This window comes from Sceloporus occidentalis, unplaced genomic scaffold, assembly GCF_023333645.1.
Source record: "Sceloporus occidentalis isolate IW3139 unplaced genomic scaffold, rSceOcc1.0.p SCAF_35, whole genome shotgun sequence".
NCBI lineage: Eukaryota > Metazoa > Chordata > Lepidosauria > Squamata > Phrynosomatidae > Sceloporus > Sceloporus occidentalis.
Window position 1 is genome coordinate 981,848 of NW_028317015.1, and position 144,179 is coordinate 1,126,026.

The window sequence follows — 144,179 nt, forward strand, 5'->3', positions numbered from 1 at the left end:
TTTTTTTTCCCCTGATTTCTATGGCAACCCTCGGTCCCTGCCCACGTGTCAGATGATAAAGCATTGGCCAAGGTAACATTTTGGATGGTTTAATACTTTTTTTTTCTGGGAAGAGTTTGGACGTTCAGCAATACTAGGAATAATACTTGTGATGATGCATTTAGATTGAAAATGGGGTAGGTTTTTAGCAGAGTAGGTGGAACTGCACCTTAAAAGTGTGTAAAGAAGCCTTTTGCTGCGTAAATCCGTGTCGGGGGGGGGGGTACATGCGGCGGTTTCTACAAGCTCTGGGAATCTAGAAAGTATTTTATTTAGAAGCCGTGTGAATGATACGTACTTGGCAGAGCGCCTTTGCAGTGCCGCGGACCCCGTCCCAGAATGTCCCCCGTCCCGGAATGTCCCCCGTATGAAGCACTTTGTCATCTTACACGCTGCTTTACAGTTAGATCTGTCTCCTTCCAGCAAGTATTTCCTTGCTGTTTTTTTATCGCCTTTTTAGTCTGTTTTGGAGCCCGGTGCACGGTGGAAGGTGAAACGTTCTGGTCTGTTCCCTTTCCTACCTTTTTAAAGAAAAAAATCCTTTGTTTAAAAAAAAAAATGGGAACCATCATTTTTTATAAATATGTAACCATGTGTATCAAACCCCCTATAGCTTGCCGTTGCTCAATGTCATTGGGTCATTTGTTTTAATGAAGAAATAGCCTATCTATTCCACTTCCACCGACACCTCTGCTCATCCCCTGTTTACAACAGCTAATTGATCCAATCGACAACAGCCCGTTAACAATGGAGTAGTAACATAATGGGGAGGAATAACAGTGTAGATTCCAAGATGTCCGTTATCTGCCCCTTTTATTTTCTCAAAATAATGACTTGCAAAAGAATTCCTTTTGCCCCCCATTTCCTATACTCTGTTGCTATAGAGGGTCCCTATAAACCGCCTTCCGAGTCTCCGAGGGACATGTTTGGGTGATGCTCAGTGATATTGTTTGCACCCTTTGGATCAGCATATTTGTATATAGTGGTAGTGAATATACCTGGTGGGTTATAGTTGCCGTTACAGTGCGGGGAAGGCATTGTAAATGTGCACAGAGGTAGCGGTGTGTGTGTGTGTGTGTGTGTGTGTGTGTAGCGGTGTGTGTGTGTGTGTGTCTGGCGGCATGCGCATGTAGATGGGGCTATTGTATTAGTTGTAGGGGGTGGTGCGTGGCTCGGTTCATTGTCTTGCACCCAGTGTTAAGCTAATGAGGCTTTGCGGTGTTTTAGTGTTCATGTTGGAATTCTGATCTGACCCTTGCAGAGGCTTCCGGAGCGAGCCCAAGACACAATGTATGTTGCTTATACTTGGTGTACTGTGTGGGGTGAGAGAGTTGCTTTTATTTTCAATAAATGACATTTTCGCAGCCAATAGCAATTAATAGATCAGCGGAGAGTTTTCTGTAATCTTTGTATCTGCGTCATGCTGCGTAACTTCTAATGTCTGTCTGTGATCCCATGATTTATATTTATCACTAACATATATAATGCATGTGTCCATCAGTGTGGCCATCGCTGGCTCAGAGCGCTTCCCCGCCACTTTCCTGGAATACTGCTGACAAATCACTTTTGCTCAATCTTCCATCAGTGTTGTGTTTGTCGTTCTTGTTCCTCCGGGAGTCTTGCAAATTACTCCTGTGCTCACGATTTAAAAGTGCTTCATATCTGAGAGTTATACGCACCGCAGGGAATTTGTATCGCTTGGGGTTCCTTGTGTTCCTGGAGCCTATACATTCAGCATTGTACGCAGTGTTATTATATAGGCGTTATACAAATTCATAAAACTTTTTTTACATTTATTTAATCGTATCTAGCTTTTTAAGGGTAAGTAATACCAAACTGCCATATTAATTAACACATAAAGGAATCTTATGGGTTCCAAATGAAATTCTATTTTAACCCCTTCAGGCCCAGCGGTTTTCATAACCAAAGGACCAAAATATTTGTAATCATTTTTTATTTTTTTTATCCTTCCCTCTCCTCCTGATCTGTATGTGCTGATCACATACATCACTGTGATGAACAAGCAGGAGGAGCAATGGGACACCCCAGCAGAGTCTACAAAGTGTCTCTCCTGTCCTCAAGTGAGCAGTCGACAGTGACACCTACCGGAAGGGAATGCCTGATCGTGTGATCAGGCATTCCTTAAATGCTGGTGTACTGGTGCTCAAGGAGAGCGCTGTTGCGCGTAATTAGTCGGCAGGAAGCTTGAGATACTGTTTGCTGACAGGGGAGTCAACATTCTTGCCACAAGTTTTAAGGACGTACAGGCACGTCGTAAGGGGCTGAAAGGGTCAGGCAGCTCATAGTGGATATCTTATATATATATATATATATATATATATATATATATGTATATATATATATGTGTGTGTGTGTGTGTGTGTGTATATATATATATATATATATATATATATATATATATATATATATATATATATATATATATAAAGCCTGAGTGCTTTTACGTGAGGGCTCATGTTGCACACCTTTATTTTCAAACATGAAAATTCTATTAAGTGTGTGATAAATATGATCATTTCGTTAACACATACCTTTGCTTATTTATGCTTCTCTTAAATGAAATTATTGTCTATGATCTCTCCCACTCTGGTGACTGCTCACAAACTTTAAAAAAAAAAGCAAAAAAAAAAAAAAAGCATGTATTAATAAGTGTTTTTGCTGTTATGATTGATTTAAGCAGCGCGAGATCCATGATACAGCTGATAATGTGAGCAGGGTTTTTATTGCTCTTGCTGAAAAAATGTGTTAATCGGTGCATATTTGGAGGTATTCAGTTATAAGATGATCATCGCTGAAGCTGGGGTCTGTGTATGAGCGGCATGCCAGCGTTCGTTTCCTTAAGAATTTATATAGCGCCAACAATTTCCGCAGTGCTTCTGACAATACATTTATTCACAGGGTCTGACAAGACAAAGACAAACTATTAGGTAAAGAGGACCCGGCTCGCAAGCTTACAATCTAGAGGTTATTTTACAGTCTAGCTAATTTTATTATATATGGAACTGTAAAATGTGGGATGTTTAAATAATATTCATGGATTTGTACCTTGGCTCTGGAAGGTCGGTTCGGTGACCATGTCGGGCCTGTTAATGAAGAGCGAGTGCCGTGAAATGAAAAATCACTATCGGTTATCTATCTAGGAGCTCTTCTCTGACCGACCCGCTGCACAATGTACAATAGATCTCAAACCCAGCCGAACCCCTCGTGTGCCGGACACCCCATCAGACAGAGGATTAAAGTGTTCCTGTAACACCGACGCTACAAAAGTGTTTTCAAAAAAACAAAATTGTATGAAAGGCTTTTCTCAGCCATTGGGACTATTAACCCCTTTTAACCTGCGTGAAATGCCTTGCTTACCAGCCTGGTGCTCAGAGGATTAACAAACAAAACATCTCTCAGTGCAGAGAAATCCAAATTATCCAAGCGGTATAATTACTGCAATATGTTTCCAGCCACCGCGATGGTTTGTGTCGGGTCACGCTGAGATCGCCGCACAGCTTCCAGGCAGGTAATGAATAGGAAGAAATCTATGTATTATTTACGGAGGGGTTTGTAACCTGTACTGGAAACCTCCCCGACCGCTTGCACGGGGCTCCCGCCCGGGCCTCTCCGACCGCTTGCACGGGGCTCGCGCCCGGGCCTCTCCGACCGCTTGCACGGGGCTCGCGCCCGGGCCTCTCCGACTGCTTGCACGGGGCTCGCGCCCGGGCCTCTCCGACCGCTTGCACGGGGCTCGCGCCCGGGCCTCTCCGACCGCTTGCACGGGGCTCGCGCCCGGGCCTCTCCGACCGCTTGCACGGGGCTCGCGCCCGGGCCTCTCCGACCTCTTGCACGGGGCTCGCGCCCGGGCCTCTCCGACCTCTTGCACGGGGCTCGCGCCCGGGCCTCCCCGACCGCTTGCACGGGGCTCGCGCCCGGGCCTCTCCGACCGCTTGCACGGGGCTCGCGCCCGGGCCTCTCCGACCTCTTGCACGGGGCTCGCGCCCGGGCCTCTCCGACCGCTTGCACGGGGCTCGCTTTTCTGGTATTGAGATTTAGTCAGCTGTGTTTGCATTACAAGCTCTTTTTTTTTTCTTCTATCAGAGCTTTATCTTGATTGTGAGGGTCGGCCTTTGTGTCGGTTGCCTGGTACCTTCCTTTCTGGCGGCTTTTCTTTCAGTCTGGTTAATGCCGGCGGACCTCAGCCTTTGTGTTGATTGAAGGCTTAACAACTCCTGCTTGTTCAGTGGCTCTACAGACAGATTTCATTCCAGAGCGGGAGGAGCGTCCTTACACGAAATCAGCGCGGAATGTAAGATTTTGGCATCCTTACAGAGTGCAAATATTAAAAGAAAAATACCCCAATGTCAATATTAAATTATTATAAACGGCGCTATAATTATGGGTTGTGTAAACGATAAATCTGGAAAGGAACTAAAGGACGACACAAAGACTTTGATACAATTTATTTTTATTTGATTCTAAAACTTTTCACGCAACGCTGTTACCCGTCATGCTGGTTTCTGCAGATATCCCATGGAGCTCAGATTGACTGCAATCGACGTTCCGACCTGAAGATGTGTTGTTGCCATATCAACATTTTTCCAGGACGCTTCTAATTTTTTACGTGTTGCTGACAACCATCTGAAAATGCAACGTTGTATATGGGATGAATAAGATGAAATCAATTACTTAATCATGTTTATACATCCTGAATAAATGTGGCGGTCTGTGTCGTTAGCCCCGTGTAGATACACACGTCCTAAGAATATTTATATCCCACAAAAAATAATGAAAATCTATCAACGTTTACACGCCTGAATCTTTAAAGCCGTTCTTCAGTATACTTTAATGGTGGTTTTTGTATTCTTTGCCCTTTATTGGGTCCGGTTCGACGAAGCCTTTTGTCTGCGGCTGATTACCCTTGGAGGAAACATCTTGCCCCTTCTGTGTAGATCACTTATTTCCGCGGGCCGCACGGGATTGCCGTGTAACTGCATCTGTTGTCTCCTTTCTGTTAATGGCGCTCGGCGTGACACAGGCCCGTGATAAATGGGGGTCACTCTAAAGTCTCCCGTGAAAGATCCTGGAAAAGAAGTGGGATTGATAAAAGAAACCTGTGTGTGGATGTAGAAGCCGGCATGTGTTACATGTCTGGTGTGTGCATGTGGTTTGCGTTGTGTGCTTTAGGTCCGTGTAATGTGTGATTTATTTCTTGCTGGGCAGCATTTACAGAAGTGTTCTGGAAGGTAATATTATACTTCAACCATCTGATCTCATCACATTCCCATTCTTCACACATTCTTGGGTTTGAATATACGTTACGAAAAGAAAATCGTAGACTCCTCGGCCGCTGAAAAGCTGCTTGACCCGCCATTGAGACCTCGTCCGCTCTCTTAATCGGGGAGTCCTGGCTGTTGGTTAAGACGTTTATTTACTAAACGAGTATTACACGAGAAATTTGCATGACTTCTAATATTTGGTGGCAGCCTGGACCCAGCAAGAAGGGCAGATCCGTCCCATGTTATCGGACAGATGGGTGTACCCAGGGCCGTTTAGCCTTTCATGATGAAGATGCTGAGTTGGCATATTTTACTTTTATATGTAAATTTACATTGTTTTAAATTAATAAATTCCCTGAGTGCCGCTGACTAGAAGTGTCAAATGTCGAGGTGATTCCATACTGATTACTTTCTCATTGTATATTTGGGACTCGGCTAAAAGAATATATATATATATATATATATATATATATATATATATATATATATATAATATATATATATATAATGTGTGTGTGTGTGTATGTATATTTTATTGCCTCATCGGGCATCATAAATATACTGGTTTACTAAATGATATCCATTAGAACAATTCCATTAGTGTTTTTAAATGGGGCTTCTAACAAGCGATGTGGTGAAGTGTGATTTTTATACGTCACATGTCTGCATTGTTGTGATTTCTGGCTTGTAAGATCATATCTGTGCAATGTGTGCTTCCTATCCTCCTAGCATCTTTTTATTAAGAATTATAATAAGGCAGCACATAGACCCGGTGGTTTGCGAGTAATGGAACGACAGCTGTAGCATTTCTCAGAGGTTGCACCTCGTCCACATGGAGCCGTATAAAGATTTCCACTCGGCTGAATTTTCTGTTGTCTTGTAGATAAGAACAAGGGGTATTTAAAAGCCCAAGCCCACCGGCTAGCTCTCCGGATCTGTCACATAGCATTCATTTGGCTAATGGTGACAATGGACAGGCCACCGTTTTGCAGACATGTAGCTGGAGCGGCGAGATATATTAACGGAGAAATGATTGCAAAGATCCTCATAAATTAGTTTTATTTACAAGGTCATAGTTTGTTTATCTGCTGCTTCAGTGAAATGCACCAAATCTCGCAAAGATAGAACATCTGTTCAGAGAAATACCTCTTGCTGAGCTTCGTTTTACACTCCAGGGAGAAGCATAGAGAGCATGTGGTTGGTGAAGTATATTTGGGGTAAAAGAGTGACGTTGAAGACTTAATCAGCATTAAAGTGCATGTGATGGCTGGAGTTATCCTCCAACGCTTTAAGTGGGCAAAGAGACGCAGATTTAGGGGCTTGGGTTGGAGGCATGACAGCAGCCCGTGGCCTGTATTAATGTGTAAGCCGACTTTCTGCTTTTTCAGTACACGTCGTGACATTTGGGGTTATTAGAACCCTTGCTAATAATATACCCCCACCCCGGTGCTTTACAAATACTGTAAAGTATGAGTGTTATTCTGCATACCTGATCCCCGGTACCGGGAAGTGTGAGTATTTATTAACTATGTTAGAAAGTAACCGTGGGTTTCGCATGCGGCTGGTTGGCAAGCTGCCCTGGTGGTAGCCTTAGTACCCCTTACCTCCCAAACCTGAATAACCAGATGGGTTAAAAGGCGGAGGGGTCTTTTTCTGCCCAGCAGTTCAGAGTTGGTGGTAATAACATAGCGAGGTGCCCCCTGATCACACACAAGCTGCGCTTTGAACAACACATTGCGATGTTGTGCGTTCTGTGATAATGTATATTTTTAACTAGACGTTTCTTTTAGTCCTCATTCTGTTTGGGTTATAAGTAGGGGGGTGCAGATTGTTAGCCCACTGGCGGCTATTATTACATCAGGGTAACCTTCACACACCAGTCTTCAGTTACACCTTCGCGCTCCGCTGGTTTTCTAGATAATGCTGATGGATGGGTTGCCCTTTGCCCTTGTAATACAGATCAGGAGATGTCATGTCCTTAGCAAAGTGTTACTATCCTGAATGATGTGCTGTGCCCCCCCCCTTATACCGACATGCTGGCACCCACCCCCCTCCCCTTATACCGACATGCTGGCACCCACCCCCCTCCCCTTATACCGACATGCTGGCACCCACCCCCCTCCCCTTATACCGACATGCTGGCACCCACCCCCCTCCCCTTATACCGACATGCTGGCACCCACCCCCCTCCCCTTATACCGACATGCTGGCACCCACCCCCCTCCCCTTATACCGACATGCTGGCACCCACCCCCCTCCCCTTATACCGACATGCTGGCACCCACCCCCCTCCCCTTATACCGACATGCTGGCACCCACCCCCCTCCCCTTATACCGACATGCTGGCACCCACCCCCCTCCCCTTATACCGACATGCTGGCACCCCCCCTCCTTCCCTTTTACCGACATGCTGGCACCCCCTCCTTCCCTTATACCGACATGCTGGCACCTCCCCCCCCCCTTCCCTTTTACCGACATGCTGGCATCCTCTGCGTGTCGAGCGCCGGCTGCGAGTTCGATTCCCGTGAGGGGTCTATCAAAGAACTCGCTGACAAATCGCACGAAATACCGGATACCAGCGCACAGTGTCCCGGGGAGCTGAGTATCTGGGCCTACACCGGGGCTGTGCATACCGGGATCACCCGGGCCGCCTTTGTACTTTGTACCGTTTAATCTGTTTATCTAGTCCTGGATGCTGACTGCTCGGTGGAGATTTGGCTCAGGGGTTAATGTGCCGCCCTGACTGAGCACAGGAGCCGTATGGCAGGTGCCCTGTCTGACCGCTCTCCCTGGGGGGCAGGTGCTAGGGGGCTTCTATCAGAGAGGGAGGGGGCTTCTATCAGAGAGGGAGGGGGCACCCAGGCTGAATCCAGTCCGGGTCTTCCTGGCTGCCGTGCCTGTTGTCTCTGGTTAAGGAAGGAGGGTTGGAAGGGGCTGATCTGTGTCCCCTCCCCCCGGCCGCTGCTGTCTGATGCACGGAGCCGGATCAGGCATGTGGAAGTGTCTGCTGAACAGCTGAGGAGGGAGCGGCGTGCATGTGGGGACAGCGGGCGCAGGGGCAGCGGCGGCATCAAGGATCAGGGAGCGCTGGCCGGGCTGGCGCATGTGCTCTGCTTCCGGGGGAGCTGCTTTTGTTCAGCAAGTGGATGTGCGCTCCCCCTTCCCTCCCTGCCTTTATCCCACTGTGATCGCCCTCTAGCTTCCCCCTCCGTCTATCCCGTGTATCTCCCGCGGTCGGACTATAAGGATCAGCCGGGATTTGAACTCTCGCAGCCTCCACCCTGGGCTCTCCCTCAATGGGGAGCAGCCAGCGCCTGGCCCCCGCTCCAGGACGCCTCTTCACTTCGCAGGCTGGACGTGGCTCGGATCGCAGGCAAGTGGTGAGCTTCCCCCCCCCCCGCTCGTGTCTTCCCTGTGTGTGTGCATGGAGGGTAGGGGGTGTCTGGCAGAGCGTAACGCCGGCCGCTGCCACCCCGCGCCCTCCACTTGTTTAGGGGCCGGTTGGATGCCGTCCAGGACTCTTAATCCTGTTTGCGGTGTCACGTTCCTGGCAGTGGAAGGGTTAAAGTTTTGGTGCCAGTGGGGGTTATTACTCCTGAATCAGATTTATCAGTCTTAGATCCATTCAAGGATCAAAGATACTTTTAAAGGGGAGGGGGTAAATCTGAATCCCATCACTGCGGCCAGCTGTGGGGGTAACTTTAAATGCATTGTCGCTCAGTTTGCCCGCACAGGGTTATTTGTGTGCCCGGGTGCTGCGGCTCTTACCTGCAGTAAACACTCATGGGGAACTTTCCTTTTCAACAATGAGATCCAGCCAGAAATCTGTTTGGAAGACGGTAGGAAAATGGAACTGCCTCCCAGCGGTAGAGGTTAATACAGTGAGGGAGGTTAAACATGCACAAGATAGAGATTTGGTTAGGAAAGCAGGCAGTGTAGATGTGCCGGATGGCAGTTGTCTGCCGCCCGGCGGCTGCGTTCACTCCTGGGCGCCTTCTCTGTCCTCTCTTACCCTCTGTCGGTGGCTGGAGTGCAGGAGTGTCTCGTGGAATGCGTTTCATGTGTAACCGGAGCCGTGTTTGATGTGTAATGTTTGCTCAGACCGTGTTCAGTGCTGCGGGGACAGACCGGCCCGACCGGCCCCGCTATATATACCGTGTATATATATATATTTATTTATATGGACACATGTGGCTTCGCTCATTCTCCGCCTGTGTAATGTCTGCTGTTCCCCTCTGGGGTTGGGGGGGGGGGGGCTCGTGCTCAAACTCCACTCCTTCATATTTATCACATCCTCTTTAAACCCAAAAGGAACCGATGGGGCAGGTGAGGGCCGGAAATCCTTCCCGCTCCTCTGTCTGCTCATAAATCTTTGCTCTTTGGGGTTTTTGGTAACGTCTTTGAGGCCATAGAGGCTGAAACAATAACCTGCCCAAAACTCGCAAAACCCACCGATAAACGCCAAACGTGATGGTTACTTACTGTACAAACATTTATTATTATTAGCTCCTCGAATACACTTTGGGCAATTAAAAGAACTATTATTATATACAATAAGAGAAAAGTCCGAATTTCCTGAATTTAAAGAATAATCGGATATCTTCCAAAGTATTTTTGTTTATAACTTGGACTAGACTTTGCATTGAGCCGGACCGCATTTTAGTAAATACTCCGCTAATAGACACCTCTCTTTTGTCGGTGTTATCGAGTTGTTTCCTCGGCTTCGGTTTAGTTACACCGCAGTCGCTCGGTTGTGTTGCCGTTCTTAGCATTATTCCGTCTTCTAGTGGCCCAGATGCCGCGGCTGCAGGTGAGCGGAACCGAATGCGCTGAATCAGCACTCTAGAAAAACCCAAGGGAACCGTAGCGCGCCCGTCACGTTTCCAGCCGGGAGGATTATATGGAGAACCGAGCAGTGGCCCCGGGGTTTGTAGCTCCTAAACCCCACACACAGGAGAGCTGTGCATGGGTTAAGGTTGGCAAACAGAAAGCAGCCAATGGGGTACAGGGTGTTCTCCCCAAATAAATCCTATTGCGGGTCTGTCCCGTTCCCCAATCCTGCGTGTTACCGTCCGACGACTGTGTGATGTTTACAGAGTGAAGTAAGCAGAGCGTGTATGTATTTTGCTCGTGTGTTATGTGGCTGGTGCTAGAAGTCTCAGTAAGAAAGGGAAGTGCTGTGGGTTGTGGTTTTGGAGCGACATGAAATCTACAGTCGCTATGAGTTTCTTCAACGGAGAAGCTTTTACTGGGGAAAGCTAAGTGGGCGCATGGTGGCTCTCGGGGGCCCATTCAGCGCAGGTTCCAGATACGAGAACCCTTGAGAGTTACGGAACCCAGAGCTGGCGAGGGGACAGCAGCGAAGAACGAGCGCGTTTCACACTTCCAAGCGCACTTAATCATAGGCTGCCTCTATTTATTTTAAGTAGCTATAGCCTGGTATTATGTTTATGCGCTGGCACCGTACCACCTGCTTATGGGAAGCGGAGCCAGGCTGAGCTGTGCTTCTGGCAAACCATCCATCTCTTGTGTAACCGCCTTATCCTTATAGAAACGCGGAGATGTCACGGACTCTACTGTGCTTTGGTGGCATCCAGCCTTCTGTGTCCGATTTCCTTCATCCCCGGGCTGTCTCGTTTTGTTTTTATTACATGCTCTGGTTATAGTATTTAAAGACAATCGGTCCTGAGGTTTATCTGCGTTTCTGTGTGTGTGCTGTTGTGGTGTGGTAGTGTATGTGTGCGGTTGTGGTGTGGTTCTGTGTGTGTGCGCGCGCGCGCGCTGGTGTAGTAGTGTGTGCGCGCCCGCTGGTGTAGTAGTGTGTGTGTGCGCGCTGGTGTGGTAGTGTGTGTGTGCTGTTGTGGTGTGGTTCTGTGTGTGCGTGCTGTTGTGGTAGTAGTGTGTGTGTGTGCGCGCGCTGGTGTAGTAGTGTGTGTGTGTGCGCGCTGTTGTGGTGTGGTAGTGTGTGTGTGCTGTTGTGGTGTGGTTCTGTGTGTGCGTGCTGTTGTGGTAGTAGTGTGTGTGTGTGTGCGCGCTGTTGTGGTGTGGTAGTGTGTGTGTGCTGTTGTGGTGTGGTTCTGTGTGTGCGTGCTGTTGTGGTAGTAGTGTGTGTGTGCGCGCGCTGGTGTAGTTGTGTGTGTGTGTTCCTTTTCTCTGCAGCTACACTAATTATTGGAAACTGTAGATAAAGAACAGATCTTGCGTTCCCTTTGAGTTTAACATCTTTATGGAAGCTGACTTTTACGCGGAGTATTATGAGAAGTATAATAATATGGCGGTAAGTGCCGCGTGTTTAATAATCGCAGCGTATCTGTAACGTTTTGTTGTTGTTGCTCTATATGTTAATTCTCTTTAGTGCTGCTGCCCATCACGCTGTTATCACTAATGAGCGAGGTTATTGTCGGCGATGGAGTCACAGGGGGCCGGGTAGATACATTAGGGCCGTTTACCCAAACAGTGGGATGTGGCTCCCCTTTAATGACCGGCCATCAATATGTTTAACGTGTCCTTGATGGGAATTAGTCGGATTCTTTCGCGTTATCCGCTGCCTTCCACACCAAATAAATCTCGATCTGCAGCTTAGTAACGTTTGATGACCTCACTGGCCGTCCTCGTGCTGGTGATGAGTCTATTGATCTCACGAAATACTTTAGTCTGTCTTTGCGTCATGGCGGTTAATGGCAGCCCCCATGTAATTATGGAGCAGCATGTTTGATCCCCCTGGTACAAAAGGCTTTGTCCCGAAATACCGCAGAAAAAAACCATAACTATCTATTTCACGCATTGTATGTAAATACCGCTACATTGTGTCAGTTATTCCTTCCCAGGAATGTGACAATAATATCCTATTAACCAGATCTCGGACTGTTTAAAGCACATATAATGTCCATGAGGGTTGTGTACATTTTATTGTATAGGTGGATGGAAAGGTTTGGCATAGATACACACAGAAGCGGTTGCCTTATGACGTCTTGGGCTAAGGAATCCCAGTAGCCAGGTAGCCGTGCCACGTAGATTTTCAGATGTGGCTCCTTATCTGTTGATCTCTATGGATGAGCCGCTTTCTGGCTCCTTATGCCAATTTTTGGCAAGAGTCTTGTTGAGTCCTCCTCTAATGTACACAAAAACGTCGCGTTCAGGTTTCACGGTGTCCTCAATCTTGCCTGCTTATTTGAAACGTATGGGCTTGTTATACCCTATAGATACGCGTAGATTCCCGCCTCCTATACGTTTAAGCATATGGTTTGAGTAAGGAATAGCCTGGAAAGGTGTCTGTGAGGCTCTGGGTTCGATGAGGTTAATGGTTTTCTTTGCAGGTTCCTGGGACCGGTTATAGTCGGAGTGTTTATTGTTTGTTAGCAGGCGGCACGTGAGACGTTACTCGATCCGGCCGGACGATAAAACCCAACTAGTGTTACACCATTTTGTGGCGGCTGAAAGCGATGCATCGGCTCTTGCTGCTTAGTAACATGTTTGACTCGGGCTGAATACATCAATTTTAATCGGCTTTCAGTGCTGGCTTATTTGTGTTCAGCCTTGTTTAGAATCTGAGTGCTGCCGTGCCCCGTGTCTGCTCCCCGTGCCCCGTGTCTGCTCCCCGTGCCCCGTGTCTGCTCCCCGTGCCCCGTGTCTGCTCCCCGTGCCCCGTGTCTGCTCCCCGTGCCCCGTGCCCGCTCCCCGTGCCCCGTGTCCGCTCCCCGTGCCCCGTGTCTGCTCCCCGCCACCTTTTCGTTTTGCGGGAATGTTTTTCTATGCGTCGTTGTGAATTCTTGGCTAAATAGCGTAATCCTCTGTTCATTTTCTCTCCCCCCTTGTGCTCCCAGCTGGCTTTATTACTAAGGCACTGTGTTTGACTCGTTGAATTGATGGTAATCAATTGTTCTTCCGCCTCTCCCCGCTGCTGGAGGGCCCTGCCATGCATTGACGAGATTAAAATGGATCTGGTGCCGAGGGAAAGCGCTCTCCCCCTCCTCCCGGTAGCTTTTTCCAAAACCAAGCTCTCGAAACAGATTCCCCTCTCCGTGAACGACTCTGAAATTGCTTTTGCGATGCTGACGACTTCTTCTTTAGCTCTCATTGTGGAGGCTGGCGTTATTTTGAATAATGTAATTATTGATCCAGCCCATAAAAAGGAGAGATTGATGGGTACATTTGTGACTCATTATATTCCGACTCTGCAATTTCCCTTCCTCTGCATTCCTGCCGTATCTCTGCCGTCCTGCTATTGTGATCCGGTACGGCGTGACACAGAAAATATATTTAACGTGGCCTCAAATCTGCATGCTTTACAGCAGCCATAAAGCGTAGCGCTCGCTCAAGGGCTGCCGGAAACGCAAGACGGGATGGACTATTACGTTAAGAATTGGTTTTGACGGTCGGATTAAAGTGTTAGAGGCTCCTTTTTACAGGTTGAAGGTGCTTATCTAATTTGGCCGAATTTGTGTCCTCGGAGGCTTTTCGGCATCGCCGTCGTATGTGGGGCTTGGTTTAGGGTCGGGCGTTCTCCAGAAATATTTCTAGAAGAAGTATTTTCCCCAAATGTTGGTCATAAAATCCCGATGACTTTCTGCCCTAGAGAGCATTTATCCCAATAGCTGGGGGTTAAAATAGCACGTGGTGCATCGCAGAAGCTGATAATGTTCTATGTGGGTGATTAATATGCCCGACTGCTTCGTGAACGTCCATGTTATTTATTGTATCTGCTGCATAATGATCCATTAAGCTGTATTACGGCTTCTTCCTAAAATAGGTAAAGCCCCCTGGCTTTGTCCGATGCAGCGTCCTACCTGATCCCCCGCATGGGTTGATGGCATCGTTATGGTGAATTCTCATATTACGCTAGTGATTAGCGGCTGGACCCTTTCGCTTAGATTTGGACCTTCGCTTTATGATCTTGGCTCTGTCTGCTTACGTTCCGGGTTACTTGCGGACGGTTATTCCAGAGTGTGCACTTTTGCACGTGATACGGTGCACGGACCGCTTGCACGTGGCACATTTTTTACAGCTCATCATAGTGTTTTCATCAATATCTTCCAGCGTTGTGTGCGTAATCGCTATTAATTGCGGTTCGACAATTGCAGGAAACCTCAAGATGAATTGTCCCCGTAGAGAAGGATCTGTGCATGCGTTTTATGGCCTGTAGTAAACATGAACACGTGTGTAGCTTTGACGTACGTGTGGTGGGCTTGTGCTTGCCTCGTACGGTTATAGTACTTTGCGGTACAGCCTTCATTTTTAATGTGGATCCATCAAATCTCTGGTGTAGGTTGATCTTCTGGCTTTAATAATGTAGCCATGGGGTTAATTCACATGTATTTGAGGTCATGCGTTAAATTACAGCAGGTGGCCGAGCCCCACTTTTATTCCACCTTCCTAAAATACGTAGGTTCTGCGTTGTTTTTACTTGAATTTCACACGTTCTTGCTCTGTGTTCGGTGCTGGGGGCAGCATGACCCACCCGGCGTGTCTGAGAAAACCTTTGCCGCTCTATGCCTATTAATGTTGAACCCGTTGCTTATTTGTATAGTGAATAGGTTAACTTTGCTGACTCCTTTATAAATGACATCGGTTAGTTGTGACTCATGAGTACAAAGGACATGAATCAGAGATTTATAATCTCTTGACCATTTGGTGCCGGGGTCGGAACTGACGACGCGAGTGATACGAGGGTTCAGGCTGATCGGTTTGCTTTCTAACCAGACTTTACGGAGACCGCGTTCTTGCGCGTTTGGCGTTTCCCGCTACCTTGGATTAAGGTGTCTCTACACGAGATATACTTACCGCCAATGGCCTACCGAGCGGCCAATCAACGGTGAGAACGGCTGGACCGCAGGTGGAGAGGAGCTGCAGCTTCTTCCTTAGATAAGCTCTTTATTGTTTCTCTCCTCCATGTTTAAAGACGACATGTTAAGGTACACATAGCGTACTTGAATATTCGTCCTTGACTGGGACTGTCTCTTTAACATATATGTAACGTATGTATGAAGCTCTTGTGTGTGTTTATTTATGGTTTTTAATTGATGTTATCGGGTAGGCACTTTCCTGTTTTGGAAACACTGATTCCGTGTCATTAATAATTACAGCTTTTAGCGGAGGATGCGTAGAGAATGTGTATAGAATGGCTTTAGAGGGTTTGAGACGTAATGTATCCGCAGTGCTTTTAAAAGTTGGATTGGAGTGTTTGAAACGTGTAACCTTAATTGGTTTTAGTCCCAGCCGTCTGAATGTAATATTAACAAGCATGGCAGGCAGGGTTATAGCTCCGAGTCCCGACTCAATCCATCCAAAAAAGGCATGGAAACTTCTCAGGGGTTGCTCTGACACTGCAGTAATTACATAAACAGGGATATTCTGATTACACCTTTAATCCCATCCATTTCGTAAATTAAGTTTCAAACGCTGGCTTTAGACGCATTAATTACACGTCTCGGGTTCTGGGCTTGTTGTGCTCGTCTTCTCACGGCGTGCAGACCAGGTGAAAAATGTGAATCACGGTAAGTCGGCGGCGCTCGGAACGTGGAAGCTGCTTCTCTGAGATGTTTGAGACATTTAGGCTGTTAGCCCCCGGGCTCTGTTTTCTGAATTATGGCCTATTGAATGCAGATGCCCTGGAACCTGATTGAAACAGTATGTGAGGTTGCTCTAGAATCGGATTCCAAAGGACGTAATGATGCTTTATGATTCTATAGGCGCTAATGCGATGGGTTATACACAGCGCCTCCGGTACGCCGTCACAGGTGTCTTGTGGAGCGTTTTGGAGAGCACCCATCGAATAGTTAGAGTTGGTAACGGATTGTTGGGTGGACCATCTGTTTGGGTTCTGCCAAATGGACAATGTTTCAATTTATTCTCTGGGATCAAGTCTTTTCCATTCAGCAGAACCCTTGAAGGTTTGAACAGAGTAACAATATATGTTAACCCCTTAAGGACAATCGGCGGTCCCTAAACCCATTGAAAACAATGCATTCTGAGCCCGTACATGTACGGGCTTTGTCATTGAGGGGTTAATAAATAGACCCAGGTATTTTCATAATATAATGGGTTAGCAGCTCTACATGTAAATAATGGAGGAGATACCGGACAGTAATGACCGTAATTAGCCTTCTGTATTGACACTGGAGCCGGCGCTATCTGTACTGTTATCGATGTTTAAGGTCAGATTATGTGTTGTTAAGGAGGATACGTTTGATAAACTATTATCTGTTACTTGACTCCCCCTCGGTTCGTTTCGATATTCCCGTAGTATGGATTACGAGCCGTGTTTTTTTTAGCTTTGTATAAATTCTTTATATAATGTGTGTCCTGACTAGACGCGGGGTCGTTATATACATCGCGAGCTGCCAAGAAAAGTGTCTAAGGAAACATGTAGATTTTCAAAGTAAGACCTTAAACCCAACGGATCAGCAAAACCCTTAAGTGCTACATTATGGGGTTGGATTTCTACGGATCTGCAGCTTGGCTTTTACGCTCGTGTGATGGGCTTTTGTTTAATTTCACATTTTTATGTGAAAGCCGGACCATACGAGCTATAGATTTTCTCCTTGGCCTCTTGATGAAAGCCATGTTGGGAAAGTGCTTATGTGATGATTTCAAGATGTCTAAACAGTCTCCTGTTAAACGTGGATCCTGTGTGCAGCGGCCATGCTTTTCACCCGCTGCTGCTTTATGTCTTTCGGGTCGCGGCTCGTATGTGTGTGACAGACCCTGTCCTTATTTTGCCTTTACTGTTCACGTTTTGGCCCACAGAGACCAAAATTAGCCCTGTTTTGTCGCCTAAGGGCACATATTCTGCTTTAGGTATTAAGGTATTTTAATATAGCTTTGATTTTTCTCTTCCGTACGTGCATTTTATTGATTTACGCAGAGATTTACAGATTCTTGGCTCGGCTCTTTTGCCGAAATGCATATTTTCCATTTTTTCCCCCAAAACATTTCTTGGGTATAAAATGTAGATACAGAAGTTTCTGTATTAAGACCATCTTGCTTTAACGTACAGTTATTAAAGGGTTATGGCACTTGGCGGTATCACCTGTAATAAGTGTAAATAATGAATAAATAATTTGACTAATCTGAAAGCGAGCCCCTCCTGTGCCATGTGAACCTCAGACTAACATGCCCATGCTCGTTATTATTATTGTCTTATATAGCACCATCATATTCCCCAGCGCTGTACAACGCAGGTGGAGTGATCGTTTAACCGAACCAGTTTGTAACCCGTGGCTTTCTCTGAGATGTATGTATTGGGCCCGTTTAATATTCTTTATCCCATTTGAGACACTTTGGTGTCCCCGCCGTCTTTCTAAACATAAAGGTAGAGATGGTGACTAATAGGTTATTTCTTTCTCCTTTAAGATTCGTTCCGCGAGATGTAGAGCGTAACGCAGAGCTGTCTGACTTCACGCCCGCTCCGGCTGGATTTCTGTGTAACGCGGTTGAAGTGTTTGCGGTTTGGTGTGGCTGTTTGTGACCCTTCATCCTGGGTGTGATATCCGCTGTGTATGTAGAGCACCTGGCTAGTGATGTTACGGCTTTCAGTAGGTGCGATAATGTAGCTCCAGATAAGACGGTCCGGAAATGCAGACAAATCAATGTGTCGAGTAGTGGAAGTCTCTCTCCGGCGCATCTCGCATTGTTTCTCTCCGTTGCTCTTACACGCTCTCTCTCTCCTGAAGACGAGAGTCGGTGGAAGGAAATACTTTTGGCCACGCAGAGTAACGCCAAAGGGGGAATCGCACCACCCAACGTGCCGTGGGTAACAGCCTTTTGTTTCCTAAATTGGTTTCCCTCAGGAAGCAGACAGTAGAGAAGGTCTGGGACATTTGTTTGAATGCTAAACTGTAGAGCGCCGTGGCTAAATAGAACTCATTATTTACATAGCTCCGTGGTGCCCGAGTGCTGCTCCACAATGCAGCCAACGCCAGTCTTTGCTGCTCATTACGTAGAACTATTATTTACCGGCTACGGGAGCATAAAAGCTCAGAAGTACTTTGCCCTTTGGTGATGGCGGATGCTATGTGTTCTCGGCCTTCTTTGTAACAGGTGTATTTGTAGCTATTGTTAGCCCTGTTAAAACCTGGATATATGTATTCTTACTGAAATATATACGTTTTGTCCCTTAATTCCCTTCCTCCAATGCGAAGTGCAAACATCAGCCAGATGCCGAAACGGGCTGCATTGAGGCTTGTTTTTACCATCTCTAGTGCCTTTCATGTTATTAAAACCCAGCCAGGGCTCGTCTTCTGCCGGGGTCTCTATGCATTGCCTGGGCTGTTTTCACTGGGCCCCTGAGTTACAGAACATGGGAGAAAGGGAATTGGCAGGACTCTTATAATAAGAAATAATGGACGTCACAACACTTACATTCATACGTTTCATCCTTTCACTTTGTCGTGAACAGCGTTTTGCATTTCTCGCTTCTTGATGTGTCCAGTTCCCAAATTGAGTAGTAGTATTTCTAGATCACACCTAGAACCCGCTGATTATCTGCAGTCTGGGGCCGCACAGACGTTCTAGTTGTCAGTGTTTTTTTTTTTCCATGGGATTTGGCGACTGGATTAGATCTATTCCCCTCCTGCCTGCCGAGTGCTTTTTGCCTCCAAGAGGTTGTTTCTACCTACCTCCCCACGCCTGCCTGAACCCTTCTTATCCGTTATAATAACATTCTACGGCTACAGCAGCTATCTTACAGGAATACCAACCACCCAAGGCAATACCCAGCGCTCGGCTTTAGTGACTGTAGAGAGATCAGGATGTGTTTCTCCATTGACTTTCTTCCATTCTTGCAGCTGGTCCACAGGTCCACATCCCAAAGCATGTTTCGGCCCTCGCTCTCAAGATTGGTTCTCCAGGTTTGGGAAAACGTCTAACTCTTTTTATATAATTACGATTTCATTATATGGTTGGGTTATCAGACTTCTATGTAATTATATCCAGTCCTGAATACAAATGACTGCTTAATAGCTCATGTTTCCCCGAATCCAGCACGTTGTGCTCCATGAGCCACCCTTTAACTCTTCTAGCACCAGAGTCTGTTGACTCCCATGGTTCGGCGTTAAAGAAGCCACATGTTGAACGATGAGGCAGTGAAAGGATGGACTTTTAGAACCCGCTTTAAAGCTAAATACTTGCTCTTCCCTTTGGTGGATATGAGGTGTATGCAGATAAAAGCTTAATTTCTGCGGTAAAGCGGGAGACACCATTAAGGTTAAGTGATCATGGTCAGCAGCCACCACCTCAAGGTACCTCGACAGCAGCCGACAGCAGCATGTTTAATGTCCGCGTAGGCTGCGGCAACCGACAGCAGACAGAATTACCGTATCGTCTTACGCTTTTGAGTGACGTTTTTAATATCGCATCAAAGAACCAATCTGGTATCGCTGCTCTGTAACAGAGCTCATAGGGTGGGTTTTGCCTCCTCAGCAGCTCTATCAGAAGAGGATTGTTATGATGGGATACGGGTAGAATTTGGGAGCAAAAGGAAATAAAATATTTGGTGGGTATTATGGGAAATCTCAGCCCATTCTCGCTTCACGTCGTCACTTTAAGGGAAAGATCAAGTCTTTCTTTCACACATGAATAAGCGGAGTTAATCTCATGATTACAGATTTGCTACTGTACATGGAGAGTGGGGATTTAAGACTAGGAGGGGCAGAAGCATGGTTAAGGGAGGAGAGGCAAGGTGGAGAAGTATGTAACGTCTGCTTTGTCATTATATACCATGAGGCTAAACTTAAAGAGAAACCGCCGGGGCTTCTAGATCCCTGTTAATGCAAATCCTGAAGGATGCGGCAGCCAGGCCATTCTGATGCATATAGGATATATACATCCCCGTTAGAATTCTAATGCTGAATGCCCACCTTCTCGTTCTACCGGTGAGTATTACCACGATGTACTGGTGATTACCGGCCTTCCACCAGCTGCTTCATAGTTACGCCGTCTTTAGAAGCCGGCAGGTTTGGGTGATGCCTTTATGTAGCTCATAAGTAGTAAATAAGTTACCATTTAAGTCTATGGGTACATTTGACAGTTGAAATTTGGCCACTTTAAATTCATTTGAGTGTCAGAGAAGTGAAGTGTGCTCTCAAAATCCCATAGCCGACATGTGGTTAAACAGAAGCAATCCGGTTTAATTGTTTTTCTCCGCCTTACGTGTCGGAGCATACATTTGCCTTTTCTCTTTTCAACTCAAATTGTCTGGCATCTCTTCGGTAAGAGCCAAGCTGAGAAGACGAGTCCTCAGATTTATTCTCTCTGGGTATTGGCTTTGAAACCCTCTGTTGGGACGGCTCCAAATGTAGCCGGGCAGTTGCATTGGACGCTTCCCTCTGCTGCCCCGGGGTAACTTGCCAGTGGATTCAAGCCTCTGAGTTTTGTTTGCAGTCCTTATCTCCCTAGCTACCCTCAGCCGCTGAAATTCTTCATTTGCAGCATCAGAGGGAAGTGTTTTTGGGCCGGTTTCCAGTTGGATCTGTTTTGCGTTGCTGTTTGCTCATCTGTGATGCTAATCCAGCGTTATGCAGCTTGCAGTAAGCGTTAACCAAAATGAGTCTTGTGTTTAAACTGGATAGACATTGACTTTGATTGTTATATTTCAACAAGAAAAAGACAAAAGACTAATGTGAGTTTAAAAAAAATAAAAAAAATGTTTGAGCCGTGTGCTGCCCCCGGACCGCCATAATCAGTGGCAAAGAGACACTTGTAACATTAGCCAGAATGTACATGGAAATGTTCTTCATTCATTAGTAACATGCTGTAACTGGGTACAGGCGAGTGAATGATGCCATCCCCGTGGATCACCGCTCTGCGTGCGCAGAGTGGGTTTTTATCCTGTATACGGCCAGCATAGTCAATCCATACCTCATCTTTACCCACGTTGGTGATATAATAAAGATGGCTGCTAAGCGGATGAACCCTACAGCATTGTAAATACTGCCCCAGACACCGCAGGGTATTTATTATCACAGTCACGTCATCTGGTTACACGTGAACGTACAGGAATGCTTGAAATTATGCTTTACCTATAAACACACAGAACCCGTTTTTTTCCTTTTTTTTTTCTTAAACTGCAGACAGCGATACCTTTTTGCAAGAACATCATTCAGATTCATTTGGGGAAGATAAACCAAACCAAATGCCTAAAGCAGAAGCTGGCTGCCTGAGCTATGGACTTTGCCTGCGCATTAATGCCATCGCACCTGTTTTTCTCCAGTTTTTTCCTTTTATTTTAAGCTACATTATACTTAAATGTTTTGTAAATTTGAGGCCATCGTTCCGGAGTCGAGCGATCCCCGTTGGGAAGTGTTCCGGAGTGGACCGTCTCTCCTTTCTTTTCCTCTAGGTGGTTGGCGGTTGTGTTTGGTCGAGTATTCTTTAAGAAACATCTGTCGAGAGCGCGAGAACAAAACGCCGTGAATTTCCTGTAAATAATTTAGTGCTGAAAACGTTGATCCGTGATGGCCTAATGACTTTGCTAGTAGCCTGTGAAATGGGCTGGAGCTTCGGTAACATGCGCAGCGATGCGTGAAAAACATCCTGCCATGTTACCAGCCGACTGCGGGCTTTTCAGCTCCTCTCTTCCAGGTTTACATTTTAATGCTGCCAGCTTTTGAATTTATTTCTATTAAATGGTGTGTTTTGTGCCCAGCGTGACAGGCTGATATAATGTAACACGATGTGACAAGCACCTGCTTTCTCTGCTCCCAGCCACAGTGTTCTTTCTCAGGAAGGTGTATAAATCTGAACCCTTCGAGCGCCAAAGGCCTATCACACAGAGACACACGCAGACACACACAGACAGTTTAAAGGGACAGCAAGGCGGCGTTGCTTTTTTATGACATTTTTAAATCTTGTTTGAGAACAGGTCTGTATGCTGCATGATGATTTTATAGGGGGTTGCTTGCCTGAAGCGAGGTCAGGATTACAGCACATTGCTTGCATTGCTTTACAGAATCATAACTGGCCATGAGAAAAAACTGCAGAGGAAAATAGAGAAAATTGTAGCCATCCGAATGCTGAGAAACAGAAGGAAGACAGAACATTTGTAAAAGAGCATGGATTATGATTTATTTTATATAGCACCACCTTATTCCGCAGCGCTGTACAACGGGTAAACAGGACCAGTTGTATAGTATAGCAATCTGACTTACAGAAACCGGTGAGGAGGGCACTTTCAATATTAACAGCAAACAAAACAGACTAGATGGGCTGAATGGTTCTTTACTGTCAATTTCCAAGTATATTGCGGGGAGGCAGCTTAATCGGGCGCCTCGGAGGTTATATGTGCCTGCAGCTTGCTCTTATTATTATTTGTAAACAGAAGGGTTTCATTTACATAACAATTGCTTATCTCTTACTTTAATTATACGCAGCCTTTGTCAAGATGGGGAGCTGGCTAATTACAGTCCCTGTCCTTAAAAAATCTGACATACACCAGCGTTTGTCGTCGGAGGCAGCGATCTACAGCTACCCCCTTTACATTTCATACACCCGGCATTTTTGGCAAGTGGATTTATTTAAGATCAAATGGTTGAGGGATGTATGATGGTGGTGGCCATTCATGCGATCGTACAGATAAAGACGTTGTTTGCTTGTCGCGTCCCGTTTTCTTCCTTTATGCTATGAGCAGAGGCTTGTACTCTTCAGCCGTGGAAGACGCGTCGTTCCGATTTGTGGTCGTTAAAAAGATTGGTTTGTACGTGACTTGATCGCTTGCTCTGGTCAGAGGTTGGGCTGCACCGTTTGAAGGGCTTAATAGACCAACTCGATACAACAGGCGCACCTCGAGCCGCGGAGCCCCTTTCATGTTGCAGTAGAGGAACGGGAAGAACGGCATGAACTTGGAACACATGACCAACACAGATCTCGTTTAAAGACGTATCTGTCCTGGCCAGCCGAAACGAGAAAAATGAGCTCTTTTTTTGCACGCTTTGGTGTCCTGAGTATTTTATCGTCTGGCTGGTCGTCTTTGCAGGCAGCTCGTCTTTTCTTCCTCTCACAGGTCTTTTCTTTTATGTTATCTGGGAAAGCGTGTGTGTGCGAACATAAATCTCTTGGGTATTAATGCTCATAGCGGATGTAGTTATGGGGTCCTGTCATTCTAATGACTTCCAGGTGCATAGAGTAGACGGCAGAGGAAGGTACAGACCGGGTGAGGGCTTCTTTCTGTCCTGGGGTCGATTGGCATTGTGTGTCGGGGTGTGTTGGCACGTACCAGTTTCCGATCTGTTGCCAATGGTTTTGGGCACACTGAATACTGTGAGGCTGAAAACGTCATCAGACCTTTTCACTCGCCCGGAAATGTTTCTCCTGCTCCCACCCATGAGCGCCTGTCGTAATTCATGGATAATTTGGGGCACAAATCCTGTTTTGGAGTTTATCAGAATTCGCTATTTTTTTATTCCCCCTATCATCATTTATTTTGTTGAGTGATCCTTTCGATGATTGTGGATTTCCGGAGTGGATGCTGCATGACGTTGTTTGGCAGAATATTAAAACGTTCACCTGTGCAGCAAATAACCGACGTAACGGGACGGCAGGAATTGTTATGGAGATGTCCGCCAGTTGCAGTTTTTCTTTTCCTAGGTGTTTTCACTGTAGGCATTTCCAGAAAAATAAATTAATTGGATTTCTCACATGTCAACTTGTAGCAGAGGAAGGAAAAAGCCTGCAATTTGCAGTTGTGTACATGAAAGGTAGGAGACAAAATGCAGATCTGTAGATAAGTCAGAGCGGGAATATTTATTCTTCCTGACGTCTCCGGTAAATAACACCTTATATTAAACACAACGTAGATCACCTTCTTTGGAAAAAACAAAAAACCTTTGATCCTATATCCGAGAGAATTATATTTCCAATTCATGGCCAAAAATCCAGGCCAAAAAAACCCCACGCCGGTAAGAATTTTTTTCTCATTTAATGTCCATGCAGACATGTAAAGAGTTAACGGTATTTGCCGTTTGACAGTTGACTGGTTTGGAACGCTGGCGGGGAGACGTTTGCTGCCATTTCCCAGCATAGCCTATCCCGTTCATATAGCGTAAGAAAATATTGACGATTTCCAGGACTTCTAGTGTTTTAAACGTTTTCCTTCCCCTTTTAAACCCATGATGCTTTGTATGTGCGTGTAACGTCTGTACACGGTTATCTCGGTTGGGCCTGTACTTCGGGCTCCTTGGCCGCGCTGCCCACCGCAAACCTTTCCTCGGGGTTTCTCTGAAATGGCAAGTCACAATTTGTTCCAATTCTTGACATTTTTATATTTTAGTAGTACATATAATGGGTCCATTTTCCTGGCTGTTTCGGTACAATTGTACCCCCCCCCCCCCCCGGCGTCACTGGCCGCTGGGTATATTTATGGTATGCGGACTGCATCCTACTGTTTAGTACACCCCGTAAACCTATTTAATACCCCTTACAGTAAGGAGAAACCCGCTTTGTATCTACCACGGAAACAACTGCCATCTTAACAGTAACCGCCCAGCCTGGGAGTAAAACTCGCCGTGTACGGACTCCAGTGGGCCGGGTTCACACGTTCTTTACTTGAGATACTGAAGTCCCTTATTGCACTCTCGTTAAAGTCAAGGGGATTTAATTCCTTTTAAAATGGTGGCAGGAGGCGATCGCAGCGTCCAGCTCGCATACATGCGGTTCGCGCCTAATATCGGCCTTTACCTTCCTGCGCTGAGGACTAACGTGCTTATTCCTCCCCTATTTATGTTCTTTTGCCAGGCTGCTCACGTACTGGTTCACTTGAGGCCGAGTATTGACTTTGAATGGTATGTTAAAGGGTAATAGTTTTATTATTTATAATGTTCGCTTGGCAGAGGTGATTTATGGTGTATAAACATGTCCTGTGATGTTGGTGGCATAAAGCATGTTCCCGGGTGGAATGTTGCAGAGCGTGTTACATACAATGCATGATGACAGACGCAGCGAGTTTACCCGTATATTATCTGTGGTGTTGAAACCGATTTATTTACATGTTTTTGTGTCGGTACTGAAGAAACCCGAGGGCCAACGCTACGTCTTAGCTTATATGGATTGTTATACAAATGCAACGACCTCTTTGATTGGACGGTCCCATTGGTTGTTATAGCGATAAGACCACTTTTAAAACTTTGCACCAGATTGATATTTTAACATAATGCAGAATACAGAGTCCGTGTTACGGATGTTATGTATACACATTATGGTCCGGAGGATGGGCATGGCGTTGGACGCTAAGTGGATCAGCCGATTAATCATAAATCTGGCTGATTGAGGTTTATATTCATTTTTTCTTTTTATTAGTGTATAAGGCCTGAGCAAATCCGTTGGCGAGCTAGGATTTTTGTTTTCTGTGAGGTTAGCGGGGACGCGGTGCTGGTTTCCCCTGGTTAAAGCCTGCTTGCTTGCTTTGTTTGTGTTGTGCTTGCGGTGTACGGCGATACGGTGTCAGTGGGTGCCAGGTAGTGCTGAGTGCTCTCAGCGTGGCTTCTCTCAAACAAATCTTCTCGCTGCGTTCTGCAGCCTCTGATTTCCAGAGCACGCTGCCTCTAGTTTACCGTTTTCAGGAGGCAGAATGTTTAAATGCCTAATTCTCCTGCACTCAGTGCCTGCTGGGATACAAGTAATGGGGATCTGTCAGCGTTATCATTAGTCCTCGCCGCATGTGGGGATTTGATAGAGAATCCGTCGTATGTTTTATATCCTGACCCGGTTTTTCCTGCTCGTCTCGTTATTCTGATCTATTCTTTGCTGATCAGGGTTACTCGGCATCCCAGCTGTTTCTGGATTTACATGACTTTGTGCTTCTCCCTCTGGTTTCTAATAAAAGGGAAGCCTTAGCTGGGAGGAAATATCCATTGATGTCTTCAGGGAAACTAATTTAACCCCTTTTTTTGCCCTTGGGCCTGGACAGTGCTGCATAACCTTTCATTTTTGGCAGGAAAAAAAAAAAGCCATTGATTTTGCTGGGTGTCTGTTTTCAAGGTTTTCCAGAAAACCCTCGTTGACCCCGGCGGGAGTACAGTAGTGAGCTGCGCGACCCCCCCCCCCCCCCCCCCCTTTTGGCTGTCTTCATGTGCAGGCTGATTTGACGTTGTGCAGATGGCGCGAGGGCCTTGCTCAAATCCCATTGCTGGTTCCTTGGATGGATGCCTGCCCAAGGCAGCAGAATTAAATTCTGGATTCAGCCAGGGAAGCCTAAATTGATTTACTTGATGTCATAATAGTAGAAATGTTCAATAAGCGGACTTTTTATTTGACAACGTGTAATGGAAATGCCTCCTCGCTTGTCTATATGCTTGGAGAATGACGTGTTGCGTTCCGCTGCTTAGTCTTAGTATGTTTCTAGCAGTCGTAATCTAAATCCCCGTTAATACTTTGAGAACACGTCCAGCCTTCCTGTGATCCGAGGTGACACATTCTGCTTCCATGTCTACAGAAACGGGGTTAAATAAACATACCGCGCAGCCCCGGCCAAATGACTCCTACAAACATTGCATTGAAGGCCAAGCCCTTATGAACACACCCAAGAGTTACCTGTGAACCGTGAGGTTACGCTCGTCAATCTAATTGTACTCGCTTAATGTTGAGTGAAACCTGATTGCCGCATGGAATGCTGCATTTTCAAGGCTCCATTTTTTTTTGTAATCTGTAATTATAAAGATTCATTTCTCACTTTATGGCTGAAGAACCGGTTTCTCTTCATTTTTGGATTTACTATGTAGTGCAGGCACTAATATTGTAAAAATAGTGTTTTGATCACTCCTTTGAGTGACCAAACTAAATCTAACGCTAATAAAAACAGACCTGACTCTGCTACGTCTTTCCGATTCGAAGGGATGTTTGATGCGCCGGGGTTAGAAAGAAAAGGTGCGTTAGATGGTAACCGATAACCTGCAGTGCAGAGATGGGTTAGTCGAGCACACGGTAAAAACGGTGGCGGTTAACAATTTTATCTTCCGTGCGAGGACAATAGGAAGTGAAATGGGCCCCATATGTTGTGCCGCGTTCAGGCTCTCTCAGCTGGCATTGTGGAAGAACAAAGTGTTCAGGGGCTGGAGGAGATCTGAATCTGTGAAAGCAATAAAGGATTAATTCACACAGCGTTTCCTCCAGGATCACGGCGGTTTAATCCTAATAAGATGCTTAATACCAGATCCTGTCTCTGCTCGACGACAGCGCGCTCTTTCCCACCCCAGGCCCTGCAGCTCCTCGGCGGCGGCGGCTGTGCTGGGACCGTTCCAGCGCGTGGGGTATTAGAAAACATAAATAGATGTATTGTTCGGGTTGTCAGTCTGTCTGATCGTCTCATCATTTTGAAAACATTTGCCAAGATGAGGGGAAATTGAAACCTGATCTGTTTGAGGAACTCCATGAGCTAGTGGTTTTATTGCCCGACTCTGCTGGCTGGGTGGCTTCACGGCCTCCCTCCTCCCTCCTCGGTGCCAAGAAGTCAACAGAACACTTTAAAGATTCCCAAAGAAGATAAGTGAGGGTTCTGTGTCTGTTTAGCTTCATTAGGTCTGCAGCAGGAAGGCGGAAGGTAGGAGAGGAAGCAATGTTTAGATTAGAAGTGAACAAACCAGTGCAAATGTTTGCAGTATGATTCAATTTCAGGAAAGCGGCTGTAAGCAACCGGCTGTTGACCTGTTTGGTGTTCTTTGCCGTGTGGGTTCTGTCATCTTGAAATCACAGATTGTAACGTTTACAGACCCGGTTGCCTTCGTGCTTTGTATGCCCGCTGTCAGCCTTTTATTCCTGAACTGTTGCTCATCTGGTCTTCTAACCTGCGCTTAATATTTATTTTCGAATGCCTGGGCCGGGATAACGCCCAGAATACTGGGATCGCTGCTAGGTTTTTATGTATAACCCACAGCTGTCCAAACGGGTCATCCAAGGGACACCCTTATAGCAGCAAATCAGGCAGTCGCTCCGTATATGCGCACGTAGATTTTATTTCAGACTTACAGTTCCTGTAATTCAAACATTCTCCCATTCTTCAGAAATTTGGCAATCACAAGAATGCAATTTTTAAATCCAGTGTATGAATAGGACAAACCTCTGTGATATCTGCAGGCCTTCAAAACACAATAAATAGAAAACTGTACAAAGGGACCTTCTGATCTCCGTTTGGTTGCCTCTATCCATTTTAAATAAAAGGAAATTTAAATACATGTGGTTTCTTGGAGAGTAACATATTTAGGAATGCTGGTGATTTACACATTATGTGGACTGGGGTCTATCCCGAGTGAGAATGTGTGTATTTATGCTTCATTTTCGTAAGCAGCTCAGTCTTATGTAAAATGCATTAATTTACTTTTATTCTCTTTGAACAGAGCTTTTTGAAGCACCGGGGTTGTTGGAGTGGTCCAATTTTTCCTGGAACTGCGTGATAAATTCAGAAGACTGAAGCCCAGGCTCACTGTCTACCTTTCACGGAGGCCCAGCCGTGAGAGGACAGAAGAAGGCACGTGGCGAATCATGACGGCCGACAAGGAAAAAGATAAAGACAAGGACCGGGATAGAGAGAGAGAGAAACGGGACAAGACCCGCGATGGGGAGAACTCTAGACCCCGGCGCAGCTGCACTCTCGAAGGTGGTGCCAAGAACTACGCCGAGAGCGACCACAGTGAGGATGAGGACAATGAGAACAATGGTGCGACGGCTGAGGAGGCTGCCAAGAAAAACAAGAAGAAGCTTCCAAAGAAGAAGTCGCGCTATGAAAGGTCTGTTAATGGGGAGATCACTTCATATGTCACAGAGGACGATGTGGTCTACAGACCTGGAGGTAAGAAATCATCCAGCTTAATGTTAAGCGTGCGCTGAATAATGTATAGAGATCCATTTTCAGAAGAGTCGCGTAGCAGGAAGCAGGACGTGCCTGCGGTGGCGTGCGAGGAGAATATGTATAGAATGAAAGGCGTATATTTAACTAAAAATAAATAGCTGTCTGTATTCGAGCAAGGTTTGCTAGGCTGCGAAAATATTTAACGCTGTGCTTACTTTGAGGTGCTTGGGCAAGGAAAGCTAACCTCAAACTCCCAACCTGTTCTGGCTTTGCTAGCCTTGCTCACCAGTTGGCTAGTGATAAGCTTACATGGCCACACTGGGCATCATGGGAATGCAGCTGAATAGCACCTGGAGAACTGTGGGTTGGGGTATCATTACAAAATGCCCCGTGTGTGTATGTGTGTATATATATATATATATATATATATATGTGTGTGTGTATATATATATATACATAATGTGTGTATATGTATAATCTGTTCATTTAGTTTTGGGGCTGGATCAAGTAATACTAGTGATTGGTTTAAATCCTCCTCACTCCTGTCCCATAAAATGAGGGATCATTATGAATTTTGAGAACAGGTTGCTACGGATCCATTGTTTTCCTCTCTTGATATGTCCACACTAGAAATCCGTACGGTAATGGTTGATTTATTATCTCCTGGAGTGATTAGTAGTCTCCCCCCCCCCCCCCCATCATCCTCTGTTGATGAAAAGAAAAAATGGTTTCCAATCTGGATTTGTGAAGAAAGGGTGGCAGCAGCAGCTTGTACGGAACCGGGATAAATCACTGCAGCTGCCTCGTGTCATTAAACTGCCTCGCACTTCACAGCATCGCAGCCCTTTCTCTGCATGAGACGGAGCTTAATACAAATAACATATTTAGCCTACTGGGGCTGAAGTGCAGCTTTCTGGTACGCTGCCTCTGGATTTAGAGGAATTTGTAAAGGTTACACCGATGAGGTTCTGAGTTTCCAGAGGCGGCCCCTTGGGGGTTTAGCGGTAGTCCTCCCGAGCCGGTCCCGAGCGTGCTCCCCGCTGCCGTGGCCTGCCTGCGGGGATTCGGTCGCCAACCGGCACGTTACTTCTGACTTTGGAAAAGCAACGCTTTTACTAGGAAAGAGGATGATTTGTAGTTATTGTAAATAACCTTTATAGCCTCCCAAACGTGACTTAAAACCATAAGTTTGTCACTGACTGGCATCGTGCCGTTTTGAAACAGTTGCTCAACTTCAGATACGTTTTGGTCTTGATAATTGGTGTAATTGTGTATGCGATGCGTGTTTATAAACAGCCATTGAGTTGAGAAACATTTGTTACACTTAATGGTTATTTCAGTCTGGCTTCCCAAGCGTGGCCTGGCTGGTCACCTCTATCTAACCTTGGCTCTGCTGAATGCATATTATGCGTTACCGGTATGCATGGACATTATACACGCTGCCAGCTTATACGAGGGTTCAAAGAGGCTGACATACCCCCCCAAAGACACACACGCACAAGTGTACACGTACACACGCACACACACGGGTAGAAAGCTCTCCTATCTTCAGTGGAGCCGGTCGCTTTAAAGGGCCAGACCTGCCACAAATTGTGGGGTTGGGGCAGCACGCTGCAGCTTCTCCTAAAGGAAGGTGTCTTTTAGCTGTCTTCTTCCTTAAAGGAAAGAGATACATAGACAAATACTTACAAGATACTTCACATACTTTTCATTGGTGAAGCAGTATGGGACACCAAACCGTCTGGTTAATTAGGGGTCTATGGTGTACAAATGTTATCCCTGGCCGCGGCCACGAGGATGGCTAGTGTGGTCTGGGAGAAATTGGAGATATTCACCAACATTCATTGCTTTTTGGTTGAGGATTCACACACACATATATGTAGCCCTTATTTCAGTTTTGTTAACACCTCTTGTGTAATTGTGTGGCCTTGTCATGGTTTTGCATGCATCCCGTTAGACCCCATTGCCCTCCCCAATCAATCTTTAATATTGCTGTTCTCTATGGCAACAAATTGACTTATTGCAGGCTGCGCAGTGCAGAGCCCGGCTTCCATCCATCGCAGCCGGCGGGTATCGATTCCCGCGGTCAGTAAGAACAGCCGCTTGCCGAGGCATTGCCGGCTGCGTCCTGATCACGACCGGAGCGCCCGCGGAATACGTTGCATTATATCGCTATAGGGGCTTGGAGTTAGTAGTTGGGGTTTACCTGTCGGTTTAGTCGTGCCGCGTGTAAATTAGTATACGTAAGGAAGGCAATAAGGTGACGTCCTCCATAGGGAAGTAAAGGTGACCCCAACTTTTGGAGGGCTTTGGAGATTGGTATTGGAGACACGTAGCTTCACCAGTAAGGAAAAGCAAGTGTAATATATGTAATTCGGTGCAGCCCCTTTAACACAATCTCTCATTTTGGACAGGGATATTTAAATAAAAGATGATAATAATGGGGGCAGCTTCATTAGGGGGCAGCAGGCTGTGTTGTGACATATTTTAGTACTCCCAGTATGTAGCCACTAGAGGGAGCAAGTTGTGATCTTTGCTGAATTAGGCTCAAGACCCCCATCAGTAAAATACCATATAGAAGCCATTTACTTTCAGAAAGGGATTGTAGGCTACGGTGTCGATGATTGGAAGTAATTTGTATGGGCGTTGCAGGAGAGTATGATGAAATGTCACGGTGAGGTGGTGTGCTGCACATTAAGGAGAGATGATACCCCCAGTGAGGCGCGGATTGGGAGTGATGGATTCCCTAATGGAAGATACAGCGAGGACAGGGGAAGCATTTTCTGTTGCACTCCATCTTCTTGCTCTTCCTTGTACAGCAGACCCCAGCCTGTACCATGGGATGCATGAAGGGCAAATTCCCCGGCTGTATTAAATAATAATAATCTGCATATGCCGTGTGAAATAGCCAGGCATGTTTCATGCTCTCTTATATTGGATTTTAACATTTCATGATTGCTTGTTTTCCTTTTACTGATGCTTCTGCCAGCGAAGAGCTTTAATTGTTGCCGCGATGATAAATCTGCTAATGGTTTAACCTTTCTGTATAGTCTGGCACACTGATCGTGACACGAGTGCGGGCTGATCTGCTCTCATCCCTCCATATCTTATTTTTATGTTCTCGTTACATGTTCGTTGCCCCTTGGGGTTAATGAGTAAGGAAGCTGAATCCCCGCCAGCTCCGTTTATATCAGTCCTTCCTTTGTCCTGAGCCGAGGCGCTGTGCATCATCATACTATCATGGCGGTTGAGGTTATAACCTCCTGTTTCTCACCTCGTAACGGTATTAACCCCTTAGCCCCCGGCCGGTGTATCGCGCTCCTCCCCCGCCTTCCCTGCTCGTGCGGCAGTAGAGGGACATTAGTTAAATTGAAATACAGGAATTTGGCTCGTTCTCTGACAGCTATTGGCTCTCCCCTGTCGCTGACCCGTGTGTTTGTCATCCTTCCAGACACTGCCTTCTATTTCTCGTGACAGCCACACCAGCTGAGAAAGGCCAGGCCTGCCAGAAAGGAGCAGAGTTTCTAGGGATTGCCTAGGGGCCTGCAGGAGGAGGCCGCGTCTTTCTACTCCAGAGCTCCCACGGCTGCTGCGCATGCAGGAGACCCTCGTGAGGTTTCAGCAGAGACCACCGTCGGGATAGATGCCAAGTTTAGAAGCTATTCAGGTCTCCAGGATTTGTTCAGTTAAAGTCCTTCGTTAGTCTGGCAGCCGGTATGTAGCCTACGGCAGAGCTAACGATGTGAACCCCGATCAGAGAGAGTGATTAATAGCCGCGTCCCAATTATTTATTATGATTTATCTTTGGCAATCTTTTTATTGTTTTTCCGTGTCATGCAACAAAACACCGTGAGATACGTGACATCAGATACTTTGTACCCAGTCCCCAGTGATGAGAGAGCAGACACGTTACATGGGTTGGCCTCTTTGGCTAGTTGGACCTAAATGAAAATATTTTAACTTTTTGCGGAGGAAAGTCCATGGAAGTGGTAGATGCAATAAAATATTACGAGAGATCCGGGTCTCGTCTACAGGAGCAACGTGTGCTATAAGCTGTCTGGGATTCTTTGTTTTTTTCCGGTTCTGTATATGTATGTATATATGTATACATATGTGTGTGTATGTATATGTGTATATATAGACAGTGCTGTCTGATACATGGAAAGCCCCCTGTGCCCGGCAGCCATTTTGTGATTGGCACGTCTGTGTGCAGCCATCCTTTTCAGGAAGCAAGGAAAGGAAGCTGTTCCCATAAAAAAAAATGGAGGTCGCCACCAGCTGCCGGTGACATCCGTGAATTGTTACACACAATGCCACGTGTAAGATTCTTCGTTAGTCTGCCGGGAGAACAAAACATAGGCCTGCGGGTTATCGGGTTCACGCGACAAACCCCATAACAAGGACAGGTCTGACCACAGCATGTTCACGGAGCGTGGACGCACCCCGGTCTGGGGCAGAATAATAGCACCTGTTGGACTGCGGTAACGCACCCCTGGTTGTTGGTGGTGATGTGCGGCCCCCGTGAACAGGGCTGCCTGGCGGCTATTATTCGGAAGGCTTTGTGAGCCGAAGCTGCTTATAGCTTGACAGATGGTGAGCTTCTCTCTATGAGGCATCGATAGTGGTTGATGCTCCAAGTGTTTTTTCCTTATCACAGATCCTGCGGACGGATAGAACGCAGACACTGCTTTCAGCGACTTATATTACTGTTCCTTTTCCCGTCAACTCCCATCACACCCTTTATTTAGAGAGTGGATTCTACGCTCATAAGGCATTTCGTGTTCTTGGTGCTCTGCGGGTGTTCTCATGCTTTACAGTGTGTGTAGTGCAAACTTCACTTTTATATAGCTGCAACAGATGACTTAAACAGAGGTAAAATTCAACACAGTAGGTATGGAGGGCTGTGAGAGGGGGCCGGAGACACATGGCGTATAATGGTTAGTATCTGGTGTTGTCATTGAATGTAATTATAATCCGGAGCCCCAGAGCATGAGCTGGTAATACACGCTACCCAGAATGCCACAGGATGCCAAAAGTCTACAACTTCACCGAATGCCTTTTGTGTATTTGAGTGGTAGACAACAGCAGCGGAGTATATTCGATAACAAATCCGCCGCTGAACAATGGCCTTTCGGACCCCTGCCTGTCGCCGGGCCCTTTCAGACCCCTGCCTGTTGCCGGGCCCTTTCGGACCCCTGCCTGTCGCCGGGCCCTCAGTAGCACTCGGTGTTAAGTCAGGTGATTGCGTTTGATTATTTTATACGCGTGGTTTGCTTGCGTATCGATGACATCACCCGTGACTTGCTTAAGATCCAGGTTAGTAGAGAGTTTCTTTAGTTCCTTTTTCTTTTTATGTGTTTTAGACCATCTTAGATCCTGGTTTCCTTTCCTTGTGTTTGTGATAAGAGGTTTGCACAGTTTCTAAAGCCCTGTCATAATGTTAGTAAAGCGGTTATTTCTCCCGTAAATCCCTTTTTAGTGTCACATGGGGGGCTTGTGAGGGACCCTGATGATGTGTAACACCGCCGTATATAATGGTGACTTCTGGCGCTGCGCATCACAATCGCCTGCCGTCCCGGTTAGCGTACAATCAGGAGGTAGGCACCAGCGAGCGTAAACAGATGAAATCTACATTGTCGATGGAATATTAAACTCCAGCAGGGGAGGAATGTGGCGGAAATGGATTCCCTGTGATACTGGCTTATAATAAACTCATTTGCCGGAGGCACTAGCGCCGAGCCTGAGCCATAAATCCTTGTGCATATTTCATGGGAAAGCAAATTGACTGCGTAGAGAATCCACAGATGAATGATGGTGTCCTTCACATGTGTAGGAGTGGGTTGTGTGGCACGCGAGGACGAGTCCCCGAGCAATATATATCCCGACGCTCGGCCTCTCCGCGTTTAACCGGTGCTGGGAATGATGGTGACATGAAGGTGACATAACGTTAAGGTCGCCGTGCCGTCACTAGCATTAAATAGCGGATCTTAATAGCATTGAGCGGTTAAGTAGAACACGCTTCAGCCAACCCGCTCCAAAGAAGCTTCTCGTGTTATATTATCCGGGAATACTTTTTTGTGGGTTATTTCCCGGTTGGCTTTGCAGGCTTTTTTTATGATGGCGTCCCGTGTATTTTATAAGCAGCCTAGCGTTGGAGATCACGCACACCCCCCTACAACCTCTGCTCCGATTACGCACCCCCCACCACCGCTCCGTTTTCATTGTGCCTGGATATTTTCGGCCATCAATTTCCCAAGAACAAGGCTTCAGCCAGACCTCATTTCTGTTTGGCTTCAGAGCTGGGATGAGATCGAGACGGCTGTAGTATTGTTCGGCGGAATTAATGCGGTATTGAGTTCTCAAACGGTGTGACAAGTGATCGGCGGCTGTATGAAGGAAAAGGGGCTCACGGCGGAGCTACCATAAACCTGCGCGCAAATACAATATAGAATGCAAAATGACACAAAGAATGGTTTGGTGGGACAAAAGACATAACTCAATGGCTGGGTTTTTTTCCCTTTCCAATATGGTTTTAACAAATGTAATTTGCTCCATTGTTGGTGACCTTATTTCAGAGGGCTATACATTGTGGAACGCCCCGAGGCGTTTGATTTGGGATGCCCTGCAGATAACGAGGCCACAGAATGTTTGATGCGGATATTATCCTGGATCGATGCCTTTAACGTTGGTCACAAAGAAGCCGACGTGTCGGCCCATTCTTTATATAGCATAGTCCATTCAAAGAAGAAAGCCGAGGAGCGTTTAATGGGCTGCAGGTCTCCTCCAGAGCTGGTGTTTAAAAGCAATTAGAGCAACTTAATAAAACATATCTACAACAGAGGCGAGATTTTATTACCCTGTATACAGGCTTTTGGAATGGTAACGCTTTCATTCCCAGGCAGGCTCGGAGTCTCTGCACCCTTTGTAGTAACAGGACGGGGCCGTGACGGAGATGCTTCTCTATAGTAATGTGTTTAGTTGGACGTATCGCAGTTGGTGAAATGTTAGTTTATTTGTATTCGGAGCGCCGTCTCCCGCACCCAGCGTTAATGGATGTGTCCTTTTTTTCTTGGTTAAAGCCGTATGTGATAGAGTAGGACAGACTGGTTCACAACTCTTATCCCATGTGTGGTAGGAGGACCATGAAGCCTGGCTCCAGAGAGACCTCGGCAATGGAAGTGGGGACATTCGGCACGTGGGTTAAACCTGTTGCAATCCTGTTGGAGCCCTGAATTTCAGATACAGTTCTAATAAAGATTTCCCGTTTTTGAATAATCAGGAAATGGACGCTGTAACCCACGATGCATTTGGTTGGCAGTCTCGTATGGTTGAGCGCTTGGAGATAATGGTCTGTTTTGGTGTTGAGTACAGCGGGTCTGTGTACCCCGTGGCTGTGACAGCTGGCGCGGGTGTTGGGGTGCATGTCAGACATTTAAACATTGGTGGCTGAAGTCATGGTCAGAAGCTAAATTGTTTGTGCAGTGAAGGTGATCCGGCTTCCGCTTCTTTCCTGTAGCCTCTAATTACAATCTCCTTTCGTGACAGGGTGGCTCTCGGGTCTCCATGATGGGCCCCCAGAGACGAGGTGTGATGTAGCGCTCTCGCCTGCTCCCGTACGGAGACATATCATTTGCAGAAGCTGAGGTGCTGTGATGGATATTTTCACTTATTTTATCTTGTAAATGAATTACACAAAGCCAGGTCACACCGAGCCAGCCTTTCCATTTTCCTTGTCGGCGGCAGACAGGCCTTTGATGGTTGGGAGATAAAATTATGAATTCAGACGCCTCCTGACTCTACGGCGATTCCAATCTCTGTTTGCTTTATAGCTCCTTTTATGAAATAAGGAGCAGTGCTGGAAAACATTGTATTCTTCCCGAGACTGAGACGCTGTCACCGAGTGACTAACAGACTGCACGGTGACAAGGACACTGCCAGGGCTGCTGAAGTATATTGCAGGGAATCTGGCAGATTTAATAAATGGCTTACAGCATCGGTATGGGGTCGGAAGACAATTGTTTTATTACTTCTTTCCCTGTTAAATTGCTTAGGTTGTGTTACTTAGGTTGTGCACAGCCATTGTTAGGCGGCGCTGTCATTTATCCATGTGCTAACACAATATCCAGAGCCCATAATTCTTGCCTATTTACGCTTGCGCCCAAATGGTTATTTTTTTTACTGTATACAGAGTCTGCTATGAATATGAGCTTTTAAATGGGTGCTGCACCCCATGTCACGCAGGGATTGTCCGTGACCGCCGTCCTGCTCCTGAGCTTGTGCCTCTGCGTCGCTGTTTGTGACGTGGGTTTGGGATGATTGAGTGGATTTTGGGAGTCGTGTTATTGCACCGGGTGCTGGTGTGAGGAGAGACCACCGGATAAGCTGCCCAGCCAAAGAGTAGCACTAATAGACTCGACAGAACGGTTGAGTCGTATAACTACAGGCGATAAATGACAACGAAGCCCTGGCCAGACTTGGCTTAAGATGCCAGCATCCAGTGACCGGCTTTACCTAACTGCTGTGTGTTTGAGAAATGGTGAATTGAAGTCCTGCAGCTCTCACTAGTGACACGCACAACCGCAGCTAATAACCACACACGCGCACACAACCGCAGCTAGTAACCAGACACACACGCGCACACAACCGCAGCTAGTAACCAGACACACACGCACACAACCGCAGCTAGTAACCAGACACACACGCACACAACCGCAGCTAGTAACCAGACACACACGCGCACAACCGCAGCTAATAACCACACACACGCGCACAACCGCAGCTAGTAACCAGACACACACATGCGCACAACCGCAGCTAATAACCACACACACGCGCACAGCCGCAGCTAGTAACCAGACACACGCGCGCACAGCCGCAGCTAGTAACCAGACACACGCGCGCACAGCCGCAGCTAGTAACCAGACACACGCGCGCACAGCCGCAGCTAGTAACCAGACACACGCGCAAAACCGCAGCTAGTAACCAGACACACACATGCGCACAACCGCAGCTAGTAACCAGACACACACACGCGCACAACCGCAGCTAGCAACCAGACACACACACACGCGCGCACAACCGCAGCTAGCAACCAGACACGCGCGCACAACCGCAGCTAGCAACCAGACACACACACACGCGCACAACCGCAGCTAGCAACCAGACACACGCGCGCACAACCGCAGCTAGCAACCAGACACACGCGCACAACCGCAGCTAGCAACCAGACACACACACACACACGCGCACAGCCGCAGATAGCAACCAGACACACGCGCACACACACCCGCAGCTAATAACCAGACACGCACAACCACACAACCACAGCTAGTAATCAGACACACACACGCGCACAGCCGCAGCTAGCAACCAGACACACGCGCACAGCCGCAGCTAGCAACCAGACACACGCGCACAGCCGCAGCTAGCAACCAGACACACGCGCACAGCCGCAGCTAGCAACCAGACACACGCGCACAGCCGCAGCTAGCAACCAGACACACGCGCACAGCCGCAGCTAGCAACCAGACACGCGCACAGCCGCAGCTAGCAACCAGACACACGCGCACAGCCGCAGCTAGCAACCAGACACACGCGCACAGCCGCAGCTAGCAACCAGGCACGCACACGCGCGTACAACCGCAGCTAGTAACCAGACACGCACACCCGCACAACCACAGCTAGTAACCAGACACGCACGCGCACAGCCGTAGCTAATAACCAGACACGCACGCGCACAGCCGCAGCTAATAACCAGACACACGCGCACAGCCGCAGCTAGCAACCAGACACACGCGCACAGCCGCAGCTAGCAACCAGACACACGCGCACAGCCGCAGCTAGCAACCAGACACGCACACCCGCACAGCCGCAGCTAGCAACCAGACACGCACAGCCGCAGCTAGCAACCAGACACGCACACCCACACAGCCGCAGCTAGCAACCAGACACGCACACCCGCACAGCCGCAGCTAGCAACCAGACACGCACACCCGCACAGCCGCAGCTAGCAACCAGACACGCACAGCCGCAGCTAGCAACCAGACACGCACACCCGCACAGCCAGCAACCAGACACGCACACCCGCACAGCCAGCAACCAGACACGCACACCCGCACAGCCGCAGCTAGCAACCAGACACGCACACCCGCACAGCCGCAGCTAGCAACCAGACACGCACACCCGCAGCTAGCAACCAGACACGCACACCCGCACAGCCGCAGCTAGCAACCAGACCCGCACAGCCGCAGCTAGCAACCAGACCCGCACAGCCGCAGCTAGCAACCAGACCCGCACAGCCGCAGCTAGCAACCAGACACGCACAGCCGCAGTTAGCAACCAGACACGCACACCCGCACAGCCGCAGCTAGCAACCAGACACGCACACCCGCACAGCCGCAGCTAGCAACCAGACACGCACACCCGCACAGCCGCAGCTAGCAACCAGACACGCACACCCGCACAGCCGCAGCTAGCAACCAGACACGCACACCCGCACAGCCGCAGCTAGCAACCAGACACGCACACCCGCACAGCCGCAGCTAGCAACCAGACACGCACACCCGCACAGCCGCAGCTAGCAACCAGACACGCACACCCGCACAGCCGCAGCTAGCAACCAGACACGCACACCCGCACAGCCGCAGCTAGCAACCAGACACGCACACCCGCACAGCCGCAGCTAGCAACCAGACACGCACACCCGCACAGCCGCAGCTAGCAACCAGACACGCACACCCGCACAGCCGCAGCTAGCAACCAGACACGCACACCCGCACAGCCGCAGCTAGCAACCAGACACGCACACCCGCACAGCCGCAGCTAGCAACCAGACACGCACACCCGCACAGCCGCAGCTAGCAACCAGACCCGCACAGCCACAGCTAGCAACCAGACACGCACACCCGCACAGCCGCAGCTAGCAACCAGACACGCACACCCGCACAACCACAGCTAGCAACTACACATGCAGGCACACAACTACCTTCCTATTTCCAAGAGACATTTATTGGCATCATTGGCCGGACCCATCCTTGTTTATACCCTGGCGATGTTTTAATAAAGTAAGGAGCCATAAAAGCCTTCTGAATCGCCTGCCTGCTTTATACGCCAGTTTCTCGTACGTTTTATATCACCGCATTTCTGCATCAGTGCAGGTTAAGGTCTGCAGTTTCACCGTCGTAAGGGAATTGTTAGCCTTTTCCTGCAGAGCGCGGTACAAGCTCGTCACCGCCGTGTGCTCTCAGCCTCTGTTGTTGAAATGTGCATATTGCTTACATAAAAAGATTAGGAAGTGCTTGAAGCGCTCTTCTGATGTGTGGTTGCAAACGCTTTTCCATGTAATGTAATTGAAAGGTGTGGTATCTCAAATTAAAGGGCCGTTATGATGATGCACATATGGCAGGTCAAGACAAAGGGTTGGATTTCTGTAATAATGTTTATGGCTCTGTATTAAATTTCTTTCTCTCTCTCTGTTCCCGTCGCACCGCGCTTTGTTCATTCATCCTCTGTACAGATTAATAAATGTTGCTGGATAGTAATGATTTATTTATGTGGAGAGCGCTCTTGTGTTAGACAGATATTGTGTTGGCGACACGCATTCTTTTCCTGTCTCATGAAAAGGGAGCTGTTTGTTGCAGATTTGTGTTAATTCTCATTAATAAGCAGTTATCTCCTTTAAATCTTTTTGCTCCATTTGATTGGATGATTATGCTTATAATTACCCGTCTCCCTTGATCTTCAATTTGTGATTTAGCAATTTTGTCATAACCTTTGTTGTCCAAACGACAGCGTTTCCGATATCCCTTACTTGGTATACTTGCATTCAATGGGTGGAAAGAGAATGTAGATTGTGTGTGTGTTGTGTATGAACTTGATGACACGGATATAAAAAGATGTAGCAAGAGTTTAGAATAGAGGCTCAGAGACTGAGATGTGAAGTCTTACTTTAGTGAGAGGGTGGTAGATGGGTGGAACAGCCTCCCAACAGAACTAGTAGAGGTTAATATGAGGGGATTGACAGACGCGTACAAAAGGCACATAGATATCCTGAATGTAAGAGCAGACTGAGGACAGATTAAGGTCCGAGTCATTATATCGGGTAAAATGGGTAGACCGGATGGGCCGATGGTTCTCATCTGCCGTCGTATGCTATGATGCTTTTCTTGTCTGTAGCCCATTCTAATCCTTCATTAAAATGACCTTTTCTGAATCCCAAATCACTTATCAATGTATGCGCCTTTTAATCTGGGTTTCTTTAAAAATAGTTATTTGCTGCATACTCTTTAGGACAGCTCGGCTCTTTCTTGGGAAGATCAGATTTTGACTTCCTGGCTGCAGCTCTCTTTGCAGTCCGCTGTATCTTCTACTCTCAGGTTTTTACTTAATTTAAAATAAATCTAACCCTTAAGCGCCTTTTTTGGAATTCCACGTTGAATGTGTTTGTGTTTTTCTTCTTGTCGCTGTTGGGATCTGCGTTTTATTTGTAAAGGTCTGGCTTGGTCTTGGTGTTTGGAGTAGACTTGGTGCTGCTTCCACCGGTAACATAGTTTGTGTCCTCCTTTCCATTCCTGACTACGTCTTATTTTTTCCCCCTCTATAGATTGTGTATATATTGAAAGTAGACGACCCAACACTCCATACTTCATCTGTAGCATTCAAGACTTCAAATTGGTAAGTTCCTTTGTTTTTTTTAATTCTCTTTCTTAGTCTGGACCCCCCTGTTTAACATTAATGTGATTTTTGAAGATGTACGGCAAGGTTGGCTTATATATAAACATATTTAAGTGTCGGCTTGCATATCCACTGTGGGATGCGGCTGTATTGAGAGTCTCGCGCTCCGTAGACCCTTATCTCGGAGTGGGCCCTATTTGTAGAACACGATTACCAAAGGGAGCCGGCTGACTCGGCAGCCTTCGTTTCTACCCAGAGTCTCTATTTTTAAATAGTTCAGCACTAAATCCCTGGCCGTAGGTTCCAGCCAGCCCGGGAGCGAACACTTAAAGGCCAGGGTCTTGTTTGCAATGGGTAAATTGACTCATATGTAAAAGGATTTAGAGGAGAGTCCTAAATTGGCACCTTGCCGAAGTCCCCAAGGTCCGGCTCTGATTAGTGTCGGCTGAGAAAGCTGTTTTGAGTGTAGAGCATGGCAGTTGTTAAATAATAAGTAGGTTATTGGAGGAGAAACGGAGAATCGGCATGTAAAGAACTCGTTGGTACGCCGATGTGCAGTGTAAGCGGTTTGTGTTCTGACCAAAGGAAGAAGTCTTACTAACAAGACAAGCTTTAGGGCTGCTTCAAGGGGACGGTATCTTGAGAAGACGCACAGAAAAATAATTAGATGCTTCAGGAGAGTTTTTAGATGCTAGACGGGGGGGGGGCTACAATTCCCAGTCTTCGTGGCATGATTGGCAAAGGTCTGTTCTGCGGGAGCACTGGATCTGGATTTGCCGTTAGGCCGTGTATACCCTTTACATTATCGTCACAAAGAACATCACACCGCATCCTAAAGGCTTAGTACGAATGTCTCTCTCGGGTGGGCAGGCTTGGGTACATGATTTGAGTTTCTGGAGTATGTCTGGATCTATACCGGCTGCAGCCTTTGTTCATGTTGGCCATAAATCCTCATCCTCCCTGCCTCTTGTTTTCTGCTTATTGCTTCTTCTTTGTCTATTGACATTGTCTTCCTTCTAACGATTCCCCGTTCCCCATTCCTTGCCAAGTATAAGTGCAGCGGCGTTGCTTCTTTCTCTCGCGGTGTAATAAAGCCTCTCCCGGAATCGTACCGTTGTGCGCATTCGCCGGTACCTGGGACTCCGAGCCGAAGCGCTGGCGAAATGTTGTATTACGATGTGAGAGTTTCCATTCGGGGCAGAGCTTCCCGCTGACTTTCCATAATTGCTCAGGGATATTAACGGCAATAAAGGCTGACTCTGTTGTTGTCGGTATTGGTTTTTATGCCGCACATTAAAGCAGCCTGCAAAACAACATGAATCAGTATGCAGCGATACCCTGCGAGAGGCGGCACGTAGCATGAATAATGTGCTTTGAATATTGCGCCACGGATTAGAGGTTTCATCTGATCTCTGATATTTAGGTATCAGGTCTGCGCCCTGCAAAAGATGGAGTTTGCCCGGCCTTTAATTCCAGCTTTGCTGCTAGTGCTTCCCGATGGGGCGGAAATCCCGAGTGATAAAGTGACATGTAATCATTAGATTGAAAATAGAAATTTGATCTGGGGATGGAAGCTGCGCGTTCTGCTGTTGAATAACCTTCAGTAATCTGACAGCAGTGCTGTGCTGGGGGGGCGATCGGTTTACAGCTGAATGCTTCTGTTTTTACCCCATTATAGCACTAAACAAATTTAAAAGGAACAAAAAGGTCCCTGCGCTTTCTATGTTTTCCACGTCTTCATATTACTTTCCTTTCTCACCTCCCTACATATATAGATTAATAGATTATATTCATATATAATATATATATACCTTTTAGTGCTGTAGGCAAGCCTTGTGCGTTGGTGTTACAGGCTGTCAGCGCCAGACTTTCTCAACCTTAAAATATAAAATCCAGAAGTACCAATTTTTCCATTAGAGAAGAAGTAACACACTGTACATATAGATGTTTGCTGGATTTTCACAATACTGCGGTCTGCGTAGAGCAACCATAAATGATATATAACATTATACACTTTGTCAACATCTTGTGTATTTAATTCTGAACAAATCAATCTCTTGATAGATATGAATAGAAATTAGTTTTCTGTATCCCTAAAGTGATTGGTGGTATTCAAACCCTAAATGGCTCTGGGAGTCCGTTCCGCATTCATCTCGGCCGGTGAAGTAAGTGTATGTGCGGAGGGTGAGCGTGGACCTGGGAGATGACAATCATAGACTGAGCGCATGCAACGCATCATCACAAGCCCATACGATCTCGTTATTGAGAATAATGTATGATGTATGTGGTATTACGCGTCACCTGTTTTATGAATTGTTCAGTGTGTGGCCATAAAGGCCGTTACTCTGCAGAACGTTTCGAAAAGTCTTTTGACCTCTCTTGGCCCAAAAATAGAAATCACATCAGGGACTGATAGCTGGGATGCTTTGGGTACAAATGTCCCTTTCCTTTGACTTTCACGCGCGTTTGACGAGGTGCCAACGGGGCAGTGGCTCCTATTCATGTCATTTCTGCGTGAAACCCGGTACTGATAAATACTACACCGTTACCTGCAGGCGTGGGATTCACGCGTGTGGAAATTGAAGGTCATGCACGTGACTGTAATGCCCGGGCTGTTTCCTAATGGGCACCACAGAACAGACATATAAACGTAGAATAGTTACAGCGTGGATGTGGGGTGGTCATAGTCTTCTCCTGACGTCTGTTTATTAGGGTGATTAACGCTGTGGTATTGACTCCTGCTTAGCATTGAGGTGAACGCAGGTTTGCTTAGCGATGATCTTTTTATTGCATTGAAAGGAACGCTGTTGGCGGCTCAGAGATCCTCTATTTATCTTATTTACTTAAAATCGCATTTGAGGAACATTTCATTGGTTGATTAAAGGTATCCAGGGTGCAGGGCTCCATCACACGTCTCATTTATACATGATCCACGACGCTTGTATTTAATTTTTTACCGAGCGGTTTTTGGGGTGGTAAAATGTGGCTTTAGGAAAAGGGGGCAGTAACGAGCCCTGGAGCAGGTGCCATTTTTAATTGCATCAGAAATTCTTGTCCGTGAAATAATCCGTGTTTTTGTTCTGCAAACCGGTGAAATCGGATCCAGTTGGCAGAGACCTCACTGCATTGTGCGATTTAATAAATCCCCGCCGGCACACAGATCGAACGCGGCTTAATGATAGAGCTGGCGTGCAGAAGAAATTGATTACAGGTTTTCAGACGGTATCATTAACGTTCCTTTCTGGAATATGCCGAGGGTAATAGAGCATTCTGTTTGGTTAATTTTGCTTATGTGGAACAGCATTGATTGCATTATCATCAGCGTTACATGTTGCAGGTGGAGGGCTGGGGATGTGTTGTCTTTGCCAGCCCTGTTCTCGCCTGTTTAGAGCGCTGTATAAATGTGGGGATTTTTTTCTTCCAAACAAAAAAAAAATATATATACACTCCCAGGAAGCCTAGATTTGCTTTTCTGGTATATATCTGCGAGGAAGGCAATGGAAGCCAAGGAAGGATCAATGATGCAGCCAGAGCCTTTCTGGAGAGAGAAGACAAACAGCCGTGTGACACGGGGGGTTAAATCACCCAGTGATGGAGAGCAAACGGCTGCCGCGCTCGCTGCGTTTAGCGGGATATGACAGATCAGCTTGCAGGTCTCTCATCCGCCGGGGATTTACATATTCTTCCAGCCTTTCGAATGCTCATGAAATCGCCCTCTGTACCCGCGCCGTGTTTATGTATAATCTGATGATGGGGATTCTGTGGAACTCGGTTACACGTTGTAATTATTTTGTTAGACATCAAGTCCTTAACAGCACTCAGAGAGCAGCAGCTCAATACGTGTGACCCTTTTGAACCATTGAAAAATGTAAATTCACATAAGTAGTCATATCTGCTACACATGAACACGCGTGCAGGGAAGACCACCACACGGAAAATGAATTGGTTAAAAAAAAAAACCATACAAACAAGAAGGGCCTTATCACCACCTCACTTGAAGACCCCAATCAGCTGGGGTGTTCCACTCGCTATGGTGATAACCCCAATTTTCCAACAATAGCACCCTTTTCGTACGTAACCCTCGTGTCATTCACTGGTTTGTGGTGTTTTGGATGAGGAATGGAGCGTTACGAGGCTTCGCGTGAAGCTTCCGAAGGGTAATAAAGATGGAAATGCTGGTTCAGCAGGGGCTGTCGAGCCCGGCAGTCTTTAAATGACCCTCTCTGTTTTATGGATAGAACGGTAACCTTGGCTCTCACACGCCGCTTTAAAATGTCCCAGCTGTCAGCTTTCTTTCTTTGTTCCCAAAAGTGGCCAAGAGATGCCGAGTTTCCTCGCCGGCTTCATTGTGGCTCCCAGCTGAGATGCGCTCGGTTAAGTGTGAGAGGGAGCGGGAGTGGAACATCTACCTCCACTGAGCAGTCAATGAGGGGGAAAGGATTAAGCAGGAGGCTGAACATTGTACGAGAAGCTATGAGGCAGAGAACGCCGCATCTCCCATGTCTTATTAGCATTAATGACATTTTTAGCAGGAAAATAAGGACTTTCACCTTTACTTATCACTTGTTCGCAGTTATACTAAAGCAGCATCCAGGAGAATGTGTGAAGCCTCTAAAGCCGCTGTATATGTGTCATTTTGGTTTTACACAAAGGTTACCATGTACTGTAGTAGTAAAAGTACACGGCCCCCGTGGTAGAATCTCCCCACCTAGCCCATTCGTACAGACTTGTGAAATTGGTCAGAACCTCGGGGGTGGGCCGGGCAGGTGCCTAGATAAGGTATTGTGAATGGTGGAAGAGACTGAGCTGGGTTCTAGCCATGGCCGTGTGCCTGTCCACGTGTGTCTTGCCGCAGCTACACAGCATTTAGAAATGTAAATTAAAGTGGAGAATGGGGAAGCTTCTCAGTTTAGTGAAGGCTGGTGAATGATTATTTTTTTAGCTGTATTCTCTTAAATCTGTTTACCTCACTCTAGGTGCTCATGGAAGAGTTAACTTGTTTGGTTTCATATTATCGTTTTAGTCCCTGCTTGGGTAATAAGCGTATATCCAGGAGTTAGAATGTATACTTTTTATTGTCTAAAAGGATTAATGAAGCACAAATGCCTAATGTTTACTGAAAAAAGACCTCAGCAGCATGGCATGTGCCGTTACACCAGATGTTCACGGGGCCTTTATAGCAAAGCAATTGCTACAATGTGCTTTCTAAACGCATAATCCATTTACTGTTTCGTTCTGGAACGCTGCGCTGTCGTTTGGGGGGAAAGGTGATCGCTAGTATTGGCAAAAGGTGTCCAGGTAGTCCGGCATCCATGACGTCACAAGACTGTGCCCGCGTGTCATAATGGCTGAAAATATACGAGCCTCGGCCACCTCTAATGGGAGACGGACATGGTTTGTGTAATTACTGTCGCATTTTGAGGATTATATTGTGTTTTTAAGTTCTAATCCCTTTTTTGGTGTTTTTGAGATGGAGAGGGTTATTAGAACGCTGCGTTTCCTACGATCCTGTAAGCAGCGATACACGCTGTCGGCCGTTAACCTGATACATTGGGTTATGATCATTTTTCTTTCTTGCTCGTAAACCTAGACATCCATAAAGCTGACGTGTTTACTTTATTTCAGAAAAGCTTTTTAGAACTTGCCCAGGACCCGGCCTCTGCGTTTAATATTTAGACAGGTTTTTTTTGTTTGCCTTCCTTCCTTTTCGCTGACTGCCAAATGAGGTCAAATTCTTTTTTTAAAATGTTTTTAATATTTTTTGCGATCACAGGCGCGGCTCACAGAGGGCCGGTGTTCCCTAGACGCGCACGCCGTATTTCCATTAATAAATAGCAGGCTGTGAGTGGGGCTTCATTTCCTACAACCTTCAAATGTGGTCACCATTAAACCTGACCACGTGCAAGCATTCGGGGAGGGAAAAAAATGTACAAGCGCCTCTCTGATCGGTTAATGTCGCCCAGGGAGGCTGTATGGCATTCTTATTCAAATATTTCTAAAAAGAACTTTGGTTAGGCTGAAGAGCAGCATGGAAGGCCACCCCGCGCCGTTATCGGGGATGGTTTAGCGGCGATTTATTGCTTGCTCGGGTTATTAATGCCACGGCTGCCTCTGGTTTCTGATTACAGAGGGGCGGTTTGATGAAATTGCGGTTTTCCTCCCCACCCACAACTTAGATACGCGCTAGTGATGGTTTTCTCCTTAAAATAGGGTTAAACTGAACGATGACGAGTGCCGTTCTCTTTCTTTTCCCACCCGTGCCTGGGATCTAGTGGAGATTTCTCCTGAGCAATCGCTGGAGCGCTACTTATTTGAAGTGTAAACACCAGCGAGAACTGTGTTTTGTTTTGTGTTCCGATAAACTGTGTACCTACATTCTACACCGTCCATCAAACATCACGCTGAGCCGTGCCAAAGAAGCCCCTTTCCCCCCATAATCCTTCATTAGTCAAACGGCCCCTCTGGGTTCGGACTTAGCATGTTTGATCAATAAGGGCTCGATCAGCTTTATAGCGCACTGTTCCGTTTGTATTTTCCGGATCACATTTAGTGCAGGAGCTCGTTCCACTCCCGCCATCTTTCTGCTATTGCTCACAGAATCATGGCTCGTGTAGCCGCATTTTGGTTTAAATACCAAACATTTTGATTGTTAAGCTACCCGAGCAGAACAGATCTTGGTTGTTTGCCACAAATGCAAACTAAGAAACGTTTACGCAGCCAAGAATCTGCTTTATACAAACATACAATTTGACGGCAGGTAAGAGCCATTTGGCCTGTCTGGTCTGCCCATTTTACCTGATGTAAAGACCCACGTATGTTTAAATTCCCTCACTGTATTAGCCTCTACCCCTTCTGCTGGGATACTGTTCCCTATAAGTACCACCATCTCTGTGCTGGGCACCCGGCTTCCCATTGTTTAGTGTTGGATCTTCAAGGATCAAAGTGTTTTTGCGATCGAGCAGCATCAGTCCTGTTATTTGGAAGCGCTGCTACCGCATGTCAAGGTCTCTCTTCCGGTCCGCAGGTGGAAATAATCCGGCTGCTTGTTTCCTAAATAACCCTGATGTTTAAGAAACAAAAATGCTGAAAGATCGCAATATTCCATCATCAAGACTGCGGTGAGCCGGCGCGGACCTGCCTGCTGCCACGTACGCCGCGGCGCTGGAACCACATCGGGCATGGAGTGTAAATGTGATGTAATAGTCTTGGGTTGAAAGCGGTACAAGCGGCTTGGAAATAATATTGCTGTTTGTATCGCCAACAGAGGCTGCAGTGCAGAGTGTATTACACGCGGTTATCGGCGCTCTGTGTCGGGTCTGTGCGTAGAAAGCACCCATCTCCGTGGGATTATGCGTTGGCCGTCCGGGCGGGCCGTGTCGCTGCCGTGTTCTGTATGACGCTGTTAACCCCTGCTCGGGTCTGTAATGCTCCGTGTTTTACACCATGCAGATTGGAGACGCTCCGCTTTGCTCCCCGCTTCCTCTCTCGTTCATCTGCTGATCCTCCCCTCTCCGTTATTTAGTGAGAGCGGCTCCGTGCCGCTGCTTCGGGCTTTCAGCGATTATTCAGGCACTCATTTAAAATGCTAATGAGGCTTCGCTTTTAATTCTGCGCATTAGACAGAGACGACTAGCGCTTACTAAACGGATGCGGCCCTCCGCACAAAGGAGGCTTATTGCTTGTGACTGGATTGTAATTTGGGGCTCCGTGTGTGTGTGATTGACACGTTTTCCCTGGGATGCCGTCTGCTTGAAGCTCGGTTGGAGACGATGTACAGCAGGATCGCCCCGGGGCCGCTAGATATTTCTGCTGTAAAATGACTAGAAATGCAATAAAGCCGCTAGTAGATTGTGAGCAGAGCCCGGCGGCAGCCGTGCCGTTCAGGGTGACCTTCGTAGGAACAACCTGGGTGAGGGCCGGCCGGTGTGCGCGCTCCCATGCCATAGAAGAACCTGTGCCGGTATATATAGGGGTTATAGTGCACGGCTGGTCTGCGAGGGGTTAAATGTGTACGTCCCGTAGTCTGTACAGGAGAGCGTGATGATACTCGCAGCGCTAGGAAGCACTATTTTTATTGCTTGCATGGATCCGCATGTGACCTTTGGATGTGATGGTTTAGAATCACATATCAAATACGTACTCCCCCCTTATCAAAGGGTTCTTCTCTGCTATAAGGAGCTTGATGTCCCCATTTCTCGGCAGTGAATGTATTTAATGTCACATTAATCAGAGTAGTAGTTGCAAGGTTAAGCCAACTACTGAGAGATTTGTTGCGCATGCGCCATATAAAAATATCCTGGTTGCATATGTTTTAGTTTGTTTTGTCTGCCTTTTTGTAATCCCCTTTCTTATCACACAGGATGGATGTACCAAGGCCAGTCCTCTATTGATCGTGTTCTGTGCATGCCTGCGCGGCTTCGCTATGCAGCTGTATGGATCTAAAACCCAGTATAAACTGTGAGCGCTGCGCTAGGAGTGGTCATAAGCAACATAGACTAGGGGGATTAGCTACGAAGAGGAAACGTGGGCAATCTCCGTGGAAACGGTCCTTCTGATTGCTGCACATTTGGACCTTTTGACCAACAATTGCCTCTTACCCAGAACCCTGATGAGAACCCCAGAAATATTCAGAGTAGTTCTGGCACCACGATGGTTATAATCCAATCCATGTTCAAACCACTTTGCATAGTATAATAAAACATTACCTTTCACAAGAAATATAACCCCCAGCCCGTTAACACATGCTTACGTGGAAGAGCGGCACTGAATCGGAGGCTCTGATGTCATGCAGTGATGTCATACACATCAGCTGGCTAAGTGGACAGAAGCGGGTTTTCACGATTTGTATCCCCTGTGACCCTTTTTTTTAAGGAGAAGCAGCGGGTCGACTCATGGGGGAGAACGTGGCAATGAACAGGCGAGGATCAGCCGAAGCTCCCCCGCCAGTAGTCGTCATGGCGCGGGAGGCTTCATAGACTGCATATAATGTGCTGCGTTCAGGGAGATGTCACGAGGCTGCAGCTTTTGCAGTTTGCGTTAATACCGCTTATTCGAGAGGTAAAGCAATCAGTTTTCATCAAGGACTTGGCCATAGGAAAGCCATGGAAGAAACATTTTTGTATTAATGCCGAGGTGGTCAAAGAAAATACGGCACCAAGGACTTGTGATTGTGATAATGTGCAGTAGTATTGTTGGTATATTTTAGGTTGCCGGCCCGGCATACTCCATCACTCGATGCTTTGGCGTCTGCATCCTTATCTCGGTGAAGCAGGTTTGTTGGTTTTAAGGGTCGAGCGTCTGGATTTAGCAGTCTTATTGTCCTGTCTGGTGACAGAGAAGTGCAATTCCCTATCTCCCCTGGGCACCTGAACTATGGCGGCGTGGCTGATCTTTACACAGCCGTAACATATTCACACGCGTGGCAGCCATCCTTCCATGTCACCCGTGGCCCGCTTTTACACGCGTTCCATTAACACCTTGCCTTCAGCGCTGTTTCCCACATCATTCTGCGAGCGAGAGAAACTCGCCTGTTATTTCCCACTATTACCCCCCAGTCACTACGCCCTGCACCTCACGGAGGGAATGTGCGTTATATTGTATCTTCTCGTTATGCCCACCGGGAACGCAGAACCCACCCCTCCTCCCTGTCATTTCATGTGAATCGGGGGATTGTCATCGTTTGGTTCGCAGTGGGACGGGAAATATATGCATCTTCAAGGAGTATTTATTGCCCCTGTCGCCCTGGGTTAGCTACGTGGGGTTGTGTCAGGCAAAGTAAATCCGTGTCCTGTCCTGAGATTTGTTCTCTGTATGAGACACAGAAATAAGCCCCGTTCTGGCGGTTTGCTGAGGACAGCATGGAGTATCCATCAGAGAAATGTTTGCTGCCTTATTGATCCGTTCCCCAGCAGACGGTGGAAAGTCAGCGTTTTTGCCGGTTTGCAGTGTTCATTCGGCTCTTTGCAATGCTGATGGCGAAAGATGTGACAATAAGTCAGAGCAAAGGTACGATACTCCATGGACGACGGGGGGGGAAAGTGCTGGGTGTAGAAGATGACAGAACCTTATTGTGTTAAATAAGAAAAGTGTGTGGGGGGGGTGTAACCTGTTTTTTATATATATAGCTTGGGTTCTTGATATTCTTTATTTTTTTCCCTTTATCAGTTGTTGGGTCTGATTTATGGCCCTAGTTCGGGGGTGACGGCAGCCGTCACGGCAGCCTCTGCATTCGTTGTCTATTGCAAATTCTCAGGTCTCTCGTTTTGTACCCAGACTCGGGCCTAGTGTAACAATAGCTTTGCCAGGGAGGAATCGCAGGTGGAAGGGTGTTCTTTTAGATCCGCAGGTAGACTGCGCTGGGTCACAAGGTCATTCGTACGGTGCCTTTCCCTGAATGCCAGCCATACCGCTCGCTCCTTGGTCTAGGAAGGTCGGTTGGTGCAAAAAGTCTAAAATCTCGAATGCAGCCTTGTAAGATTCCAAATCACCCTGTAAGTATGTCGGGCTTTTACTGAACCACCAGCGCCCAACAGCCAAATCAATCCATTCAGTAATATATTCATCTAATTTACTGTGTTATCAGCCTCCCAGCGGGACCCCCGCTTCAATGTTGGTCTCTAACGCGTTTAGCCCCTGAAACACCCCTCTTACCGGCGATTACAATAAAATGACGGGTACATTTATTTCCGAATTAGCTAAAGCTGGCACTCCTCGCTCTCTGATCATTAAAGCCGTGTTCTCGGCCACCGCGTGGAGGGTTTCAGTATATCAGGTCCACACAAAGCAGCTCATTCATGGAGCCAAATGATTCATTGCCGGGGACCTGCTCGCCAGGCCTGAGCCCCCCCTTCTGTGGTTAGGACTCTGGACCTGTGCGTGCGCTGTGCGTTTATCCCAGTATTTAATCGGGTTACAGCTCCTATACCACAAAGCTTCCCGCCGTTATTGTCCTGCTAATGTTATAGCATAAATATATGTTTATGAAAGGGAAATGAATAACAGGCGTGGAAAGTGGATGCGTGTCCCGGCTGTATTTTCTGCCTCCTGCTGGTTTGCACTGCGTTGTGTTACGTTTAGTTAACCTGTCCCCCTCCAGCCTTTATGATACGAGACATACGACCGGCCAAGAACACAGCTTTTCAGACAAACGTAGACATTCACAAACCGGGAAATGGCAAACATTTATCATACATGTGATTATAACAATGATCTGAAGCTAAGTGGACAGCCGGCCGCCATTCTGTTCGGCATATGGCCCACGACGACGGAAACGTGGACAGCACCGCAATAGTCTATTAGTAATAGTAATTACTAATAGACCCCCAGTGTCTGCCGTATGTCAGCCTCTTTAACACGACTCGGTTTTTATTTGGTTACTGTGCTGTTAGGCTCGTTTCTGCACCCCGTGAAGGGGTTCTTGTGGCCTTAATTGTGAGCTAAACGAGGCAGACGAGGAGCGCGTAGGAAAAGAGTAAGAGCTGCTTTGAAAAGCACGGCAAGCTATCCCTGTGAAACATTCAGATATGTTATATGTAAAAAGACCAGAGGGGGAGAGAGCCAAGAAAATGGTATTTAGATGAGGTTGTGGTATTCAGCTTTGCAGGGAGATCAGTCATCAGAGCGGAGGAGAAATCTGTTCCCTCTTTATTAATGAGATTAACTCCCTGTGTGTTGCGTTGCTGGGGTATGGAGGAAGCCGAAGCGGAGAACAAATTGGCTTCTGTTTCTGATAATGTAACAAATGACTTCCCCGTTCGGTTTTATTGCAGACGTTACAGTGAGGCCGATCGCAGACCTTGGGGGGCATTGCCCGCTGCCCTGTTACCCCGCTGGGTAAATCCCTCTCTGAGCTGTGCTGTACCCCCAGCCTTGTAGGTTTTTGGATGTGAGAAATGTTGTGTTTGTTCCCCGGAGACGCCTGGTTTTGATCCATTCGCTGTGTTTACCGTGAGATTACACAGCAGCATGCGCGCTCGAATAACGCTCTGATTTCCATGACTGTGAACACCTTCCAGCTCGTCGCTGTCCCCTGTATATACAGGCACGCCGCTGGATCAGTCATCCGTATGCACGGAGACTACAAGGCAGCACAGCGCTAACTAATAACAAGGGAATGTGATGTGTGTACAGATTATTGCAGTCAACGACAGGGTGACTAATGGCGTTGTCACAGCAAGACTCGTTCTAATTTTTGTATTACTTCCCCCTCCCGTACCTTTGCATCAATTGAGGTCATTTACATCTGATTATAGTAAGCTGCTCTGCTCGCTGGCACCATTCATGGCGGCTGCTGTGCCTCTAGTATGCCAGCTGCTGTGGACTACAACTCCCATAATGCCAGAGGCCCGCCGAACCCTTTTCATATTTCTGCCATGAAAAATAATTGTATGTGGCTGTGAGATGACATTTTATCTGGCAGTGTAACAGGAGGAAAGCCGCTCCTATGATTATACAGATGTGGTGGATTCCTTAAATTGATTGCTTAAATGTGGGGTTTGGAAAAAGTGAATGAATGAAATGACCAAAGTGGTAAAGATTAATATTGATGGAGTTTAAGCAATATGGCAAAAGGCGATGTTGGTGGAGCGTTTTTTTTTTTTTTTTAGCTGCCATCAGATTCCCTGATCCTTCGTTCTTTTTGTGTCTGAGGCTTCTCTGGATGAGTAGAGCTCTTTGGATTTGCCTTAGACAGTTCAGCGAGGCAGTGTGCCTGCCTAATGAATTATTACCAAATAAATGAAAGTTCTTTGCAGCCTTCCTTGCTACTCAGTGCTTTTTCTTTACCTCCCGTGTATATTTTATGCGTGTGATTTACATATAAATTCTTACTCCTCTGCCGTTAATACAAACTAGTACTTCAGCAGCCGACACTAACTGCCCATCATTCCAATTCCCCACGCGGCAATCTGCATGTTTTCTATTGCTGTTGCTTCTCCGGCTTGGCCCTTGTTTTACTGGCTGTGCCGCTGTAACTTCCAAATGGTATTCCGCTCATTTCCACAAGCTATGTTTTTATTTTGAGAATGAAAATGAGAGGGATTCTGGAAATTCATCATCTCAATCAGCCAGCATATACATTAAGTGTTCTAATTCTAGGAGAGCACATATAAACTGTAGGGGAAAAGTAGACCATTTTTTCTGATCATGTGCCACGGTCATAAATATTTTCGGCCAAGTTGGCGTGGATTACCCTTGGAAAAAGGTTAGGACATGTTTGTTTTTGACCCCCATAGTTTCTGGATTTGAGAGCTCATTTGTGCGCTATTGAGGGATTAAAATATAACTCCTCGCCTCTTTCTCTCTTCTACAATCATGTCTGTATCCATCGAGCAGACTGTGAAGCATTAATCTACCAATGATTCCGTGTGCAGACCCTGGGCGTGGTCTTCATGACGTCCCGCTGTAGGCACTTCCCATGTGCTCCTGGTTACAGAAGGCATCTGACCGCTTCCCAGTATTCATATGGAACATCAGCTCTGTTATTACTGGTGACCCTTGTATTTGATTCTTGTTTCTTTTCTATGTCTTCTGCGTATGGGAAATGGGCATTGGGGTTAAAGTATCAATTGTGTGCACATTTGAAAGCTATTTGTGAGCCTGTGGCTTTTATGGTGCATCTACCCTGGTATTTAAATATTCTCCGGCGTTAAGGTCACCTTTCCAGTAATTTGCTGTCTCTGTCTTCAGATGCGTCTGCGGCTTCCACATCACATTTGTGACATAACTAAAGAACACAGAGAAATGTGATTTTCCGTGAGCAGCCGAAATGATCGCTTTCAGAGATAGGCCAGTCAATCACGCTAATCATTGTATCCGCGTTTAATGCCTCTGCTGGGTGGCTCCATTCCTCGTATTGACTCAGAGTAAAAGCTTTCTAATGTGTAAAAACCAGAAACCTCCACGCACGTTTAGACTCCCGGTGTCCAGTGTAGTCTGAACCCCTCCAGCCATGCGGTCCCTCCGGTGTCCTATCATTAATGCTGTGTGTTCCCCTCTGGCTTGGTGTGTTGGTTGTGTGAGGGTCCTCTGTTCCATGCCCACCTCATTGACACATTACTGTTAGAATGCTTTAATGGTTTGCTACAGAAGTGAGAACACTGGCTGCAGCTTCGCCAGACCGGTACAGGTATCCTTGTTGGATTGCTGTACATGCGTGTTTTAGGTCATTAGATGTGAGGCGTGTAACTCCAGTGACATTTTATGCCAAACGCCGTAAACTGTTCTCCCTCTCTCTTTATGGATTGCCTTTTCTGGGAGTCTCAAACAGGAAACCTTAATGGAAGGTAATTACCACAGCACATTCTCGATGATTAGTTAAATGCATCAGTAATACCCCGACTTGTTAGGTAAGTGCTGCACACACAGTTTAGAGCGGGTTTGATTTACAACGTGTCTCAGGCTCCTAGTGCAGAATGGGAAGTGTTATTTATACCTCTGTGCCACCCTTTCAGTTCCAGAGAAGATCAAGCGTTAGAGTTCCCTTTTCAGCTAGGAAATTATTTACAAAACGTCTACGATAATTTCAGCCATTTTGTGGATTTCCCAAGTGCCAGAAGAGCTTCTAGCGCAATCATTACACAATATTGATACGTATTATATGCATTTTTATACCACGGCCATTTTGTTCTGGGTTGAAGAATTCCAGGTAAGCAGCTCTCTGCGAAATTTTAAGGATGGGTCCTCACTTTTTAGATCCCTTTTGATATATATCAGTGGGTTCATGTCGCTCTCCTTCATATGCATTTCATGACCTTCGTCTGTTTTGGACGGTACCGGGCTCCCTCTATCCTGTCTGTGTTGGCTACACGCCAAGTCATTCGGTTGCATGTTGTCATCGAAGGGTGACTCCGTGTTCCGAACACATCAGGAATCACATTGACGGTATAACTCGAGTAGGGCTGCAACTAACGATTATTTTCATAATCGATTAGTTGGCCGATTATTTTTTCGATTAATCGGGTAAAAAAAAAATATGCAAATTTTTCGTTTATTTTAAATAAAAACGTATAATTTACAATGGCATTTCACGATTCGCCTTCTTATTTTACTGACATAATTAAAGCTATATTTTAACAAGAACTCAAAAAATACCAAAAAAAGCTTTACTAGTAAATATTCATGTAAACTATTTTTGCCCAGTTATGCACATCTCACCCCCAGCTTGCCTCTCTGTCCCAGAAATGCATATCAGGAGGGGTATAAGGCATATCAGGGGACAGAGTGGCATATAGGAGGTATAAGGGGATACCTCCTATATGCCACTCTGTCCCCTGATATGCATTATACCCCTCCTGATATGCCTTATAGCCCCCTATATGCCACTGATATGCCACTTTGTCCCCTAATATGCCACTGTGCCCCCTGATATGCCTTATAGCCCCCTATATACCTTTACCCTTGATATGCCACCATGCCCCGATATGCCTTTTACCCCTATATGCCACTGAGATGCCACTGTGCCCCCTGATATGCCTTATAGCGCCTTTATGCCACTGTCCCCCCTGATACACCTTATAGCCCCTTTATGCCACTGTCCCCCCTGATATGCCTTATAGCCCCTTTATGCCACTGTCCCCCCTGATATGCCTTATAGCCCCTTTATGCCACTGTGCCCCCTGATATGTCTTATGCCCCACCCGATATAAGAAAAACTGACATCACTAAAATTGTTTTTTTATATTTATATTTATTAAATATAGACAAAAAAAAATACACAATACAATATAAATATATGGACAATAAATCAAATATTATAGACATAAAAAAAACCACAAATGCACATAATTAATAGATCCCGCAAAAATTCTACCTGCCCCACCAGGGGTTAATATATCAACAGAAGAAACACAGGGCAAATGAGCATAAAAATAAAGATAATACTTACCCAGTGCTGCTTACTTGTCCTGTTTTTCTTCTGTTGATATATTAACCCCTGGTGGGGCAGGTGGAAGTGGCAGCGAGATGAAGTACCGGAGGTTGCGCACATCGCACACTAAAATCCAAATCCCCTGCAGGCGCTGCAGCGGGACCTGGATCCTCTCCGGCAGCCGGTAGGGGTCTGTGATGTGATGCGCGCAGACAGCCGCTTCTCCCCTCCGCTTCCGTTGGGGCTTCCATGATGGAAGCCGCACCGGAAGGTCATGTGACGCCGGGTTCAGTAATAGAAGCCCCGGCGGAAGTGGAGGGGAGAAGCGGAAGGGGATAAGCGGAGGATGTCTGTGTGTTTTTCACAGACCCTCACCGGGTGGCAGAGAGGATCCAGGTCTCCTGCAGCTTTGCGGGGGGTCTGGATTCTACAGTTATAATCCGATCTCTGTTTGAGATCGGATTATAGAAGGACGGGAGTTTTTCAGAGCGTTTGCTCTGAAAAACATAATTTTATAAATCGATAAAAATCGATTCAACTAATCGATTATGAAAATCGTTGACAACGATTTTTATAATCGATTATTATCGATTTTATCGATTCGTTGTTGCAGCCCTAAACTCGAGTCTTCTCGCTGGAGTTTAGGAAGCCCAGGTTTGCCGAGAGCAGAATAGGGCTCCTGCCGTTCAGCTTTTCTCTCTCCTGACTTGGTGCTAATGCAGGAGTACGAGATGATAAAGGACCTCGGTTTGTTTATTTTTACAGGAAATTTACATTCAGATGAAAACAACCTCTTAGCGGTTATGAAGCACCTGGCTGTCCCTGTTCCTGGGGGATTTCAGGAAAATGCTCCCTAATTATAGTTCTTTAGCTGTGCTTTATTGCACCCTGAAGTATCCTAAGTCTGGCGGAGCCGTGTTGTCAGCAGATCAGCATCCGATACTGACAGGCTCCAGCTTCTCTTGTCTAAAATCTATACAGTCCATCAATTCAACTGCCCCGACTGAGATTACAGTCTTATTTTGGTAGCCCATCTTAACCAGCATTATAAGTACATTTGTACGACACTAAATCAAATGGCCCCTAACGGTGGTATTGACTCTGTGCTTTGGCCTTAATGAGTAAAGGTTTAGATAAAGCCCCTTTTCAAAATATGGAGATTAACGAGAAACGTTAAATCTTAATTATAGGCTAGTGGTTTTGTTTAATTATCGTTAGGGCCGTGCTTATTGCAATTACATTGTATTGGGTCCAAGAATTTTGTGGATAAAGTCTGATAATCTCATTTTATTTGTATCGCCGGATGAAGCCACCAATATCTTGTCTTATTCCGTCCATTGCGTCTAAATCAAATCTCCAGCTTTGAAACGCGTTGCCTGGTGTAACTGGCTGACATAAGTCATAATGCACACAATTAAACCGGACACAGATGTTCCCACAGAATGGCGAGATGGATCATTTTAATACTCGGAGAATCTCGCTCTCTCTTGGGCTGCCGCTGGAGTGAACTCGCTGATCGATTACAGCATTCGTAAAGCAACCTTCTCATCTCCTACCTTCTATTACTCTATTCACTCATATGATTGTAAACCACCAAGCCATCTTCCAGGATTAGAAGCCCATTGTGTATGGAAGAGGCAACGACGTGAGCTTCAGTTATGAGTATTTGGATATACGCTGCACTCCATACTTTGCTTTCCTAGGTCAATGGTCTTATGTGGTGAAAGCAGCCATGAAACGTGTTCTGCATCTTTCCATCCTCTGCCAATTGCGACGGCATTATCTGTGGTTCAAACATCATGTGAAATAAACCAGCTCAATGATTGCATTTCTGGGTTTTTTCTTCTAGTACGGCTGCTTAAGGAGCTGTGTTAGACAGCTACAGCTAAACTCATTATTATATTGCATTAAGATTTTAATCTAAGCCTAGTCAATTCAGATAGTAAGCAGTGCGTCTTGACTAATCCAGAAAATAAATCTGAGTGCCAGTAATACCTCTGGCTTTCCTGACATTGATGCTGTGCCGTTTTCCATACAGGGGGCAGGCAAGTTCATGCACAATTCTGCCTGCGTGACCAGCAAGACGAGCCATTAGTGACCACTGTCTCCCGTCTGGTTACACATAATGATGTTAAGCGATGGCGCTGATACGCAGAGACTTGGCAGGCGGAGGGCTGGAGTTGTCACTTCTCGTCACATCAGAACAGGAACATTCCAGCCTCCTCTACACCGAGTGCAGAATATAAATAGGGGAGGTAATGAGGCGCTCCAAACCCCTCTTATACAGAGTCTGTTGGACATCTGCGGCCCACACAATCTCTGCGGTTTAACCCGCTGATGACGCGCTAACCACACGGCAGTGTTTAAAACTGAAATATCCAATAACTATTTCCTCATGTGGAGTCTGATGATTCTGTGTTTAGGGACCTCATCTGGCTCTGCGGCGCTGTACGCCGCTATACATACAAATTATATTTACATACAGAGAAGGTGTGGAGGTCTCGGCTCGGTTTGATCCTTACAGTATGTTCCCTGGACTGGTTCTGATACATGGGATAAATTCTATGCATTGGAATGACCCGGCATCTCTCCCAGAACCAGAACTTAATTCGGGTCTCCTGAGATATACAGCCCTTCCCTGCCCCTGGCTGGCTGCATCGTGGCGACCGCTTTCATCTCAGATTGTTCGCTGTCAGATGGAAACGGAGAAATAGATTTTCTGCCATGAGCACAATGCGTGTCTTCTAAACCTGTGTAATTGGGGGGAATCTCAGATATTCCTCCGAGGAATCTCACCTCACCTACATAATGGCTGCACAGAATTGTGCAAGATCTGAGCCAGGCACCAGATTGTACAGCGATGAGTACATTGGGTCATCGGAGCATAGAAGAGCCCGTGGGGCAGCCTGCTGTACCTCCAGCGACCATAAACCAACATTATCATCGCAAGTGTTTTATTGCCCATCAGCACATTATGGGAGCTGTGGGAAACGCACAGCGATGATTCCAATTCAGTTCAGCCCAGACATGTATCTGTTACTCTTCCCTCTTATACCATGGTGGCCATCAAGTAATAAATCTGCCCATTAACCTCCACTGGGCCACAGAGGCCACTGGCAGGTTTGCTCTAGTGCAATAGTCTTGTTGTATGACGGCGTGTGCTGTCGGTTCTGGAAACTGTATCGTGTTTACGTGTTATGTCGCTGGTGGAGTCTCCTGCTTACAGGTTTCGGAGACACGGCTTTGTATTCCTGCGAGAACCGACACACACATCGCCGATCTACAGATTAAGAGAATTGCTGTTTTGGGAAATGGGCTGGATTGGCAGAATATTGCATTTAAAGGAAAATGTTAAGAATTCTGCTGGGATATATACATCCCGAAAGGAAACCGCTTGCATTGTGGACCATTCGGCTTCTGCTGTAGGGGATTTTGAGGAGGGGTGAGGACCGCACACTGTGGGTTCTATGATGTTTGTGTTTGGCGGTCAGTCACGGCACCGCCAGATCATAGCCCTCTCGGCACACGCTCCCGGCAGCTCGGAAAAATGCGGTGATCTTGTCGAGCCGACGCAAAGAAATATAACCGGTCCATGTTGTATTCAGCACAGTATACACGTCCTTTTTCAAGCGTATTAATCACATTTTGTCTTCCCTTTTTTCATGTATGTCACGGACTACTAAAGAAAAAAATAACCCGACTTGATCTATTTTTTTTTTCCTGCTCACGCATGATGTTTTGCTGGCTGACAAAATGGATGTTGATGTGAAAATCCAGATCTAATAAGAACCTTGTGAAAGAGTGCCAGTGTTTTGTGTCTTCTTTTTTTAAATAAGCTTGTGCTCTTTGGTAGCAAACATTCCCCGCTGAGCACTCCAGTGATCTCATGTCTAGTTATGTCGTCTTAATAAATGATCCTGCTTGTTGTCACCGTGGCTTTCAGCGTCTCTGTTCACTTGGCGAGACAGGCACAATTACAGAACAATTTTGCTTTGAAAATTCTTCTGATTTAAAAGATCAATTACCAAAATTGTGTGTATTTAATGCATTATACTATTATTATTCTAGCTTGTGGAAGCTTAAATAGCATTTTTTTTATTGAGTTATATACAGATTTATCGCCATTGTATCCCCCAGCCCCTGTACAATGGGTGGTTGTGTCCAATTTTTCAATCTCCTCTACAACTTATCCCCGTTCCTTGGTGCGTTTACACAAATCCTAAATCCATATCTCCCATGATGCATTGACATGAACTGATAATTCTGCTTTATTCACATGATATGGGAACATAAATTATCAGGCGGGTTTGGGATTTATTGAGTACATGTTATGCTGCGCTCAGTGAAGGTGATGCAGAAATCAATTCCGTAGAACAGAAAGTAATGAATATTACATGGAGAGGGAAGGTGGCTGGGCGGAAAATATAATACATTGCCGATGATCTTACTGCGTTTGCTTGCCAAACAGAACTAAAAGGTTAGGGTCTGGCCAGCTCCTTCCAGTACCATCTGAGGATAATGACCGGTGACCGGCCTACGATACATTTCCCTTTACCCAGCAGAAAAGCACAAAGGACACTTTGTAGAGATGGCTTCTAGAGCCCCGAGAGAACAAAGCATTTGTCTTCATCCGACACGTCGACGTAAAGCACAAGATGTGCTAAAGACTTGGACCAAGGTGTCAGATGTGGTTTATCCTTTCTCTGTGCAGTGGACACGCCACGACAAGTAAAATCCGTGTTTAAGACCTTGTTAGAGTTTGCATTTGCGTGCGGTCGGCATCCTTTCTCCTGGTTTAGATCCAGTTTTGTGTTGGGTGGCAGCGGAGAAGGGATGCTTGTTGGGGGAACCCCACTTATTAACCACAGAAGAGGCAACAGCCACACGTTCTGACTTTGGGGTCTACTGACTTATTTGTAGATTTCTGCTTCACATGTCAAGGAGCTGATCACTCGTGTAGAGAACATGGGCTGGTATAGCTGGCTAATACTAGTTTAATGGCGTATAAAAAGGGACAAGCGTTTTTATCTCTGATTGTATTGAAAGACGTATTGTACACATTAGACTTCTGAGCTTAATATCATATATGAGCGCACATTGAGTAATGGTTGAATTGCCAAATTACTGATGAATGAAATTCAGATTTTCATTAGTGATGTCACCTCCACTGATCCATAAAGGGCATTATGGGAATTAAGCTGATATATTTTCACTGTGGTGTAGCAGTATTCCGCACACCCTCATACTATATTAGTTAAAGGTGGCAGTGTTTGAATATATTCCATATAAAAAAAACGTTTCATATATAACGCTACTGAAAATGCTGGTGCTGTATAAGTAAAAGGTGATTTGATCACACCGATCTGCATAGTTTTAAGATCTGCCCGACAATGTTCTTGTGTAGATGGAGAATCATTTAAACCGACTGTTTCCACCAGGGGTTTATAGACACTTTCCCAAAGTTTATATCCTCGGTGCTGGTAATAGTCTGTTCTGTGACCTCATTAAGAAACAGTATTTTTGTATCTGACCCAATGTTGCCACCTGCTGGTCATGTTAGAATTTGCGCTTTATACTCATCAGGCCATAGCTATGCCATGTGGATAAATGTAGGTTTATTAATGCCCTCAGTAGAGAAGCCCTGCCCCCCAACACTTCTTTTAAAACCACAATTGTGCGTGATGTGAGGTTAAATATTTGTGCAGAAATACAACTTGTAAAAAAAAAATAAAAAAAAGTTAATTCCAAAGGAGAAATAAAAATAAACGTCTTGTGGTTTGTCTCACCATAAAAGAATGTTAATTTCCCTTTAGGCCTTTCTCAGCTTCCTGCGGTATTTGGAATATGGGGAAAGTATATGGCAATTTCTTATTACTTTCTCATGTTATAGACTTACAAGGAGAGAGCGAGCGCCTTTTCCAAGAAAAGGAGTTTAGTTAAAGCGCTCAAGGGCCAACTTTATTCCGCGCCCTTTAATGATCTCTTTAACAAGCCCATAGATGGCTGTATTGCAGCGGAGCCGGGGCCGGTGCTGAGCTTTTCTTCAGAAAGTAAGGGATTTATGGTTTTATAATGGAAACATTTTAACTTCACAATACTTGTAACCAGATTTCTCGTACAAAATATCAGTAAATATGAGTTTCTGGGAACATTCTGAAATACGCATCTACTACGTTGTTCCAGGGCAGCATGATAAGGACTTGGTAAAAAGCACATACAAGGCTATTTAAAACTAAACCATACAATGCTTTTTAAACGTGTGAGGCTGAAAAACTATATGAGATTGGCGTTTACCTCGAAAAACTTTGGAAGGCTCTATATAGTGATTTCCAGCTGTGGTTATGATACAGCCCTAATACAGAAGCACAGCTTGGATATATAACGTGAGAAAGGTGATCTGTTCATCGGATGGCACTGGAAGAGTTAAAACGTGACTCACTAATGCGAGTGACACAATTGTGAAGTTAAAGCTTTAAAGTTCTGACATCAAAACCCGATCAAACTTTTGTCGCCCGTCAGAAACTTTTCAGCCGCGGTTTGCGTGTTTTAAGTCGCGTTGAAAGCAGCTCTTGAAAACATTTTAATTACATTGAACGTTACGAGTTCTCCCCGGCAAGGGCTTCATTGATCCAGCAGCAGCTGGTCCTTCGCTGACCTCATCACAAAGGGAGCCGGAAATCTCAGCTTTGCTCTTTTATATACCGCGAGCGCTCGGCCTTTTGTCGCGTCCTGTAAAGCCGGCACTCGAAAACCAAAGACTGAATGAAGGGGTATGGAACGTATTTGCATTTCATAGCAGGTAGAAACATGATCGAACTCGCCGTCAGTAACTTGTAACCTTTTGGGCGCCATTAAAAAAAAAGAAATCTGGCGGGACAGTTAGAGTAGAGAACCTGCTATTAGCAAGTAGCAACCAAGCGGAGCTCCGGTATGTGTGTGCGATACGGTGTGTGCGCGATACCGTGTGCTCCTGGTCAGGCTTGGGGCAATTACTTTGGGGCAGGTGAATTAAAACCCTGAAGTAGCAAGAGCTGTGTTAGTGGTGTAGATTTTCCTAGTATGTTGGTTATGTGGTTACTTCAGTCTGTGATTTTCTCAATATTTAAGAATGAAAGGCATGATCTGTCGTAATTTGGGTTCTGTTTGAAGAGTCACCCTGGGCTGGGAGTTGTCGGCATTGCCCGGGCACGCTGTGTTAGTAGACGACACATATAGTATCTGCGTGGAAAGTTATCGAGAGACTTTATTACTTTTCAATAAAATATTGTGCGTTTCAGAAGCTGTCAGTCTTGGCCCGTGCTGCACTTAGTTGTCTTTTATTTTTAATAAATCTGTGACAAATTTAACTTTTTTCCCCCCTTTGTTCTTTCAGAGTAAGAGAGACCACCTCTTGATGAATGTGAAGTGGTATTATCGTCAGTCTGAGGTGCCGGACTCTGTCTACCAGCACTTGGTACAAGATCGACACAACGAGAACGGTAAGACCCTGAATATATTTTTATGCAAATACTCTTCGTGGCTGTGGCATGCAACCAGCTGGCCATTGGCTTTCTGTACAACATCGTTCCAGGATAAATAACTGGATACCATGTGAGAAATGTCACTACAGTCCATACACACCTAAACGACGCTCTAGTTCTGTTTTGTCTCGTCAGGGCTGCCCTTTGGGAGGGGAAAGGGGGCCACGGCTTACCACTATCCTTCATTGCTGGTGGTCTCTCCAAGTTTGAAGGAAGCGGGGAGCTGAGGTATGATGTCATGTCCCAGCACTCTACTTTTTTTAAGACCTGCAGAAACTCCTCTGGCCCCGCAATCCCTGAGGGCAGCAGTGTCTCATACACACTTGCTCTGAGGTTTGTATACATACTGTGCTTCCAAATGATGTTATCTCCTCGTATCTTGTCATTTTCATGAGCCTCTCAAGAGATGAACTGATATTAAATTAATTACTCGCACATATTAATCAGATTTCTAGATGCTACTTCCATCTGAAAGCCGCTGGGTTTAGTCTGAGGCTTTGTTAGATGACAAGTAAGAGGTGCTGCGTCCTGCCTTACAAGTATCAGTCATGAAGAATATAAATCAGACGGTTAAGACGTTCTGGAAAACATTTCTAAATCACTGAATTTCAGAAACTGGGTAAAATAACCAGAAATCCTCACCCCATCTCCGAGGTGTGGTTAACACACCAAACTAGGACAGAAAAATGTAATAACAATATTGATATATATATATATATATATATATATATATATATATATATATATATATATATACACACACATAATTGCTAACAGCAGTCACTGCTATCATGCCCAGGCAACCAGTACATGCTGGAACCTGGGCAAGATAGGAGTGTGATTGCTGTTAGCAATCGTATATATGACATCAATGGAAACCATTTTTTTTAATGAACAATTTGTGAAAAGATTTTTCTTGTGAGCCATGTACACACTTGGTAGAAGAAAAAGGAAATGGAGTGTAATCCTGTATTTAAAGAAAAATGCCTTGTCATTATTTAAACCTTTGTATTTCCCGTTCTCATCCTGGAGAGTAAGTGGGATGATACCGGGTTAGTCGTGTTTTTGTTTGCATGTATTTGCTCGTACGAGTTGTACGAAGGTCTCTTGCACAGTTGATGGTCCCCCGACTGACCCTTACACTTTCTCCCCTTTAGATTCCGGCCGAGAGTTGGTCATCACAGACCCTGTCATCCGGAACAGAGAGCTCTTCATCTCGGATTACGTGGACACTTACCATGCTGCTGCTCTAAGGTAATGGCTGCCTACAATGAACATCCTTCAGCAGTTACTGCCCCTCTTTTATTTGTGGACACCCAGTGTACCAAAATCACCTTTTATTACAAAATAATTTACAATCCATATCCACAATGCCCTCGTCTAGCAGTGTATTATTATTATTGTTAGGAATTGAGCTCCACACACCTACCAATAAATTAGTTTTTATATTCAGTAGCGAGTAATGGGAGTCATGCTGTTAAACTGGACTAGATTTAAGCACCAAACCATTACTGGGCGGGGGGGGGTATTCTTGTAGCAACCCGTATAAATTGATCATTAGTTCCTGTTTTGCTGGAAAAGCCGAATTCCCTGCTTTATAACGGGCTGAATTCTGGTGAGGCAACCAGTGCTTTACATGCATTGTCTATCGGAGCAGTCAAAAATAAAAAAACATTTTCAGCTATGCTTTAAAACTGCTCCTGCAAGGGCCACGCAGTTAAATGAAAGGGCCGGGATCATGCTACAGTTACAGAATGTACCCTAAACCGCTGCGTTTGCGGGCTTTGCTGGGAAGAGGAAAGTCCTGGACAACTTCAGGCTGAATTAAAGAGGTGAAGAAAGAATTGCTTTCCTGGCTCGGTCTTTGCACTTGGCCGTCTGTGGGAAGGAAACCGAGTAATCTGCTCAGATGTTTAAATATAAACCATCTGACAGACATTTGCTTTGTTCCGAGCCAAAAGCGGCTGATTTAAAGGCAAATTAGCTCTAGCCAGTGCTGGGGGGGGGGGGGCATTCAAAGCTGGAGACCAGGGGGTGGATGAAGTTTTGACTTAACCTATTAAGGAGCTCTAGATAAATACTGCACGTTCCCGCAGAGTTCCTGGTCCCACCCAGACCAAAGAGGCCAATGGATTCCGAATGATCCACCTCCTTGTCCAATGAATATGTATGTGATCTGTCTACTGCTTTCTGATGTTTGTCCCAGGTTCCTTTCTCGCTACCTATAGGTGCTCTGAAAGCAGTGACGAGCTCCTTCAGTGATCTGCTTTTCCACATGCACACTGCTAGAGGATTTCATGCTGTTACAGGTGTGCAGTGGCCGGTCTATGGCTCCAGACCAAAGTGTGCCTAAGTACCCCTGCCACCAAAACGATTGCTCCTCTTCCACACAGGAGCTAGGGATGCCGCCACTGCCCAGATATTGTGTCCGCTTAGCGCAGATTCACTTGATCTCTCTGGGTTTTTGTACGTTTTAGCAGAGCTCCTAGGGGTCGCCCTTACGTTGCCTTACAATTTCCACCAGCCTGAGCAGAATATCAGCTGAAAATATACTCGGCGAACAAGAAAAAATCCAACGTACCTAAGAGTTGGGATTATTATTATGGTTTTTAATATGTATCTTTTACTTACATAGTGCCAGTCATTTCTGCATTGTTTCCTATAGAATATTTGCTCAAATGATATGACACAAGTGGAATCAGCTGACTGACAAACCGGTACATAAGATAGAGGGTCCTGCCTCGGTACTTGTGTAAAGTGCGCACAGCGGAGCGGTCTTCATAGATTGTGAACATCTTTCAGCTCTTGGCTGTAGAAAGGCCCGTGCTTTAGGGTTTAAGAGTGAAAGTGCGCAGCTCTGTGCCGGGCCATGTCAGATCACTAATGGAGTGGAGTTTCTGACTTCCCATTTATACCGGCCACCAGCCCAGGGGCCGCACAAAACCTCTAACACCCGTTAAAAAAGTGCTGTCTACAGGAGCGTGTTAGTTTCTTCCAGGCTGTGGTTTTTGATGGTTCTGTTTACACTCCGCTAATTAATGAGCTTGCGTCATCTTCCTAGAAAATGCCCCCGATTCTCTCCGGTGTAATCGGGAGGTGTTACTGCGCGGCCGGTGGTATAAAGCATTATGATGGAGCAGGACTTCTGCACATAGTAATATCCTGAAATTGTCTTAACTTACAATATTTTTTTCTTGCCAGGGGGAAATGCAACATCTCCCATTTCTCAGATATATTTGCTGCTCGGGAGTTTAAAGCTAGGATTGACTCCTTTTTCTATATACTGGGATACAATCCAGAGACTAGGTAAGTGCTCAAAACATTACTTTACTTTTCCTTCCTCTGCATTCTTCTCTCTTCTGAAGTTGTTCCTAGAATTTGGTAAAACCATTCAAGATTTCTGTTAAAGGTTCCCCAGCGGGGTGATTCAGTTTCCTGTTGGCTGTTGTAACATTCTCTGGCGTTCAATATGATCTCACGGTTTCCGGTAGATCTTACAAGCGATGCGGTCCAATGAGAAGTCGGAGCGCGGTGCCTCCTCAAAGCCGCCTCTGTCGGGGGTCCGAGCAGATGCTTTCTTAGAGGAAACCCTCTCGGGCGGCATTTCAAATGCAGGAATCGCTGGCTGCGTTCGGCGTCTGATAAAACGGGCCTTGGGCTAAGAAGCTGTCTGTGCTTTTGTTCTGTTCGTGCTCTTAGATCGATGATTGTTTACCAAGCGGAGATCTATTAAACTTTAAGAATTGAAGACTGTGTCCGCACCGGAAATCCCAACACTTTTCTAGTTCCTATAAATCCCAACTTTTCGGTTTATTATGAAGTCAAGTCTTTAGCCAAATCACTGAATTTCTCCCAAAAGGAGAAATTCACTTGTGGTGTTGGTGGTCTGAGTGTGGGTTATCAAGTAACCAGTAAGTAGGTACCGGTCCGTCCTAGAGGGCAAAAGAGCCAAGTTTAGAAGTTTTTATTTAAATCTCTCTCTACGAAATGGAGATTAAACAGCGAGAGAAGAGTCGGTTCTAGTGGTTCTATTACCTTGTATGCATGTGAAGGCATGGCCGTTGGCCGGTTTTCCTTGGATGTGGATGGAAAGGAGTCCCGGTGTTTGATTTTCAGTTTCTCGCTGTTGTTTATAGGCGCTCTGGCATGCGCGTTGAGCTAGTTCATGCCCGCTCTGGTCGGCTGCTGTCATGTCAGAACGTTAATGATATTTGAGTGTTTGTGGAAATACCTTTGCTTCTAGGTATCTATCCATGCGTCCTTTCCCCGGGCACTTTGTATGGAGTGATATCTGTGCCCAGTACGGTTTATTTACATGCATATCTTCTGGTAGCATGTGCTTGTCTCCCTGGCAGCGCGGAGGTTAACTGCTAATTGCTGGCCGCGCATGTTTTACATCAGCGATGGCCGCTCAAGCCGTAGATAGATGGGACTAATGGTAAAGCCGCTGCCACGTACCTCCTCCCACTGGCTGCTGGGCCCGGTGTCTACTTCCTTTGGACTCCTTGAACAATTCTGTTTTTTTGGGGGGGGGGGTTGTTGGATTGAAAGAACTAAACAGTATGTTGAAACATTTATTTTCTTGCAGATTGATTGCAAGTTTGGAATTAAGTGTTTAGCAATAAAGGCAACTGTTTGCAGATAGATTTGGTGGGTAATGAGCCAAGATCTCTGAACTACCTTAATGAACCTACGGCGAGGATGCGGGGCTTTCCGTGCTACCCCACCATCTTGAAACGTAAATTTTGTATTGTTCATCGATGGAACCATTTTTAATTTTTTTTAAATATAATGTACTTTCGTATGCATTGTTTTTTATTTAGGGGCAAGATCTGTGTTGGAAAGATGAATAAATGCTTCAAAGTATCATTTTTACAACATATACTCCATCCAATAACATTATATATTACGTATAGAACTCACAGATGCATATATTGCAGCCAGATAAAGACAGTGTTAATTAACACATCATGAATTTTGCATAAATGTTATATTATAGAAAGTCCCTAACAGATGAAAGTCCAGAGAAGGGACTGAAATATCGAGGCTTTTATATCATGTTATGACAATATAATGCATTCAGGCAAAATCTCTGGTATCGCTAAACAGATTTTGTGTACCGATGAAGTGTATTTTTATGGAGGCTGAGATGAGGTCAATACCAAGAGTGGCCCTCCAGCATCTTTGGTGCTCTGCTGATCATTTTAATGACTGTTCCACCTTCTTTGACCATTTCTGGTCCTGTTCCTTGCCCAAGCCCATAGATGCTTTTCTAGTCATTTTAAATGCTGCCATATTATTTATTAAGCCAAAACAGGCTCTGATAGGATATTGCCATAGAAACTGGAAGTGCTTCTCAAGTTCTAGAACAGTCTGTTGTCCAATACAGACCCACATCTGAAGGACACATTTTATATAGCACCATCCTCCTTAGCGCTGTACAATGGGTAAAAAGGACATAAGTAGTGTATAATATTACAATTTGACTTATAGAGACAAGAGGTAAGGAGGGCCCGACTCCAAGAGCTTACAATCTAGAGAATATTAAAACACTTATAAAGTTCTGACCTATAAGGTAATAAATAAAACCTTACCGCGTACCAGGGCTTCAGTAAACGGCCCCATCCCCGCTCCGCCATTGATGCCAATTTTGTGTGCTTGAAGCAGCCAATCACTGGCATGAAAACCATTGGGGACTCTTTCTGCACATGCCATGGGGTCCCGTTACACACCTGGAACACAGCCTCGGTGATTAAAGTGCATCTGCAGTGGGGGGGGTAATTTAAAGGTGACAGTCGGATGTCATATACATTACACGCTTACGGTGGCCGGAGTAAACCTTTAAAAGAAGGAGTCAAATCATGTATGTAAGGAGGTTTATTTAACACGCTAAGCCGTGCCAATTATTGTGTAAAACCACCTTAAAGGTTCCCAGCGTAGCCAAAAAGTATCAGGTATGTATGAGAGATTCCACGATCTTTGTTTCTGTATACACTACTTGCCATGTCCTGTTTAACCAATGTACAGCGCTGCGGAATATGATGGCGCTATATAAATAGATAAATAGTAAGCGCGGATGTGTAATTTGTGTGCCGTGTAGAGGGGCGATTGCTCGTTCCCTGCTGTCACAATTAAAGATTGAAAGTGAGTGGCCGCCGGGCCAGTGGATACTCTGTTGCACCTCTTAACACTCTTTCGCTGTATCTGTTGTGTCGTTAAGGTCTTGTAACATTGTAACGTTTTCTGCCTCTGCCGTACGGCATTTGCGAGCAGTTGTGGCGATTTGATTGCCGTTAAGTCTCCGCAGGCTGCAGCGCCGGGTGCCCGAGGCTTCGTATCTCAGAGATTCCCTCGCTGGGCCCCGTTCTCTCCTCACACACAAGCTTAGTGTGCCTGAGAGAGAGAGAGGCGCTTGTCGGCTCGGCGGCTTTATTTACGGAAACAGCGGGGCTGAGATTGATTGCGTTGTAGGAAGGTCTGTGGCTAAGACGAGGAAGGAGGGGGGACCTGGGGGGGAGTGGACGAGAAACAAGCAGGAGGGGGTCACAGCACATGCTCAGTGCCTTTAGTCTGAGGGGGGAAGTTTGCAGCGCTGTGCGTGGAGGCTGAGGTCATAGCACAAGCTCAGTGGAAGCTCTCTGAGGTCTCTGACTGCATGTGCCACCATTTTGAGGAGTTAGTGTAAGAAAAGGGCTTAGTTTAGAGCAGGGACTGCAGGCTGCGGAGTCCAGGCAGAGCCAGCAGCTTCTGTGCTAGTGATGGACGACCTGTTCAGCCCCTGCAGGTAGGAACTGACAGCTCTGGCCTCCCGCACTGCTGCCCCTGCAAGCATGTCAAATGTTTACCATGGATCGCTTCCCCCTCCCTGTGTTTCATTAATACTGCGTGTCCCTGAGCTGGCTGCAGCTGCTCAGCGTGTTTACCTGCGAGCAGCGCTGCATGCACTCAGGTGCGCGTGGAGCCCGTGCTCCAGTCCTGACTCTCGGCTCTTCCTGTAATGCTGCGTTAACCTCTTGCAGGGTCAGTGGGCCTGATTTAGAACACGGCTCACACTGTGTGGCTCCACAGGGGTTAACGCGAGCCGTTTGTGCTACATGTCGGTGATCTGCCGTGAATGCGTAGCCCGTGGCGAGTGATGTGACACTTTGGTGTAATGTTTTGGGCCCGCAGTGACTGTTTAGATAATGTTTGGGGGGGGGGGCTGGAGTTGGACAGCCATTGGCTGCTTACTGATGTGGGTGGGATTTTTCTCTTGATTGAGAAGTCCACGTCCCGTGCTAATGATGCGAGTTACTGTGCTGTGGTGGGAGTCAGCGAGCGGTTAATCCCTTAGAGCTCTGTCCCCCCACAACAATATGCACTAAATGCAGCCGGTCACGCTCTTCATCTAATCAACAAAAAAGTCTATCCTGTAAACCTACTAAGCGTCATGAATGAAGCTCTCTGCCTACTGCAACTTGTTTGATTTTTGTTGAGTTTACCTAATTATTTAATTCCTTGTAAATCTGCGATGCTTTAAATATATGCTGTACTCTGTGTATACTCTGTGTATGAATGTATAGCTAAATGCTCATAGCTTCTATTTATTCTATAGACGTGATCATTTTTATTTTTTTGGTATATGTTGCTTTGGACAAAAAAAACATAAAACTGTTAGGTCTGGGTTTTTTTATCCATTCTTATTGCTTGCTACCTGCGATTTGGACGCGCTTTCCGGAAATGCTCGATGGAACGTGGAGATCTTATTCCGGGCGGCGGATCCCTGCGAATACATCGCACTGTCGCTCTGTTTTTACGAAACAATTTTAAAGTAAACATTTAAACCAAAAGCTTTGAGGGGAAAGTTATTAATCTTGTTTGTTACTTTGTCACAACTGCTTGGGATGTAAAAGTTGCAGGTCTGGATGACTTGTCTACAACAAGTCAGTGGCTCATTTGCCCCATCCCTCGCCCCATCTTACAGAGAATAAAGCTAGACGGGGCAAGTGCAGGAATGAGAGAGTTTGTGGGTCAAAAATGTAATAAGGAACGGGACTGGTCCACCAGGATTTATGTTTGGGTAGAACAGTTCATATTATTGTCCCACTCTTTTCCATCGCCTCCAATATATGATTGGAAGGGTAATGTCATTTTTTAGATGTATTGTAAGGATGTATTTAGATGTATTGTCAGCTTTCTTATAGTCTGCCTACAGCAAAACCAGTAATGAGGATGGTTTGATGCTCAGTTCCTTAACCTTCTCTTGCATCTCAAACCCTAATTTAATCCGTGTCACTAACACCTTTTAAACACACGTGATTTACATGTTTAATAGATTTTTGCAGACTTGCCATGCATGCGGTGGGTTAGAACTTGCTTAGACATTGACGCGGCCCCCAGTCACACAGGCTTCGGAGAGTGCGCCATTTAATTAGAATTGGAATTTTTGGTTTGCTGTAAGTTTAGTATATAAACATTTACCTTTTACGTTTATCTGCTTAAAAAGTTAGACGCCATGAAGAAGTGATGTCATGGGCGTAATCTTGCTTTTCCACCAAAGATTGGCTATTAATCTGCCCTTGTGGTTTGGCTCAACATGGTTATGACTAGTGATCAACTAGTTATGAAAAAAGTTTGTATTTACTGGAATCTTAAGCCAGTTCTGGCTGGATTTTTCAGATTTGTTGGTTTATTATACAATTCCAAACGTATCCTCACACAACACAAACTTCAATTATTATCACTTTTATAGGACAGAGCAGTGTGGGCACCCCCAGCTCGGGTGTTCCGATATCATTACAATTAGAGTAGAATACCAAGGTGTCGGCGACGGACCGTGGGACCCCGAGATTGGGAGTGAAATCTGAGGGTCCCCAGGACGCCGCACAGCTTTGGTGAGCAGGTACAGGGCTAGAGAGGAGCGCGTTGGCGGAGTAGACGAGAATGGGTGAAAAAGCTCCTCTTTTAGTAAAGCTGTTGGGCTGCAGGCGACGCGGTTCTTTTCGTGCGGATTAATTTGTTCACAAGTGAGCCACAAATCCCAAGTGAGCCACGGTTGCAAAGTTCACTGGAGTTAAACCCACATCCAGCACTCCCTCAAACGGCCCTCTTAGTGAATAAGCCCCATCGCGTCCGTATATACGGGGACAGAGTCTTATCAGATTGTGTAAGATCCAAAAATCTTGCAGATGGGAATGGAGTCGTTTTTAAAGCATATTAATAAGTCTCGTCGTGCGAGAGGATGCTTCCCCAGCCATTGATTTATTTAGAGCTGCCTCCACGTTTTGAGGAGCGATTGAGTTGCCGTGATATAAATATATTGGGCGTCCCCCCCCATTTTCTAGCGCTCACCCTCTGTGCCGATCCTCGCCTCCTGCCATTTCACGTTCCCAGCCTCTCCGTCCAGCGCGTGTTTACTTCAGTGAGCACAGGGTTTCCATAGCAACCAGAGAGGAAGAGCTTGTCATTTTATATAATTCGCCGCAGCTGAAGAGGGCCGAAATATTATGATGTTGCTATAGTAACGGCTTTGATCAGTTTCTTTTGTCATTTTTTTTAGTCTGAAATTAACACTTTCCTTGCAGTGGAAGTGCTTGGAATCTGCACGTCCCGGTTATTAGATGTAGCGGTGACATCGAACGCCCTCTGGTTTCCTTGGCGGGATGCGGAGTTGTCTGTCCGTCACCCGCAGAGACCTGTGATGTCGAAGCATGTGTGACCTTTAACCTTACAGCCACTGATACATATAACTAAGAGCCCTTATACAACATACGTGAATAACGTGAAACCCCATCCAACACTGACTTATAGATCACAGACTTCTGAGAAGCTAAGCATGTGTTTACAGGAAAATAAAATCTTATGTATTTGCCTTAGTATGGATTGAACGAACCGGCCCGTGTCGTCATATGAAACATGGCATCGGGGTATGCGCCGTGTATTAACGCTAGAGATTGGTGGGCTTTGCACGCCGTTTTTTCTGTACAGAATCCTTGAACGCGTTTGACTTATCCGGTAATTCTCTCTGTCGCGTCCTCGTTATGTTGTCGGTAATTATGGTCTCTTTGGCTTGTAGCCAGTTCCAGAAGCTTCCCCAGCCGAACCGTTTGCAGCGCACCCAATGTGATGAACGTTTCCTACTGACAAAACAAATGGTTTGCTTAGGATTTATCCAATATGGCGAAATATCTGTAATAACTGTAATCATTTTTATTCCAGGAGGCTGAATAGCACCCAAGGGGAGATCCGAGTCGGGCCGAGTCACCAGGTATGTTTTTTCATTGAAAGAAAATCTGTTTAATGTTTTTTGAGGATGCGGGAAATACCAAACACAGATTTATCACTTTAATACGGCCCGCTTCTACACGAACCAATGTCCTGTAGTTGATTGCAATGGCTTTACTTGTGGCAGAGCGCCACATCGTCCATTCTTAAACGTGAGAACAGCCCCGTCCAACACAAAGGGCCTGTCTGCCTTTGGGAACATTCTTAATTACCGGCTTGGCTTAGTAACTGGGTTAGCACCATCCTGAAGAATCCTGTTCTAAGTCAGCAGAAACAGATTTCCGCCTCCCGCTTGGCATGGACGTTTAAGTAACCAAAGCCTGGATGTTACAATAGCCAGCTTGGCCTTAATAGAAAATATTTTTTGAGCTTCAATTCCAAAATCAGCACTTCCACTGCCGCAGTTTGGCGTTCTTATTATTTGATGATCAGACACTAAACTCCCATGAATCTCTATTTCTATCTGTGCCGCAAACAATATTTTATGCATGTCCTCGGTTGTTATCGGCTGTTATCGCATGTAATGCCACCCCAGCTAGTGTACTAAGTGTAGGCGTTATAGCGGTGCCAAAGGCTTCGGAACTTCTGACTCATAATTGGGGGCTTCCGGATAAATATTGCCTTTTTAAGTATGATTTGTATTAAATCTGTAAGACGTAATTACAGAGGCTGGAAGCTGTTCCTCCTGAAGTGCTCTCCATCCTTGCTGCTAATATTGCTGCAGATGACTAAAGCTGCTAATTAAGTCTCCCGACACAGAGTAATATCTATTTAATGACTGAGTTTACTCCCCTGAGCTGCGTCGCTCTCTGCATATTTTACTCTGTTAAATTGGGGGCTTTCCTTTGAAGAAATAAGACTTTCTTCCAGCTAATAGATTTGCCCCCCAGTCTTACAAGAAATTGGGCAACAGGATATCTTTGTAATGTAACAATAAACTTATTGGGCCTTGTCATTTTTAATGGGATATACACGTGAGACCATGGTGTGCCTGGTATCATTTATTTGCATATTTAATCTCATGATGAGTTGCAGCAATCATATGATTACCGAGATCACGGCCCTTTAGTTTACAGGATATTTTTTTAAAGGCACTCCAGCCATCCTATGCACTTCAATACAACCCCAGCTAAATGCCCTGCAGGAGATGCTTTCGGCTGAATGCGTCTCCCTGTACGTGATGTGCTCTCATCCAATCAGCTCCAACGCTGGCTCTGGATGTCAGGAGTCTGTTTTCCTGCCACTGATTGGCGGCTCCAAGCAGCCAATGATTGGCAGGAGATGTTGGATCATGGCGGATGGAGGCAGTTTTGCAGCATGGCTGCAGATTCTGTGTCAGGTTAAGTGCCTTATTTTTCTTTCTTCGCTTTGGAAAAATGCACGTAAAAGTACTTCTTGTTCACGGGTACCTTGAACGTAAAATCATTACTCTTTGAAACATTTTTCAGGGGTAAGTCCTAAAACATTTGTTTTTCACTGTTTAGAAATGCAAAGATCACTTAGTACACTTTCCCTTGCGACTTGGCAGTCGTGTACAGGTGACTTAATTGTGGCTTCATTCTGTCCCCCGCAGGCCAAACTTCCCGATCTGCAGCCTTTCCCATCTCCGGACCATGAGGCAATCACCCAGCATGAGGAGCTGGTGTGGATGCCGGGGGTTAATGATTGTGACCTGCTGATGTACCTGCGGGCAGCCAGGTGAGGATCAACAGAGCATAACAAAATAAGAAACCTGGTTATCCCTCTTTCATAAATAGCTGTGTTAACGTATATTAGCGTTCTATGCTGCTCCCGCTGGGGAAATCAAACGGATAGAAAACCATAGATCAGGATCATGTTGGGTTTTTTGATGCTCACAACCATCTGTGATTTTCCAGGGGTATTCATCAGGAATTAGCACTGTCCACTAGGGCTGCTTAGGAAGTAGAACCCCAGAAAATGTTTTTTTCTGCTAAACTACAGCAGTAGAAATTAAATAATAATGAAGGGTGGGTATAGTGTTTTGATTATTATATTGGAATCCCTTGTGAGTAGGGACTCAACTTCCTGAATCATCTGTCATGGCAGGTAGTTACTCGGCCTCCTCTCCAATGGCTTTGGTCCAGCAGATCACTTCTGTACGTTTGTAAAATGAATGAATCCCTTGATGTTGTATCATGTATTTTTTCTTAATAAGCTGCTCCCATTGATCCAATATGTAAAACCTCCATTGAATGTGTCTCTCTTTTACCAGGAGTATGGCTGCCTTTGCCGGGATGTGTGATGGAGGATCTACAGAAGATGGATGTGTTGCTGCTTCTCGGGATGACACTACGCTCAATGCGCTTAACACAGTAAGTTATATAGCTTGTAAGGTGAAAACAATGAAAAACTTGCTTAAGCAAGAAGTTAGTCCTGTATAAAATAATAATCAAATATATGTCATAGAATTTTCCCCACTGAGCCTCCGTCAAACATGTTCACCAAATACTCTGTTCTCCTGTATTTCACGTTTGTGGCTTTACCAGAGTTAACTATACAGTGACACGTTAGTGAGGCTTTATGATGTGTGTATCGGATGGCAGGGTGGTGTTCTGCATAGTTAACGAAACAGAATAAAAATATTGTATTTTTGTAACGTTATGTAACTGAATTTCCCTTAGTCTTGCTTTCCAAGAAAATGCTGGTTGTAAACCGTATCGCCCCAATAACTTTCGTGAATCCTGGTTGTCGCAGCGTAAAACTATCGATGAAAGCAGTTTTACGGCAGATGGATGGCCGTGTAACGCAGCTTTGTCGGGGTCTTTATCTTCAGCCGATAACATGTAACTTGCTTTTTTTGTCGTAACCTTTCTATAAGGAGGGTGGTTTGATATTTGATTATGTTACTGGAAGTCCACCTCTCTTGGTGGTCCTTGCCCCGCTCTCGTCTTTGTTTCCATATGCCTGCTGCTCTCGTTTTATTAGGTTGTGATTGTAGGCAGTGATATGCAGCCCGGGGAAATGTCGAGGAGCGGCGGATGAGCCGTGTCATTTATTATTATGGAAATCCAATAAGGGTTTTGAGTCCTGTGATAAATCAGGCTCTGCATTTCTGCAATAACCGCAGCATCCTCGGTCGGGAGGAGGCCTGCGTTGTCCTAATATCTTTACAAAGCTGCATGAAGGGGTGAGCCTGGGGGGGCCGCTGGTGGTGGGTCGGCCTTGTCGGAGGGTGTCTTTGTACATGTCCAGTTAGTGATAACAGTGGTCAGTTGGTGAAATGAACGTGTCTAAAAATACACTGAGCCGCCACATACTAGAAACCTAGATACTCGCTGGGAGTATCAGTCCCGAGAATCTCTCTGCTGTATGCATGTTTGCACCTTAGACAAGCTTCACGTATCGTAATGCTTATAGTCTATACTTTACACTTTATTTTAAAACGGTTTTATGCAATAGCTTTACATGTATAACATACAATTGGGGTAAAAAAAATAATATAATAATAATAAAACATCTGTAAATAAAAGAATGAAATGTATAATAACCCTGATGAATGTCTAGGAGCAAATTGTAGGGTTTGTTTTAGTTTTTCTCTGAGGTTACTGTTTCACCACCATCACTCTTGGGAGACGTGACTGCGTGGAGCAGGCAAACATACATGCGTGTTATACACGGCACCTTAAAACATGTGAGGCTTCCGACAGCGATAGCCCACTTTCTGCTCTACAGTACTAAATGATGTGATTTTCCGGCATGCTGAATGCATGCGCTGCCATCACATTTATTATTATTCTGTACCTCTGAGGCGTTAGTGAATAATAAAGCAACACAAACTGTCACAGCCAGAACAATACCGATAGATTCCTGGAAGCCGGTAACATCTTCCTGGGCTGACGAAAGCTGTAGGATCACCGCGGCATCATGGGAAAAGGAGGGACGTTATATTTCATACATATATAATATAACGCTAAATAAAAATAGCTATAACACAGGTAATATTTTAAAGTTTGAAATGTGCCAGCTTCTTTGTAACTGGACTGTTTTCCTCTGGATCGGGTCAAGTTAAACGTAGAAACGTCGTATCCGGCATGTAGAAAGCTGAGCAGATCTCTCTGTACTATGGAAGCAGCTCTGTAGCCGCTCATTACAGAGGCGCAGGCAGCCGCGGCTACCGTCTCCCACCCCCACCAAGCTCGGCATCGGGGAAGGTGTCCGTGGAATAAGCTCCGTAATTGAAGATATAAATTAGTACAGGAGCGCGGCACTGTGATGTGAGAGGATCGGAACGGAGTTCATTATGAAAGCAGGGAACCTTCCAGCTGTGTCTCTGATATAAAGGAGATGGCTGGACTGCAGCAGCTGCCGATGGTATTTTTATACAGTGATATACCTGTCATGGTACTGACCGGGTCTGATGGGGAGCATTGTGAGTTCCAATTTTATTTGCTTAGTTCTTTATAGCATTTCGGATCTTTACTGAGATTTTTGTGATGGAATACACATCTGAAGCACCTTTCTGTAGGATTTTATCTTCCAGCTACCAAACCAATGTTCATTTTAGGCTATTTCATCTTTGTGGATCTTATGGCATTTAACAGATGTATGTCAAAAAAAAAACTGGACGTGATAGCTTAAGAAAAACACTTTAGTGTAAATAAAGCATTTCATATCTCAATCGCGTATGCAGATTCCTTTGTGGTCCCAGGTCATTATAGAAAAATGTGGGTTTTGAACCTTCATTTCCGCATCTTGGTAGTAATCCTGTCTATCGTGCCTCCTCCTCCTGCCAGCGCACAATACTCTGAATCTGGATCCTCATTGATCTCTTGAGAATGATCTGAGGTGAAGCGCAAAACACTGATCGATAAATATATTACTTTCAAGTCTATATGAGAATCTCCGATTCTACTTGGTGCGTTTTATTGATTCAGAAGAGGCTCTTATGGCCAGGAGGAAAGCTGTGTGTGTGTGTGTGTGTGTGTGTGTGTGTGTGTGTTTTGTCTTTTAACACCTCGTGCGTGAGAATGTCTTAAAGAGATGGAGCGCATCAGATCTTTCTTCTTAAAGGAAGACGTCTTCTGTGGAATTTTTATTAATTGATGGTTAATTGACCTCCCCGGCTTACTGGAAGCTGCTTCTGTTGGCAACACAATGAAAATGTGCACAGCCGTGGGACAGTCTGGTGTGGGGCAGTGTAATTGTTGCAGCAAAATATGTTTTTGATTTTATGAATGGTGATGCCTCTTACTGGGCCGCCCTAGAAAAGAATGTAAAGCTATAAGCTTTCAGGACATTAGAGTTCTTTTCTTTGGCATCTGACAATTGTTATTTAGCCCAGCGTCTACTTTGTGTTGGGCTAATACAGCTATATCCATTTTCTTTACACCAAGGGGACCATGTGTCCAGTTTAAAAGGGCAGCTGTGATCATTTCTAGCAATAGAACAACATATTTACAACATATTCTTCCTATGAGATGCGCGGCCCATCACCCTTCTGTATAGAAGTGCATTGAGCTCGGGGTCTTCCAAGCTGTGCTCGCCATGTAAAGTGTGAGCGGTTAATCAGTGTGTTGCGTGCAGTTCGCCTGCTCGCTGACTGACGGGAGTGTTTGCTTTCCTTGCGTGAGCTGTCATTTGACTCCAGAGATGGAGAAGGCATGTTCCCTGCTCTGTTTTTGGCTGTTGGACCTCAGCTATGCGGATAACAGGGGGAGGCAAAGGGGATGTCAGAGTAACTCTGCGAACTCCGGCAACTTCACCGCAGACAGCAGGGGAGAGGGGTTCTGGAGCGAGGGCTCTGGGTACACAGACGGCTTTGTTGTGGTTTCCTTCTGATCCTGTGCTACTGCAATTATGTGGCTGCCTATTGTAATGAAACTTGCATCCCTAGAACAGAGCTTGACCCCTTTCCTTTTTGTGAAAAAAAGGGCCTCCACCTTTCTTGGAATCTTAAGGACAATAGAATCACTACAAACATAAGTTTATTCTTGTAACTTTGATACTGGTTATACGATGCTGCCTGTGAGCTGTGCAAACCAGTACGTGACTGGCAAAAAGGCCTGCTTGTTGAATACTTTGCCTTATACCTATACATTGAAGGGCTGTGTACATCGTTGGTTTACTATGGAAGATATAGGTTTTCTTTGTTTTAATGTGGATTATAATACATAAAAGCATATGGTGGAACATACGCAGAATATAATTTGTTTTGTGTTTGTTTCTTTAAGCTACATGAAAGCAACTATGATGCAGGGAAGGCCTTGCAGCGATTGGTCAAGAAGCCAGTACCCAAACTCATCGAGAAGTGCTGGACAGAGGACGAAGTGGTAAGAGTTACTCGGACGTTTAAAACACGTGGTTATTGGCAGAGGACTTTTAATTTACTGTCCTTATGAACCTTACACTGATCTACTGGAAACTTTCATCCTTCTGTAAGATTCCACCTCTCGCAGGAGATGAAGTTCGGGGTAGTAGTGTGTACGTGCCGGCTGCACGACAAAGTCTTACTATTGGTAAAAAAAACCACAATTTAAAAAGAAATCGCCTCTGGACTGATGGCGTCGGACAGATTTCGGTACCGAGAGGTCCTTCGTTGTGCTTTATCTTCGCATTATGTTTGGTAGCAGCTGCTTCCTGTTTATGAGGATGTCCTCGCACACCTGGCAGCATAAATCTCTCACAGGGCCGAGGATAGACGTGTATTAAAAATAAGATGGTGCTTCGGTGTATAAAACATGATCCTTTTTTATGGTCTTGGATGGCAGCTTTATATGTTAAAGGGATAGGTTGAATGTTGACTGCTGGGATTTCTAAATAAATAGTCTCTTAGATACACTAGAAGTCTTGCCCATTGCTCCGTTAAAATAGATAGTTTACACAATCAATTAGTCATATTCTCTACAACTACCGTGATTGGGTTCAGGGTGTGCCATGGCACAGGGGGCACCTCCTAAATAAAGCACAGGGGTGACCTCGCCTAAGTGCACTGAAAGGGTGGCTGAAAGAATACATTTATTTGCTTTAATAAATGAATGTATTTAAAAATATGTTGGGCTACATTTCAAAGAGCTAGTCTAGAGTCAAGTTCGAATTGTAGACATTTTCCAGCGTTTGCTTCACATTTAGAACTTTGACCCTGCGCTGCTTGTGATAAATGTAGCTGATTATTTACATTCACCTTCTCCCCTCAAAATATTCAGACCTTAAACACAACTGAGCGATAGGTGATAACTAAGATAATGTGGTAATAAATATGACTAAACCAAAGCCGTCTGTTTATAGTGTATGGGTTAAACGTAATGCTGAGTATGCCAAACAACCATGAAGGTGTCCACTGTACATCTACGATTTATAGATATAGATATATAGACATATTTGTTTAATAAATTGGTATTGGTGATGGGGAGAATTTGCATGATTGTATCAGTATTATTGTATAATCTGTGTAATTCTGCACGGTTGGTGGGACAGTAAAACAAACACTGATCCAAGTAAATAATATTAATAAGTCTGTTTTAAGCATCAGATTGGTGTTGCCTTCCGGCTGACCTTGTGCTATGCTCCCCAAATAGGTGCGATGCCAGCTGGTAAAAGGCTTTAAGAGCTGTTGGAATAATTGGCAAGTAACTTGCATAGAAACATCACGCGTATGAATTCTTGTTTGGCTGTCGCGGGGCTGAACAAGTGAAGTGTGACGGCAGTCAGCGCGGGGGTCAGATTAGCGTTGAGCGTTTTTGTGATTATGCGACTCTGTTAAGTGGCTTAATTGCCTGTACTGTGTTTAATGCCATCGGTAGTATAGGTTTATGATCAGGCTAGAGAGTGACTGGTGCGGGTAAAAGAGCTTTTTACCCGATCATGTGTCAGGGTGGGGGGGGGGGGCAGCAAATAAAAACTTGTTAACCAGGGAGGGTGGAACGCTTTAGATTCCTTGGTATTGTTTTTTAGTGTCAAAAAACGGCTGCATTTTACATATTGTAATTATGTCAGATGCAGTGCTCGACTTACATGGTAGCCTCTCATTAAATGAAAATGTTAATTGTGGAGTAATAAACTATTAGGGGTAAGTGTACTTTAAGAACATTGTTCCTGCACATGGAGCATGTGCTACATCTGTGTTCTGGTATTTATCTGCTGCAATGCCGTCACGGAGCTCCACGCAGTCCGTAGGAATTCACCAGATGGGGTCTGTTCATTAAGAGTCGGATTGGCCCAAAAATATTGAATATTGGTAAAACTTTGGGAAACACGGTCAGTTCTGTTCGGTTACAGTTCCTGTAAATCTCTGATATGTGCTTTTATTCCGTTTGAAAGCTTGCCATGAATTCTTATGTCATTTGTGGGTCCTAAAACGTGGTTTTGGATAAGGAGAATGCATTGAGCGTTCTGTACCGGTCTGTTGGAGAGGACAGGGTGTGGGATTTTCTAGGATATTGCTATATGCCTACTTTATTACTTTTTATTTATTCATCTTTACAGAAAAGGTTCATCAAAGGCCTGCGACAATACGGCAAGAACTTCTTCAGGATTAGGAAAGAACTCCTTCCAAGCAAAGAGACGGTGAGAAATTAGATTGGTTTTGTTGTATTCTCTCTCAAATAATTGTATATTCCCAAGAGGTACATTGTATAGCTTAAAGCACTAAATAAATCTATTTAACAGAAGCCCACCTTGTGTGTAGTCATCTTAATTTCTTTTTAGGATGACCATGATTATTCCTCCCCCTTTTTAAGTTAGTGTTCCCTTTTGGCGAAAGCTGATGAAGCCAATGGGTCTGGCAGCCTTTGTAACCATGTGTTGAGGAAAAAGAACATTATTATGCAAATTTGCCTTCTTTTGCTTTTTGAGACATAATAGTCCTCTACTCCAATCCAAATATCAGTAACATTTAATACAAAGGAAAGTGACAAGCTGCAGGTGGTGTTCTGATAAAGGGTGATAACTCTGCTCGCAGACACGGACAGGACAGTGCCATAGAGAAGTGTTGTTAGAATATTGTGTAACTTTGTTGCATGCTTTAGCCAGACTACATCTGATACCATCTTTCTGACCTCTGCATGTTTCCAATAACTTTAAACTGGCAACGACACTTGGAAAGTAAATGGCAAGGCAAGTATTTTCTTTAATCTTGGTCTGAAGTGATTATGAGAAGGGCACCTGCTGGGTTTGTAACTGTGTAGGATTTTATAGAGGTTAAACGGTGGTATTCATTTTGGAAGGTCATATTGAGAGCAGGTTGGGGTGGGGGAATGCAGGGGTCGTTAAGTTCTGGCCTAGATCAAGTCATCCGTTCCTTTTATTTACCGGTGACGCACTAATGTGGCAAGTTGTGTCTGTTAAGGCAACTGTGTGAAGGAACACTGGTGCTGGTATCTTCATATGGTTTGCTTTCCTTGTGCTGTTTGATTTTGTTGTGTGAGCTTAGCATTATTCTTATAGCCTTGTATGAATGTGCCTTGTGGCTAGATCAGAAGGGTACAGGCAGGTTGTTTTTCTCCCGCAAAGTCGTCTTGTTTAAATGTCACTTACCTGTTTTTAGTTACGCTGCCATCTCCAGGTCACTCTGCTCTTTCCCCGGTGCAGAAGAGCTGTTTTAAGCCACACCCCCACCCCTCCCATTCCTAGCCCATCTGCTAGCCTCACCAGTCACACTGCTGCATTTGCCACGCCCCCTGCAAAGCCACTCCCTCAGAAGAGGGGAGAGCACCAGGTAGCCTGCCGGGAAACTCCCAAGTATGCAGAGGATGCCTATGAGCGGCTCCTGGGTGCAAGAAGCATGTGACGGCAAGACTATGGGAAACGCAGGACGAATTTAATAAAATCCCCTGAGAATGCTTTTGATGGACATAGATTTGGGGCTTTCAGTGCTGGATACAGAGACTTACATCATCTTACATGTCCGTTTGTCTTTACTTGTGTTACGACTGTGACGGATCGTCCAGTGCCCCAGACTGGACACATCCGCCCGTCAGCTCCTTCCCTCTCCCAGTAAGCGGACGCGCTGTGGCTGTCCGAAGAAAGCAGTCACAGACCAGCACTTCCCTCAATCATGAGACAGGACTTCATACTTTGAGGTTAAAACAGAACTCTCTTTATTACAAACACACAGAATTTATATACAATCTCCATTCACTGTGCACTGAACCCAACCCCCAATCCCATCAGCCACATCCCATCACAAATCCCATCGGCCACATCCCATCACAAATCCCATCAGTATACAGGGGATGTATCAGGTGAGGGGATTAAGGGATACAATGGGTTTCCCCCACCTGTGTTAACCCCCCTGTAGTGCGGGTGCCGTCTGGGCAGACAGGGCTGTGCTGGCTGATTAAGAGCCCCAAGCCAGATTACAGGATCGTCTCTTTGAAGGCTGGAGCTGCAGCCACATTCAAACAGGTTATAAATAAATATAATAATAACAGTGAAGATCGGACAGGGTTCTTCACAAAGACCGTCTCCCCAGCATTTCGTATGGCTGAAAATGAATTAGCGTAAACTGAATGAGCCTTGTATTTTTACCACTGTCATCTTACGCGATGCACGGTTCGCCCTGAACTAGACATTTATGGATAGCTTGACTTGCCTAGAAATATAGTGTGTGTGTGTTATATATATATATATATATATATATATATATATATATATATATATATAAATTTCCAAGGTTGTCACTATGGCAAAATTGTAAATGTTGTCCTGGCCTCCCATGGGGGAAAATGTTTCCTGATCCCGGCACTCAGAGGGGTTCATAATACATTTGCTTGCGAGGTAGGCAGTTTCACAGCAGTATTGACTGAGTTAGTGGCTTCCTTTAATACATTGTTAGAGAACACTTTGTACGTAGCTTAGATTTACTGGGGAGCAGATTTCCTTCAGTTCTGCACACAAAGCCGAGACTGTGATCGACAATCCTTTTCCTTCATTAAATCCCGCTTTGGCTCTCGTGTACGGGGCCCCGGGTTTCACCGACTTGGAATCATTTGCTTTGTGCCTCCAGATCAGCAAAACACAGCCCACGTTTCAGAGCTTCTTATCAGCTGACCGAGACGCACCATGCACCCTTATATGCGTCAAATCTCTATCCTTTACTGGATGAGCACAATTAGTTTATTCCAATAATTTTCACGATGTCCTTGCAACAAGCAATTTATTTGCGCTTGTGCTGTTTATCACAAAGTGCTTGGGCGTTTGACACTTCAAATGCCAGGGAAGAAAGAAATCATTCCAAGGCAACCTTAACCCTTTCACTGCAGAGTTAGGATTGATTAATCGGGTGATGCTCTGCACTGCTATGTACACCATGTATCTGTATTATGTATATGTGTATATATTTTGTTGGAGGTCACGTATATGGATGTGTATATATAAATATACGGGCATCCTGTGGATATGCGTTGCATTGTGATTCAGATCTCTGAATATCTCTGGACTTTATTGGCAGATTAAGCCCATGGGTCACAGGAACCTTCGGTGGAATGCATCACCTGCTGATTCATAAACAGGTTATAAATAAGAAAAGCCTTCCTTGTTGCCAACCCCAGGAGAGGAACTGTTAATAATTTCTCATACCCCTTCTGGGGCAGAGGAGCCATGTACCCACTGCCTGCATTTTGTCTTCAGAGTCCCCAATGCTGCCATGTAGTAATAGAGCAAGTGCGCAAGGAGAATGCATAAGAGGGCTGTACGGTATTAAATGGAGTAACTAGACATCCGTGCCTTCGTGTGCCGGCAGCTGCCGGGCCTCCTGGATCATCCACGGCTGGCTGCAGCTTTAATAGCAATCATCCCTTCAGGCTTTGTTATTTTCCAGACATGACGGCTGAGCTGATAGAATTGTTTTCCACACAACCTTGTAGCATATGTTGTGCCCTGACGCTGCTGTAAGAAATCTCGCGCATTATTCACCGCTCCCTCCCAATCCTCTCTTAACCAGCTCCATAGGCCGGTGCTATTGTGCACGACGTTCCCGTAACTATAGCTCAGGAAAAATGAACGCCGCAGGAAAAAAAAATGATGGCTGATAATGAAAACTGGGAATTTTTTTATTTTATTTTTTTATTTTTTTTTAGCCCTACATTTTTTTTTTAAATCGTCCTCTCAAAAAGTGCCCAGTGGAACACAAACACTTATAGCACATTTTCAGTTTTGCTAAGCCTCATAGTATTTTAACAAAAAGATTTTGCCCCCCCCCCCCTTCTCTTCTGACACAGGCTGTGGGCTGATATTCACAAATCACGTTGATGTGTAAACTGCCCATAAGAGCGTTGGGGCATTTCCCCGCTTTCCTGACCCAAAACTAGCATAGAATTCACAATATAACATATTATATCAATAAATTTGGAATTTAGAAGCCAGCCAAAAAATGAAAGGGCCGGGTTATTTTTCTGTTTCTTTCACGGATACTAATTACCCCATTAACATACTGATATATATTAAAATATACACGTGCACACACTCAGTACCATATTCCCATACTAACACACGTTAACATACTAATACACGGTAAAATACACACGCACACACACTCAGTGACATATTCCCATACTAACACACGTTAACATACTAATACACGGTAAAATACACACGCACACACACTCAGTGACATATTCCCATACTAACACGTTAACATACTAATACACGGTAAAATACACACGCACACACACTCAGTGACATATTCCCATACTAACACCCATTAACATACTAATACATGGTAAAATACACACGCGCACACACACTCGGTAACATATTCCCATACCAACACACATTAACATACTGATACACGGTATAATACACATGCACACACACTCGGTAACATATTCCCATACTAACACACATTAAGATATTTTCATAGTAACATTCCTACACACACTTTTTGTTTTTTAACGTCTTTGTTGGCTCAGGACAGCGTTCCCCCGCGGTTCCCCCGCACGGCTTGTCTCTGAGCACCAGCACATTACTCTGTACCTGAGCTTATACTCGGTGTGCTGGAACGGAGGGAATGGGGTATGTGTGGCCCAAGGCAAAGCGAGTTACAGCAGTTCTGGTGCACGGGGCTCCCCTGCCAAATCTTAGGCGCCAAGAAGTGATATCTTGTTGCTATGGCGACCTTGTGCCTGGGTTTATCAATGGCAGCAAAACCACACAGCAGTTCTCTGTATCTTTGCGTGAAACAAGAACAATTCGTTTTTAAAAATACTGTCCCAATATGTTAATTTACTATAAGATGACCAAAGAAAACGTGATTTTAGAAGATCCGATCCTTTTAATCTTTATCAGTATGTTTCTTTTAATAAGTATTTTATATAAATCATTTTTAAGTGTAATTTGATAATGGCAAGAATACCATAAGGGTTAGTGGACCAAAGATCTTAATACTTCCACAAGCTCAAAAAGTAATACCGTTTTATATGTTTGCGAAGAGTTAAATATTAACAGAGTTAGGGAACCTGAGTTACGGATTAGAAACATAATGTTGGGTTGCTGTTCTCTGGAAGAGGATTAGGTTTCAGAAGAAGCTTCTTTTTTCCCCTCTCCCATCCAGGTCAGCAGCCCCAACACCTGCTTATCTTTTGGCTTCATGGCTTTCTGCGGGCCTTGCTCGTCCTGCTTTGATAAGCTGGGGGACGGAGGCTGATAAATAGGGGCGTCTGGGGCTGCGGGCAGTAATCTGGCTCTGACAGGTTCTGTGATTTGGCCGCTCTTATGCTGGGGTAAGGCAGGTAGAGCAGACAGACGCGCTGCACATTCAGCTTTTTCCTGCAAAGGGCAACGGGGAACTGAGTCCCTCCGCTTGGGCAGACGGCGCTTGGGCAGAGTGTTTTGAGGATTGCAGATAACTGTAATTGCTGGAACAGGCGTTCTAAACAACATATGTCTTAGTTGGGGAATTTACTTCTATAGATTAAATTTGATCTTTAATTAGCTTTCTTGTATTAACCTTATTACATTTGACATTTCCCCTCTCTAATTGGGGCTATTTGTATATGATGTAATTCTGGACTGTATTAAATCGCCGCTGTTTTGCTCAGTAGTGGATTTTTACATGTAATCCATTTAATTGTAAAAGTGGTTGGATTGTCCTGAAAATTATGAAAAATGTGGCCGTGTATGAAAGTGTTTCTAAAGTATGAATGGTTCACTTAAAGGAACAGTCTAATATCCCTGACATCCCTTAAACACCATAGCAACCAGTGAAATGCAGCACCGGAGGGGACTATTCTGTTGGGTACTATGGCAATAAGACCACTTTGCAAGCTGTGTACCAGATTCACTTTTGATACCCTCCCCTGGTAACTGTGTAACCAGTAAGGTGGTGAACCTCACATCTGGCGCTCACACAGTTAATGCCTGAGCGCTAGCTCTCCTCTCCCTTGTTTGCTTTGCTGTGTGAAGCCTGGTACTACACAAAGGGAGGTATGAACTATGTGCTGAAGGTGTGATATTGTGATAAGCGCCCTACAGCTCGTTGTGCGTTTGCTCCTCCTTCTGTGTCCGTCCACGGCCCTCCTCGGTGTTCAGAGCCTGGTGCGAAGAAAACGCAGGCTGGGCACGACTGCAGGTAAAGCGGAAAGCTCGTTTGTCAGAGTGTTGGACAAAACCGAAGCCCAGGGCATCTGCCTACCCCTCTGGCTGCCATTCATTCCATTCTTATAGTTGTGATGCTGGTTTGTATTTTCCTGATCTGCCTTATAACGTTTTAAATCTACAATGTGATCCTGCGGTGGAATTGTACACAAGTGCGCGTTTCTTATGTGACCATAAAAGTTTTTCTATATTTGCAGAAAGCTATTAGTGGTGCTCTCGAGGTTGTGCATTTGTGCTGTTGAGCTCCGTGGGGTATGTTTGGGGCCGCTGTTCACATAATTCTGCGGTGAATGAGTTACCGCGGTGCCACAGACCAGGGACCCACTGCATGGGGGCATGGATTTCTAAGTGACCCAGCTTACCTATGATGGTGACCAGTACCCCTTAGTGTGTTCAGGAACCCGGCTGACCCCACCATAGGCCCTAAATATTCTGCTCTTAATCTTGATGATGCAAAGTAGTAATCTTCATGTAAATCTGTTTTCTCAGATACAGCCTTCCGCCCCCTGCTTCAGAGACTGTTGTTCTGACTGTATCTTGGGTAATGGCCACTGTTTCTTCTGTTCCGCTTGGCACTGGGGCATGTTAAAAAGGACAGTCCGTCATAACGCTAACATGGGACGCTGCAGTGTTAGGCTCTAAAGTTTTTGTTACAGGATCTAAATGCAATTCAGACATGGATTTCTTTCGTTTCATCTTTGTTTTCTTTCAAAAGACTTGGAGAAACCCTTTCACGCCACGCACTTGATTGTGTAGCCACCATTGTGAACTGTCTTGCACCATTCTGTAGCTGCAGAGGGACTCTTTTCTCTTTGCTGTGTGATCCATTCCTGATGTATTGTAGTTTTTGTATATAGAAGCCGTTGCATTTAGTTGGGAGCGGGGGAATTAACCACATCAATAATCTCTGGTGCGTCTGCCAAGTTTATGGGACGGGGATTCACACAGAGAAACAATGGCTGCATCCATTAACTAGCGTTTATTAGTGTTTCTGGAAGAGTAAACTAGGGCGATTTAAATAGACTTCATGACTGACTAAACACCTGTTTTGCAAATTTGCCCAGATTTAGTTTCTAAACTACAGCTGAAACTATTTAAATTGGTACCAGTAAGTATGAATGTAATGCAGAAAGTTGGCCGCAGATAAACGGTTAATGCAATATCTTGTAAAGCCTTGCTGTTGCTGTTTAGATTGTAAGCTCCTATGGAAAGGGATGATCTCCTCTTTTATTTCAGTATATCTTAGCAGTTGCACAGATCTGCAGAAGATTTTGGTGTCCTATAAAGTAAATGTATTTGTGTTTGAAATTATTTGTTTGCAGGGTGAACTCATCACTTTCTATTACTACTGGAAGAAAACCCCTGAAGCCGCCAGCTCCCGTGCCCACCGCCGACACCGAAGGCAGGCTGTCTTCCGCAGGATCAAAACGCGCACTGCAACAACCCCGGTGAACACTCCCTCCCGACCTCCATCTAGTGAATTCTGTGAGTACCCCTCTTTATTAAACTGTTACCCTGCCGTTTCTGGTACACACACGGTCCTCTTTAGTTTGGGCTTTTTTTAATTTAACAGGAATGGGGATCTAAGCATGGTATTAACCTGTGCGAGCTCCGTGAGCTCACAGAAAGTCGCTGTATCTAAGGGGATATTGGGTGGTACCTGGCATGTACTCCTACTTCTGGTGGACGTACATCTCCAGCTATTATTTGGCCCCATCAGCATTTGCCTAGGCGCCAGGCTGCTTACCTGTGCGTTGGTCGCACGGTGTGTGAGCAACGTCTCTTGTACCGGCCAGGAGAAGCAGGAACCCAGTGGAGTCATGTGAATGCACGTCACATGACTCTGCTCCGTTCCTTCTTCTTGGGGGCGGCCAAAGAGAAGTTGTTCGCACGCACAGAAGCAGCAGGGACCCTGCAGAAGTCTGCGAGTGAGAGATCTCCAGTTCAGGTAAGGTGGCGGGGGGAAAACTTTTTTTCTGTTCAATTTTGGTGTTAGCCCTGTATAATTCAGTAAGATTTCTTCAGTCTCGTCACCCACGACATTATACAGGGCCAGCTCAGCTCTTCTAGCGGGAGGCTTGCGTTCTCTCCTCTCTGAATTGTAGAAGAAATGCCCTTTCTGGGGTAATTTCGTTATATCAATTATTGAAAAAAGACCAATCCTGGTTGAGTAAACTCAAAAGAGTAAGAGTAAAGCTTCCTGAGTGCACTATAATAGTATACGCTATATCTTACTTATTCTCAGTGTCCTCCTTTCACTTTCAGTGGATTTAAGTTCGGCAAGTGAAGATGATATTGACAGCGAGGACAGCGAGCAGGAGCTGAAAGGTTATGCCTGCCGCCACTGCTTCACGACCAGTAAGTAACTCCTTCTCTTTCAGCAGATGCAGGGGTTGACTGGTAAAATGCTTTACACCGCGGTTCCTGCTGGCCTCCCCAGTTTTCACACATTTTTTTTGTTTGTTTTAGTTAAATGCAACCCGTAGGTATTAACTGCAGATAAGTTATCTTAAATGGGCTGTGACACAAAGAGGACACCTGTGGTTGTGCTACAGATTATACAAAACGCACAAACTAGGCCTTTAAGAAAAGCTATCCCTATCTATTAACTCGGCTACTAATACGTTAACCTTTTCTGTGCTAGAAACCTATGAGTAGTGTATAAGAAGCCATTTTCCACTTTCCAACAGCTTCTAAGGACTGGCACCACGGCGGCCGAGAAAACATTCTCCTGTGCACAGACTGTAGGATTCATTTCAAGAAATACGGAGAGTTGCCACCCATTGAGAAGCCTGTGGACCCCCCACCATTCATGTTCAAACCTGTCAAGGAGGAAGAGGATGGGCTCAATGGAAAGCATAGTATGAGGACCCGGAGGAGCAGAGGCTCGGTAAGCGTGCCAGTCTTTTCCGATGCTTGTACGTTACAGTATGGCCACAAGGCTGTAGCTAGATATATAGATATAGATATAGATATATATAAATAATTATATCACAGATAGGCACAAAAGAGCAGCAACTGAAGGTTGTCACTAGGGCTGCAACTAACGATTATTTTCATAATCGATTAGTTGGCCGATTATTTTTTCGATTAATCGGGTAAAAAAAACAATATGCAAATTTTTCGTTTATTTTAAATAAAAACGTATAATTTACAATGGCATTTCACGATTCGCCTTCTTATTTTACTGACATAATTAAAGCTATATTTTAACAAGAACTCAAAAAATACCAAAAAAAGCTTTACTAGTAAATATTCATGTAAACTATTTTTGCCCAGTTATGCACATCTCACCCCCAGCTTGCCTCTCTGTCCCAGAAATGCATATCAGGAGGGGTATAAGGCATATCAGGGGACAGAGTGGCATATAGGAGGTATAAGGGGATACCTCCTATATGCCACTCTGTCCCCTGATATGCATTATACCCCTCCTGATATGCCTTATAGCCCCCTATATGCCACTGATATGCCACTGTGCCCCCTGATATGCCTTATAGCCCCCTATATACCTTTACCCTTGATATGCCACCATGCCCCGATATGCCTTTTACCCCTATATGCCACTGAGATGCCACTGTGCCCCCTGATATGCCTTATAGTGCCTTCATGCCACTGTCCCCCCTGATACACCTTATAGCGCCTTCATGCCACTGTCCCCCCTGATACACCTTATAGCCCCTTTATGCCACTGTCCCCCCTGATATGCCTTATAGCCCCTTTATGCCACTGTCCCCCCTGATATGCCTTATAGCCCCTTTATGCCACTGTCCCCCCTGATACACCTTATAGCCCCTTTATGCCACTGTCCCCCCTGATATGCCTTATAGCCCCTTTATGCCACTGTGCCCCCTGATATGTCTTATGCCCCCCCGATATAAGAAAAACTGACATCACTAAAATTGTTTTTTATATTTATATTTATTAAATATAGACAAAAAAAATACACAATACAATATAAATATATATAAATATATGGACAATAAATCAAATATTAGACATAAAAAAAAAACCCCAAATGCACATAATTAATAGATCCCGCAAAAATTCTACCTGCCCCACCAGGGGTTAATATATCAACAGAAGAAACACAGGGCAAATGAGCATAAAAATAAAGATAATACTTACCCAGTGCTGCTTACTTGTCCTGTTTTTCTTCTGTTGATATATTAACCCCTGGTGGGGCAGGTGGAAGTGGCAGCGAGATGAAGTAGCGAGGTTGCGCACATCGCCCACTTAAATCCAAATCCCCTGCAGGCGCTGCAGCGGGACCTGGATCCTCTCCGGCAGCCGGTAGGGGTCTGTGATGTGATGCGCGCAGACAGCCGCTTCTCCCCTCCGCTTCCGTTGGGGCTTCCATGATGGAAGCCGCACCGGAAGGTCACATGACGCCCGGTTCAGTAATAGAAGCCCCGGCGGAAGTGGAGGGGAGAAGCGGAAGGGGAGAAGCGGAGGATGTCTGCGCGTTTTGCACAGACCCTCACCGGGTGGCAGAGAGGATCCAGGTCTCCTGCAGCTTTGCGGGGGGTCTGGATTCTACAGTTATAATCCGATCTCTGTTTGAGATCGGATTATAGAAGGACGGGAGTTTTTCAGAGCGTTTGCTCTGAAAAACATAATTTTATAAATCGATAAAAATCGATTCAACTAATCGATTATGAAAATCGTTGACAACGATTTTCATAATCGATTATTATCGATTTTATCGATTCGTTGTTGCAGCCCTAGTTGTCACAGCTCGTACCTGGGTCCCCTTTTGTTCCTGTCACGTTGGGGATTGATTTGTTGAGCTTCCCTAGAAAGGTGGCTTTTTGGAAGGGCCCATCTCTTTGCATTAGGATGTTATGTAGAGTAAGCGCTCTGCAGGCACTTCTCTCTGTTTCCATGTAGCACTGTCCTAACAAGATGTGCTTCTGTAAACAATGTGCAAGTCTGTAGACCTGGCAAGATTGTAACATTTACCTCCATTGTTTGGTTTTTAGAATGTAATTGGGTTTATTTTTGCCAAACAGATGTCCACACTACGCAGCGGGCGTAAAAAGCAGACTGCCAGCCCTGACGGCAGGGTTTCCCCTATAAATGAAGACATACGTTCCAGTGGTCGCAATTCTCCAAGTGCTGCCAGCACATCCAGTAATGATAGCAAAGCGGAGTCATTAAAGAAACCTTCAAAGGCAAGTATTGTAGTTGATTGGTTACATAATCCAAAGAATGAGACCTTGGTTGGCACTTTTCCCCTAGACTCCTTCGTGATATGATAAATATGTGAATTTGTATGGTTACCGTGTTTCCTTCAATCTAGAAGATTAAAGAAGAAACGTCATCCCCTCTGAAGAGTGCCAAACGACAAAGAGAAAAGCCAGCCTCTGATACAGAAGAGGCAGACCAGGCCAGTGTTAAAAAATCCAAAACACAAGTAAGTCATGCTCTTGGTTGATACAGAAGATCGATGTGGACCTTTTTGTCACAATTCTTACCTTCTGTCTAGTTTTAAAAGCTCACTAAACCCCTATAAGAATGTTGCATGTTGTATGTACCGTATAAGCACTTTGGGGTCCCAACTAGCTGTGGAAAGCCATACGTTTGCATGCCGTGTGGCACTTCTCTCAAGCTTTAAGCATAGTCTGCCTCGTGTTCATTATGAACTCTTTTATTGACCTGTCGCCTCTGGATCATTCTCACTAGCAACCCACCAGTTTGTTTTGGTGCACTGTTAATGTGTTGCTAGTTTTAAAGGGACACTCCAGCCATCACGTGCACTTAATTGTATGTCATAGCTGAGAGACCCCTTTTTAATTACCGTATTGGCTCGGATATAGGCCGCACTTTTTTCCCCCACTTTAAGTCTTTAAAGTGGGGGTGCGGCCTATATTCGGGGTCTAGCGCCCGACGCCCGGGACATGCAGTCCCGGTCGCCAGGCAGGCAGCGGGGTTAGGATACAGATCTCCCGCAGCGGTGCAGGGGACCTGCATCCTACTCCCCGATACGGTCAGACAGCCTCCCCTGCCAGCACTTTCCACGGGGGGGGGTGTCCGGCATGGGAGGTTGTCTAAGCGTATCGTGCGGACCGTCCGCACGATGCGTTTTACCTCTGCCGGGGGCACTTACCGGAGCAGACTCCCGGGTGTCTTGCGGGGCCGGCGGGGGACATCTACGCAATACGCGTATGCAACTTCCGGAAGTTGTATACGCGTATTGCGTAGATGTCCTCCGCCGGCCCCGGGAGTCTGCTCCGGTAAGTCGGGGGGAGGGCAGAGGAGGACAGTGGCAGCATATCTCGGGGGGGCAGAAGGACAGTGGCAGCATATCTCGGGGGGGCAGAAGGACAGTGGCAGCATATCTCGGGGGGAGGGGGAAGGGGACGGAGGACAGTGGCAGCATATCTCGGCCAGGGAGGACAGTGGTAGCATATCTCGGGGGGGGGGGGGACAGTGGCAGCATATCTCGGTGGGGGGAGGACAGTGGCAGCATATCTCGGGGGGGGGGGGACAGTGGCAGCATATCTCGGGGGGGGGGAGGACAGTGGCAGCATATCTCGGGGAGGGAGGACAGTGGCAGCATATCTCGGGGGACGGACAGTGGCAGCATATCTCGGGGGGACGGACAGTGGCAGCATATCTTGGGGGGGGACAGGGGCAGCATATCTCGGGGGGGGAGGACAGTGGTAGCATATCTCGGGGGGGGGGGACAGAGTGGTAGCATGTTTTTTTGGTGCTTTTTTAAAGAAAAAAACTTTTTCTTTAAAAAAGCACCAAACTTTTAGGGTGCGGCATATATACGGGGGCGGCCTATATCCGAGCCAATACGGTAAGTACTTGTGAGGTAATTTTACTGTTCCTTTAAGCCCGCTTTACTATTTTTATGCAACCGAAGCTGATCCATGCAAATTTGATATGTAGGATTTTTCGTCCTTTTGTGTCACATTTTGGAGCAGGTGTGTGCCTGATTACTAAGAATGCTTATTTTTTCTGTCCCCAACAGGAGATCAGTAGACCAAACTCTCCATCAGAAGGAGAAGGAGAGGGGGAGGGAGAAGGAGATGGGGAGGGTGAAGGGGAGAGCTCAGATAGCCGTAGCGTCAATGATGAGGGCAGCAGCGATCCAAAAGACATTGATCAAGATAACCGCAGCACCTCTCCTAGCATTCCTAGTCCACAAGACAACGAAAGTGATTCTGATTCCTCGGCCCAGCAACAGCTGCTACAGCCACAAAATGGAGCACCAACAATGGTGCCTCCCCCTGTGTCTCCTGGACCTCTCCCACAAGTTCTCCCTCCGGCTCATAGTGTAGCACCTGCTCAAATATCACCATCTCCATCCCTTCCTACATCTCAGCCTCCGTCACTTTCACTTGTTCAGACTCCAGTCTTGCATCCTCAGAGGCTTCCATCTCCACATCCAGCCATACAACCTCTTGCTGGGTCACAAGGAGAACCACAACCACCAACTCCTGCCCAGATTCACCCCCAGTCACCACACCAAGGGCCAGTAACCTCCCTGCCCCACAGCATGCCAGCACAGCCCATTCTGCAATATCCTGGTTCTTCTCCACCTCAGTCCTGTCCTTCTCGGGTCTCTCCGTTGCCTCAACCTCCATCTCATGCTTTCCCTCATAATACTCAGGGACCACCAACCTCTCAGCCTGCCATACAAACACCCTCTCAACCACCGCGTGAGCAGTCTTTGCCTCCAGCACCCTTAGCCATGCCTCACATCAAACCACCCCCCACCACCCCTATTCCTCAGACTCCTACCCCATCCCACAAACATCCTCCTCATTTACAAGGACCGTCTCCATTCTCAATGAATACCAACTTACCACCACCACCTGCTCTTAAGCCTCTCAGTTCTCTGCCTACTCACCACCCTCCTTCTGCTCACCCTCCACCCCTGCAGCTTATGCCACAGAGCCAGCAACTTCAGGTGACTGCAGCACAGCTGCCAGTGCTGACTCAAAGCCAAAGCCTTCCCCAGACACCTGGACACTCACAAACTGGGCTTCATCCCATACCTCCTCAGCCTCCTTTTCCACAACACTCATTTACACCTGGTGGTCCACCATCGATTACTCCACCAACTTGTGCTCGTGCTCCTACTCCATCCTCGTTGCCTGCAGTTTCCCCAAGTCTCCAGCCTCCTCCTACTGTCACAACGTCTACAGCTCCTACAGGGGTTTGCATTCCTGTAGTGTCCCCATCTCCCAATCCGCCTCCCCTGCCACCTATACAGATAAAAGAAGAGGCACCTGATGAAATCGAAGAGCCTGAAAGTCCTCCACTTCCACCTCGAAGTCCTTCTCCCGAACCAACTGTGGTTGATGCACCCAGTCACGCCAGCCAGTCTGCAAGGTATTTGATGGTTTCGTGCAAGGGGTGGTTAGCTGTCTGACAATATTGTAGTAATTTTAGTTTGCAGTCCATGTCATCAGTCTTTAGTAGTATTAGAAATTTGTGGGATTGTTTTTCATTATATTTAAACTTGTGACTAGAGTCACTGTTTTCTTGTGTAGTTTGTTTTACTTCACCCAGGTTAATTCTATGTCGCGTTGCTTTGATTTGAATGCAGATTTTACAAACATCTAGATCGGGGCTACAACTCTTGTGCAAGAACAGACCTCTACTTCATCCCCTTGGGTGGCTCAAAGTTGGCTAAGAAAAGAGAGGAAGCAGCAGAAAAAGCAAAGCGTGAAGCAGAGCAGAAAGTCAGAGAGGAAAGAGAACGAGAAAAGGAGAAAGAAAAAGAGAAGGAAAGAGAACGAGAAAGGGAGAGAGAAGCTGAAAGAGCAGCGGTATGTTTTTTGTTTCTCCATTTTATATACACAGCTGTTGGTTTCTGTAGCGTCTGTATTTTTTGTATATACATTGGAATGCCGTGATGCAGTGTTCTTTGTTTTCTATTTACCAAAAGTAAAATTAGTGATTTGTATTTTTGTTCTTTTCCTAAGCAGAAGGCATGCTCCTCACATGATGGCCGCCTTGGAGATTCTCAGTTCGGTGGTCCAGTTCATAACCGACCTTCTTTTGAGCCACCAACCACCATAGCTGCTGTCCCACCATACATTGGTCCCGACACACCGGCCCTTCGCACCCTAAGTGAATATGCTCGACCACACGTCATGTCCCCCACCAACCGTAACCATCCATTCTTCGTCCCTCTTAACCCGAATGACCAACTTTTGGCTTACCACATGCCAGGTTTATATAACATGGACCCAAACATGAGGGAAAGAGAGTTACGGGAGAGGGAAATGCGGGAACGTGAAATCCGTGAGCGGGAGCTACGGGAGAGGATGAAACCTGGCTTTGAGGTGAAACCCCCTGAGATGGATCAGCTCCATCCTGCCACTAACCCCATGGAACATTTTGCAAGGCATGGTGCACTCACCATTCCTCAAACGGCAGGACCACACCACTTCGCTTCTTTCCACCCTGGCTTGAACCATCTTGAGAGGGAAAGAATAGCTCTGGCAGGACCGCAATTACGGCCAGAAATGAGTTACCCCGAAAGACTGGCAGCTGAACGGATACACGCAGAGCGCATGGCATCGCTTGCTAATGATCCTTTGGCCAGGCTCCAGATGTTCAACGTCACGCCTCATCATCACCAACACTCTCACATACATTCACACCTCCATCTCCATCAGCAGGACCCATTACATCAAGGTGAGTGGGGTAGGAGATAAAGCAAAACTATAGAATGTCCGTGTTTAACCCCAGCCTCCCTAACTATGTGATACTGCAAGAATATTTATTCACCCCATTCTCTGTGGTTTTTTATTATTAAAACAGAAACACACTCTACTGGGATTCTAATGGGAAACAAAATCTCTTCTTGACTATCATTGTTTGTGTCCAGTTTAGCCTATGCAAGCATTGTGTTCTTGTTACTATAACACCCAGTCACTATGCGATACAAATGACCGTTTGTGGTTCATTCTAAAAAGAATTCTGGGGGAGAACCTGCCTCTCCTTCTGATGAGGGTTTTCTAAAATCCAGTAATGCTGGGTTTGTACATATGCATTTCAGTTAATCCTGGAGACTCAAAAGGATCAGACTTTTCGAGGGTATTCCAGAAATCTAATTTATTCCTACACTTGTTAACCAATATAGATGTCGTGGTGGTGGGGAAGCACTGCGTAACACGATGAGGGGGGGTCCTGTGCATCATTGTGGTATTCACACTAACCTCCATAGCTAGCCATGTTACCCACTGTGTAGTGAATGTGGCCTTCAGTGGCATTTGTTTTGCATTTGATGTTCTGCATTGATTGTTCCCGGAGATGTGGCTTACGTTATGACCCTAGCATTTAAGTGATTAAAGGGCTTACATATTATTTCCTTCACCATACCCCAATAATTGTCTGCGTGTGGCACTGCAGCTTTAGGAAAAGAAAGCCACTGATCAGAATATTTGCATACTGTCCCATAATCTGACATATGGAATTTACACATGCCGTCAAGAGCAACATAGCCAATGAAAGTCCAGGGGGTATCCACGTCAGGGGTTTACTGATCTGCTTTAGTTACAACCTCTAAGTATAAAAAGGCAAAATCATTCTCCAATTATATTTCATGCCAGCGTATTCTGTACAGAGAGAGGCTAGATGAGAATCCTGAGTTGTAGTTTCCCAATACACTTATTTAAGTAAATACGGCCCGGAATCACTTCTTTATGAAATATATACGATACCACGTTTAGGGCATTCCATACAAAAAGGTTAACACTGATGAGCTAGGTTTAGGGAGCATTTAATGCCTTCTCCGGTCAAACCAGCTTGGCTTTGTTCTTCTACCATGTTGAAGCCATGTGTGTTGATGCATCTATGTGACTTGTAAAGGCAGAGGCATCTTACGATGTTATGTGTTTTCAATAGACTGCTGCTGTAACTCTAAATCTTGGCCAGGCGTGGCTGAAAACGGGACATGTGTTCCAGTCCACTTTCCTGGTAAATAAATGCTGTGTATTAAAAATTGGGGAGGACAAGGACTTGGGAGACCGGGATAATTCTCCATGGAGAAAAGCGAGCGCTACACTAAAGAGAAGTGAATGCTGAACAGAAAAAAAAAAAAAAAAGAGTACCAAAAATCCTTATGCTTAGCTGTCCAGGTGCTATGTGATTTATAGCTTTTGGATTTGAATGCACCGATCGATGTAGGGATCTGAGGAAAGGGCTCCGGTAATTCCAGTCCAGGCTCTTCCTTTGCAAGCCGTAGAGCCGCTGAACGTAGGGCTAGCAGTTCCGCTATTTCATTCTTTCGAGCAATTGGAGAAATGATCATTGAGCGTATCCAGTCCAACGAAACTAAACTGCTGTGCAAGACAAATCAATAGTTTCAGATCAGGTCTTCAAATCAAGACTGGAGTTACCAGAGCTTTGGGGCTTTTAATTCTTTGGATCTGCCCTAGCTAATTAGGGGTAACGCTTTATTGATGTAAGTCTGCTTGCTTGGGACAGCAGGAGTTGGGGGGGGGGCATGGATATAATACAATGTAATGATTTGGACATTGTATCAAGCCTTTAATATATTTTGGCTGTGTATGGTAATGAATGTGCCATTCATCCCAAGCCTTTGCTACATAGAGGTGTGACGATAGACTGTTTCAGCCGCTACTACCTGTCTCTATACGCCTTGCATTATATTGTAACTGTGTGAGTGGCATTGGGACCCGGCAGCATGATGAGTGATTCTCTGGCATCTGTGGGTTCATTTTGTTTGCAAGTGTTGGCATCTTCACTACATACCGTGAAGCAGTAACTATAGCCAGTTAATTGCCCCTATGGAGTATATGCGATGAATGTCCCGGCTGCTGCCTCCCAGAATGTGCATTGAACAGACAACCCGTATGGTGTTTCAACCAACATCAAACCAACGTGTGAGATCCTAAACTGACGAGCGCACTTCCCTGCTTCATGTCCGATGTCTTCTTTACTCACAGTAAATTGCGGAACTTTTTTTCTCTGTTGTACGATTCGGAGCTGCAAAAAGTTCTAGCGGATCGTGCCACTCTTGCTCTCAAAGCTTAGCTTGGTTATATCTTCCTTAAGTAATGCATTGATTTAATTCCTTTCCAAATTTTAAGGTTTCGAAGTGGAATGATATCTAATTCTATCAAAATGCAATTTTCGGCAGCTTTTTTTATTATGAGAAAAGCTGTAGATGGCAGTCCGTTGAGCAGTTCATGTTGTTGCCCTACCGAGTGTATGTGTGTATCGGTGTTCTTGCCCTACCGAGTGTATGTGTGTGTCTGTGTTCTTGCCCTACCGAGTGTATGTGTGTGTCTGTGTTCTTACCCTACCGAGTGTATGTGTGTATCGGTGTTCTTACCCTACCGAGTGTATGTGTATCGGTGTTCTTGCCCTACCGAGTGTATGTGTATCGGTGTTCTTGCCCTACCGAGTGTATGTGTATCGGTGTTCTTGCCCTACCGAGTGTATGTGTATCGGTGTTCTTGCCCTACCGAGTGTATGTGTATCGGTGTTCTTGCCCTACCGAGTGTATGTGTATCGGTGTTCTTGCCCTACCGAGTGTATGTGTATCGGTGTTCTTGCCCTACCGAGTGTATGTGTATCGGTGTTCTTGCCCTACCGAGTGTATGTGTATCGGTGTTCTTGCCCTACCGAGTGTATGTGTATCGGTGTTCTTGCCCTACCGAGTGTATGTGTATCGGTGTTCTTGCCCTATGTGTATCTTTCTGCAGTCTGTGTGCGTCCCATGCTTCGTATTTCTGTTTTATCCCATTTTAACATTCCGCGCGCTCTCGGCATGCAGGTTCGGGTTAAATCCATCAGATTCCCACTGGGCTTGCATCAAAATGCAGGAGCTGGAATTAAAACTAACTTTGCAGGAATGAAAGTTACACGTGACCCGACACGTAGCGCAGAATAAACTCATTCCGTTGCCTGGCTTTTTATCATGTTGATGGGTTTGACGTGTTGCCGCTGCGTGTGGTGCTGATGGATGGAGGGATGGTGTCTGCGGCCCTCGCTCTGTGACTTGCTGCACTTGTGTGCTCTCTGGGTGTGATACGCTGCAAAGACAGATTTTGTGTTTTTTAACCTTCAAAGCCTGATCTCTTTTTTTGTGCTATTTGTATGTAAAAAAATATATATATTTCTACATTTTCCTATATTAGAGATTAATTTTCCCGTAACCGCAGTATTGGTGATCCGGGCACCGGACTGATCACGCTACCCGTGAAACACACACTTCCAGCTCTGCTTTAATTACGATAGTAAAGATGCTGCTCTGGAAAGTGCATATGAACGGCACAAAGGAGAAAATCGGACTAATTCTTGGCAAGTGAAGTGTGCATATTTGCAGATAATTTTTTTATCACTAAGTGAGCGATCACCTTCAGCCTTTGGGAATTATTCACTAAACTAGGAGTTTGCAAGAGTTGCTGCTTTAGCTCATCATCGTCACTCCGCATAATGAAAACAGACTCCTGCATGGAGGGGTGGGAGAGCCCCGGATCATGTATAGTTAATGTGGTGAGATTCACCTCTTACAGAGTCCCGCTTTAGTGAATAGACGCCTTCCTCTTTGCATTTAATGTCTGTTCTGCATGTTTGTGGCAATCGGGGAGCAATCGTTGTGAGTTTAGTTCCCTGTGTCCGGCAGACTCGCTGATCCTGTTCTCGTTTGGTGTAAATTGCAGGAAGTCTCCAGCTGCACGCGAGCCTCGAACTCGGCCCGTTCTATGTGCGTCTTCTTACTCGTTACTAAGTTTTTTTTATTTAGTTTTGTTCTCAAAACCGATGCTTTCTATGGTCGGGCTTCATATCACAGGCATCCAGCAGTGTTTAAAAACACATACAAATACTTGCCCTGTTTTGGTATTCTGTCCCCGGAAGGCCGAAGTATCGAGGTCATCACGTGATTAAATCATTCTAGAAAGGTTTCAGAATTAGGATTTTTCAGTGCTTGGCATGTAGGTGGAACAGCGCCATATGGTAATATCCTCATATTTTATGGGTTTTGGAATCAGGTGGTCTCTGTTTGGGAGGAGGGGGTTCCCAGTGGTATCGGCATTCACTAAGACAAGGTGGTGCCATTCATTTTTTAATATCATATTGGCTAAATTTCTCATTTTCATCATTGGGGGCATGAACATGTTAAGCCAAGGTTTGTATTCTCATGGTTGTATCCAGAATTCTTTGCATGTTCACGGAACGTTTGCTGCTTATAACCGGTTAGTGAGGGCAGATCCTTTCCGTAGCTCGCAAATCCCGTCTCCAAATCCCCGTCTCTCTGGGACTTCATGTTGTGGGTTCCCAGCTCGTTCTGGTTCGTGTTTCTAATCGTGTTCTGAACTGAACTCGTGTCTTGTCTTTTTTTCTTCTCTTTTTCCTTCAGGGGCAGGCGGCCCGATGCATCCGCTGGTGGACCCGTTGGGTGCAGGGCCTCACCTGGCACGTTTCCCGTATCCCCCCGGAGCCATCCCAAACCCCCTATTGGGACAGCCGCCGCATGAACATGAAATGCTGCGACACCCCATGTTTGGTGAGTACGCTATATGTATTCTATAAGGCATCATTTCAGTAGATAGCTTGTGCTGTGTTTGCGACGTACACCAGGTGGCGCTGGCTGTCAGGATGGCAAATTACAGATGTGGCTACATCATCCACCCGGGAAATACGAACCAAGCACACACTTTTAAATAAAGAATAGCTGGGGGGAGGGTATGCAAAAAAAAAAAATGCAGAGGGCAGCGGCATGTAGGGATAAGTCAAAGCTTTGTGAATAACTTTTGATGTATACTTCAGACGCTGCTTGTTCTTTATGGGACAGCCGTGCCATTTGGGCAGTTTTTCCTGTCCTTATATTAACATGCTGGTGTTTCTTCCAGGTGCCCATTACCCCCGGGATTTGCCGCCTCCGATGTCTGCTGCCCATCAGCTTCAGGCGATGCATGCACAGTCCGCTGAACTGCAGCGGTTGGCGATGGAGCAGCAGTGGTTACACGGTCACCCTCACATGCACGGAGGGCACTTACCCAGCCAAGAAGATTACTACAGGTGGGCACGCGTGTGTAAAGTACATTGGCAGCATGTTGAAAGAAGGTGTTTCAAGGTTTATCATTGTCTTGTCTTGTTGCTGGTATCATGCAGACCTCTTTTCAATGACACTGGAACACACAGTATCTTTTAAACTGGCCAGTAATCATTTATTTTTATTATAATATAAAAAACAAGGAATAAAACATTGTGCAGGCTACTTCTGGCCTTTATACAGTGATGAGCTGAGCCGTTGCCAGTTAATGCGGTAATATTATGTACTAGTTTTAGGGCATCTGGTCTATCAAGCTGAAGGATTTCCCATAGTAACGCTTTTCATTATCTACTTTTTTTCCAGCCGGCTGAAGAAAGAAGGAGACAAGCAGCTGTAAATGGGAAGTGTGGATTTTCCATGGGAGAGCCGGGCTCCAAACAGACCTCCCAGAAGCTGCAACATACTTTCTCTTTGTAAGACTTGTCACTTACTGCCCTTCATCTGTAAAGGAGACTCCTCCAAGCCGGCCCCTGCATGCCACCTTCTTCCCACAGCCTTGGGAGGGAGCAGGTTTGGAGGACGATGTGGGAGAACTTATCGGACACTTGGAGCAGTCCCATCCCCCCCCCCCCCCCATTTAATAACACCTCATACTCCAGAGGTGCTGAAACCATACACTCACTGTGTGCGAATGAAGACAGAGACTTATATACGCCGGCACCCAAGGATATCCCTGGTGCTGTGACACAGATTAACTCTTTATTTTATTACATCAGCAGAAGGCCCGCGCCATTGTACAAAGTTGCCCAGTTCTGCCCGCAATCTGTATATATGTTACTAAGCAAAGACTAGAGGAAACGTTTCCGCTGAGACCCCGTTTGTCCCTGCGTTGCAGTTACTACATGTGAATTCAAGCCTGCCACTGACGGGTTTCTGTTAACCGCTTCACTGCCGGCGGGATTTTTGGCCTTCGTCTCTCGGTAGCTAAGCGGTTAGAATACTGTGGCCACAACTACTCCAGGCGTTCCCAAGCATGCTTTGGTACAATCAAAATCTCCAAACCCTAATATTTTTTTTTTTGTCCTTTGATTCCTCATCTATTGTGATTTCTCTAAATGTTGGATTTACACATTGCAGCCCCAATCCTTCCCTGCACCAAACGTGGTTCCTGGATAATTTGTGAAAGTTTTTGGTTTTTTTTTTTTGGTCCCCGACAATTCTCTTTAAAAATGTATGTGTCACTTGTAGATAGGGGCTACAGCGTTTTAAGTTGTAGAGTCAGCCGCACACAGGCTTGTGCGTAATCTTGATTTTTATAGCATTAAAGTTTCTGCAGGGTTAGAACTTTTATTATTTAATTTATAAGGAAAAGCTCCTATATTTTAGTGTTTCAGTCCTGCTCTAGTTAATGCCAAGGGTTTTATTTGTACAGATTCTATTAAACCTGGGCTCGTATTTTTTATTTCATGTGGGTTTTTTCATTTGTTAATGTTATGTAATTGTTCTCCCTGCTCCCTTGCCAGTGTTACACTTTTAGGCTTTGAAGAAGAATAACACTGTTGCGTGCCGTTAGGACAAATGAAGGCACATTTAGTAACTGCTATCCATCGTGCAATCTCTTAAAAGGGCACACAGGAGCAGCGTCGCTCAGCCCAACATGCTGCTCCTAATCCCCCCACGGCTGTCGGCGTCACGCAGCTGTCCGGATGCCGAGGAAATCTCTTCCACGCAGTCTCCTAGCAGCCCTCTTCCCAATCAGGGTATCGTCCCTGCTGTTCTGACTGTTATATCTGGCCGTCAGCATCTCAGGGCTGTGCCAGACAGCGATGGATAAGGCGAACGTCAAGCTCACCTTCACTCTGCTAGCGATCTTCAGGCGCCGTTCGGTGCATGTACACTCAGCTGACCACATACCCACATAATAAAAGTGACATTCTTGTGACCAGGTATTTTTTTTATTATTATTTCTGACACCATATATTAATCTGTGGATATATATATTTTTTTGCACACAACTGTTCTGACTGCAAAGAGCATAATTTGCAGCAATGCCACTTTTCCTAGAAATGCATTTTTTTTCCATGGCGGAGAATAAATACATTTTGCTGATGTGCGTTTGGCATCATATGTTTGCTTAGAATCCCAGAAACCCACTGTGTGTAAACCACGTCGCTCCATGTAAAGCAGCGCAAGAGAGGTTTGCTTTTTCTGTCCATAAATCTCAGTGTGTTAGAATAAACTTTCATTGTTTCTACCTGGGCTTCTCAAACAAGATTCTGATTGCTTTTTCAGTACTCTAACACTACACCCCAGAGGTATGCTGCCCTCCTTCATGATAAATACATATAGGTTCCCTTTTACCTCGTGGGTGTTGGGGGGCTTGACGACTTTATCCACGCTGGCTGTTTTGTTTACCATATATTCATTGTCGGAGAGACCTGCTGTGGTTACTACTTACAGGCTTCCCGCGTTTAAAAGCTAACCCTTCGTCTGCCAGCAGAGACCAGCAGGCCCCGCAGGCAGGGAATGCGTTTGCGTTCAGTTTTTGGTTTCGTTCCTCTCTCACTTTTTGTTCTTTCCTTTTGTAATTTCGGACGTACCTCGTTCAATGTGTAAGAAACTGTAAGGCTACTTGTTTCATGGCACCATTTAGCAGAATGTAAATCCTGACTGCTCCATTTCTATATATATCTTGGAAATTTTAATGTATATAGGAGTAGTTTGCCATGGGGTAGAAACCCAGAAATTCGTGAATTCTGTGTTTTCTCCATTTTGAGTATTTTGTAATTTTTTTGGAAATATTTGTGGACATAAACAATAAAGCAAGCTACGCCACAGGAGGTGTGTTGTGGTTCTTTCTATGTGCTCTGGAAAATGTCTGTTAATGATTTTTATTGCACTAAAAAAAGTTTTCTGCTTTACCAGCCTGTCTATCAGATCTGATGAAACAATGCTTAAAAATAAGATATAATTTTTAGTAGAAAGAAAGACATGACTAAAGTAGGGAAAATTCAACAAAAGAGCCAGTTTACAGCTTGTCAAAACCTCAAAAAATGATGCTGTAAATGCAGGTTTCTGATGTGCTGTTTTAGCTGCAGTTATTCATTTCACCACTAGGTGGCAGCAAAGGATTGAAACCCAAATCAAATGGTCCAATACCTGCTCCTGGGGTGACAGAGATGCCCTTATACCCTTCACATGAAATCTCACATTATCAGATGCTCCGTACGCCTCTTGCTGGAAATGAGAAAATGCTTTAGCTTGACATTAACATAAATGTATAATTTAAATGTTACAAATAAGGTGCGTCTGCCCTTCAAACATTCAATGTATTGCACATTTCCGGCATTCAGAGATATTTCTGGGCCACAAAAATCATTATTTCTCTGTATAATCACCTGATGCATAGGAGCCAAGATCTGGGGAGAGAGGTAGTTTCTGTTATAATGTGCTTGTAGGGTGCCTAAATTCTCAGACAATTTTGAGAGTCTGCAAAGAATCTTAAGAAGTGCTAGAAAATAGAGCCTTAATAATTAAAATCATATATTGACTGCTATGGTTCAGAGAACCTACATAAACTTGGAATTACGCTTAACACAGGCAAACCGTTTTGTAACACAGCCAACATAAGAGTTCAGACTCGATAGATATTACTGATAAGCCCTCTGTCTACTAGCAATAGATTCGAGACTTTGATACAGTCATATTGTATAGAATAATAATTCAGAACAGAGGCACACAAATTTCAGTGATATGTTGCAGTATATACTGAGCGGTACCAGGACTAGGAGGGGGCACAAGATGCTGGCGATCCAGCTCCTGTATTGCATTATTGTGTTGGGTAGATGTAATACCGTAGTTTGGCCAGCAGATGGTGCTGACGTTACACTGTAGCAGATCAGCTGTGTGTGGTCATTGGAGTCGGGATTTTTTGGGGAAAACGCTTGACCAGCGCCTAAAGGAGCTCAGGATCAGCCTTAACCCCTTAATGACAAAGCGCCCAAAATGCATTGTTTTCAATGGATTTAGGGACCGCCCATTGTCCGTAAGGGGTTAATGTAATCGTTCGGTTATATGCAGCGCCGCTTCCCAGTGGCAGTAAACATCCTGTATGTAATTCCTGTTCTTGGTTTTATAAAATGTAAACGTTTCCCACTTGTTTCTTAGCTTAAAATCTGTGGCAACAAAAATATTGCCAAGGAGCTGCTGGCACTCCCCTAACCTGAAGAGCAAGGCAATGTTTGGAACAAGATTCACGCAGGTAAACGAAGCCACGTTGTACAGAATCCTGCTCCTGGGATAATGTAAAGTTTGGGTACAGGGGAGATGCTTTGTTCTGCCATATAACGCATGCCCCATGGGAGCTGAATATTTCTATGCCCTTAGTGTGGAAAGGTTCCCTCCGTAATATGCAGGTCCTGTGTTTGAATGGATAGTAAATACATTATTAGAAAGATATGGCAAATTTGGGTCAGACATATGTGAATCCAACATCCTGCTTTCTCATCCATCGCTGTCCGATCGGTTCGCTACAGAGATTTTCATTGTAATGATTTTTACGACAAACTTGATGAATGTGAATCTTTTATTGCTTAATTTGGACGTGGTGTTACGGGCTGTAAACCCTCCCTGCCAATGGTTAATGAAAATATATATTTTTTTAAAAATAGACGCTGCAAATTAACCCAACCACCCATTCTATAAAAAGGGTTTTGCAGGCAAAACATGGGTTTAAAATGAGTAGGTTGTGGGCAGAATTGGGTAAAATGCCTGCTGTTTAAGGGTCGGACCATGTGGAGCGGGTAGCCATTTGAGCCTATAACATGCGGTGGTGTTATGCCCCCAATAAACACATTCCCCTGTGCTCAGCTTTAAAGCCCACCGCCTTGTGATATTAATAGGGATTCTTGCAAATGAAAGGCATCTGTATGCTAAGTGAAGATCTAAAGGTCGGTTTTCTCATTCACAGTTTCAGGTCGAAAGTTTAAAGTTTCCCGTTTCGTCTCCTCTTGGTCAAATCGTCACTTTGTTTCTGCTTCTCACTTTGTCAGCTTGGGGGGGGGGTTGAGGGAGGCGGGTGTTTAATGGTCATTTCCTTTTTTATTATTAGCGGTATCTCATGTCATGGTCCTGGTTCCCTGAAACTTTCAACCACATCTCCAAAACAATTCCTGCCATATCAGCGATCTAATTCGTACGTGTATCGGCTCTCACGAAACATAACAAGTAGGTCTGATTTTACAAAATAACATATAGCTCCATGTCTTCCAAAATAAATCTATATCTTAATGAAGCAACATCATCTCTGGGTCACAAACACTGTATCTTTACGACCAGTAACAGATGACTTGAAATGCCCATCATGGCTTCTTATTGTCTTAAACCCGTTTTTATAATGATTATGTAGAAATGTAATGTAATCTGTGTCTGCAGGGATAACCTTTTAAACACCCATGGGTTATCCTTCGTGATATTTGTTGACGCAGATTAGTTGGTCTCCTAGCGTCCCGACTATGATTCTCATCATCCACGCTTTTGCATAGACAGACCACTCCGTCGGTGTTTCACAGGACTGCTGGGGGATTTTACATTTTCATTTATTTTTGCGGAAGACGCTATAGGTTTATTTATTCTGAATCCCCCAAGGGAGGAGCAATCACAGCTATAAAAAAAATATTGCAGCCATTTATAAATCTATACATTTTAGATAAATAAATCTACTGAATTTTTAGGGATGGCCCGTGTTTGTCACTCTTTGTAACCCAGTTCATTTTCTGGGTGATGCGGGAGATGCCGGGGTCGGACATGGCTGGGGGGGGGATAATCTGTAATTTTCTCTGACCCCACGACCTGCCTCTCGCCCCGTTTCACAGAAAGGCTGCAAGAACACGCAACATGTGTTCCAAAAGCCGTGTGAGATGCCTCCTGTATTGCTGCCCCGGGATTTTTATTTTATTGCGTGTGATTGCGGGGAGGCAGCGGCCTTATTTTGTTCTTTAATAAGAAGCTTCTGTCGGCGCACCCCTCCCCCGCCTGTCCCCTGCGGTAGGCCTCATTAGAGCGAGGTGCCGTGCCGGGGATTAATCACAGGATGCTGCCGCTGTCTGGGAAGAAAAGGTCCTCAGTGATTTTGCTTTAATTACCAGGCAAGCCCTGTCATTAGCGCAGGCGGCACACGGCATTCCCAGAGGCTACATGACGCAGCCCCGGATCACACACGCTGCGGCAGCCAACCAAACCCTTACCCGACAGCGTGTCCTGCTGCCCGTCCCCTGACCCCCAGCCACCGCCGGCTTAGCCAGTCCAACCGCATCACGCGCTTTCATCTCAGGAAGTCCGTTCCGAATAGGAAAACACTGCGGTATAATGAGTTCTTTCATTTCTTTCTACAGGGGTCTAAGCAACGTTATCCCGCGGAGCCGCAGCGTACGGCTTTATCGGCGGCTACATAAAGGGTGACCCGGCTCTGTTAGTCATCTTTTTGAAAGTGACCACATCTTGGCGATACAATTTCCCAGATTATGTCGGCCCTCCAGGGGGCAAAGCTGCCCGTTGGGTTTGGCTGCTGCCATTCTTGGATTTTCTTTGGAAAGCACCGGGTAATTGCTGTACAACCCCCCAAAAAAACACGGTTATAATGACCTACCTAATGAGTCACGTCGGGGCACATGTGGCACGTAAATGGCATTAATTAAATCAATTTATCTGTTTCAGAGGACTCTGGGCTGCTGTTTTAGCATCGTTAGGAAAGTATGCTTTTCTTCTTTTTTGACTCAAAACAGTCCATTGTTAAGAGACGGCATGCTTTATTGAAGCTCATTCAGTGTTTTTTAAAGAGGTTTTCCATCATCTGTTTGGGTCCAATAACTGTGACCTAAAGAGTCACTTCAGCCATAACTTGCACATTAATGCATATGATAGCTGAGCGTTGCATGGATTCTGTCCCCCAACCCAACAATTTCCATTACAAGAGATGCTCCCCACCAGCCAGCTCCAACACTGACTTCTGTGAGAGTTCCGCTTTAACAGAGACCTCTTTGGCCGAAGAACGGTCAGCGTTTGTTGCTGGGTGGAGGAGTCCAGGAAGGATCTCGATTGATGATTTTGCTTGATCCATCAACGGATGGATTGGCTCTGTGTTTTGCCATCTGATAAGCTTCTGTTTCCAGGTGGAGCTGGAGAGGGAATGCAATTTGCCCCGACCCACCTCTGACATTCATCTTGCCCTATTTATCAGTCAGCTCTGGTTTTATCTCATCTGCTGCCTCTCATCAAGCGCAGGGCCCTGTTGTTGTCGTCTTTCTCCCCTTCTAGTCCCTATTGGCTCCATCCCTTCCTCCCCGGTTTCCCTCTAATGAATTTCACAGCGGTTACCCCTGGCCCTGAGAGCCGCCTGTCACTATTAAAGCTGCATCCTAACTTTGAAATCGGTGAGGTGCGGCCCACGGCTTCAGCCAAAGCTTTGAAACTTACGAAGAAAAACGAAGCAAAATAAACAAATCAAGTGGAACTTGCCAAGCCGCCTCCTCGCCAACACCACGCGAGCTTTTTGGCGACATGCAGGGGATATTTAGCAACTGACTGCAGGATCTGCTATAAACAAAGAATACTTAATGTGCTTTCGGGTTTCATTTATTGTTGACCAGTTCAGAGTTTGCTAACCGAAGGTCATATCTTCAGGTTCATTTTCCAGACACCTGGCAGGTAACGTATGTGATCAGAGGAGTTGAGTGGCTTTGGCTCCAGTACATGGCTTCGCCCATCTTGGCAGGAGCGTCCATCCTCCCTTTCAGCCAGTGGTTCCTCATACACTTCCGCAGAGATGCGCATGGTTAAGGCGATCTCTGGAGGTGACTCACGTTCTAATACATAAAACGCCTCGCCTTACATAGTCACCTTCTCCATAGAGTCTCTGTTCTCTTTGCAGTTGGGCCTGGCGGCAAGCGGTGGCATGAAGCACAACCCATGAGCAATCTTCGGGCCGGTAAATTATAGGAAGAACTTCATTTAGACTAATTTGCCAACTGATTGCAGCATTGTTGTTATACTGGCGCGGAGCTATAATGTTTTCCGCAATAGATTGAGTCCTGCGTGGGCATCACGATCACGCTAACACACCAGTGCTCAGAAATTCTCGTAACCCCGCACGATTGTCGCGTTTCCTTGTCACCGAAGCCGTGTGACCGTTTAATTGTCTCCGGCTCCCGGTTCCTGTTTGTTGAGCAGCCGCTTGGCATCGTACGTCGGCACAGAAGTCATGCTTTGGCTGCGGCCCAAACGAGGTAATTTGCTGTCTTTCTAAATTATCCCTCATGCTAGAAGATTCACTTCTCAACTAAAATTGCAGGTTGTACGTCTGACTTGTTGATGCTGCTATAAAAAGCACATGCAATGGAGGCCGGTGTCAAAAACATGAACGGTTCTTAGTTCTGCTTCTTGGTGAAGCTTCAGCACCAGACTGGCTGAGAGTTTAATGTCTGAAAATGCCACATACGGCAGGACAAGAAAGTGTCTAAATCTTGGGACTTATAGTGTAGCCAAACTGGAGTTGGGCGTTTCCTGAGAGTAATGGGAGCTGGAGGCAATGGGAAGTATGTAGGTTGCTTTATCTTTTGGGTATGTAGGTGACCAAGATGCCCATTGGCACATAGTGTGGTATCCGCACCGCTTACATTAGGCGCACCTAGGGTGACCGGTTTCAAAGCCAATCTGTCTGCGTTCGGAAGATGCCAGGCGCTGCAGTGGGAGGTTGGAGTTTGTGCAGAAATTGTGACGATTGATAAAATTTGCACTGGCTCTTTAAGGCCAGCAACCGGTAAAATAATGTACACATGGCCGCCTGCTGGGTATACATGGCTGTAACGCTAGGCACCACTGCGGCCGGTGGTGATACGTTAAAGGATCTGCCCATGAACAGCAACATAGATGCAGCGAGGGCACCGCGTTGGGCAGAGCGCGCCGAAGGGCAATGTCTGCTGAACAAGTGGCCAGAAAGGGTGTGGGAGACGCTACTGGGCAGCAGCCTGACAGGCAATTGCGCAGTTTGCCCCATGGCTACCCTGGACCTGCTCTGTAGGTTACAAAAGTCTACTTCAACATCTCAGGGCATAGGTAAGGTAACTATTATTATCTTTTATTTATATAGTGCCAACAATTTCTTCAGCACTTCTTACAGCCGTTACATTGAAAGAGTCTGACAAACCGATACATTAGATAAAGAGGACCCGACTCACAATCTAGAGAATCTAATCCCTCCCTACCATTGGCTACTGCAAAATGCAATAACGCTGGAGGTTATATATAATAGAATAGTTCCGGTGCAAAGTGTTAAATAACAATCAGGAAAAAAATTCCATTGGTTGCTATGGTGACCTCACCTCTCTTACCACTTTGCACAACAATTGTTTTTTTATACATAAACTCCGCGATCAAAGATACCGCTAAACCTTCAGTATAGCACAGCGCGTTATGAATGAACAGCATTTCTAGATTGTAAGCCTGTTTGACAAGGGCCACCCTCATCTTTTGTTTCTGTAAGCCCAAATTTATATGTCTATACGATGCGCCATTTCTTATGTTCTCTTTACCCATTATACCGCGCTGCCGAATACGATGGTGCCATAGAAATCAATAAATAATCATTTTGGTCCAGAAACGGCCCACAGGGCATCCGTTTGCCGACCGCACAATTGGTTTATTTGTCGCTATAACGCAAGTGGGGGGAAGCACCGGTTATCGGTGCTGCTTCTGCTCGCAGTTTAGTTTCCGTTTTATGATGTGGAATTTGTGACATTTTATATTGTTGCGCAGAAAGAACACAATCTCGGTTATTTTTAGCATTTCTCCATCCCCTGCTGCCTGTAAATACCCCGCTGCAGAGCTACTGGCACAGGACATCCGCAGCCCTGAGGGGGTTTTTGCGTTTATCTCTGTGCTAATTAAATCCGACGGAACCCCCCCCCCTCTCTCCCTCCCTGTGCCGCTGCTAAACGCCTCCTCCCCGTCGGCGCTCTCCTTAGAGACACCCCCCCCCCGTCAGCCGCTCTGCGATGTGCCAGGAGGCAGCCATCAGGGGCAGCTCTGAGCAGGAGCTGCCAGTGACAGGCACCATCTGTCAGTGTCAGGACAGTCTGCAGATGGAAGGCAGGGGAGCCAAGGGAAACCTGTGCCCTCGGCACATCAGAGAGTGGGGAGAGGCCCAACACTGAGAGGAGGAACAGGGAGGAGAAGAGCAAAATCCCTCCAGAAAGCAGGGAGGCAAAGAGATGGAGGGAGACGGGGCCTGTAGCACCGATTCGCACCGTGTGCCACATAACAACAATAGGACCAGGAAAAGAAATAACCTCTTAGCATAGGTGGCAATAAACCGGGGGCATTTTAATCACACACCTTTATTTAAATGGGAAGATGACATTAAAGAGTTAAACTACATAAATGAAGCAAAATAAATAAATCCAGAACCGCATGCAAGGATTATAAGCGACAACACGATATTAACCCCAATTATAGATCTGCGAGATACGACTCGAAAATCCCACCGAATCAATGTTTCACTTCCATAATTATTGCAAGGACTCGTCTCCCCCATTTATTTTTAATCCCTTACGCACAATGTTTATTAATCTTCTATTATATATTGCAAAATAAGGAGCGCTTAAAAAAAAAATTTTAAAAAGTTTTTTCTGTATTTTTTATTTTTTTTGTAGGGTCTGGAAATGCACATTAAATGTATGGATAATTAATCTCTCTATTCAAGTAAAAAAGCTTTGTATCCCACCAAGAATCAGGTGAAGCGTGGTCAATGGAGAGAGAACAAGACAAAGTTTCCATAAGAGGAATCACAGGCCAATTATCTCGTACACAAAGAGAAATAAAAATACAAACAGATAGATTCAAATCGGCCGTTAAGGCAAACGACCAATAAACAGCAAGTGTTCATGCAAACAACCAATGAGCAGTGGGGGTGAAAACACACCGTCCACCAATAAGGCAGGCGATTTATCTTCATGGTGACCAGTGAGTTGACCCTCTCGTACCCTATCATCTGTGTTGCTGCCAAAAACCGCGACGTATACTCATTAACGGAAAAGGGACATGGCACAGAAACACCGAACTCCAGAGTATTTGCACGATAAGTAGGACAGGAGACATTGTGCTCTTGCCTGTATTTTCTGCATGGCAGCAACATGCTTTGTGGCAGATGATTCATAAAACCCTAGCAGCGCATGCGTACAACAAAAATACCTCTCTAAATAAATAAAACTTTAATATATTAATTATTAGAAATCCCAAAAACAATGTGATAATGCCCGCGGCATTAAGTGTGACATACCTAATTTTGTTGTATACATCCAAACAAGAACGGCAGGATGGTTACTGTAGAAAATAAAAGCGGCTTAGGCAGTATGTTTTGTACATGTATTGAAAATGGTCATAAAAAGTTCAGAACAGAAAGTTCACTGATTTGGAGAAGTGGCAAGTGGAGTTCCTTTGGGTTCTGTGCTGGGCCCGGGGTTATTTAAACTCTTTATTAAGTATGTTGCAGGCGTTATTGAAAGTGAAGAATTGGTGTTTGCAGGTGACACCAAATTAGGTAAGGTAATAGAGCCTTAACTAGTTGTTACTCCTCTGTAAGGATATTTGGTCAAAGGATAGGACTAACATAAGAGATTTAACGTTAACAAATGCAAGGTTATGCATTTTGGAAAAATAATTAATACTAGAATATAAAAAGTATACCTGAACCAGACTTGGGAATACTTGTGGACAATAGACTCAGCATCAATGTCAGTCAGCTGCTGCAAGGGCAAGTAAGATATCGTCATGCATAAAAAGTGGTCTTCACTCGTGAGAGGAAAATATAAGTTTGCCTCTGTATAAGCCAATGGAAAGACCCCACCTGGAATATGCAGGGCAAGTTCCTAAAAAGGACATTATGGAGCTTAAAAAAGTGCTACAAAAATAAGAGGAATGGAAACCATTAGATATAAAGAAAGGCTAGAGAATAACTCACTTACAGTAGGAAAAGGCATCCTAGAGGGGATATGATATCATACAAATTCATACGGGGACAATACCAGCTGCTCTCCGATTACCTGTTCGTTAACAGGACCGTGCAAAGGAAAAGACGTCATCCATTCAGAATTTTCTCTTAAAGCAGCAGAAAGGGTTCTTTACAGTAAGAGCAATAAAGATGTGGAATTCACTACCCACAGACAAAGTGCGATCATTTAGGAGATGCCTTTACATAGGGACTGATTTGTTTTAGCAAAGAAGAATATTCAGGGAATATAATAGGTTGGAAGCTCATGATTAGTTATAGCTTATTGATCCAGTGAGAAATCAATCATTTTGGAGGTACAACTGGAAATCGGTTCAATGTTTTTTTTTGCTTTCTTCTGGGTCAATAGTAAGGTTGAACTTGATGGGGTTTGGTAATTTACTGTTACTACTTATGTTACAATGTAAATACCGGTACTGACAGGAAAACCCCCAAAATAGTTAAAAGGACATCTCTATAGCTTGCAGGACTGGAAGAAAGTCCACACCTATCCGCCATAAAATGCACTACAGACAGACAAAACAAACAAAAAAAATCACCTAAGAAATAAAAGTTAAAGCCCTGCGTGCATTGTCGCCGTTCCCTTCCAACGGCCAGGTGTTTCATGAATAAATACAGCATTTGATGGATGCATGCGATTCCGTAGAACGCGGCGTTCATTTACAGAAGCTTGGTCCGGGAATACATCTTTGGAGCGCAGTCCTTGATATATTACGGTCTAATGATTCTTCTCGGGCTATTTTGTGTTCTTGAAAGCGTGGGTTCTGTAATAACCATGAGAGAGCCAGCACGGGGGGGGGGGGGGGGGGGGGTTCTCTCATGTTGACCCTGACTTGATATATTTTTTAATATTAGTCCGTACATCATCACTGTGTACCCTGTGAAAGGGGTGATCCAGGTGCCATGCTGTATTTTGCTGATAGAATGGTTTCATGGCTGGACATATTTAAGTGCTTGTCCTATATTGAGCTATAGTGGTCTTCCAACTCCCATCAATGACAGCCAGCACCCCCTGAACACTATAGTAAACCAATATACCCTGCGACACTGGGGATTATTTCCTTGGCATTGCGTATTTTGGAGCGTGAAAGAGACGCAGCACAGAACCAGCCGCGTTTCACACCCAACAGATCCGTCTCGAAGCGAGAAACCCGTCAGATGCGTTACCTGCTGCGTGGATTCTGATTACTACGCCACGCTTACTGTATGTAGCTCAGATATTGTGTTTCTGGAGAGACCGCACGTCCCAGAAATGGGAGAAAGGTCATTAACCCCACTTTGATGGACTAAGCGTAATCTCATTTCACCCCCGTCAGGAACATTCCCAGCCTGGGCTGTCTGGGGTTAATCCCTTTTCCTCCTGTCCTCACGCTGTTTGACGGTAAGGGCCTTGGGGGTAGCCGCAGGATATGAACACCGCTGGAGGGATGAACCGAGCCAGGAAGAGTTGGGGCCAAACACAATGTTCATTGTTAGGGGAGTCGCTCCTCCGCTTGTTATAATATTTAAACCCTTGGGACTCTGTTTACTGAATCGTAATCTCGCTCTCTCCTCTCCCTACCTCTCTCTCTCTCTCTCCCTCTTATTTGTATTTCCTACCCCTGTTTCACGCCATCTCTCGCACTCAAAACCCAAGGTCTCCTTGTCAGAGTGACCCTCTGGCAATGAAATTTTAACCCCCAGAGGTTGTGAGCAGCAGACTGTTGTAACGGGATGTGAGAAATACATTGTGCTTTATAAATACTTTGACTCCTGGAATCACGAATCCGTCCCACCTACTTACATCCTTTTGTGCAACGACATCCGCATCCTTTTCTTCAGCGTACAGATATATGGAAATTATGTGATTTTTGTGAGTGGTTTTTTTTTTTTATTGAGAATGATCTTTGGTTTTTATTTACCAAATGTTACGTCACCGATAGGTAAAAAATCTCACTACAGTAACTATGAATTCTAAAAGGCAATTTCTGGAATATAATGTTAGTGGAGAGCGAGGCTTAACATTAAATATACCTTTCTATTACACGGATAGACCACGTGAAATGCTCCGGAAAGTTCTAATTCTCTCTTGCATGGGAAATCCTACAAGCAGTGTCTGTAATTTCTGGACAGAGAGATTTGGACTTTATGACTTATTGTAGGACTTGGGGCATCGACCTTCAGCTGGAGCCCTGCAGACTCGATGCGCACCTTGTGTGATTTTCGAAACATTTGTATCCTACGCAGTAAATTATACAGGGTTTTATTGCACTGATCACTGACCGCGATCGGACCAGGATATGTGACTCGCAGGATTCAAACATTTGGCAAATTGGACTCCTGGGTGATCCAAGGTTCTGCAACTAAAAAGGTAGCCACTAATTTTTAAGGCGATATCACATAAAGAGCCCATTAACATCACATCTACAATTCAAACACTGTAACCTATAACCCCAGAAAAGGTTATGGAGGATGTGGGCAAAATGTAGGGAGGCACAAAAAAATCACCAATGGGGTGTCTAAAAGGGCCGTGTGTGTGGGCTCTGGGTGCAAAGAGATGGCGATGTAAAATACAGAATGCAGAGCCGGTAGGTAAGGAAGCAGGTTACTGGTGAGTAAGGACAATGGCTTACTTTCTTCTGCGCCGGCCCCCTATCTCCCAACTGTACCCCTTTAGAGAGGACAGAGTCGTCAAATTGGAAGAAGCTGCTTTAACATAATATTCAGGGATATCATTTTTTAATTATGGGGACACAAGGAGAGATCTGACTGCCATTCTGGGGTCAAGAAGGAATTTTTTTCCTAGTTTGCTGCAAAATTGGAAAGAGCCACAAACTGGGGGGTTTTTTTTGCCTTCTTTTGGATCAACAGATATTGGAAAGGCTGAACTTGATGGACGCAGGTCTAACTATGTAACTGTCAAAGTAATGTGTATATAAAACCAGCTGAAATCTAAAATACATTATTCTTCTAAGCGTCTTAACTACAATAACCGTCCACCACTAACTGCCCCTCTTTGGCCATTTAAAATGTTGGAGGTATAAAGGGAGTCATACAATTATGCGGGACTACTCCAGGCACAAAGACCACTGCCCCACACTCAGATGCAGCCATTGTTGCCCGACACAGGTTCCGACTGGGACAGTCTCATTGGCATCAATAATAAAACACATTCCCTTCATTATTTTTTCTGTAGATTCTAGTGGTGGTGATATTTGGAGAAGACGGTTTTTTTAATGGACTTGATGCATCGTGACCAGCATTGAGGAGAGCTTAAAACAGATTTATAGTTAACCGCCAATGGCCAAGACAAAGAAGTGGAGCCATTGGGTGGTAGAAACCAGATAGTGAAGTCCCCCTTATATACAACACCACAACTTCTTTTCTATGTAGAGGAGTAAGAAGACAACACAATGGGGGAACCTCTTACAGGAAGACAGTAGAGCAGGAGAGACCAAGAAGCCATTCCCCTTCAAGTCACAGGGGTTGAGATGTTCAGGCTTGACCTATTACGATGGCAATCCTCAAGATGAAGTGGAGATACCCGATCTGAGGCCAGATGCCTTTCCAATATCACTGGAAACAACGAAAGGACACTTCATCGTAGAATGGGGGAAGATGACACACCTGGTGACTCTCTCAGTACAGGGGCAGCCCATACTCCGCTTACCCTGCAACCCTCACAACCAGCGTATTATCAGATGGATGCAGAGGAACCCCATCTGCCGGCACCATCTGTTGGAAGTATAGGTCATTTTACATTTCTTTTGTTAAAGGGACTTCCGTTCTGATGCACCTGGCAGTGTCCCGCATATCATTTGAGATATAGATAATATATATATATATATATATATATATATTATACACACATACACAGATATTATATATGAATACTTTGTCTTGTATTTTGGTATGCTGAACATCTATATTTTATTTTTTTTTACTATTTCTCAATCTCTCATCATGCCACGTACGGCTTTGTTTCAATGGAAGAATAGCTTCACTTTAAATAATGCAGAACCAGGGAGGAAAGCCTTGAAAGAGCGGCCATCTAGTCCACCTGTGAATACAGGGTTTTTGAAATGCAGAAAACTCTCTGCATGCGCGGACGCAGTTATTGGGCAGGAATGCGTGTGAAGGGACGGGAGATCCGGAGGGCTGTAGAGATATTTTTAGTGCAGCAACATCTTCAAAATTGTAAACTTTGGGGTGCACTGGGGTAATAACTTCTTCAAATGCAACATGACAATAATATATATGACTGTTTCTTGCCAAGAAATAGCTGCCATTTAATTGATCAGATCTATGAGGTTTAAACATTATATTTATAAATACCTTGCATTTAGGTTTTCCCAGTAATGGTTTATGTTATAAGGAAACGTTACATTACCTTAATTTTGACCACAATGTAACCTGCGTATCTGGTAAGGACAGGCAGATCGTTTAGGGGCTCCCATTATCACAGGTTACACACGATTACATTTACTATAATCCACCAGAACCATTTCATAGAATTTATTCTTCTAAGGCTTCCGTGAACATAAGATCAGTTGAGTTTGCAGAGGAGAACTCAAGCACGCTGGCCAAAACGTTCACTCACTTATCCAGAACAGACAGCAATCTCACGAATTCAGAGACCGTTGAGTTGACTCCATTACATTCTCTGGGGCCGATAGACTTGAAGACCAATTCAAGAGCCAACTGACCCACTCCAGCTTGGCGCCAATAAAGAGCAACTCAAGAGCACCTAGACTTTTCATGATAACTTGATATCTGAGTGTCATTAAAGCTTGTTTAATCAAAGTCAGCTGAACAGAAACATTCAATATTTTACATGTATTGCTTGTTTCTAGAAGGAAGCCCACCATTGTAGCCACTTCTCTACCTACACGATCTTAGAGTAAAAAACAAAAGCATTTGAGTTAAATTCAGGTAAATAGATAATTCTTGGAAGCGGCAGCAGCTAAACTATCCCTTACAAGCTTTAATATCTTCCGTGAATGAGGACTGATGGGTACTATACCAACAGAATTCAGCGCTGATCCCCGAGATAATCAGAAAACCGAATTCCTCAAAGATAATAAGCAATGTGAATTATTACCACGCAACTCTAACGAGAAAACGCATTGCTCTCTGCTCCTCCCAGGGTCAAAAGGGGTTAATTTCCAGATGGGATCAGGGAACGGAGATAAAATTGCTATCTTATTACAGCGCATTTTCCTGCCTCGTGTGGGGTGTGAAAGGCTCTCGCTGGGGATATCGCCTTGCATTTCCTGCGGTTACTGGAAGAAGCGCAGACAAATCCCCCCCGGCCCCCTGAACGTGTTTGCAAAGCAAATTCCCGGACGCCGCCTGCTTGGGCCTGACACGGTTGGCCTTCCCCGGAATTGACCTGGTTTCTTATTCAACCAGCCATGAACATTTTCAAAGTGGGGTTTAATGAGACATGGGCAAAACCGGGTGCAAAACACCAAGACGCTGCGGCAGCCGTTTGTCTTTTCAGGACATTAAAGCCATGATAAGCGAACAGGGCCGAGTATTCAGGGCTTCGTTCAATAAGCGGGCATTATGACATTAAGCATGAAATTTTGTTTTTTTCTAAGAAATCAATAGAAAATACATTTGAACAGTTTTTTTTACGGAGAAAGGCCATATCTATGCATTTCCAATTTAGGCTCAATTTACCCCAAAACTAATTTTAATTCAAAACCAACTCAATGCTTTAAAACAATTATTATAAAAAGGGTCCCTGACTGCTATAAAACTCATTAGAAAAGCAGAAGGCTGCGAACCGTATGGATTTTCACTATTAGGTGGGCACAAGTGACTTAGAAGAGGGAGATCAGATGCCAAAATCTCTCAAGAGTCAAGATGTCCACATTGTTCTCCACAAATAGTTACTAAACTGCCAAACGTGGGTTTGTGGTCTTTCGGTTAACGTTGCATGTTCTCTAATTTCCAAATAACATTTTGCTCTGACCTCTGGCACAATTGGAACAAAGCATTGAAAATTGCAAGCTCTTGAGCTCAGATTACTTTGCTGTGAAAGGCTACCACGGTCAATCTTAAGAGCCACAATTTGCCATAAGACACACTACATGGTTAAAGGTGGCACTGAGAGGGCCAATGTACATGGTACCACTCGGCAAAGCAATAAGAGGAAGCTCAGATCCATGAGTACTCACTTGGCTTGCCTTTCTTGTCACCTGTCCAACCTAATTTACAAGGGCATCGGGCAGCGAGTTTCCTCTGTAATAAGAGGATTCCTACCTGAACTATGAATTTGATAGAATATCTTGCCAGATGCATGTATTTATCTATGGAAACCTACACCAACGAATTATCCACATGCCCCCGACTTTAAGATTTATCAGTGTTTAATATTGTGCCCCGCTTATGTAAATGAAGATGTCCTGCTTATCTGTGGACATCAAGTCTCCAGACCCTTGGAAGAAAGCGTTCCTCACCAGGTTCTCGCTCTGCATGCAAAGGTTATAATGTGAACCGTGTGTTCGCTTTGTAATCCCATTTTTCCCAATCTCTAATAGCTTCCTCCCTCTAACATAACATCTGGAGTAGCGCAGTGGGTACTGGAGGTTCTCACGTCTGACCCTGCGGCCACGCGGGGGGCTAATTTCGGTTCCCTGGGAGCCAGAGCTGACTCACTGCCGACTGCTGCATCTGTGCACCTCTGTTCCAAGCCAGGATGGAGGATTCCATTCAACTTGGCTCTGGACAACAAGAGCAGCTCGGAGGCCAAACAGCTGTTCCTCTGCAAATGCCGAATCTGGAGAGCCCCTCTCGCTGGGGCTTTACACGCACACAGGGTGGCGGAGGGTCAAGACCATCGTTATATTTTTTTGAATGCCAGAGGGGCGACCAAAGAACTGCGCCGCATACAACTACGGAATTCAATTTAATGATACACGAGCAGATAAAGGCAGACATAATTTTGACGGCAGATAAGAACCAATTAACAAGCCTCGTCTGCTCCTTTTCCTGTCTACAGCATCAGACCACTTACGATGCATTCAATATAACCTTACACCTACCAAGGCCATTAGCACGCGCAAGGACATTGACTGCGGCTTTATCCACACTGTCTGACCATGGGTCTCATTTAAAGGGAAAAGGAGTATTGTATCAATTTTATATAGCCTTTTCAAGCGCATTTTCATTTATAGCTTTTGTAGTCAAAAAACATGCAAAACAATATTTTTCCCCATAGAAGGGTTTGTAAGCTTGGCTAAAATTTGTACTTCACAGAAGTCCTTCTAAGTATTTCTTTCCACGCAGATGCTACACTAGGTATGAAATGTTGTGGACAGGCCCAGACTGGCTATCTGGTACAACGGCACATGCCTGGTTAGCCACTGGCCATCAGCGCTACACGCTCACCCCATCTGCTGTTATGGTGGCAAATCAGGTGCTGTAGTGTGCAGCTGCTGGCTGGATATGCCCGGCCTAAAGACATAGCGTGCGGCTGCACATGTCCAGACACTGGCCACACGTACATCGTCAGGGGGCTGCTGGCCTTTAAGTGCCAGGGCCGCTTCTTCCCTGGTCCTGGACATGAATATTGAAGCCATCTCTAGGTTGCTGCTGGCTCCTTTTGGCAAACTAAGGGGCTGGCATTCAAGGCGAGATAAAAACCAAGTGAATTTAGTGTTATGTAGTATTTTCTCTCCCGAGTATGATATGAAGCTCAAGCCCAGTATGTCTTGCCTTACGGACAGCCCTGCTAATTTGGTTAGCGACAAATTACTTTTACTTACCATTAAACTCTTTTTCCATATCTTTGGCTACGGCAGAGCTTTATAAAGGTGAACACTGGGAGGTTTTTGTTTTTAAGTTGCTGCTTTTCTTTGTTAAGGAAGGATTGAAATTAGGTGTAACACATTAGCTGACTGCATGGTTCAGGTCACCATAGTTTGTGATACATTTTACGGCGCCAATCTCCATAGATCCAGATGCAGAGTAATGTACGCTTTCAAGACCTTAGACGTCTCTTCTTTGGATGTGATCGTGGTTTACATGGCTAGTTCATATCCACCACGACTGAATGTATCCTTAGTGAGCGGCATACAGCAAGGCATCTAAGTCAACATGTCTCCCCTAATGGTCCGGCTGACGGCCCTTACTAGCCAAGGCACAGGGAGTCAGATGCCTGTTTGCAATCCGTTCTCTTACTAATAACTATGTATCAAAGCAAGTCTGGGGAGCCAGAACATCAGCTCATAACTCTTGTAACTGTATTACCTCAGGTATTTTGGGCTGTAATTCCCATGTTTTGGGGTTGGGGGGGGGTCGGTAGCTATAAAGTTTTTAGCAAGGGAGGTGAACTAATCTTTTGGCTGCCACCTCTCCTTAAAGACTTGGGATTCCCCTCCTGAAAGGTAGACCAAGAATATCCAGCTCTCCCTCTCGCTTTGAATGTGTAGGGTAGGAAAGCATCGCAAACCCCCATAGTGGGGTAATGGTTCCCAAAGATTACGCAGCCGGTTCAGCCTTTATTGTATGGGTCTCTGTAGCCATGATATCACTTCGAAAGAAGCACCAAGAACTCAGGCTTCATAAATAATTAAAACAGAGATGTTGGTTCCTTTGTTCTAGACTAGCAGGCATAGACCTAAGATTTAAGTGCCGTCCGTTCTTGGTTGTGTAAGCTTCACTCTTGTGTGTATGTATCGGCATTGTGTCGTTGCTTCTTTTGATTGTATGATATAAAGCCGTTATTACAGCTGTACTGACAGCAACGTCTTCGCATAAAGAATCTTTTTTCCCGTTGGGCTGTTGTGTAATTGCCTGGCGATGAAATTTAAAGTGGAACATTTTTTAATATTTTTCTCTGCTGCTATGGTAACAAAGTCTTTTGACCTATTGCCAACCCATTCTCCGAGGTCTCATGACTTAACACAAGATTTAATTTGGCAAAGAAGAAATTTGAATGAGAAAAAAATAATCGGAAATTAATATCTTTGGGTAGAATGAAGGAATAACAAAAGTTTGTGACACAGCTCTGACCTAGCCGTATGTTTAGTTACAGCAGCGCTAAAGAACCCCTTATTAGGTTACATATAAAAACACATATATATATATATATATATTTATTATTAAGATAAACTTTTTTTTTTTTTTTTTATATAGTTTCATATAAACTTTGGGGCTTTTGTTTTTTTTGCATAAGAAACCTGCAATCAAGCTCAGAGGAGGAAGATCACTTAAATCTAAAATGTTCCAATCAGGAGTATTGTATATATACGTCTCCCTCACGTATTCTACGGACAGAATATAATTCATCTGCTCTGCGAAAGCCGATTTTCCCGTGTGTGCGTCTCAGCTGATTCTCATTTCCAGAGGTCATTAATTAGAGTCTGATTAATCACAGAAACGATCGGGCTGTTCACTGCCGCATTGTAATTCATATTACAACAATTTAACCTCTGTGCTTCACCAAATCACCGACTTCCAATAGCAGTTACCGGCGATCTTATTAATGCTAAAAAAATAATAATTTATAGGAAACGGAACTTATCACATTTGGCTAGCGTACAACAATGTTCTGTGACTTCCGACATAGGGGTCCCAACCTCCTTTACTATGAACCAGGAGGAGTCGTGAACCCCCATGAAATAGTACGTGAGTGTGCGCTCAGCGAGTGTGTACGATCTGTAAGAGGCTCATTGTGTAAGTGTAGATGTGGCCAGTAGTTGCTTTAAAACCTGTGCAGTCGGTCCGGGGTTTCTCCACGATGAATGTAAAGGGAATGCACCCCCCGCATGCGATGTACTGCCCTCCAGTCTCTGCATGCAGGGGTCTCTTTAGACCGCACTGCGCATATATAAGGTCTTCTCATTGATTTCACTGGAACCATTTTCCTGCCACTGATTGGCTGCTTAAAGTATCAGTGACAGGAATGCTCCAAATGATTTTATTATAAGTACTATACTGCCACTGATTGACAGCTTAAGCAACCAATCGGTGCCAAGAAGTTTCAGATGGTGGGAGAAGAAAGAAGAGTTTGTAGCGTGGTGGCATATTCTTGGATGAATGAATATTAAAGTACTCAGAGAGGGTAAGGGTTACTCACCGAGTACTTTAACATGCTTTATTCCATAGTAGGTTTAATCCTGGCTCCGGAGAGTCTCACCTGCGCCATGGACCAGATCAGACTAACCCTGTCCACAAGGGCATTTAGTAATTATAATTATCAGGGGCTAAGCTTGGAACCAACCTGTCACCTCCTTTGTACACGTACCACTTTATTGTAATCTTGCACTAGTGGGACATTTTACTGAACAAGGTATAGTCTCCTACAGACAGGAAAGTGTTAATGGGGTATGACGATCCTGCGATCATGCACATTCCTGGCTAACGCTCTTTATTACTGTTTATCCAGAGGAATCGCTAGATTTCATTTCTTTACTTGGCGCCGTGGATCAAAAACATTAAAACATTAAGCTATTAAAAATTTCTAATATTCTCCATAAACGGAACAAGATGAGATGCTGCGTATGCATCACCCAACACAACTACCAGTACAACGCAGATTAATACAATCTAGTACGCCAGCTTTAAATACGAGACGTGTTAAACAAAAAAACGCATCATATTTACACACATACAGAAAGGGGAGCACACCCCAAAAAACAAATCCAGTGCTCGCCCAGGAAATACTATTTAAAAAAGGCATAAACATTAAGGATTCCGTCACACTATACGGCCATTTATTGCTCAGCCGCCACCACAGCAAAGAAAGTACCCCAAGGTTGGCGAGTCCTTTCTGATTCTCCATAGCTGTGTTGCTTACCAAGGAGCTGAATCAGTGGCACTGCACCATTAATGAGGTACATGGATTATGTATGTATATAATATATAATATATATACATTATTATACACACACACTAAGGCAGCAAAATATTGGTATAAGTATCTTATTCTTATGTTTTGATTAACCATATATTTTGTCAAAAGACTGGATAGTTTTGTTTTTCTTTCACACACACATATAAATAAATGTATGTATGTTACACATCGCAGAGCACGGAGGCTCGCAGGGGGGTTGTGGAAGGGTTAAGCGGTGCGCTGTATGTAAACACACGTGTTGCGGACGCCGCCTGCATGTGCGCTCGTTATACAGCAGTCTGTTCCAGTTAATCTGGCCTAGGCAGTGCGTGGGTCTCAGCCAACGTCTCGGTGCCTGGAAGAGCTGCGGCCGATAAGGCTCTGACCCGCTCCCTGGGCTGTTTCCAGGAAGCCTGGCTCCCCCAGCGCCGGTCACATGAAAGGCGAGCGGATCGATGCGCCGGCGGGGGAGGCTCCGAGCGCTGAGCCGTCTGGAGCTGTCGGCAGGGCGGATAGAGGCGGCTCTGGGGCTCCCGGCGGTGTGTGGCGGGGTGGCTTTAGGGGGGGAGCGTGAGGGACGGCGATTCTGAGGGCACCTTGAAACTAGCACAGCGAGAAGAGGACTGATCAGAGCCCTGACCTATAGGCTATAGGAGCGGGTGGCTGCTGCTGCCTATGGGGCAAAAGCTGTGTGTCATATATGTAGCTTGGAGAAGAAAGAGAGAGGAGGAGGAGGAGGAGGAGGAGGAGGAGGAGGAGGGGGGGGGTAGGATAGAAACGTTTAAATACAATGATTTAACAAAGTACAGGATAGAGGACAAGAGTTAAAAATGTAAACTAGAGGATCACAGGCTTAGATGTAATGCAAGGAATTTTTACTTGTGATAGATAAATGGAACAGCTTCCCAACAGAAGTGGTCGAGGCTAATACAGTGGGTATCCACAGCAGGAAAAGTTGGCAGATTAGACAGGCCAAACAGATCTCATCTAATTTTATGTTTCTGTGTGTCAGGACAATGCTGCGATGGACGAGTGGGAGTGACAGACCCCGAGTGCTGAGCAGAAGCGGAGTGCACCTCATTGTGGTATACGATGAGCACCGAGCCTAATCCAGGAGGGTTAAAAATAAGTTTATTCCGCTGCAAAGTTTGAAAAGTGGTGTTATCGCCACAGCAACCAGCGGAACGATCCAATCAGCGGGAAAATTCCATCAAGCTTTGTGCCAGAATCACGCTTGTTACATTAACCGCCGAGTACCTGCCCGCAGCATATAGGAGTCGTGCATTAGGGACACGCGTTTGCTCGGGTACATTAGTCAAACACGCTGGTGTTATTATGCAGGCTGACCGCGGGAGGCAGTCTCGAGTCGGCTGTGACCGTTTGGTATCAGCCATGGGGTTTCAGAAACGATACCAGAGTGAAAAGCCGAAAACACAAGTATTTCTTTTTCTCATATTTTATCCACTTATTCCAGTGTAACCAGGAATTATTTTATTAGGTTTTTTCTTTTATATATAAATATATAACCCTCTTTCACGGTAAATATCCAGATACCTATTAAGGTTGTCCTCCTTTCATTTGGTCCCCCAAACTATCTCACTGCATCCCCCACCACTTTGGTTGGCAGGGTAAAGGCATTACTGCTTTGGGTAATATTCCAGGTAGGGGGCTACATCAGACTAAACCCACCGCTGAGCCGTCGCTATAAATCCGTTCATTCCGTGCTGGAAAACAGGAGAGGACCGGCACCTCCTTGTCTGGTGGCAGGTAAAGTCATGTCAAGGCATACGCACCGGAACACATGCTCGCTCTAACACATACAACTTACACTCATTCCAACACATACACGGTCACACTAAACATACATTCTATTACACCTCACAGAGACCCCGGGTAAGTTGTGTTGCTTCTCTGGGTCGCAGGGCGAGATCTCTGGATTGTGGTATTGGCGTTTATTGGATCACACGTGCGATATACTCCGTGACGCCATTTTTCTGACATGTCTCAATGGGTTAAGCAAGTTCTTTAGACAGGCTGGGCTGGCTATCCACAGTCCTCCATGGTGTATATATGGGCCAGAACTGCCATACTGAACTCCGCGAAGCTGACAGTTTCATTTTCAGACGGTTAATTTTCATTATTATATATATTGATAAGTGTTCATGTTCCATTTTTACAGTCCGAAAACAGATTTCATGCCTTATTTAAGGTTTCCCACACAAAATAAATCCTGAAAAATGTTAAACTTGCTCTTTGTGAATCCGCGATAAGCACATGAAAAAGTTGGCTCCCCTTACTTCTCTTTGCGTAAATGAGGGATGGATTTGTCTCTAAATGAATACAGATTCCTACCAATCATAGTGTTTTCTAGGCTGATGAAGCTGTCATTAATAAATTTTGTGGGGGAAAAAAAATGTAATAAATGATTAGATCGTTAATTTAATAGCCACAATTTGTAGCAGACAAAAATAAACGGACATATTCTCCAAATTACAGTACTGGATTTAGCCTCAAAATCTGCATAGTAAATAGTCTGCCAAGACATCCTTAATGCGTTCGATGTAATCTTTTTAAATATATCGAAATGCATTTAAATGACCACATAATGAGCAAGTTACACATACAGGGACTCTTTACCATATAGGTAGGTGTAATGGGTTATTATAAAACAGTAAAATAAAACAAAGAAAAGCCGCGCAGTTAATTAACGATGTACATAACATGTGTATTAAACCCAGTATACTGTAAATTTCTAACCGCGCATTTGGGGCAAAAGATTTTTAATTTGATTTTCTTTTCAGGGTAATGCGGGGCTTGCATAGGGGAGTATAATTTAGCCTGGGATTGGAAATCCACAGCCAGGAGCAAAACTAAGTTTGACCATCGTAATGCAAAGCAAGCTTCTGTTTCCATAAAATAAAGTTATAGAAGCAAACTCAACCGAGCCGGCTACTACCGATATTACACTGCAGCAAGCAGGGCCCTGAGGCATATGCCATATTTGCACCATTGCTAATCTGTCCCTGATCCGCTCCCTATAAAGGGAGGAATATGGTGTATGAGCGTTTACAATAGAATAAAGAAAAATGCATTAATTGATCTCTATAGCTACAGGGCAACAACTAATGACTCTTCCCTGAATAGTTGTAGGTGGGAGAGGAGGCTGTGGCGTCTCCTGATCTGTGGACCCAAAAAAAAGATGGGGAGGCATTTCAGCGGGATCCAGCTCACCCATTCTATTGTGTATCTCCCAAGAGGGCTTTAAGAGCCCTAAACACCTCTGTCTCTTATTCCGTCTTTTCTGAAGCTCAGTATGTTTGCTGGGTGTGAGGGCATCACGTTCTACAGCTCTAAAAGTCATAATATTGTAAAAAAGTTTGTAGATAAAACACATTTTGTTGAAATAGCGATCAATAGTTCATGGAGTCACAAAAAAAGTCTTCTTATCTATGACTCTATGCACAGTCCAAAAACATTTTGAGGTCCTTCCCACTAAACTGTACAGCGAGCACTGAAGAAGCTACCAACATTGTCCCAGTGCTTCCATCATTTCATTTTTTCTTTTACAATATCATGCAGTAATTTGGGGTTTTCTTAGGGCAGACCGTTGTCTAAAAAGCGGATATACTTCAATGAGCACAATACTCTAACACGTTGTCTACGCAAAGAGGAATGCATTGCGTGTGGGCAAGAAGCTGGGGTAGGGACACAGTACAGACTCAGAGGGGGAGTCCGATGAACATGCGACCCCCAAATCCATTTGTAAGACTTTCGACATGCATCATGTAACTACTTTTAGAAGAATATAATCGTGACTTTGTACTTGAATGCCTGCGTTGGGATGTTATGAACGCGTTACTCATCCGTTTAGCTCATCACAGACCCTGCGATAATTCAGTGCATTTGTAGGAAAGGAGAATGTCAGAAATGGACACGACCAAGGTGCCAAGCTGCGTGTTCGGGTTGCCATATTAGACATTTTTCCTGGACACATCTAAAGCCGACATGTTGCGCAGCACCTAAAATGTGCTCCTCTGCACCATAGGGATCTATATACCGGATTAAGTAATTTAATTTGCCATATAGAGATAATTGACATGTATAAATCAAATGTTTCATGGCTAAATGTCACCATGGGTGGCTGAGAATCATGATAGTCGTCTCCCACAGCAACTTAAGTGGCATGGACTGCCTAGCCCTGCTCCCTACTAGCCTTTTGCCCCATGGGCTGATTTATTGGCCGTGAGTCATTCGTCTTCTAATGTCATAACCAGAAAACTATTGTTCTGTATGTTATTCCTCTGTTTATCCTGCAGCTTCTAAGAACCCGTCATGCCTCATCTCTATAGCTGCTCCATGGTGTCTCTTGCCTTTATTTATTTCCAATTTTATTACCCATTGTAAGCCATTTCCCTCCTTGTTAGCTTTCCCTTTGGCCCTATACTCATTTATCTTATTGAATTTAACAAGAACTTTCGCTGATGGCACTAGGGTTACCTGAAGCTCTTAGAGTTAGCCGACCCTCATTTTCCAACAAGAGCCACAATATACGCCGTGCTATATGATCATAAACAATAAAATACTAGTGAAAATACCACGGGTATTGAATCATCTAAACCGTTTCTAATGAGTCCTCGTAGATTGTCTACTTATGCCGTGGCCGTCCCTGCCACCACTCCGATACTATTGACATTTCTAAGTGTCTGAAGTGGGCATTACGCACAATATATAATTATTGTCAGAAAGGGAACCCAAGTGTTTGTAAATATACGAAAATCAGACCCATCGCATGTTCCCATCAGCTAGCACACAAATGGGGTTTTTTGAGTGTTTCATTATTAGTATTACACGGCATCAACTACATCTCGGTTTTGGATAATGTAAGAAAAAAAACCTATTTCCATAGATACACTGTAACCATTAGACTACTCTATAGCGTTCATGGGATTTTGGCAGATGGGTGGTAATGCATTTAGCACATACGTATCCAGTATAAGCAGCGGACCATTAATAGAGCCTTTTACCGACTGCATGACTTTGGTTAACTGCAGATTATTAGTTTATATACCCCGCATAGGATTTTATTCCTGTGACTCCGCTTCCTAAGGAGATATGTCGCTAGAAGCCAAAAGCTCTGACAGATTCAAGTTCAAAGAGAAACTAATTCCCATGCTGCGTTTGGGATTCCAGGTCATGCGTGAAACCGTCAAGACTGCGGATGGAAGGAGCGCAGCCTATGGGAATCAGATGTGCGCCAGGCTCGCTGTTCTGCTCTGATTTGTACGACTCCCACTCCTCTCCCTGGTTTACAGACCTGCTAAAATGTCTACGCTGTACCTTACCTACTTTTTGAAACTTGTACTTTCTTAAAGGGGAAGGCAAAAAAATGAATTCAGAACAAAAAAAAAGTGTTGTCATTGCTCTTTGTAGATGTAAGCAGCCCTTCTCTACTCCATGAACGTTCCAATCGCCTCATCCAGAGTCTCCGTCCTCGTCATTAAACCTTGAACCCAATAATGAAGTAGATTTGAAAATGAATTTCCAAACCATCATATGTTGTAATCCACACACACACACAATCATGATATATATTCCTCAGTAAAACATCTTCTGAAAGCTCTATACCCTCTGGAACCAATACAACAACATATATACACACACACAAGTCCTTGCGTATGATGGGACCAAGCCTCAAGTCAGTGAGTATTGTGAAAAGTTAGCACATCCATCATGCATAATACATTGTACTAGCCAAGGTACCCCGTTTTCTTTGTACATCAGGTCTATTGTCCTGTCCAAAATGTTATGAATAATAAGAGCATAAGACACGTTTCCTTGGGGGCAGAGTCTCAGGTGGGTAAGCAGCATGATACTCCTGCCTCCTTGGATTGTGTCATCTAGCAGTCTCCATACAGCCATAATGGATTTAGATTGTAAGCTCTTTTCATTATATTTGAATCTAGGAAATCTAGGAAACTCCGCAATGTACAGAAACTACTCGGCGTTCATGAATATGTCAAACTACTGTTAAAATTTCCTTCTAAATTAAATTAAAATAACTTTAGAACCTCCCAGCGGACTTTGCATTTTTCGGAATGAACATATGCTGGTTAGGATATAGGCCATCAGTTTGGTCACACAGCGACCTTTGAGAGCCAAACGCTCAACGTTCTCTGTGGAAGTGGTTCTGCCACCATGAAGGTGAAGTTTTCCTGTATATTTTCTATAAAAAAAAATTTGACTTGGCGGCAGAAATCCGCTCACCGTGAGCCGACCTAATTATATATCTAAACTTCCTACACGGTTAACACGGCTCAACAATCTACAACACAGACGGACACTGTGCCTGTAACAAGCGGAACATACTCTTGGCACAAGATAAGAAACATTTTAGGATTGGTTATGCTGATGTAAGCTTCAGGCCTCCACCTGTGCCACCACCTTTGCATATGAAAACCAGGTGTTACCATCAGAAATAGTCAGATATAGTTTTTAGTCGAAGAAACACTTGCAACACCTGTCAGGCGAGGAAAGTTGCCAAACAGAATGAAGCATGGTGTGTCTGTCTGTCCCCAATCATTTAATGAGGGTTATTTAAAATGTTGGATTCTGGGTTAGTTTGGGGGATTGGAGGTGACCTGATATGAAAAATGGGAAGATGTCTTCCTAGAGAACTGTCCTAAAAGCTCCATACTCTGATGTCCATTCCTCCACTTAGACTGGAAGCTTCAGAGCGAGACCCCCTCTACCTAATATTTTGATTTGTCTCGGATTAATGAACTGCTGACTAGTCTTCAAATTTTGTAGCAAATACCATGTATTATTCAAGAGCAAGAACATGGCGCAAATGTAGATAAAGAAAACTGCTACGTTTTCAATGGCAAAGAATGGATATTATGTTGCAAAATGCTATACAATTTCCTAAAGTTTTATTGACACAACAGTTGCGAAAATAGTCTTAAACTGGGAATTTCAAAACGTCTTGGACGCAGTCAACCCTCATCTTCAGTCAAGGTAATAGCATCTAGGTTTTGGAACCCAGGACGGCATTGTTGAGATTTAATAATTTATGTTCAGTTAATTGAGGCTTTTACTGAACTGACACAGGATGAAAGCAAAACCTGCCTGTCTGGATCCAAAGCGTCCCTGGGAACAAGTTCAATGAGTTCCCTTGGCGTCTCTCTCCCCTGGGAAGGGAGGGCCGGGGAGCCGCGCTGTGTGCCCCGACAGACACAATGCATTTTTAGAAGGGGGAGCAAATGTTCATTTTGAGTCATTTATTACCCAGGGCTGCAAAAAACAAACCGGTTGTATTTTAACTAAATGTGCCTGAACCCAACGTTGATTAGAATTGTTTAATACAAAGAAACAGACTTTTTTTTTTTTTTTTTTTTATACCCTTGCCGTGTTATTTCATTATGAAATCTAGTAACTTCTCAGTGAAGAAGTAATGCAAATTTCTGTTAAGCGTTCAAGTTTAATATATTTATTATTTTAGGAGACGAGTATTCAATACACCGCCTTTTTAATTATTTTAAGTATTCAACAAACTTGATTGGGTGAAATTTTCTGCAAATAAAAACAGTTATTCTGTATTCACTAGTCATCTGTCACAAAGGCAATGTTGTGCGAGACCACAATATTTAATCACTATCAGTCATATTTTCAGTCCAGGGGGCCCTAGGCACAGAGAACTGCCATCCTTTTGTAAGAGCACCACCATAAAATGGTAAGGAAGTGGACACAAGGGGCATTGCTCATTGACAAATACGCAGGGCTAAGGTTTATCTCTAATCATATCTGCTCCATCTGTGGGATTAGGATTATCCTTTGAGTGACTCGGTGTTGAGGTCAAGCCGTAGAAGCTTTTTAATTGTGTAGCTATTCTTTATACTGTTTCCATTTCATTTGTTTAAATTTTTATGAATGGGTGCCACAAATATGAATTTTATATTCTAGCAGAATGCCCAACTAATGCTTTGTACAGAGACAAAATAACATTTTCCATTCTCGCAGTAATACTTTTAATGCATATTACCGGTAATTCCCTTAGCAGCTACTGCTTGACACTGCATATGGTTACATAGTTTAAAGTCAAGCAATCTCCCCAAATCTTCAAGTTCATTTCAAGTGATCCTAAATAATTCAGGTGTGTCTGCAAGAATAAAATATTCTTATAAAAAAAAAAAAAGAAAACACGCGATGCTGACATCTAGGTCACTAATGTACACATTAAAAAGCAGGGGACCTAGAATTCTCCTTGGAACCACTTGTTAAACCATATACCGTATTTGCTCGATTATAAGACGACCCCCCAAAAGCAAAATATTAATTTAGGAAAAAAAACAAAGCCTGAATATAAGACTACCCTATAGGAAAAAAGTTTTACTAGTAAATATTAATTCATGTAAACCAATTTTCATATTTAATAAAAGCTATGATTGAGAAAAATATTTTTTATTTCCTTTTATTTGCCAACCTGCCCCTCCCAGTTATGCACATCTGCCCCCAGAAATGCCTTATACCCCCCTATTTGCCACTCTGCCCCATGATGTGCCTTTTAACCCTCTATATGCCCCTCTGCCCCATGATATGCCTTATCATATTATCATATTAAAAGGCATATCATGGGGCTGAGTGGCATTTAGGGGTTAAAATGCATTTCTGGAGATATATAACTGCTAACATCAATCACACTCCTATCAAGCCAAGGCAGCGAGTACATGCTGGAACCTGTGTATGATAGTAGTGTGATTACAGCCTCCCTATGCCATGCTACCACCCCCACCCCCCTTACACATCCATGCTATCACACACACACTCATTCACAAACATTTAAATACTCATTCATTCCATACTTATGCAAAAACCCTCCCCCACCCCCTTACCTGAACTGCAGATCTCCCACTCGCAGACTTCTGCAGGGGTCCGGCCGTGCGAGCAACTTCTCTGGCCCCGCCCCCAGAGGAAGGAGGGGGAGGCAGAGTTATGCGAGGACTGTGCTAGCTTCCTGTTCTCCTGGACGCTGCTCGCGACCAAAGCCCTGTAAGCAGCCTGGCCCCAGCAGAATGAGGTCTGATTAGAAGACGACCTCGATTATAAGACGAGGGGGTTTTTCAGAGCATTTGCTCTGGAAAAAAACCTCGTCTTATAATAGAGCAAATACGGTAATTTCAGATTGTATAAAGAAAAGTTTTATAATGTGATTGGGCCATTTTGCACCATAATCGCCATTAATACATATGGCATTCCCAGTGCTCAACTGGGGTTGGCTTTAAGTGCCAAATGACATAAGTGTGGCGCTCACATTGGCCACTCTAGTTATGTATGGGGCACAGTTGGCCAGCAGCCTACCAAGCATTTGCCCAGTGTGCCAGATGGCCAGTCAGGGACTGCGTATATCCACTGCTCACTGCTGCAGTTTAATGTTGATAAATGTAAAAGAATGCACTTGGCACGTAACCCCCCCCCCCCCAGCAGAATGTAGCATTGGGGACACTGTTCTCTCAGTGACAACGGAAGAGAGGGACTTAGGAGTAATTATTGCCGATGACTTAAAGGCAAGCAGACAATGCAATAAAGCAAGCAGGATGCTGGGTTGGATAGGTAGAGACATTAGTAGCAGGAAGAGGGAGGAGGTTCTGTCACTTTACAGATTTCTGGTCAGGCCTCACCTAGAGTATTCTGCACAGTTCTGGACAGCCATCTCCAGAAGGATATTGACATATTGGAGAGAGTTCAGAGGAGAGCAAACAAAAATAAATGGTTTGCAGGGCAGGAAAGATTAAAGGATCTTAATATAAATGGCTTGGAGTAAAGAAGATGGGGGGGGGGGCGCAATAGAAACCTTTAAATACCCAAAATGATTTAACAGAGTACAGGAGGCAAGCTTACTTTAAAGGAGGAGCTATATTAGAACACGGTGGATAAATGGAACAGTCTCCCAGCAGAAGTTGTGAAGGCCAATACAGTTATGGAATTTAAACAGACATGGGATAGACAAAGCTATCCACACTGTAGGACCTGACCAAAGATTGATAAGGGGTTAAAACCCCTTAAATCAGGAAAAATTGGCAGATTAGACGGGCTAAATGGTTCTTGTCTGCTGTCAAATTCTATGTTTCTATCTCTTTGGTTTATTGAACCCTAAATAATGATGGGACATAATGGCCTGTTAAAGCAATGTTTGTGACGCAAGTGAATGAGCATATGTACCAATAATCCAGAAATACCTCTCCCCAAACACTTGTATTAGGGAGTGTGGAATTTTTACATCACCTTGCGGCCAATAGATAGCTTTATGTAAACATTTAGAGACATTTCATTTGTACTATTTATGGTAATTTAGAAACATTTTTAGATACATAAAATTGTGACATTTAGAGCTACAGAAATTCCCCTCAACATCCTGAGATCCTAGAAAGAAGTTCCCTAGGGAAGGAAAGTGAGAAAGCAATATGAGCCCCCAAGAAGGACCATGGGGGGGGTCACTGGGGCAGACGTCATGGTGACATAGTCCCTCCACACAGGACACTGCATGCAAATATTTTTTTTTTCCTTGCTGCCCTGTCCCTCGTATCTCTCAGCTGCTGTCCATGGTACCAAAATAAATGAATTTAACATCTTTTTGTTCCCATCCCCAAATTTAACTCAACTCCAATAAAACCAAAATATACTGTATATACAAACAAAATATTATATATATTATCTATTGACTTGGGAGTTAACTGACTCACACATTTTAATGTAAATCACAGATCTCTCTTTTGGAGATTCCTCCCATTTCTTTAGTAAAGCTAGACTGTAAACTAAGCTTATAGTTTCAGATTGTGGACCCCACCTGAAGAATTGGGCACTTTCTATTCACATTCCCCGTCTTTGTATACCGATGCGTTCGGGATGCACAACAACACCATTCTTGAAACTGAAACACTGTCGCTGCTAAGTTTCTCCTGGGATAGTGACAAATACCCGCAGCATAATCATTTATTCACTGATGGGGGGGGGGGATCTGTGGTTTCAACTCCCTATTCATTCAAGGGCCAACACGTTTCTCTGCCATGAAGCGCTGAGCTGGCCCTGTAACAAGCATATTTCAATGGCAAGGAGACTTTAAATAAATCTAATAGATAACAGCCACACAGTTCTTCCAAAAGAAGCTCACTGAAGGTGGCTCCCCAGCTGAGTAACGGACTGGAGTGGATCTGGTCATAGGAGTTGGCGCTGCCTCCTCTTGGGATAAATGAAATGTTCTGCCCTGATCTTCCCTGAGTAATTGTGTCGGAATAACTCTTAAACATAAAATCGATAAACCAAAACTCTCTATCAAAGATAATGTAGAATAATAAGGGAATGGTTATTATTGCAATAACATTATCATTAATCTTCTATTACCCAAACTGACAGCAAAGCAAAAGGGCAGCAGTAGGTTTGTTTTTGTAAAAATGAAAAAGCCAACCAAATATCCTGCCTAATTTGGGGGTGAATAATGCACTGCTTTATATTTGGGATTCTTCATTAGGACAGATATCACACGGACCAAACTTATATACTTATTAAGGTAAAACTAAGACAACCCTGTGGCAAAATACACACCAGGAATCTCTCTGGTTTCTACCAAACGCAGTACTTTGCACCACAAGAGGTCCAGTTTTACGTTTATAGACGTGGCCTTGTTTTCTGTGTCTTCTTGAAGACATTTTTAATACAGGCCTTCAAAGGCCTTCAACATCACTACCGCTGAAGGCTAATTTTATGGTGGTCTGGTGGACGTGCTCTTGAAATACTGTTCACTCTGTCCCCGTAAAACCATAATGAATAGAACACAAGCACGGAGCAGCCAGGGAATAAACCGGAACTAGGACCAACTCAAGACGACATGGACCAGAAGGTCTCATCTCACAACTCTACCCTTCCAGGATCTGTATTGGCAGAGCCAACCGCAATAAAAAAAAAACACAAAAACACGACACTTTACTTTGACTTTTAGCCTTCGGACAAGGTAGACACAATACTTTCCATCTGTGAAGAATGAGGTAGGAAGAAATGTTTATTGTATCTCTCTTGAGGTGGGTAAAGCCTTGCATGGAGTAAGTTTTCAGAGCCTCTCTTACTCAATCTGATGCCTCTATCCATCCATTATCCAAATACCTGTCTATCCATCCATCCCTCTATTACTTTATCTTCTTCCTTCTATCATCTATAAAGCCCACTGTTTTGTAATGAAATCCCCCAAAATACCAACCAATTACACTACCGTACCTAAAAACGGGAAAAGAAAAGCAGTTCGGTTAACGGCCAATTTACACGTGAAGAATTGCCTTTCATCCGTTGATGGCTGCATCTAGAGACATATTAAGACAGTCTACTAATGCAAAGTTACTGCACTGTGTATAAGTTTCTTCACTCCATGAAACGGAAATAACTTCTGAGAGTAAATGAGAATGTTAACTGTTTAGTGCCTGAGCTGTGAGCAATGCCCTGGAAAAAAAACCAAACAAACAAAAAAAAAAAAACCCTTAAATGCAATTTATTCTTTAAACAAAAATTAGTAATATTTTGGAGACGGAACAATGTATAAGGGGCAGCCTCACAAACAACAAAAATTACAAGTGTAGATACACAGAGTTTACATATGGAAGGTGAGTGGATATATAGCGGGGATTTGGCTAGCCAGAAATAGGAAGGGAAAGGGCACAAACCAGCCATCTGGCGCACCTGGCAAATACCTGTGGGCCTCCGGTTGACAGCACCACACAATCTGATGCTATATAGCGTGCGGCGACAGGCTGGATACACGAACATAAAAATGTAGCCTTTGGCTGCACATATTCAGAGGTTGGCCGCGCTTACATCAGGTGGATGCTGGCCTTGACGTGCCAGGGACCTCTCGTCATCCCCTGTCCAGCCATGGATAGAACCCAGGTAGATGGAGAGTTATATGCCTCTCCATGCATTCTTGGATGTCTGCCAGTTGCCATTCTCGAAACCAATAGGTTTCTGCTGCAGGGGACTGTCTCGCAAACAAGACAGTCCACCAGGAACCAATAGCACTGTCCTAGGTCATGTAACCACCGCAATCCTCGAATTACAGCTTTCAACGCACCTCTCTCCTCGCTTTACTGTGATCAGCAGACAGGAAGTTTTTTATCTTCTAGTTTATTTATAGGTTTGAAGGGGGCAAGCAGAGGGTTTGTTAGATTTACAAAAAGGAAAAATAGCGCTTCGCACATTAACCCAAACTCAAGCCATCTAAAGCCTTCTCTGGACAACATTAATGAGGCGCCTGTGTGGCAGGAGGGGACACTCAACCCTAAGGTTTGGTCACAGCATTCAGGGTACTATAACCCATGCATTCTATTATTCACCACAGTGCTTGTTGTGCGTATCTGTAATTTTATAATTATTCATCTGGTTGTCTTTTGATTATATTAAAATTTATCAGGTCATTTCAGCTGATCCTGAACATTAGTCAACTCACGTAATGTATTCAGACTGAACCCATCCATGCTGCAGATAATGGTTTATGAAATTAAATCCTTTATTTTGGAATCAATTAAGGTCAGTCCAGCAGGTATCCAAAGTCAACTAAATTAACACGTAGATCAGGATCGTACAATCCCTGTCCTCGAGGGTCACAATTAGGCCACAATGTTTGGGATACCTCTGGTCTGTCTGCAGGAGTCATTCAGCCCTGATACAGATTAAGGATCCTTGGAAAACACTGATGTTCTACCATCACCCCAGTGTTACTGAAGGGCAGATCTTCTCAAGACAAACATCACAGGCTTTTAGCCGCCATTCTCAGTGTCCCAAGGATGTCACCCCACATGTACAGTTCACTTGTCCTATGTATTTACTTAATCATGCTGCATGTACAGGCATCGTAACAACTAACACCTTCACACTGTGAGCACAAGAGCCCCACGCTTGCTGACTCTCCTCAAAGGGGCAGTAATACCTGTTTTTTTTGTTTGTTTTTCTTTTAGCAATGTATTCACTTAACTGCTGTTCGGGAAGCAGGCAGCTGCTGTTGGTAAAAAAAAAAACTTGATATGATTCTTCCTTTAAATGTCATTTTTATGTATAACCTCCTTGTACAGTTTAATAATAAATAATAATAATATTGTAGACACCAAAGCGCCCCCTAAAGACATGTTCTGTTGCAAGCAATGGTGCAACTAAACAGGGCATCGATGTGGGATCCCATGTGCGACTGGCCAACAAAGTGTGGTCTTTGACTCTGCACCCTTCCTAGTCCTGAAAACTCCAAAATAAACTGAAGACGTGAAATCTTACATGCATGTCCACCTTTCCTTAGGCTTGCTACTTTTGGGGACAACAAGACTTTAGTTCTGCATTATGCTGAAAAAGTCAGCAAGCGGCCCCCGACTGGCCATTTGGCAAATGCTCGATGGGCTGGTAGCTAAGGGAGCCACAGGCCTTTGTTAACGGTCCAGAGGCAGATCTGATGCTTCAGTGTGCGTGGGATGCAGGGTCTAGAAACTGGTAGCGATGTCTGCATTTTACATTAGCTTGCACCTAGTAAGAACTATTTTATAAAAATCAAAATTAAAGTACAAAGAAGACCTTAAATCAATGATCCTCTGAGCCCTTAAAAGCGAACGTTGGGTTACATTGTCAAATATATGTAATATTTAACATATTAATGTTTACTGTTAGATGTACAGCCTTTGATCTAATAATTTCTATCTTAAACATTTCTACAATTATTCTTAATCCATGGTCTTGTCATAATTTATTAGATGAAAATAAAGCATTCAGTAAATTTACTCCTGGGGGGGGGGGGAGAAAGAGGGTTAACTTGAGAATGAATCAGCCTGTGGCCCTTTCAGAGCTGCTGCAATCCACATGTGTTCTCCGTGTGACGCACAGAGCGAGCAGCGAGCTCCAATCCGGCAGCCCTAAGGCAGATACAGAGTCAACGGGCCATCTTCCCAGGAGACTTGTTTGGTTCCAAGCTTCTGATTGCTAGCTGTCTCCTTGCCAACGCCAGCTAGAACAGCAGTACATCACATGTCATTCGGACAAATGTGAGGGAAATAATCAATTGGCAGGGCCCTGCATGATTTGGACAGAGCCCTTTAACCTCATGGGTCCAACTATCTCATGCTCACTCACCTTTCCATGGAAACACTCACCCCACACCAAGACACAAAGCGCAGCAGGAGGGATCTTGTTATTTCATAGACCCAACCTGCTTCCAACTTGTGCTGCCACTGACCACTTCACTGCTTTGTATCCCAGCAATGTGTTCCTACATAAAGTACCTTGAAATTAACGACTAATGGAGAAGCGTCTGCCCGAGGCAAGGGGTCACAACTACAAAGACGACATACTGATGCCTCATCCCTCTGGTGCTCAAACTATTAAACTCACTTGCAAGTTTACCACTTTGAATGAATTGTCATGTGCTTAGTAATTTGTAACAATGAAAATGGGTATTTTTCATTAGATATAACAGTTACTGCTTTGAGTAAGAAACTGAAACAAGGTAGCAAGAAAGTAGGCAGACTATGGATAGATATGGGTACTGTGTTTGCAGCAGTGCGGGCAGCTACCATTATGTAGAATCCAGCTCTCTAGGAAGTCTGTTCCACTGCCCTCTTCGCCCTTCCCATGCTCGTCTCTCTCTTCAACCATTATCACTTTTTTTCTAATCACGGGTTCAGGACTCTACCGTACTAATCACTGGAAATCTCGTTCTGTCAAACTCTTCCCAATTTATTATATATATTTAAATGCTCATTAAAAACCCACCTGTTCAAAGAAGCCAACACTCTACCCTTCCAATACCCACAACCTTCACCCAGAAAGAAACCATCTGTTATTCTCATCTTTGAGATTTCCACATCGTTGACTTCTTCACATGACCTCCACTGCAATCAAATCATTATCTCCCATGCAGTCCATCTAGTTCGGCCTCGTCCCCCGTCTCCTAATAGATTGTAAGCTCACACGAGCAAGGCCATCTTCTATCTGTTAGTTATTTTTCACCCCATTGCACTTTAGAAATAAATGTAAGGTAAAAGGTATGCAAAAGTTTGAGAGGTCCCTTGATGCCAGTTGTGAAAAACTTGCTGCACACCAAACAGTTACTGTTGTATTCAGCTTTGATGCGGTTCATGTTGGGGCAATACTTAGAAGCACAGTAAGTAGAACTTAATTTTAATAAAAATAAATATTTCCATTTAGGGCTCAACAGAAGTGACCTCTTGGCTTACTGAGCGGAGAGAGGTTAAGACTCTCAGCACTAAGTAATTAACTCACAGCAGGGAAGGTAAGATTTATGAAGGTCTCCAGATCCCCAAATGAATTCT

The 144,179-nt window shown here is 45.0% G+C and overlaps 1 protein-coding gene across 2 annotated transcripts; it reads left to right on the top strand.

Moving 5' to 3' along the window:
- Window positions 1–28,784: 28,784 nt before the first annotated feature.
- Window positions 28,785–105,350, top strand: LOC149297950 (arginine-glutamic acid dipeptide repeats protein-like). 2 transcript variants are annotated; one of them, XM_089487926.1, is made up of 21 exons: window positions 28,785–29,091; window positions 41,693–41,763; window positions 65,001–65,106; window positions 66,306–66,402; window positions 68,350–68,454; window positions 75,346–75,394; window positions 76,985–77,109; window positions 77,645–77,744; window positions 81,603–81,701; window positions 83,854–83,934; window positions 91,284–91,446; window positions 92,227–92,319; window positions 92,652–92,857; window positions 94,971–95,132; window positions 95,261–95,374; window positions 96,941–98,307; window positions 98,525–98,747; window positions 98,904–99,621; window positions 104,318–104,464; window positions 104,811–104,979; window positions 105,317–105,350. In XM_089487926.1, exons 1-21 carry the CDS (start codon window positions 28,785–28,787, stop codon window positions 105,348–105,350), a joined length of 4,536 nt encoding a protein of 1,511 aa, XP_089344052.1. The 2 variants fall into 2 exon arrangements, with proteins under 2 accessions (XP_089344052.1, XP_089344053.1); XM_089487927.1 differs by having other exon boundaries at window positions 92,652–92,851.
- Window positions 105,351–144,179: the final 38,829 nt, after the last annotated feature.

What these genes read in the sequence shown, in the direction of transcription:
- LOC149297950 (XM_089487926.1), top strand. Translation starts at nt 28,785, where the DNA reads ATGACGGCCGACAAGGAAAAAGATAAAGACAAGGACCGGGATAGAGAG. An exon ending in GCTGGACAGAGGACGAAGTG is followed by an intron (nt 81,702 to 83,853) that starts GTAAGAGTTACT and finishes TCATCTTTACAG; the next exon opens with AAAAGGTTCATCAAAGGCCT. An exon ending in CCGCCACTGCTTCACGACCA is followed by an intron (nt 92,320 to 92,651) that starts GTAAGTAACTCC and finishes ACTTTCCAACAG; the next exon opens with CTTCTAAGGACTGGCACCAC.